Source organism: Pezoporus flaviventris, unplaced genomic scaffold (genome assembly GCF_033815535.1).
Source record: "Pezoporus flaviventris isolate CSIRO_AGI_PZ_B2104156 unplaced genomic scaffold, CSIRO_AGI_Pfla_v1 ptg000007l, whole genome shotgun sequence".
Lineage (NCBI taxonomy): Eukaryota > Metazoa > Chordata > Aves > Psittaciformes > Psittacidae > Pezoporus > Pezoporus flaviventris.
In genome coordinates this window covers 91,870,768-92,014,946 of record NW_026892555.1, presented here as the reverse complement: position 1 = coordinate 92,014,946, position 144,179 = coordinate 91,870,768, and the positions used below count along the sequence as shown (strand labels likewise).

Below are 144,179 nucleotides of genomic sequence, written 5' to 3'. Positions count from 1 at the left end.
ACCTCTACTAGTACATATAAGCATGCCAGGGACCTGCATGGCATGGGCTGGCCTCATGGAGCTGCTAGGGACCTTGTGGAGCACCTCTGACACTGGGACATAATCACTTGGGGGTGTGTGTATGGGGAGCAGGATTACTTCAGATATGTCTATAGTGCTTGGAGTGTTGCTACCTTGTAGACCAGTACTTTCACAGCATGGATGTGTGCTGTATACATGGCAGTGTGTCATGAAAGTATAGCAGAGCAAAGTTTTAAGATGAAAGGCCCCTCAGGACAGTACTGGCAGATGTGAGGGGTGGAGGAAGCTCACCCTGGCACAGCCTGACCCATACTATCTCTATACACATTGAGGACAGTCCTGGAGCCCTGAACTACATCTGGGCATCTACTGTCTATATAGAGGGTGCTCACACAAGCTTGCTTCCTGGTTGTTTTAGCAATGTATATTCTGGGGATGTTTGCACTTGCAAACCTCTTGTTCGAGGTGACTTGATTTATTCACTGGCTCTAACTCTAGAGAGAAGTAGAATTCTTGATCCGACAAAGAATATCAATTTTTTACAGCTGACTTGTGGTTGGATGGTATGAAGGCAATTTAACTGATTGATTATTTTCAAAATATCTGTGTGATGCAAATTTTCAAGGACCTTTGTTACACTAAAGAAAGTTACTCTGAAAGAGCTACAGCTGTGCTAGTACTGGAAAATGATAAATTAAATGACCCAGGTAACTAAAATCCTCACGGCCCAAATAAAATAACGGAGAAGCCAATACAAGATTCAATTAATAAGGACTAACAGGAAAATAATTAAAATTGCCAATCAAGTTTATGAAACAGACCTTGTCTGACTAATCTAGAATATAGTTTCAATGAGACTGTAATTTTGGCTTATAAAAGCAATAGCATTAATGTAATAAAATACACTGTAGCTTCTGTGAGACTTACACCAATAAATTCACTAAGAATTTTAAACAATGGAAATTATTATGGTTCATTTGAAATGAGATAAATGGCAATAAATGGACAAAACATTAGAGTGGGTTTGCTTCCACTGGGCCCTTGCTGGAATTGTGTCCTTGCTCTATTTGACTTTTGCCAGACAGTCAAGACAACAAAAGATGATGACAAAACTTACTTGAAAAGCTTTCAGATAAGAGAGGATTTAGGGAAAGCAATTCACAAATGAAGATGACAAGTCACTCAGACAGTACCCCTTCAAATTGATATTTGAATATGATAAAAAATGCGAACACATGTATTCTCTAAATACAGAGAATGAAGGCCACATCCTATCTGAATGCTTGTATGTGGGTGACTGCCCAAAGAAGTATTGATACATACTGGGAAGGTGTTATGGGGCAAAACTGCATTCACTGTTGCTGTGGTATGAAAAAGTGCCAAACAAGACACTGGCCCCAGTGAGTCTGGCATCATGTGTGTGTTCTGCAAGAGCTGAGCCAAGCTTACAAGTTAAATAAGATGGGTGGGTCAGGAACAGGAGGATAGGTGGACTTCCTATCATTGCAGATGGAAAACAGAACCACTGTGCAAAGCCAAAGTGCTTTGTGAATGGAAGAAACCAGTGCAAATTTCTTCAGCATCTCTGTGCCTGTCCCGGTCTCATCATAATACACTCTGCTGCTGCTGCAGGCTGATGGACAGCCTGCCCTCCTGCCTGGCAAGCAAAGGCCTCCCATGAGTACGGGCTTGTCATTCCTCCCCTTTCTGATGTTAACACTCCCTGGTAAAATCCCTCAGGTCAGCAACACTGCCCTCATACAGGACTGCAAAGCACAAATGGGCACTGCTCCTCCACTGCACCTCAGTGCTCCAAGAGGGCTTTCCACTGTGCTCCTGAGGCTGATCTTATTTATGCCTTATTACTTTGAATCACACAAACACACTTGATCTTCTCCCTCCCACAGCACACACTACATGAAACTCCTTAAAGATGTTTCTTAACACAAGTGGCATTTTTAGAACTGCAATGTATGGGCGGTGTGCTCCTCCAGTATATGAGCTGCTTATCAATCATTTAATTGTGATGTCTTGGTCTTCACCCAGATGGTCCCTTTCAGCAGAAAGCATTGTCTTTTAAAACTTTAGATAATTATAGCCCTGTAAATGGAGAGTGGAAGATTTGTTGGCTGCAGCCAGCTCATCTTTCTTCTGTAACAGCCTCATTGTCTAGTCATTGCCTTACTCACAATGGAAAGAGATCCATGCAAATGGAGACACACATTTAAAGATGCTCCTCAGCTGAGTAAATACTATCAGGAGCCTAGCTGATAGTAAGTCCAGGAAGGATTAAAATCTAACTTTGACTCAGCTGTTGTTTTTTTTTTTCCCCTCCTTCCCTAGGCACACAAAGTAGAAGGGAATGAACATCTATGCAGCTAACATAGCTGATTTAAAACACATTTAAAACCTGTCTACACCAGCCAACAATACCCTGTCAGCACTTTGGGTTGTGTTTTTTTTCTTTTTAAACAAAACCAATTAACAAGGCTCCTGAGGGAAATGGGCCCATCATTTCTCTGTTGTTTCCCTCCATAGTGCAATGGTGAAAATGCAGCTTCAAGCAGAACTTGGACATTTTTACCAGCACACTGCCTGCTCCTCTCAGATCAGAAGGTGGCTCAGCTCCACCAAGTGGTCCCCACACCCTTCCAGCTAGCTCCCTCGTGGCCTGCCCTCGCTCTGGGTGGCCACTGCAGCTCTACTCTGCCCAGGCAATGCTACTCTCCTGCCCTGGGCACCAGCAGCAGCTCCTTGGAGCCACTGCAGCACAGTCTCAGCCTACATCCTCTGCATCACAGCACATCACAGTGCAGAGGGACTGCCCGGCTCTGAAGTTTAAAAATTACCTTTGTCACAAGGGAAGATTAATCTCTGAACAAATTGATGGTAGAAAATAGTAGAGTGCTGACTCGGCGTATGTCTTTTCTTTCAAAGACAGAGTTAATGCATACAAGTCAAAACAACTGCTACTCAGATCCCATGGTGCCCTCCAGCAAGGGAGGTCTAGCACCCTGAGCGTACCCTGGACACAGAGTGCCTGGATTTGTTTGAGGACACCATAGTTAAAGGGAAGCCTTTCACTTGAATAAAATAGAAGAATCTGAGGGAAAAAATATCTTCCTTATTGCACTAAAGAAAATATGAATTCCTCTTTCTTTCAGAGGTTTGACATCCAGTAAAAAAAAAAAAAAGAAAGGAAAAAAAAATGTGCTGCTTCTTTATTGCTTTGCAAACCAGATCTTCTGATTTCCCATAAGATTCCATGGTTGGATGGAAAACAAGCTGTACCCTGAGAGTCCAAGGGAAGGCAATTATTTTTCATCATCCTCTATCTTTGTTTACAATTTAACTTGCTTAGGAAAACACCTATCCTTATCCATGTAATTTTTAAGTTTTTGTTTTGTTTGGAGCATATGCAAAGCTTGCAGGCCCTGCTTAACACTTATGCAGAAGGCTTAAAAGGCAAAAATGTCTTCCCTCCCATCTCAGCTACTGCGAGAAAAGGTTACTTCGTTTAGAAGTTGACATATTCAAGAACTGCAAATAAAACTATGAGTTTACCACAGTGTTTAATGGGCAATGAAGTACACTCAGAAATGATGTATTAGGGCTGAGATGAGAATGCTAACAATTCTATTCAAATTTCCCTCAGCAAAACCTTCTCAGAAAAGCTACACACACAAATTAACAATAGGTGGCTTTTAATGCAACAGTTCGGAAGTTCACCAGAAAGGTATCAGCTTCACAAAGACTATGTATGAGTAACTCCTCTGAGTCAGTGTCTTGTCACACAATGCACCATGCTAAATTTAGGCAGGAGCTGGATAGCAGGCTTGATTTTCAAAGAGTTTTAGAGTGACCTGTTCCTATTCCTTCCATCACAAGTGACCACTCTGACTATACCTTGCAAGGCTCAGATGAAATGCCGAGAGCAAATCTTGAGGGACTGCTCAAATCCATGGCTTCCTGCATGGCATTTATCTGAGCAGCATCTTCCTGCCTCCCACCAGTGTATCAAGCAACATGACTAATATCAGTAACGTAGCTACTCCCATCATCTTTTCCCTGAGGTAGAAGTGCTCACAGGAGAGTGTTTCCTTTTGGAGTACATGTGCATGTGCACACACTCACAGTCCTAGATACAGCTAACTAACGCTGCTCATGTTAGAGAGAAAACCCAAAGAACAGGGAGCAGACTGTACCTTCAGTTGTGATTTCCCAGCTATGTCAAGGACTTAACAAGAGGTTTTGCACGGAAGAAGCCTGCATGCCTGTTTATTACTGTTCCAGCTTCAGTGGGGCTGGTTACCACGCCTAAGTCTTTGTGATATTGCAACCTCACTTCTGAACTTCCTGGTTCATGCCACATTTCTAAAACTGAACATAATCACTGTGTTATCTTTTGCATGGTATTGTTTCACAATTACAGTATCTTTATTACATATGTTATTTATTTCCACCAATAGAGGAAAAGGGAAAGCTAAGATTCCTCCACAATTGTTCCTGATTAAAGTACTTGTTTACATAACATTGCAAAACTGCAACAAAACCACCTAGAAAAAACAAGCTGCTCCAAATGAAAATACAGCTTTCCCCTTAATCTCGGGAATTACATTTAATTTTCTTGATTTAAACAGACATGTTTTACTAGGAGGAGCAACAGAGTGAATTTTGTTCACGGCACATGTTAAATGAAATGAGTTCCCTGTCAGAGAAACCCAAAGTTTCTCTAAACCCAAAGGTTTTATTATTGTAGCCCAGTCAGCTCAAGCAGCAACGGATTTCAACAAATGTAGCATTGACATCTCCTGCTACTTAGACAGTGGTAAAGTTGGCCCTAATAGCCAATAAATAAAATCCCTGAGTTCACCGGGTCACACAGTACATTCTTAAATGTGATTAAGTTGCTTCAAAACTAATGGTAATATTTTATTAGATTTTGAACAGAATAATGCTAGACTAATAATGTCAGTAATTGAGACTGGAGATAGAGAATACTGGATAGTAGCATGCAATTAAATCACTTTTTAATATATCTGAATTTTATCAATAGCAGCATGTATTTCATTTAAAGTTACTCTGATTGATTTGTATTTCACCTTAAACATGCAAAACAAGCTTTCACTTACTATTGGTTTAAAGTACTTCTGCAGACTGCAAATTCACAGTCATTTGCTTAAACGCACAGCTCATTTCTCACCCATATTTTGGCTTGTGTTTTATTCATTCTAAAATGATACAGCGCTCACACTCCATATCTGAAAGCAAACAGAGAGATCCCAAGATACCATCACAGGAAACACCCTGGGAAAAAAAAAGAAAACTGGGAGAATTTAGCAAACACTTGCTATTCTCCAGCACTAATGAGGCAGAATCTTCTCCAGATTAATAAGTAACAGTTGACTGTCTGGAAAAGAAGAGGGTAGAGAAAAGTGGGGGCAGCGCTGCTTTTCTTAGCCAGGCTGAGTGGAACAGGCCAACCACCACTTTGCAGAGGTGTGCAAAAACTGACAGCCCTCACTTTAACCCCTTCGAGGTTGCAGGAGGGTGCTGGTCTGAAGCTCCAGCTCCTCTCATCCCCTCCTCGTTTAATCAGACCCCCTCAGTTTGACCTTCAGTTCCATAAACTAAAATGCTTGAGGAACTTAAAGGCTTTTTAAAGTCTTTTGCAAGGGAGAGATTTGCTAGGCCCAGTCAGGCTGACCATTAACAAGGGCAGAGCAGAGCCGAGTGTTCAGAGGACACAGGGTACTGCTCTCACGTGCAGCACATGCAGAGCTCATCATCTGCTCGCTCCTTACATCCTTGGCCTCAGCTGCCCTCCCCTGACTCACCCTTGCAAACATAGATAAGCAAACTTCAAAAAGTCCAGATTCTGTTTGGTTAAGTGCCCAAAAGTTCAGAAACTGGCTTGGAAACACAGTGAGAATAGGCTGCCTTGGGAGGTGGCCAAACATTCTCCAGTGAGGCTGGGCTATAAACACTTCCAGAATAGCCTCTCTCGTAGTATTTTGGTGGTATTTGTTTCTCATCCTGTCTGGCTGGGAAAGTAAAGGATCACGAGAACAAAAGGACTCGGGTATAAATCTGCGGGCCTGTTTCTCTCTGGTCTTGTGCCCGAGCCCTGGGCAGGGAGGGAGCAGCGCTTTCTGCCAGCTTTGCCCACATTGTGTGCTCCACACAGGGGGCAGGCGGCGGCAGCGTGGTGTGGGTTCCTTGTTTAAGGACAGTGAGTTTGTATTGCAGCTAAGCCAAATAAAAGCTCTGCCACCCAGGATAGGCCTTCCTTTGCTCCTGATATTGGAGCTAAACCAACAGAAAGCAAAGGCTGCTGAAAATAAAGAGTAAGAGGATAAGTTTTGCCTGGTCAAATTCCGTGCGTCAGCTCGCTGCGGGGGTCAGATGCGCATCAGGGCAAGGGCAGGACTTTGCAAGGCAGGGGCAGGAGGGAGGGAGGAAGACTAACCCTGCTCAGCAGCAGCCAACTATAAATGTGAAACCGCAACCAGAGACCTTGAACATTAAGTTAAAGCTTCTTCTTGTTCTATGGAAACAAATACTTCCTCACTTTTAGGAACTGAGATGAGTCACCGTATTCATTCAGCCTGCAGTCAAAACCAGCACTTGTTTCTGAAGTTGGCTCCCAGCTTGATCTAGGGCACCATCAACTCAGAGCATTTACTCCGGTGTGGGCAATGATCTGAATGAGCGTAACCGCATTGCTCCACCTCAGGGCAAGTCATGCCATGGCCCCTGCCCGAGGCACACGTTTACCACGAGTGGTAGCGTGCTGGGGAGGACACAGCTGTCACCACGAGTGAGGCCAGGGCAGGACCGCAGAGCAAACAGAGCAGATGGAGAAAGCGACAGCCCTGGACAACAAAGCGAACACTCCCAGGAAGAGGGGAGCGTATGAAACCTGTCTGGTGTGTTTCACGCTTGGTTGGCACCTGAGGCTGCTGCGTGGTTTCGCAGCAGCACCGGGGCTCTGCAAACATCTAGTGAGATGTGAGCGCAGGCAGGGAGGATATCACTACTGAACTGTTCCACTCCGAAACAGGGGCATGCCCCTTCTCCCTCCCCCTTCTCCCCTTGTGCCAGACCTAGGGCTCATCTGACCCTCTCCTCTAAGCCAGTTCAACTTGCCAATCTGGAAGAAAACTCCAAATAGCCCAAGAAGTGAGCAGTTTTTTGACAGGTTGAAATTTTGTAACTCACCCTGCAGTCCGAGTATGCATATGTGTTCTGGCCTCCCCACTGGCCCCACAGGCCTCCCTGCTGGCCTTGCCTGCATGCTGGCTGTGGCTGGAGGGGGCCAGCTAGACCCATGTCCCTTCACCCTCTCTGGGCATCCAGGGCCTTCAGTCAGTGGGGGCTGTGGCCCCTGGAATGTGCTTAAGATGCCAGAGGCTCTTTCAGAGAAAAGGCATCAGATGGGAATAGGAGGGCCCTGGAGAGCAGGGTTGCCCCACTTCCATCAGTGCAACCCAACAGCAGGTTTTACTGATGGAAGCAGGGTATCACTATTAGCTGCCCCTATCTTCTGCTCTCACGAGGAGCATCACCCGCTGGGTGATGTGCAAGTGGTTTTGGGCAGACAGGCCCTTCACTCTGCCAGGAAGCCAGACTGAGGCTCAGGTACATGGGGTGCAAGACACCCGTTACCTCAGACAGGAGATTCTCCCCTTCAGAACAAGATTCTAATCTTGCCTGCCTCTTCTGAAGCAAGAGCTTGAGCCTATGGATGAGAAGAGCTGGTGATGAGGTTATTTATAGCTGCAGCAGCTTCCGCGACAGCAAATAGTAACAGTGCAATATGAAACCGAGCCAAGCAAAAGTATTTTTCATTGAAAAATAGATGACAGCTTGTTTATACTATAGTAGGGGAAAGGACTATGAAAACGAATGGTGGTGGCAGCAGGTTTTCAAAGGGCAATGACTTGGGTCATGTTAGCCCTTGTTTAGGGCACCTGCTGGTACTCCACTGCAGAAGGAGTCCAAACACACGCCTCTGAGCAGCGAGCCCATGGTATGTGTGGTATGGTGATTTGGGTGCCTCAGCATGGCCCTGCTGCCACAAAGAGCATCCTCAGGAGGCTGTGATGTGACCAGAGGGTCTCAGCTCTGGTGAGTTCTCACTGTAGGCATGCTAGCTGCTGCCCTTTCCTGCAGCCCCTAAGGCTATCTGCACAAAGAAACACCCCTGTTTCAGGTCAAAGATGTTCCCCAACTGCATTTGGAGGCAGGAGGCTGCTGCCGGACCTTGGCCAGCCATCTCTTGCTATCTCAAGGTAACATCTACTGTGCCTGCAGAAGTACGTCTCTCCTTGCTCTATCAGATCCCCCCTTAAGCCAGGCTAATTACGCTTGACTGCCTCTGCAGCACTGGGATGCTTTGAGATCTGTGGTTGCAAATTCTTCACAGGGAAGCTGCAAGGGTTGTTTCATTACTTATTCATTCCTTGATATAGCAACTTCTCTCAATTTGAATTTGCAATCCTCGAAGATGGCTCACCGGGCCATCTGATGAGAAATGTAACAATTAGTAAGACGTTACCACCTCAGCACTACTCCACTTTCCCTCCCTCACGCAGATTGAGGCCATGTGAGAGGAAGCGGGGTTGCTCACGTACATTCAGCTGAATCAAGCACGGACATCCCCCACGCCTGCTGCCCACCCAGCAGCGCTCGCCCACCGGGTACCACCTCACTAAGAGAAGAGGCTTTCGCACCTACAGAAAGGAGGGGGAAGCTGAGCACTTCTCCATAAGAGGAAAAACTATGTGCAGCTTTGACAAACCTCCTGTGATATTCAGCTGATGCAGAGGCGGGGGGTAATCTATTCTTCTGTTACCCCATAGGCTTCCTGCGCTTTGATACGCTGCTGTCAGAGCCCTCCCCAAAACTGCTGGAGGGCCTACCTGCTTCTCCTCAATGTGGAAAGAACCAGAGTTCCACTGAGATGACCTATTTAACTTGTGCCCCAGAAAAGGGGAATGCAGGGCTGACCCCCTACCCTGCCTTGGAGGGGCAGCCCCTGTTGAGGCACCACTGGGCCCAGAGGGAGGCAGGAACACAGTCAGGGCTCAGGCTGCAGGGGAAACACAGCTACATCACTGGAGAGGAGGGGGTTCCTCTTCCTCCTGCTTGAAAGCTGGCCTGTGAAGCTGTAGCTCTTTTTCAATAGCTGTTAAGGGAGTTTACAGAAAGGGGATACAATGAGAATGAGGAAGCCTTTTCTTTTCCTCTTCTCTCTGGCAGTCACCCTTGTTGCGTGACACACCTTTGAAAATATATTTAGTGTCATACTGCTCTGTAAAGTGAGAAAGCGTTTATTATCCTCACTTAACAGTCAGGAGCAGGAGGAAGTAAAAGATCAGGTGGTGCTCTCTCTTTTTTTATTTTTTTGTTTAAGTGACTACTTGTTTTGGACATGTCTATTTCTGAGGGCCTGGATCCAGCCAGCTGTCCTGTTATGGTTCTCCCCAAGGGAAATAGAGAAAGGGGAAGGGAAGGGATCACACCCAAGGCAGCCAGGAGCATCTAGGTATGACACATCTATCCGAGGTCTTTCATGGTCGTCCACTGTCTGGCCTGCATGAGGGTACCAAACATGGCCAACAATTCTTCATCATCCTCAAGTCCCCTGGAGCTCTTGTGAGGCTGAGTTGCGCATAAGGATCCACCCAGAAGGATTTGTTTTCAGCTGGTATAAGGGAAAGGCAGCATGGCTGCAGGTCTCAGAAGGCACTGCAGCACAGAAGATGCTGAAGTCAGTGGGGAAGATACATGAGACAGTCTGTTGATGCTGTAGGACAGGCATTCCCAAACTGTGGCTTGTGACCTGATGGAGGTCATAATCAGGGACTTTGCTGTATACTTTAGAGGGCCTAGAGAGCAGCACAGGTGAGGATGTACCCCTTGCTCCTGCATCTAACTCTCATGAGAGTAGCTAGGAACACTTCTCAAAACCCCTTCTCTTGTTCTCGCAGCAAGTAACAGCTGTGACAGCCAGAGGGGAGCTGTGTGTTAAAGATCAAGGGTCCTCCTAAGCCAGCGAGCCTCTCAGACCGGCAAGATTTATGGCATGCTCAGCCCACATCCCTTCCAGTCCCTTTGACTCTCAGTCCAAACAGCCAGACACCTACAAGCAGCCAAGTCATCTCCAGGGCTTCAGCTGGAGTCCAAGGGAAGTCTTGAACCCCCAGCTTAGACCCTCTGGGTCTTACTGTAAATGCTGTGCCACTGCACTTCATTTATGGGAGAGGTGGGAAGGTGATACATGCTGCCTGGAAGAGAAAGGGTGAAGGACTGTGAGTCATTCAAAGCCAGGGCACACTGTAAAAGAAGTTTGAAAACCTCCTCAGCACCCCAATTTATTATCCATTACAGTCTCTCATTCATTCCCACGGGGAAAAGCTCCTGTAACATAAAACACTCCTATATTTTGAGCAGGCACAAACAAAACAATAGCTTACCCTGCCCTGAAATTGCCTTTTTTTTCCTTGTAATCTTACAAGCCTTTATTTCTGAAGCCAGATTTGCCCTCAAAGTGATCATATTTTCAGAGCAGGTGAGATATTGGTTTGAATTATTGACTCACACCTTTATGAAGCACAGAGGATCAGGAGAGCTGTTGGAAATTTTGTGAACTGAGCTCTGTTTGCAGTTCTGCCAGAAAAATGCGGCTCAAGTTTCGTTACATGTGTTCACAGCCTGATGAGTCATTATGGGCCAGGGATAAAATAAAAATAAAACCACAAAGTGATAAACAGTGGAGTAACATAAGGAACTCTGAAGCAGAAGAAGTGCTATATATCAAGCGTAAGGCCAGCCTAACGAAAAACCCTTAGTAAGGGAAATGACCCGTGAGCTGGCCTATAAGGTCTGCACATCTGTGCTGTGCAGAAGCGCAGGAAGGGCCCAGGATCAGCTCTTAGTTTCTCAGTTCCCAGGTTAACCCACATCATCTGCACGTACAAACCACAGAGGGAAACAGGCCAGACAACTCTGCAGCGATCCTTCTGGCTGATATACGAGCTGCAGGGGTAGCCATGCAACAGAACTAAGTGACAATAGCATTGCTGGTCTCATTGGAATTGCTGTCATATTTAATATTTATCCCACCATATAAAGGAATGGAAAAAAACAAATCAACAAGTGAAAATTTGTGGATGGGGAAAAGGGAAAGAGGGAAGTCAGAGCTGCTCAATCAAAATGCCTGGGAGATTTCCAAGTGTTTCCCCTCAAGTTTTACAACTGGACACGTTTGTTTTACTGTAAAATAATTTGAAATGTGCAATGAAAAGGCATTTCCAACTTGGAGAAGTAATTTTCAACTTAGTTTTGCAATGGCACGTGCTGATTAAAAACAAAAAACCACACAACTTTTACTTTCTCTGGTGTTTTCCCTATGATAAGGAGAATTCAAGTGTGTTTTGGGGATAAACTTCACCTTTCCCTATAACCAGACTACTCATTTCCAATAAATTTCCAGTGTTAAATATCTTTTCAGAAGTCTCGAAGCCAGTGCAGCCTGCTATCTCTTTATTTGCAGCATTTTGCCCTTTCCTGTCTGGCAATGTGGGCCAGCTGGGAACTGTCCATGGGCCACCTACAACACTAAAAATGAGCAAGCAGAGCTCCTGTGGCTGGCGCTGCAGATTGCTGTCAAATCCCTAGACAGGCCACTGTACAGCCTGGGAAATGGCTGCATTTGCAAGGATCACTGTAGGGAGCATCTTGTGCACACAGAGAAGGGCAAAGTTGCCCTTTGCATGAAAGGGAGTGGACTGTCCTGAGCCCAAGGGAGGTCTTGGTGGCTGCAGACAACTGAAGGAGTCTTCCAGATGGTTTGGAAATGGAGAAACAAGATCCCCAGATGTGAGTTTAATACCTAGCCATTTGCATCTGTGTAGGAAAGAAGAAAGGCCAGGGAATCCCTTATCCTTAACAAAAGATTGCACTATTCCTGCAGTGAGAGCATAGAGAGACCTGGCCCTGTGGCAGACATTGACTGCAAAAGTCACCTAAAGAGCACAATCTCAGCGGCTCTTTTCCCCCCCAGACCCCTCGCAGGTGCTCCATGTGTTGGTTGGTGCCGTGATTGTCATTGCACTGGACCATGGGATGAGCACCTCAGTGTGTCATGAGGTGTGGAGAGACCTTTGTGTAGCCCTGGTCTTGAGCTGTTACAATCCAGACTGAAATGTGCACAACAGTGTTCAACTCAAGCTAAAATAAATCAAAGTCAGCATCATTTTTATCCTGCCTGGCTCATGATAGCAGCAACAAACTAACAAGTACTAACCTCAGAGCTGTGAACATTTTGTTGTTAGCACCACCACTGATTTATGAGGAATTAAACAAAATGTTGCTTATGCTGGACAGCCTCGTTGCAGAAACAGGAGATAAAATACATCAGTGTTTACCCAGTCCTGCAGGAAGGGGCTGGGGTGGGAGAGGAGATATTTTTGCATCATGGTCATGTGTAAGGCAAATTTCACATGGATTTTTATGCAGACTCATAAATCAGTCCATGTTCCCTCTAAAAGTTCATGGTCTTTAGCAAACCTCCCAGTGAACTGGAGCTTAGCTCAGAGATTGTAAAGAAACCTGAAACCGAGCAAGTTTGAACTCATTTCATATTTTGCTGTGAACATTTTGCTCAGGTCTAACTAGTTTGTTTAGGAGTTTAGGGAAGGACAACCGTGTCCTTCAGGAGAAAAAGGAAATGCTCTGAGAAATCAAGTACACCGCACAAAAAAGTAATTACAAAAAAATCTTTACCTAAATCTAAATTGTTCCCTGCTCAATGTTCATTGTATTACTTCCAAAGGTTTCAGCTAATATATGGATTCAGTTTTCATTTTGACACCTGATGTTTATTTGTTCGTGATTTCTTTCACTCACGTAACTCAATGTGCTGGCCTTAGTCACAGCACGGCTTGCTTGTTTTTGTTCAGGGAGGCATAATGGTTTCAGACACAGATTAGTCAAGAGTCAGAGGGAAATTTTCCTCATTGCAAAACAAAAATAAAATTAAAAAATCACCTAATAAGAACAATTAAAATATGTTAGATCTTGCAAATACATTACTGTGCTTTCCCTGTTTGCCCCTGCCCACCTCACTTTTCTGGTCTTACATTTACAACGGGAGTGCTCTGAAGCAGGAACTGCTTGAAAGGTTTCACTCCATGGTGCTTAAAACACAAACACAGCCTGTGCCCGCATTTGAACTTCCAGGGCGGATCACCATTAGGCTGAAGTCCCAGTGGCATTTAACTGGGACAGCGCTGATGCCCCAGCACAACAGAGGTGCAGCCCCACCATGCTGCCAGCCCCACTGCATACAGGCAGTTTGCTGCCTGCATTCGTGGTGCAGCTGCACTGTTGTTGGGGAGGTCTGGGGTAAACCTCAAGGACAGAAATTAATGGAGGGCAGGAAGCCACAGTGCGTTTGCAGCTCTGGCATGCCCAATGCTGTGGCCAGCGCAGCAGGACTACAGCTCTAGCTGCCTGCCTCATCCCTGAACACCTCAGAGCCCCACTACTGAGGAAGCTTGTAATAAAATGCTGAAAGTGGTATCACAGCTGCAAAACATTTTCATCCTCTAGCAAAGCACAGACTTTTCCACCAACAGCACAAACACACAGCCATGGCCCCCTCCCCTGCCCCCAACGTGCCCGTCAGCTTCCAGCTCTATAGGATGCTGAGCAGGGAGAATTAGAATGGAGGTACAAGGGCAATGGGAGATGCACACCCTGTGCTCCTTCACCAGCTTGGACTTGCCAGCCCAGGAGTGGGGAGACTTTTCCTCCCCAGCATTCTCCCACCAACACGCCCCTTTGGGCACCAGGGGAGTACAGGGAGGAAAGCAGCCCTTGGCCCCACTCTCCCGGCATCTTTGCTGAGATGGCTCTTTCGCCTGCTGAGTGCAATGACGGGTGGGTTTCCCCACACCTCTGCAAAAGCTGTTTTTGCAAAAGCTGCTTTTCTTAGTCTGGCATTTAAAAGCAGAAGTTATCAGGGCATAAATCATCCTGTGACTTGTTGCGAAGCCTGTGAGAAGAGATAAAGGCAAGACAGTTTGACAAACCGTTGGGAGAGGAAGGAGGAGGGAGAGGGCAAGGGGGGAGCGTGAAGGAAGGAGCCACAGCGCCGACCCTCCTCAGATTATGTCATAGGTCAGCCAAAAGGATGCAAATAAGATCGAGAAACTGTTTCCAAACTTTGAGGCTGGCTATGACTACATGTACCCACTCCAGAGCTGGGCGTAATAAATATCGCACTCACAGAGAGCATTACATCATGCAAAGGGAAAAGCCAGCAGATGAACTCACACAATAAAACCTTGACTTGGTATCTAGCCAAGCCCAAGCAGACAAGCCTGTTATTACAGAGTTGACAGAGCTCTGCGCGTCGCTGCAGGTTTACCCTTCCATTTCCTGCCACCTCCTTCAGCAGAGACACCCCTTTCCCCCTCTGTGCTCCCTCAGCCCTGCCAGCGGCCATCCAGGGAACCCGTAGCCAGCCTCATGGTGCAAAACAGCAAACCAAACATCTGGCACATTTTACAAACATGCTCCCTCTTTCCAGCATACTTTCCTCACGGCAGCTCCAGTTTGTTTTTATAATTTTTCTGGTGAATTTGTTGGCCATCAATGTCTCTGAGTAATAGGCCAAAATTTATAGGCACAGTGGGTTTGACTCTCATTTACATTAAGGCTCTCTCATGTCTGTTGGGAAGCACTGAGAGTTTTGGGATGGGTATAAATTACACTTAGCACACAAAATGCTTTTTACAGCAAAAGGAGAGTTGAGAGATAAGCCTGGGTCTGGTGTCTCTCCACAGGATTCCCCAATAGCCAATATGGTTTGTGCTGGAGGATATTGTGACAGGGAAAACTGGAGTGCAACTCATATCCCATCACCCCCAGCCTCTGTTTCCAGGGCCTTGGTAAGGATGTGAGGCACAGCAGCCCTTTCAACCAGCCCAGCAAGGCTACTGCCAGTGAGTCTTTGCTCAGCCACATGGCTGCAGGCACCACAGCCCTCAGCTTGGTTCAGCCTCAACATCTTTCACTGCTGTGACATGGATTTCTCCAGGGGTCTTCTGAATGTGGATGAAATGTTAGGATCAGGATGAGCCAAACTGGCCCACTGGGGCCTCTTCTCTCTAATATCTTCATTCTGTCAAAATTATACTTGATCGTGTTTTGTTACTGTTGTTACTAACTTTCACCTCTGCCTCAGCAATTCCATCTGGTAGGTCATATTCCTCTATCTGATTGCTTTTTGGACAAAAACATGCTCACTGGGGCCTGCTTGGAATTAGTTTTTATTTCCACTGGATGCTCAGCTCAACCCCACAGTTTCCCTGACTTAACACAGACGGGGTCAAACCACCTTTGCCTTTCTGGCACATGGATTCAAGTGCTGATTCCCATGTGCTACAATAACCTCATTACATTTTTAACAATCTCCAAGGGAAAGTCGTTTACAGGGACTGGAACTGAAAAGTGCAAGTTTCGTATCATCCTCTTGCATGTGCACTTGTGCAGTTATTAAATCAGTAATGCTAGGAGAAAAAAAAATACTGTCTTGGTTATGTCCTCAGGACATTCTCCGAAGACTGATGATGCACATCTGCCTTAACTGTCTGAGTCTGAAATAATTAAAGACCACTCTGCTTTCCCTTCCATTAATTTCATTGAGTATCTGGAAACTCTTTTTTATTTAGAGTCTTATTCCTGCCTTGTAAGAACACCATCCCCAATGACATTTCCACCTCCCATAATTATAACAACTTGAACACTAAGGTGTAATGAGTGGCTGCAACACTACTGGCTACTGCACAGTTGCCATTTACACCCACTGGTGCTCTGTTGTGTTAGGACAGGGTGGAATAAAAAGATTTCTCATCTCTGAAAGATCTCTGGTGGTGTCCAAGGCCAGGTTGGACAGAGCCTTGGGTGACATGGTTTAGTGTGAGGTGTCCCTGCCCATGGCAGGGGGGTTGGAACTAGATGATCTTAAGGTCCTTTCCAACCCTAACTATTCTATGATTCTAAAAGACTGCAGAAAGGCCCCTCTTTAAGGTTACATCGCTGGCTTGCTCTGCATAGGATTGCAATATTCAAAAGTCTGGAGGCTTTGCAGGTGTGCACAGGAAAGGCAATGCAAACCCTCCTCCAGCCACAAAGATGACAGACTGGCTTGAAGGAAGGACTTGGCTATCTAGCCAGTTAACCAACCAATCAAACAGTTGATGGGTGAATTACAGATGCTAGTGCTAGCAGACTTCTCAGAGCTCCTAAGAAGGCAGAGGAAAACAAAACAGAGCAGGAAGTGTTTTAAAGATGCTTATAGCTACCTAGCTGGGGTGTGACAACCACACATCATGGTGGCAGGCCCCAGGGAGCCGAAACAGTTACCTGTACAGAAGAGGGACTAACAGCTAGTAGGACCAATTGCAGCTCTGTGTCTCTCTCTGTGCAAGCTGAGGCTGAACCGCGCACTGGCAAAGTGGCCTCCCTCTGATCTCTTCTGCTTCTCACCTTGCATTCTTTCCCTCCTTCCTTATTCTTCTCTTCCATGGATATTCCTATAGACATTACAGGGAAAAAGGACTATTTCTGACCATGGCCACAAAGACTGGGAAGGAAGGAAGACTGACCCTTAAATGGAGATGCTGGCTTGGGGAAACAGCAAAATACCCCTTCAAATATTTAACACCTTCTATTCTAACTACAAAATATTACCTCTTCCCCAGACAGGATGTCAGGTAAATGTAAATTTTTTTTTCAAGTAATAAACTGAAAAATAGCAGTCCCCAACCCATTTTTTATTTTACCTAACTTCTGTTTCCTTGCTTGTACATGTCAATATTTACAAGCTCTACCACTTCTTGGATTGTTTATTTTCTCTGGTCTATTTCACTCAGTGAAAAATTTCTCCGGCTTGGGACTTGACAGTTTGTTGCTGATATCCATCTTTATTAACTTCACTGCTGAAGAAAAACAACAACAGCATATAGTCTTAAAAAAAAAAACCAAACAAACTCAGAATGATGCTTAAATCTGGTGGGGGGAAAAAATTGCCAAAAATAGCCAAAGGTTGCCAGCATCTACGGATGCCACTGAAAGGCACTTCTCCCTTCACTTCATTAGCAGTCAGTAAACTCACTGACAATCAGCAAGAGAGCTGCTGTCACCATACCTGACGGGATGGTGGGGAGGGCTGCTCTTCTTGCCTCCCTGCGTCACACTTTTTTCTGCTTAGGGGCAGGACTGAAATGGCTCAGAGCTGCCAGGCTCCCTCCTGTCATCCCCAGTGAGCTCTGAAATGCGGGAGCCTGACAGACAGTAACCATTTCTTCAGATAACTTTTAAATTTGGCCTTTGAATGAAAATGAACTGTGCACTTTTAAAGCATTCCCTGTAATGTGTAATGCAGGATGATGAAAAAGGTTTCTCCCTCTTTGTTAGTTAGATGAGGGCTTAGGCGCACCTCCATTTCACAACTCCCTACCATCACCAAAGGGCACTCCAAGACAATCTGAACTTCTCCAAGGTATTTCTAGCACTTCTCAATATGGAACTCATTGCTCTCTAAGCAGAGCTGCCAGAATAGAAGGTTGTGCCGGTGGGTCTCATCTTCTTCAGCGCAACATCCGCTGACTTGGCTCAAGCAGAGGATTTGCCAGAGCTTTGCTGCCTTTGCACCAAAATGAATCAGAGCCCACCCCCATATTACATCTACCACTCAAAATGTGGGGGCAGAGACATCTTTAATCAATCTGGATAGACTGAGCCCATCCTTTCACGTTTTTCCTGTCTTGTGTTTTCAGAGTCAGAGCACAAGCAAGACAGTCTGGCATGCATATACCTCTTTCGGCTGGCTCTTTTCATCTCTCTGTCCAGACTCTACAGAGTAATCTAAAAATAAACAAAGTCTCTAGCCCTGATAGTAGCAAAGATAACCTTCCCACCTTGAACCACCTACCAGCCGTGTAGGGGGATGCAGCTCAGCAGACAGAGAAGTCAGGGGATGTGATGGGGAGCTAGTTTCAGTCTATAGACACCTGCTGTACAGTCTCAAGACCTGGAGGGTCACACTGCATGGCCTGCCCAAGCCCAAAGTGCCACCAAACACTGTATGATGTCATGAAAGAGCAGCTCCAAGCCATTCAGCTGTCTTGATACAAACAGGGCGCAAAGTCTTGTTGTCTAGTAAGAGAGACCACCAGATAGACAGCAAGCCAGGACGCTGTAAAACACTCACAGAAACAGCATGGTAGCTCTCCTGAAGTTTGCTATCGCAGGACAGCCTTAGCATTGTGTGAAAGCAAGCACTCATTTCTATGTATGGACATGCCTGAGAAAGGGTTTGATTAAACCAGTTGACATTACACTAAGTCTCAGTTTGCTCTTTCATATTTTCTCTTTTCCCACTGCACCTATGCTTATTTAAAAGTAGCCACATGCCTAAATAGAAAAAGCTTTTCTGTGAGGTCCTATATTATTCCTTCTTTTCATCACTGTCTGTACTGTGAAGGACAGAAAGGCAAAGGGCCTGGCTTGCACCCCAGCAGCATGGGCTCATGGAGGCTGACAGGTCATAGCACAATGGATGTTTCCAGTTTGGCAGGCTCTCTCTCCAAAGGGGTTTTCAAATTTCCTCTCTAGCCCCCTGTGACAGCCTTGGATTAATTTTGTCTGGAACTGAAGATTTATTACCATTGAGTCACTGTGGCTCACTGACCTGCTCTGCATCTTGAACCCAAAGTTCAGGTGCCATTTAGCTTCATCCTCCTTATCAGTTCACTGTGGGAATACCCTGGTGAGACTCACTGACTGCCCATTGCATCTTATCTTTCTGACTTTCCCTTTCAGCTGCAGCTATCCTATGAGGGAGCCCTCTCAAAAGGATGACTGTGGTTGCATTGGCTGTAGGAGGTTAACAGTAAGGGCGGTGAGATTCACAGCACTCCTGATGCTTCCTCTGAGCATTTCAGGCACGCTAAAGCCAAAATATCGATACAAGAAATTCCAAGTTTTTGAATGAGATCAGCTTGGTGCCCAAGGGCCTGACTCTGCCCCAGTGGCTTTAGCTCTGGTTTACAGCCAAAGCTGAGAAAAATCTGTTTTCCAGTTCCCATTTGGATGCAGCTGAAATCCCACCAGAATGGTCCATCCTGGGAGCAGGCGGCGGGTCCTGGCTCCAGCCCAGATGGCAGGAGCGCTGTGAGAGGCTGCTCTCTCACAGTTCTCATCACTTTGGGCAGAGGTTAGTTCACGGGATTTGGCATCTTCAGACCCGAGCCTAGGCGATTCAACTCAGACTTGTGTTGCCTAAACCTAATTTGGATCTAATTGTAAATGGCTCTGGACAGCCCTGGAGAGCGTGAGAGATTTTATACTTTCTGCCTGAGAAAAGCTCCTCCAAATGCCGCGTTGTCAGGTAGCCCATATGTTTGTTTATTTGCCTGCTCACTTCCTCAGTCCCTTTCTGATTAATTTTGTGATGGCTGGCTTCAGTGACAGGTCCTTCCCACCAGCAGCTTGGGGACACCTGTAAGCTGTTCAGTGGGACGCATGACTGCAGGAGGGGGAGGAAGACAACAACCTAAAGCTCTTCCCCCTTGGAGGCCGCTGAAGACACTGTGGGGCTGCGGAGTAATTTTCCGCTGAGCTGGAAAGCGCCTCCACACTTCGGCACAGAGTCATCTCCGCGGCACGCACCAAGCAGGGGAAGGACTGGCTTTGAGTCAGAGCTGCGCAGAGCGGAGCAGCTGCTTGCTTTACGTAGCACTGTGCGTGCAAGCGTGAGCCTGCCTGAGGTCAGCGTTACTCACAGCCGTATGTGGTCATGTCGCTCCCAAAAGCAGGGTGCTCGTGGTGGCTGAGGACACAATGGGTTGTGGTAATCTATTATTTTAAATGAAGGGTTTATTTCGTGAGCTCAGTGCTTTATTTCCCATCCTTCATGACTCATTAAGTCAGGTGAGACACCTCTGTTATTTACTTATACTTTTATATTTCAAGGGCAGATCCTAAATTGATATTTGTATCAGCTGAGCACCTTCTGAGGCCAAGCTCCTGCACTTACCTGCCTGCTTAGCTAGGGATTTATCTTACATTCATACCTGTGCTATATGACTGCCTCCCTGACAGCCAGTTAGAGCAGCAGGTTTTTGACTATTTCCTTCACAACCAGCATCTAATTCCTGTGTTCTGTGCTTGTCAATAACTATTAATGCACTAAGGCAAAATAAAATAACTTCTACACATCTCAGTTAGCATTTTTGTTTGAAAAAACAACTGGAAAACTAAAAACACAAGAAATTTGTAAAGCTCAGGGAGTGGAAATGTTGCCATTTGACAAAAGAGACATTGGCCATGCATGGAAGACCTGAGAGAGCAGCGAAAACTACTGAAAAACATTCTTTAAAATAATATAAGATGATGACAAAATTATGACAAAAAAAAAGACAAGCTAACCCCATTTCAACTTTCACATTTCCTTTCCATAAAACCATTTGAAAGGAAAAAAGGGGGTTTCAGAGATGATATCCCCTCCGCCACTCAAAGCACTTAATCAGAAGTTTACAAACCAGTAAATCAAAGAAGACTGAAATTCCAGCCAGAGAAGCGAACAGCGAGATTAAGTGGATTAGTCTACTGTACAGGAATCCAAGGAATGCAGCCCGCATGTGCTTTTGTTGTGGATTACTCAGCAGCAACATTATGGTTTTACATCTCCCAGAAACATATGGGCATGTGCACTTGTGCAAACCAACAAGAAATAGCAGTCCCTAACATGCTGCTTCGCTGAACTGGCTGTGCTGATTTCAGCAGATACAGTGCTTTTCCAGGGAGAGACGGAGAGCATCTGAACAATTTGCTATACCTGTTGAAAAATGAAGCAGCAAACAAGCTACTAGTACCAGAAACAGGCAGACTTATCCATTCACAGGCAAAGATACGTTCCTATAACCATTCACCATCCACCTGTAATGATCCAGCAAAATCCCTCAGTTCTGCAAAACTTTCAGGAAGTCAGGTCCTGATCGAAACTTAGCATCTCTGATCAGTAACAGTTTTGGGGTTGTTTTAAATGGGTGCAATAGCAATTCACAGCCTTCACAGACTGTTGAAAGGGGGTGAGCAGAAACACAGGAAGAATCAGTGATGGATAAATGAACAAACTATTACTAGCCAGAGTTAACAGTTTGTGTTAGCAGTCAGTAATAAATAATATAGCCGTAGGAGATATAAAGCCACTAACATGGTATCTCGCGCTTGGCTCTAAATGGAACTCAAGATAACCTACTTTGAACAGTAATGTGTTCACAGTATGTGGGAATTAACTGCTCAATGTAATAAGTACTATTGAATTTCCCATCTCTGAACAGATAAAGGGCAACTGCCACTAAAAACCACAATAATAACAGTAACTGAATGATAAAAAAAAGCAAACAAACCTGCTTTTCATTACATCCTTAAAATGTTATAGGTTAAAATAATCTTAAAAGGACTTAAAAAACAGCAATTAAATCTTTCAATTTCTGTTTTCCAAGACTGCAGCTGAGAAAACGAAAGAGGCCTAAGTGCCATACCGTGCTAGCCTTGCTAATAACTCTCTGTGAAAAATCTCATTAATTCAGTCTGGCTCTTCAGATCAGCCGCTAAGACCTTGTATTGTCAGTCATCCTCTGGCCTTTTCAGGATTTCCACAGCCTAACTAGCAGAGTCTCCATGGAAACCATGCAGTCATGCTTTGCACATCCCCAGAACTTTTTGTTCCTGACAAAGCTTGAAAAATCACATGCAGCATGGAGAGTTTAACACAGTGAACTAAACCCTGACCCACACTTATAAATGATAAACCCCAGCATACCAGCTTTATTATAAATGATTTCCTTACAAGATACTTAGCCAAGCCAGCAAAATGCTGAACTAGACAACATAGGAGGAATGCAGCTCTGGAGGGAGGAAACAAACAAACCAAAGTGAAACACAGAGTTTTGGGCTACTTCTGCCTCCTTTGAAAGCGCTGGAAGCGCATAGGTATGGAAACAAGCAGAGAGCAGGAAAAGTGCTTTGGAGTTGCCTTTCCCCAAACATGGCATCCCGCAGCCCTCCAAAGAGGAGTCAGCTCTCTCGTGACTGTGCGGCGTGACTGTGCGTCACATCTGTGCTGATTCACTTGTCTGGCTGTGCATCCCGATTGGCGGAGGCAGTGGCAGCTGGGTCTCCAGTCCTGTGGTGCCACTGAGACCCTGCCTGCGCCTAGGATAGCCCTGGCCAAGCACTGCACACCTCTCCATCCCCCTGGGAGCAGGTGTTTGGTCGATGTAGCAAAACTGGTACCAGATACCATAGCAGCACACTGCTCTCAAAATGAGATTTGCCAGCTTGCAACTGGGAACCAGCAGGTTCAGAGTGTGTACACTTGTCCAACGGAGAATAAGAGGCTAGCAACCTACTCAACAGCCGGGCTACCTTCACCCAAGCCTGGATATCTGAAAAGGGCTCTGCTGGGATGACCGGGGGAAGTGGTCACCACTTACTCTGACCCTTCTCATCCCTGCTGATGCATGGAGGGAGTACTCACGCTAACAAGCATCACTGACCAATATAAAATACTGAATATAGCCATCAGGGCAGGGATGAACAGGCAGTCTTTGCCTCCAGAAATAAGTCCATGGAAATCCCCACCACATGGCCTGTGCCTGGCTGTCGCTTGCTCCTTAGCACTGAAAGAGCCCTACTGCATTTTAGCTATCTCCTCTCAAGCAGTGCTGACAACTCATGACTGGGGAAGCAGTTGCACAAAGATGCTCTAGGTGAGTGGATCAGAGAAAGTCAGAAAGGTCACGTGTGGAGAAGGAGTCACTGCAGGCCAAACTCACTTCACCACAGTAAGTTCTCAGCGTTGGTGCAGATGAGCAACCACCCACCCCGCACAGCGTCTGGGTTTGTGAGGAAAGAGGTGACTCATAGCCGAGGGTCATGCTGTAATCTGGGAGGACTGCCAGGGGAGGGAGAGAGGCACACTCAGCCTGATCTGTGGTGAGCTCACTCCTTACGTGGGACGGAAGATGCAATCCACCGCAAGAGGATCAGAGAGCCCCGAGTGGGCTGAACCAGTCATCTGGGAGCTGGCAGCCGCGTGCTTCCACCCCTGAGTTGCAAATAATGAGTTCAGGATTAGGAAGTCAGCCTCACATGGGATGGCTCAGGAGGTGTTTGGCACACGCAGTCCCTCCCTGGTGGGATTCAGGAGGTCAGAGCAGGCTTTGTTTCCATGGGGCTCCCCCGATGCATCACCACAACGGATGGAAAACATTTCTCCACCTTCTCCTCCCCCAATGAGGAGTGGTGCAAAATCAGCAGGAAACCTTGTACCTTTGGGGCCTTTCAGAGGATAACCATAGGCATTGGAGCCAGCACGGTGTGGGACGTGCAAGCCAGACATATTTTGCCCTAGCTGGCCAGGACGCTCTGGGTCTGGCCCTGTGCAAGCTAGCAGAATTACCTTGACACTGCTGTTCTTTGGCAAATGGCATATCCTGATGCTCTCTCTCAAAGCCATTCACTATCAATGCCAACCACCTGCTTCACTCACCACTCAAGCAGCTGCCACTTGGCTGCAGAACATATGACCAGGTTAGGTACCTGCACAGTGGAAACCCAGGTCCTCATCCTCAGGTGGACATCCAGTCCCCCTTCCCTCATGAAGACCTTGCTGTACCCTGTAGGCTATTCACAAGGCCAGAAGAAGCAGATGGTGTTGGGCTGGAGCAGGAGCCTGAGTGGAATTACAGCCACTGCTTGCAACACCTTCAGTTTATTTGTTTGCACATGAGAACTGAGAGAACGAGATCTCAAGGGACATCCTGGGAGATGATTTTACGTAACAGTCTTGATTCCTGCTTGCTGTGCTGTGAAATTGTACATGTGTTGGATTAGAATCAATAAAACATCTTATTTCCATCTCTTGCTCTGATCTGTCATTTGCTTCAGCTTTGCCTCTCTTGCATCCAGAACAAGAGCTTCTGGCAGCCCAGGAGACATAGCAGACTGGAGCACTGCCTCAAAGACCTCAGAAATTACACTTACCTGCTGAATACAGTGTGAAATACAGCCCCCACCCCAAAAGAGCAGAATTATTGAAATACAACAGGATGACCACATGTACCACTTCAAAACCCAGGAAGGTGTGGAGATAGGTAGAGAATGGGATTTTTTGCCATAATTGTCAAGGTGAAACAGGTACCTCTGGAGGAGTTCTGGTCTCTTACCAGTTGCACTTGGTTCCTATTCCTCCATCTGCTCCAGCTGGGAGCTGGCACACCAATGAAGGTGACACCTGAGCTCAGTAAATACCTCGTGACTACATTCTGTGGTGGCCCTGGGCGACCCCAACCCCAGATGGGGCAAGATCACATAGCTAAAGAGCAGTGACGGTAGTAGGTTTGACACACAGGCTTCTGGGAGAGGGTGTTCCCCAGACGAACATCTTTTTTCTTTGCCATTAGCACAGGGCAGAGTGGAGAAAAGCTGCTTACTGGCAATGTCCAGCTGGGCTGGCATAGTAACCAAAGAAGCAGAGGTGGATCAGCCAAGGCTGACAATCCTGCTGTGTACTGCTTGGATTCTTCCCAGGCAACTCCTCCAAGTGACACTAGGACACTCATCTCTGGCATACTGGGACTGCAAAAGTACCTCCAACACCAAAATAGAGTCCAAGCCCACCTGCCCGGGCCCCAGTACTGCACAATGTGTTCAGACAAACTGAGGTCCTGAACAAAAGATACAGATTGTGATGGGTCAGCAGTGATTCCAACTCTGTCAATATCTAGGGATGACAATTCAGTATCCTTATCTGCAGCTCAGTAACTAAGGCACTAGCCAAGGTTCAACCGATGATCACTAAAAGGACAAGGGAAAGTCTGTGAGCCTGAAGCTACTGCACAAGATTAGAATAAGCAAAGACTACTCTTCTGCTTTGCTACTGCAACTGCCTTTATTTTCCTGAAACTGCAGCCATATGGTTCTGGCTGAAATGTGGTTCTTAGCCTGGGACATGGCTGTAGAGCAGTAGTCGTTTACCTTGGTCAGAGGAAATGAGGCTGAGCATTGCAAGGAGACTCTGGTCCCCCAGAAGAGCTAGCATAGGATGCTTCCTTGTCAGCAGTGCTAGATCTGCTTTATGAGAAAGTGATCTGAGCTTGACAGCATACCACAAAAGAGATAAAAACCCTAGGAAGGAGGCAGAGAAAGCCTGCATATATCCAAGAGCTTGTTGCTCACCTAGTCTCAGCTTGCCCTGACCACTGCTTTCATGCCTTCAAGGGAAACCTCCCACAAAAAGCCACTGCCATCATTCTCAGATAACTCATCCATGCTGGAAGTGGATGTCCAGCAGAAGGGATGCTTGACTGCAGCATCTCCTTCCAGAAGGCACCTGCCTGCAGTCCTGTGGTGCAGGGGAGCTGCCAGCAGAGTAGAGCAGTCCCAGACTCACCAGCAATGCTCTCTGTTTTCTTCTGAGACCGTGCTCTGAACAGCCACCAATCCCACTGGTATCTGGGCTGACATGTTTGCACAGAAATAATGTGATAGATCACTTCAGGCACCGGCAATCTGAACCTGCTGCATAAAATGCCTTTTTCTGTGAGGTCTGGATTGTGATAGACAAGGTAAGGGGAAACCGGTCACTTCTCACATGCTCTCTGACTCAGAGCTTCCTCAGCTCTGCAACATCACCAGCTTGTTAAAATTCCTAGATATACAAGGCAAAATCCAAAAATCATAGGATTTGCAGTTTTGTGAAAAAGAGACTGTCACAGGAACTGGAGCTTACATATAAAAAGAGTAAATGGCACGTGTGGGGCATCCAGGAACACAGATCTTTCTTTGAATCTACAGAAGAAAAAGGGAGGCAAGAATGGACAGGTGAGACAGTCATAGAGCTAAGTGTGGGATGTCCACAGTGAAGGACAATCAGAGACAAGACAGCACATATTACCCGAAGTGCCGATGAAATTAACCTCCTTCAGGATCTTTTAAACAAATTTAAACTATGAACAAGCACAAGCTCTGGTTCAACATTTTTCTGTCATAGGGTTCCTGTGGTTTTGATCTAGCAGCATCTTGAAGAAACACAGCCTGACACTCCCTGTAGATATGGGCAGGCTATTTACCATTTCTCTGACTCCACTTTCTCCATCTTGACAACATTAGTAGCAGATACTTTATCAAGCCTTTCATAAAAACTATTTATTGGTAAAGCACTTGAAGAGCAATGCATGATGGCCATCCTCCTCCATTTCCCCCTGGAAGCAATAAGAGTTACAGATTTTTCAAGTTAAAGTTTCACCAGTGGTTGGGTTTTATGAGAGTTAAATATTATCCTAAATTGAACCAGCAGCTAAGCAAACAGATGATAAGCTTTTAGTGAACTCAGGAGTAGTATAGAGAAAAGCCACCCATGTACTTTGTGTACAGGTGTGCAGTGTTTATTCTCTTGCGTGAAGCTGTAAATGAACTTTACAGTTAGCTCCACAGTGATTCAGATACCATTAAGACTTTGTCGGGGGTGCAACTTGTCTCCTATTTGGCTAGACAACAGGCAAGGTCTACTGAAAACTCACCTTGAGCTGTCTACTTTTTCACTAGTTCTGTTAGCAGTCAAAATCTGGGTCACTGGACTTAATTTTATGAAGTCCAGTGACAGTCATTCCTGGCTCACCTACATTATGAACAGTCTGAATAACTTCCACTGTTATAAGAAAAATTCTTTTTCTTCAGTGCCTTAGACACTTCACAGATATTTTCATTGGAGAGGAATGAAGAAGAAGAGAAACTCTTCACACTAGCTCCAAGGAGCGCTCCTGAGTCTTGCGTAACACCTTGAGGCTCAAGCTCTTTTCCTAATGCCTTCTGAACATACAAAGAGTTGAAAGTCCACCACGAGGTGACAGTGGGAGAACAGATCTCCATTCATCTCAGACGCTGCCCTCCACCAGCTCTCAGCCTCACCAATATGCATGCATGTTGCACTATGAAGACAAAATTCAGAGGCTGAGAATTGGTTTGCAGCCATCTAAAAAGCGCCATTAAAAACTGTCTATCCTGAGTCTAAGAAATCTATTTATCTCTTCTCTGAGGAAAGACTGTTGGCTAGAAATAATAGCTTTCTGTTAAGTTCCTCTGTAACCATAAAATTCACGTGCCTCTTTCTTTGAGTTGCATGTTCCCTTCTCAGCTTCAGTATGGGTATTCAATTAGAAGATGCGGGTATGAACTTGCATGCCAAGGAGAAGTATGAATCCAAAGTGAAGATTAATGCTAAGCACACACTGAGGAATCTGAGCAGTTTACATTCTGTAGCTGGCGTGTTGGACTGATGGCTGAAAATTTGGCCTCAATATTCAGTCTCTCAGCCCCTAAGAAAATGTAGCACTAAGAAACTTTGAAGAGAGGCCTGGTCTTCAGCCAGAAAAGGTGGTCATCATAAAGACATGGGAGAAACAAGGTAAAACAAACAAAAGAAAAGGGAAGGAATCTTGATAAATCACATATTCTTTTTTTGCATTTCACACAGAGCAGGTTTTTTGTGGGTTTCAACACCCAGCTGCTTCCAGGAACAGAACAGACATGCACGTGCCTGAAAAGCAAAACACAGCTGGAGAGCTAATTTTAGTCCTACCAGTCTTGGCAGTGTCCCTTTAACAAATGGAGAATGTACAATTTTCATGCATATGTACAAACACCAAATTCTTACAGTTAATTTTGGTGGCTGTTCATGCAATATTCTCCAGGTGCCTCCAGGTGTGCCTGTCACCCTAAAGTCTGTTGTTTTTAACCTGGATGGTAAGATGAGCTCCTTGTCCTGGGTTTAGCAGTAGCACTCCGTTTTTCTCCTTCTTGGTAGCTGGTACAGCGTTCTGCTTTGACTTCCAGCCTGGGAACAGTGCTGATAATACCGATGTTTTCAGTTGTTGCTAAGTAATGTTCACCCTGACCAAGGACTTTGTGAAGCTCATGCTCTGCCAGGGAGGAGGGGAAGCCGGGAGGAAGCAGAGATGGGGTGCCTGACCCAGGCTAGCCAAAGAGGTATTCCATACCACAGCACGTCATGCCCGGGGTGGGGGTGGGGGGTAACTGGGAGTTACCCGGAAGGACACAGGCTTCTGGGTTGGACTCGTTTCTTGGCCGGTGGTATCGTATTCTCTTCCCTTGTTATTTTCTCTTATCATTGTTGTCGTTGGTGGTAGCGGTGGTGATTTGTGTTGTACATTGGTTGCTGGACTGTTCTTGTCTCAACTCGTGGGATTTGCACTCTTTTGATCCTCCTCCCCATCCCTCTGGGAGTGGAGAAGGGGAGAGACCCCGGGGGGGGGGGGATGCGGGCCTCGACTGCTTCCAACCTGGAACAGCTCACTGGGAGTGAGTGAACGAACTGTCCGGCTAGGTTTAAACCACGACACTCCTCCTATTCACAATGCAGCTCTTGTGTCTGCAAAATCCAGTAAAAAATCCCTCAAACAACTACCCCTCTGCAGAAAGGAAAAGCTGGCTTTCAGAAGTATTTTCTGGTGAAACTGCACTAACATTCATCTTTCATAAGGCTGCTGAGTGATTCAACTTTTTTCTTTAATTAAAGGAAAATTGGTCTTCCTCTTTCCTTCAAAGAAGCAAATGCTAGCATTTAACGAAAGAAATAATGAGCAATATGTTTGCACTTAGGACCGGATTTCAGAAAGAACAAGACCACCACCAGTTCCAGCCAAGGTTTATAAGGGAAGAATTATCTTTGTTACAGAAAGAATCTCCTATTCAGGTTCTCTTTGTACTATAAATGGGAAGACATGTTTGGTCTTGAGCTAAAACCCACGAGTGAACTGGATTTAAAACCTTTTAACTGAACCAGCCAACGCTGGAGATGCTCCAGAAGATTCATCTTTTGCTCATAATTGGCCAACTAATTTCCATTCAGAAGTGGTCAAATTTTCCAGTGCCTGAAATGGATTCCTGAAACGATTCAGGAGAGGATGAGACAAACATAAAAACCATCTGGTTTCACCTACCTGCAATTCGTTTGTACTTCGTGACCCTGTCAATGCTTCCTTTCATTTTCCAGGAGGGGCAGTCATTTTGATTTCCATGGCAACCCACTCTGAACTGGTGGCAAGGGGATGTGGCCTCTTTTACCAAAGGGCGGGTTCAGGGCACTTTGGCTACAAGCTACTCACGCTATTCTCTATCAGAGAATGACATCAAAGCACCCTATAAGTCTTGCACATGCAAACCATCCCTCTCACATCACTAAGGTCCTCTCAAAGAGAGTTCTTCCCGGTCCCCTGCCTATGTATGCCACCAAAACAAAACCCCAGACTTTATTTCCTGTTGACATTTGCCAGTGTGGGAGATATTCTGTGTTCACAATGGTATGAACAAAAGCAATAGATTCATCAACTAATAGCCAAAACATGGAGCAAGTTCAATGATACACTGACAAGCTGTGATTGAGGACACTGAACATTGCACAGGAAAGATAATACAGTGCCTTTTGTCTGCTCAACACAAATTAAACTAAGAAAGTGACTGGGAAATGATGGATTTCTGCCCTAAGTGATGCATCTGCATTTTGAGGAAATGGGTAAAATCAAAAGCTAGCTGTGCAACTCTGCAGTCTGCTCTACCAGTTCCAGTTCAGGCTTGTTCCAAACACATTTATCAGACAATTCTGTAAACTCTTCTCAGACTGCTAGGTAATAACTTGCATGACACTAAAAGTAATCTCAAATATCTCTTTCCTTCCCTTTTTATCTTCCTTAACACCAGAGGCATCCGTCCCATCATTTATGTGAGAAACAGATTGGATAATTTATGGAAACAATAATAGTCTACTGAATTGAAATAAAATGCTTCCATTTGTGGCAATAATAATGAATTAAATAAATCTTGTCATCACATAGACACTGAATTTCAAATTTCTAAAACTAGCTGTGGTACATATTAGGAACTGGTATCTATTTTACCCAGCAGGATGCAGAGAAAGGTACTGAAAAAACTCAGTAAAGAACAGATTTTTATACTTGGTGATGATGATGAAAAGACAGTGAAGAAGTAGCTAAGGTTGAACTTTTTTTTTTTTTAATGTAAAAAGTTCTGTCAGCTTGACTGCAATCATTTTCCTCAAGACTAGAAATCTGTTTGCCTTGACTTCTTTAAAAAAAGTGCTGATCTGAAAATGAAAAACTAACCACTTCAATTTCTAAATATATAAGTAAGAAGTATTTAATTTTTAAAATGTTGACATGAAAATTTATAAATTATTAGAATTCAGAATTCTTCCTTTCCCTTCCCTGCTCTAGCACTAATGCAGTGTGTCAGTTCCTTCTGACAGACAGACTCGCAGTTAGATGGAGACAGCCAAGAGCACTGCTCTTATTTCAAACAGATTTGCTCTAAACAAGCATTCTGTTAGAGGCATTTCAAGGTACAGCTTGGTGCCAAACGATGCTGCCCTTACCCAAAAGCAATAACCTAACCCAAGAAGTTTTTGACAAATATGAACAAACCAGGCACAGCAGGGTTCTGACCAAATAGCTTCCAGGTTTTGCTAATGCTAATGTTTTGATTCCTGAGCTCCATGATTGTGACCTGTGCTTGGCAGAGCAGTAAGCACCTGAAGACAACTGCTACAGGGCTGGCATGAGATGACTAATGGAAAAAAAAAAAAAGCAAGTGGCTGGTTTAGGCTCCACAAGAACAAACTCGAGTAGGCAAGGGATAAGTAGAATGGAACTATTCCAAAGCTGGACCTGAGTGCTTGCTGTGGGAAAGGTTTATCTACCATGTTCTTAGCAGAGAATTTCTTTTAGATCCCAACCGAGCAGCTGAACCACATTTTGGCTCCTTAAGTTTCAACAGATGAAATTAAACGACTCCATATATCCAAAGGAAGCCTCCAAATGCGAGCTGAGCATAAGCATCCTACACTGTAAATGGAACCACAGTGCCAGAGGTAAACATCACTCATGTATTTGCACAGATGGGTTATTAACTTCAAGAACCTAATTATGTCAATTTAAATGTCAACGTTGTTAATGATGTCACTGCCCATTATCTTAACAGAAGCACCCAGCTTCCATGACTTGGGAATCTGGGGTTACATGTCTCTCATTTCGTCTTTGGGCCTAGAGGACAGCTGAGACACCTTCAGCTGCCAAAATTTCTAACTTCCACTTCTGACTTTGGCATCACTCCATAATGCATTTTAATTTATTTCTATGTCTATTTGACAGTCCATTGGAAATCATCATTTTAAAGGCAACATAAAATTAACGTCAAATTAGACAATAAGGAAAGTTATACCATTTGGTTTGCTCCCTTCTCCGTTCATTCAATATAAGAAGCCACATAGCTTATTATCTGCTGTAGTAGAGGATAACTGATCCCTGGACCTTGCTGCAGAAGGCACTTTGCCACCAGATAAAAGAGAAAATGTTTTTTTAGCTTATAGAAATTCCTAGTGAATTCTGGTCACGTCAGTAGGGATTTCTTTCCCAAATCAGTATTTTTTTAATGCGCTTAATTTTTCCTTTTCCTGTGTTATGGCTCTACCCTTCTGTTTTTACAACCTGAAGGAAGCATATTTCAGAAATATTTATTAGCTTATTAAATCAAATTACCCTTGCTCCTGCTGGACTAAGTTTTATAGAGTGCCCACAAAAATCAAAGAGCCTGTGCTGCAGCGACAATTTGTAGTGATGGCAGAGAAAACTATCCCTTAATCTTTTTAATTAGCAATTGCAAATACTTCAATTTACTAAGTCAGAAACTACTGGCAAGAGCTGCTCAAGTTCCGTGGCTCAAGTCTGGAAAGCTACGTGGTCTCAAGGAAGACTGGCCAAAATGAAGAAGCGTATTTGTTGATAGGAAAATGATCAGCAATGAAACAGTTAACAATATTGACCTCTAAATACCTGTAACTGTGCTTTAAATTAAAAAAAAAATTCAGATAAATGAGAGATTTTCACGTTTCTGCTGTTTGTCTGCCTGTGGATTCAGTGAGTCTGGATAAGGAGAAATGCATCTCTTGAGATGCCTACCGCAACATACAATGACAGAGGTAAGCTGCCTCCAACCCCAGCTACCCTCACAGGGTAGTTGAGCTATCACACTGTAGTTTTATTTCACCACTAGTGAAAGCTTTTGTCATATTAGCTTGCCCAACATTTAAGCACCCTTTTTGTAGTTCCTGTAAGTCTGAAATACAATAGGATATATTTGCACTGCATTTGATTTTAAAATTAACATTTATATGCTGGAGAACACAGAAAAACATGCAGTAAGTCTGCAAAGAGGCCTTAAATCCTCAAGGTGCTGTTCAATTTTTTATATACACTGTTCGTGTCTATAAATTTATATACATATGATCACATGAATATGAAATCAGAGGATTTCCAGGAATCCAATGCAACAGCAATAAGAAAAGCAAATTTGCTAACACTGCAAATTTCACACTCAAATTCAGAATTCCCAAACTGAGAGAATGGTTCCTGAATGCTAGACTTTCGTTGAACTGATCACAACAGGGTCATTAGTTGTGAAATTAGAATTGATTAAAAAAATGCTTACCCACATGGAATTTGGAAGCAATGGGATGCAGGGATATACGTGGCATTTATTTCCAGCATTAAACCAGGAATATCTAGGGAGTTTTCTTCTGCTTTTTTGCACTTTCCTACTATTTAAATTTTGTATTATCAGTTTGTGTTGAGCGTTTTTCCTGCAGCCATTCCTTGCTGCTCAATAAACAAAGTTGATTAAATGAAGTGTTTTGTAAACTTTTGGAAATTGAAAATCTGGGCTTTCAAAGAAAGGTGCTCTTCCTTTTAATTTTCCTTTTCCTTTCTGTAAATACATTTCAGTATTTAGCTGTTTTAAAACCCAGTCTTCTGTTACATTCTTGATTCGAAATCCAACAGCTTAATAAAGAGCAGAAACAAAACCTCTCTTTAGGCCTTGTATGAGAAGTAAGGAAAATAAGGCATTTCATCCCTGCCTTTACTCACTGTTGCAGTCATAGAGGAATTCAAGGTAGCCCTTGCTACACCCAAGATACAGTAATTTAGCATAAAACTTGTGAGGGTGTGAAGAGCAGTTTTAGCCCCACAAGTGGCACCAAAACAAGCCCTCTGTGTGCTGAGGGCACCCTGCCTTGCTCTGCTCTCCCACCAGCTCCTCATCCTGGCCATGCTGTGCCAGCAGCCAGTGCAACCTGCCAAGCTGGCTGCACACCCAGCGCCTTCAGATCTGGTTAAAGCTGAAACCTGCTTGTCCCAATGAAAAAAAATTACAGCAGGCCCACTGGTAAAAAATCTTATTCTGCATAAAACATCAGAGTAGAGAGGGCTAAATCCTTAGGTGGCTGATGCCCAGGCAGCTCGGTGTCTTGGAAAAAGCCTTAGGACACCGAGCAACAGCAGGCATCCATGGACACCCCTGGGGTAAAGGCTAGAGGGAAGAAAACAACTGCAGGTATTTGGCAGTTATCCATGATGCTTTCCTGCTTTCCTGCCCTTCCCGTGGTTATGAGTGGTTTGCTTGTGTGACAAGTGCCTGGGGACCAGGGGAAAGTTTTCTTCTACTCCAAGGGCTGGAAGTTAGGTGCAGCCAGCGCAGGAAGTGAAATTAAAGCTGACACCAAGCAGTCTGGTGTTACAGCCGTCTGCATTCCTATTGATCTGAAGGCTTAGTCTGCATTCTGGCTTTATCAGCCGGTGGCATCATGACTGCCATCTCTTCTCTCTCATCCTTCTAACCTGGAAAACACTTCTGAGGGTGCTGAGAGGCAGTTATCAAAGATCCATTGCCTAAGAAAAGAACAACATGCCTCAGAAGAAACAGCTGCTTGGCACCTTTGAAGAAAGTTTCCTGACACTTTTTCTATTTAATTAAAAAAAAAGAATAAAATAAAAAAATAAAAAAGCCAACCTCAATATATACATGATGTTTCACCTTGCAGATCATTTCAGAACTGCTTCTGACAGTGGTGGATTATAATGAACCTCTTATCAAGACATTGCCAGCTCAAGACAGACAATGTGTGTATGTATACGCACAGATCCCAGCGCTGTTAACATCAGAGAGTGAAAGGGATGGTGTGTGGGAAGATTTATTGCAGGGAATTATCCACATACGCAAAACAAAGCAAAACAAGCCTGAACCTTTTGCATGGAGCTTTTCGCTCCTAATCAGCTTGTAAACTGGGAGCACTGACCCAAGGAGAAGGGTTGATGAAAGGGTGATCTGCTCAGATTTTGCTCCATTTAATTATTCCTTTTCTATAGCTGTCTTACACAAAAAAAAACCTATTTCAACAAATAAGATAAAAATCATTCCACCACTGAAAGACCGATAGAATAAAAAACTGATGACATTGTCAAAATGGGCCAGGAAAGAGCTTTCACCTTCTCGCATTGCTATTGTAATTTTAAAGAAGCACGAACACATTTTATATGGGAAGTCAGGATTTAAACAACAGTATCATGTTCAGACAAGACTATAAACTGTCCCTTACATCTTCATAGAGCATATGGAGGCAAAAGGATTCCCCACTGAGGCTATCAAAACTGCCTCATGCACTGCTAAGGTAAAACAGAAGCAGGCTCTTAAAAGTTGCGCTCTTACCCAAGGCTTCTTACTAGGGTCCTGAAGCGAAGCTGCAATTAAGCCCAAAATACTAGAGCTGCTCTGATCTTGAATATTTAACACTTAAATTCTGGGCCACAGAGCTAGGCTGTGATGCTACTGATGCTGGCATTTTATGGTAGAAGACATAGAACCACAGCTGTCATGCTGTCATTATTCCTGATATTAATTCTTAATGAGGAGAATTACTTACAAAAAAAAAGTAAAATCCAGATAATTTCTGTGACTCTCACAACTGGCAGGTGAGTTCAGATAACACAGAAAACCAAACAATCTATGGATCAGTAGAGGTTTTACCTAGCCAAAGCTAGTTGAGCTCCTTAGCTCAACTTTAACATTTATGATAGGCTTAATCCAGTAAACAGATAAATTGGTAAAAGTGCAAAAGACCACACAACTGCATGCAGGCAATAAAGACCACACACATACCTCTTTTCAGGCTTCAGGCATTAAGAAAATAAGGATCTGCCACAAAAATTTATACTATTGGACTGAACAAATAAATAGTGGTCATTAGAGTTGAATAATGGACCATGAATCCAAACAAATAGTCAAACTTACCAGGCAAAGGCTTCCACACTTCATTTTAGCATTACTTCAGCATCACTTTTGTGCTAACATAATAAGAAAAACCATAATTCCTTTACAGTCTGTAGAAGGTTTCGTCACTGATTTCTCTGGGGCAAGAATCTGACCCTATGATTTGTAGCATACAATTTCTATAGCAGCTCTTCATATACTTACGTGAATCTACTCCAAAGTTGAATAAATACAACCTAAGTAGTAAAACATAAGAAGCACAAGTGAAAAAGACAAGTCCATATTAAATATACAAACTCCAAGAAAAAAAAGTCTGACATCAAGCATAATTTGAATCACTGCAGGAGACCTGTGCAAGCACTGGAAAGCTTGGATTCTTCTTTCTAAACCTTCATGTTGGAAATGCAGGGCTAAATCTTGCTGGCATGAAAGGGGCTCACTGGCTTTAATAGCAGAAGTTCACTTTGGAAATCAAGATAAAACATTCTTCTGAATTCCATGTTAGAGTAAAATGGTTTAAAATCTGTGATCCATTAACCCTGTAGGGTTAGGAACAGATAATTGAGAAAATCAAATCAATTATCAGAGAGCATAAAATCTCCTGTTCAGAAGTCTGTGCCTATTACAGAGACCTTCTCCAAAGGTAAATAAATGGGGGGAGGTGGATGAAAGAAGTTGCAAAGCAGAAATAGCTTTAACAGGAAAAACATGGACAGTCTTATGGCGTATTACTCAGGCAGCCATGTCAGATAATTCCAGTAGTAATTTCTGGCCTCATCATTTATGTGCAGTGCAGGCAGTAATATAGTAGGACATACAAAATCCTACTGCTATTGCACTATTCCACATCTCTAATTAAAACTTAGCTGCCTAAAGTGCTCTTACATTATTGGATATATGCAAGTGAGAACTTGATATTTGTATAGAGCTTTGTGCATTCAAAAAGCTTTGCAAACAATAATGAAGTAAGCCTCACAAATACCATGCACAGGAAGCAAAGAAGTCAGGAGGCTCACTTTTACAGGTAAGGAAGGAGAAGCAAACACCTTGATGCTCATGGCCATGCAGATATTCATAAAAGGTGACAGAAGCTGCAGATCTGTAATACAGCGTAATTCATGTCAACTGCCCATCCCTCCTCCTAACAGGAAACTGTCACATCATAGCACAACACAACGTATTTTACTCAGGCATGCAAAGGGGAAGAGAAGAGGCATGCTAAAACCCTGCATAATTTAGATGACCACATGCAACAGCAATAATTACTTTTCAAGGGTAGCACCTGCCCAGTTTCTATAATGCCAAATCAAGCTCTGTATTTTTTTTATTAACTAGTGATTTCTGACAGTTCATCTTTGGGTTCAGCTTAGCCAAAGATGATGCCAAGCCACTTTATCTTCAGGACTGGTGGTCATCTCTTTCTCATAGAGCTTCGATCCCTTGAATTCTCACGGAGGGTATCCAAAACAGATGCACAGGAACCTTGGTAGGCTTAAAAGGTAACTTACTCAATGAGAAACACATTTGAAAACTATCCTTAAGTCACTTAGTAATAGTCAGAGAAACTTCATGAACTGAAAAGGGGAAAATTTACTTTCTTAATGAAATAATATTAACTTTCCCTATCCAAGTACCAATAATTTGCTCTTGGGTAATACCTTCAATGACATTGCCAGCTCTCACAACATGATTATGTATTGCAAGATAACTGGGTGTTTTCTTGGGGGTTCTATAGACTGCTATCATATTGCCCTCTTCCCCTATTGCATTAAATTGCCATTCTCATTCTCCAAAATAGTTGCTGTCTCCTGAAAGGGCCAGTGAGGCAGAAACTATGAGTTGGCCTTGCTGCACAGGCTGCTCACAACTGTGGAAGCAACACTATCCTTTAGAAAGACCATTTGTTAGTCATGCTGCAATACTGCTGGAAGGGGCATTAGCAGGTAGGGCTAGGTTGTAGCTGGCACTCTACATCCATGTAAAAAAGACATAAACACCTGAGCATGCTAAGGCACATGAAAAACAGCAAGGTGCTTGGTGACAGCCAGCATGGCTTCACTAAGGGGAAATCCTGCCTGACCAATTTGGTGGCCTTCTATGATGGGGCTACAGAACTCATGGACAGGGGCAGAGCAGTTGAGGTCATCTACCTGGACTTGTGTAAAGTGTTCGACACTGTCCCACACGACATCCTTGTCTCTAAATTGGAGAGACATCAATTTGATGGATGGACCACTCGGTGGATAAAGAACTGACTGGATGGCCGCACACAAAGAGCTGTGGTCAATGGCTCAGTGTCCAGCTGGAGACCAGTAACGAGTGGTGTCCCTCAGGGGTCGGTGTTGGGACCGGTCTTGTTTAACATCTTCGTCACTGACATGGACGGTGGGATTGAGTGCGCCCTCAGCAAGTTTGCTGATGACACCAAGCTGTGTGGTTCGGTTGATAACGCTGGAGGGAAGGAATGCCATCCAGAGGGACCTTGACATGCTTGTGAGGTGGGCTGATGCCAACCTCATGAAGTTTAACCATGCCAAGTGCAAGGTCCTACACCTGGGTCGGAGCAATCCCAGGCACAGCTACAGGTTGGGCAGAGAAGAGATTCAGAGCAGCCCTGTGGAGAAGGACCTGGGGATGTTGGTTGGTGAGAAAATGAACATAAGCCGGCTTCAGTGTGCGCTCGCAGCCCAGAAAGCCAACCGTATCCTGGGCTGCATCAAAAGGAGTGTGACCAGCAGGTCAAAGAAGGTGATCCTGCCCCTCTACTCTGCTCTCGTGAGATCTCACTTGGAGTATTCTGTACAGTTCTGGTGTCCTCAACATAAAAAGGACATGGAACTGTTGGAACAAGTCCAGAGAAGGGCCACGAGGATGATCAGGGGACTGGAGCACCTCCTGTATGAAGACAGGGTGAGGAAGTTGGGGCTGTTCAGCCTGGAGAAGAGAAGGCTGCGTGGAGACCTCATAGCAGCCTTCCAGTATCTGAAGGGGGCTATAGGGATGCTGGGGAGGGACTCTTCATTAGGGACTGTAGTGATAGGACAAGGGGTAACGGGTTAAAACTTAAACAGGGGAAGTTTAGACTGGATATAAGGAAGAAGTTTTTTACTGTAAGGGTGGTGAGGCACTGGAATGGGTTGCCCAAGGAAGCTGTGAATGCTCCATACCTGGTGTTGTTCAAGGCCAGGTTGGAAGAAGCCTTGGGTGGCATGGTTTAGTGTGAGGTGTCCCTGCCCATGGCAGGGGGGTTGGAACTAGATGATCCCAAGGCCCTTTCCAACCCTAACTATTCTATGATTCTATCTGCTTAGCATGTAAAGGTATGGTTAAATACAACAGAGAAGCAAAATATGTGGTAGCAACACAATCTTTTGGCCTCTATGGGTTCTCGCTTGTACCAGCACATCAGCCACCTAAGCCCAATTATTTTGTGGGGTATCTGCTGTGCTAGGAAAGAGGGAAGAGGGCTTCAGGGTGAAAGACTGACATGAGGAAGGGACAGAAGATTGCCAGCTGGTATTTAGAATTCCTCCTGGCACAAAACCCAAGGTGGGGTCTTCACTATAGGTCTTCATTAAGGAGGAAAATTCATGATAAAAGTGCTAAAGCAGGCATTGTGGGTGAAGCAGCTTGCTCTCAGGCTGCAATGGGAACCAGAAAATAACCCTAGAACCATGCAGATGGAGTCGGCCTTTGCTGTTTAAGGACAGATGAGGTCAAAGAGCAGAGAAACAGCAGCTCCTCGAGCAGCGCAGAACAAGAGTCTTGCTGAGAAAATTGAGGTTGTTCTGTTTATTCACGTGTACATATGAGGGTACTTAACATGAATTACTGGCACCCTACACAGAAAAGCAGATCCCAAAAGTAACATTCAACACCATAGGTTTCAGTCCATTGATACCTCAAAGTAACCACCTTTAGTTAAGCAACTTGGTGCCATATTAGAATCAAAGAGGTCATTTGCCCTGTCCAAATCCTAAGTACAACTATCCTTGAGCCTTTCTCCAGGATGGCTGGGAAGTCTTTGCTAAATTTCATCTATGTCCAGTTAACATCCATGTATCCTCACACCAACACTGTCCTTTAGCAATTCTTCCTGTTGATGAGCCCTGTATCTTTATAGACAATAGGTAGCCTTAAATTTTATTTTCCTAGACTGAACAAGCCCAGCTCTTCTAACATCCTCCTGTGAGTAAAACTCCCTATTTTCCCAATTGTCCAAACAGCCTGTCTTTGCTACAGCCTGAGTTAAACTTTTGCCAGTGAAGATGACCAGAACTGGACATCCTCCTAAATGGGAGCCTAGTAGACTAATATTCTCCTTCTCTTTCTCTTAGCTGAAAACTATGTGTCAGTATATCTTTGTGCTTTTTGCCCTTTTTTTTACCTCTGGCCACATCGCTTCAGAGGTTCACTGACATTCTGTGATTGACTAATAGGCCGGTCTTGTCTTTCTCCTTCTCTGTCATTTACAATTGATGGATTCCCATTTTAAGATAAATTCTTATTAGCCCCTAAGTGATTGCCCATACCATTACATTCAATCATTCAGCTCCTCAACAATCTCATCTCGTGTTGCTGAAGGATATTCCATTAATCCCTTGCATTAAGGATGCATCCTAAATTTATCATTGATAAAGGAAGAGCACTCTTTCAAGTTATGAGATTATTATACACCCTGGTGGGTGGCTTTAAAAAACACAAGAGCAAAGGGGAAGTCACAAGAAAGGTGAAACAGGTCATTTGACTATCCATTTGAAGCCCTGCAAGGTAAGGCTGCCTGCACCTGCTCTCTTTTTTTTAGAGTGTTTGGTGACATTGCTTCCCTCTGAAGAAACTAAGTCCCTTTACCACACTCAGCAAAAGATTCTCACATCAGTTCTGAGAGATCATCCTTCTCATCTCCCTCATATGTGGAGGAAAGAAAGGCAGAGACACGTTAAACATTTTGGCCAAGCTTTCCTGAACAGCTCTAGGCAAAGGGATGCTAATGTCTGAAGACTTTCCTTTCTCTGGAGAGACCCTTATTCGAAATCTGGCCCGCTGAGAGCTGACCCTCTCCCCCCTCTTGCTTCACCCAACCTCTATTCAGTTTTGACTCTCAATTAATCTTGAGAGATACCTGGGCTTGAAAGAGTTGATGAGAAACAAATCGCCAAGTGTCCTTCAGCGTGGTGGGGGAGGAGGACGTGAATACTGTGGCAGATTCAAAGGAACAGCTTGAAAGCAGCTGGAGAGCTTTGAAAAAAAAAACCCCCACACCACACACACACAGAGCAGCTGCATAGAGGGTGCCATGCACAATATTAATTATAGGCATGTTATGGAAGACAATATTCAACATTTCCAGTGCAAAGTGTTCAGGATAGGAGCAGCCAGCGACACCATTTCACACTCCCCTACGCACCTCCACTAGGACTTGATTTAACATTGTAAGGTTCCAAGTCTGTCAAGCTGTGACAATTTGTCTGAGTGAGATTTTGGATGCCTTGCTGAAATACACATTGCAAAAAAAAACCCAAACTAAAAACCAGCCTTCACTGAAGCCACAGAGATTTCAAAGGCTGCCTTGAAAGATGAATAATATAAGTAAGGGAGTGTCCTTAAACCAAATCAAACTTGGCAGGGCGAAGTTTCCTTGTGAAATTAATTTTTAGCATCTTCTCTCCAGCGGCCTGCCTCAGCTGTCTCCCTCTGTGCACAGTTAATGATCTTCTTGAGCAGATAACCAATCTCTGGTTGATTTACAAGGGCTTTTATTGTCTGAACTGTCTATAATTTTTTTAATAGCGTTTCAGTTGATATTGCAGTAAAACAAGGTTCATTTTACATATTTAATGAAAAAGTGAAAACAAGCCAATAAAGACAGCAAAGGACCAATTTGCCAAACTGTTCCACGCAGGCTGAAATGTCTTACATGCCAGGTATCTGCAAAGCAAATGCACAGGCTCTCTACACTGAGTCTTCGGCTTAACAAAAAGAAAATCTTAATAACATTTTTTACACCCCTTTCATGTCATGAGTTGCTGATATGCTTTCGCCCTTACTATTCCAAACTACATTAGGAGGATTTGGTTCATCTCTCTTTCTAAGCAAACAGCAATATATGCATATCTTAGCAAGGCAGCGTGAAGATTTTAATTGTGCTGTGCTCCAGGAGCCCTACCTGACGGGAGCACAAAGTGTCGATATTTGAGCGAGTCCTCTAACTCAACACAATATACGTCACACCAGGGAAGCAGGCATTGGGAACTTGATATTTTAAGGTGATTGATTATGCACTGTGCAACCACAAATGAAGCTAGTGCATAGGGAGTGCACGTATTCTCGCTCATGGCTAAGTCAGGTTTTCTGCTAGTATGAAGTAAAACACACAGGAGAAAATGCTTAGTTGTTTGTTACAAACCCCAGCATAACACACCCAAAAAAGTGTGTTATTAAGAAAATAAAAGGTATGTCAGTTCCTGATTCTTCATCACCCTCCTCTTGGATGGAAGCAGTGCCAGAGGTGAAGACAATGTGAAGCATTGCCCCAAGCCCACACCACCAGAGCTGGCACTGACCCTCCTCAGCAGCAATGTGCACCCACAGGGGTGCCAGGGCTCAATGCCTGACTCCCACATGGGCTTTATGGCATACCTTTAATATGAACTACACACTGAACACCACACACCAAACATACCAGACCCTGGACAGGCATCTAGGACAAGTTTCTCATCCTAAGCGCACAGCTGGGCGCCAGGGTGCTGCAAGCAAGCTGGTAAGGCTTTCTAGACAGGGTACAGCCAGTTTTTTCTCCCTGTCACCTCTGCATTTTTCAAGCTGCAGCCTTATGGTGATTATTTTCACTGCCAGCAGAGTCTTTTGCATATTAGCAGCCATTAATCCCATTGCATCAGCCAGCTTAATTGGGGTAGGCTGTTCTGATTCCCAACCTCTGTCCTCTGCTCCTTCCCCCCTCTCCCACCCCATGATGTTTAAGGGATGTACCAAATCTATAGTGTTTCTACATCTGAATGGAGTGTATAAAAGCTACTTGGTCAGATTTGGTTAATTGGGGGGACTTGTGGTTTAGCGGTTAAGAACGGGCCTAATCAGGGATAGAGAGGGAAGGAGAGGAGGAAGGAGGGGAGGTAGGGGGGGTTCTTTTTTTATGAAAATGCAGACCTCCCTACAGTAATTCCCCTTCAGCTGCTGCCTCACAGATGGACCTTTTAATTGAATTTTCTTACAGGCCTGAGGGAGGGAGTTCATTTCAGGTCAGGTGAGGCAATTGAAGTGAATCTAATAGCTCTAGTTTCTTTTCATTGTGAGCAGAGGGAAGTGTGTTGTTTTGTTTTTTTCCTCTCCCCCCTCCCCTTTCAGCTCAGCTAAAAAGTTTCAATTAAAAATTGAAACACACACATGGTGATTTCCAAGGATTTGTTGTCTTCCTTTTGCCACAAGTGGCAGCAAGGTCAGCAATGGGAGAAATCTGAAGCAGTTTGCATCCTGTTCCAGTTTTGTTCCCCGCACAAGGAGGAATGCAGTGTGTGCAACGTTCACACAAAAAGCACAAAAGAATCCTCTTACCTTTTGTTGGCAAATGTAAGAAACATCTTCCAGGTCTAGAAACCTGTTGTGGATGAGTTACCAAATAACTCATCCCTGTAGCATTTCTTTTTAATACTGTGATACTTTTCAGGTACAGGAGTTCTTGCCTTAACAGGTTGGTTTCTAAACTAGTGAGAAATAAAAGGGAGCCATTCCAAGTGAAGAACTCTGGAGCACAGCGTCTGCCTTAGATAAGAAAGGTTAGGCTTAAAACTCCAGTGGTATGTATGTAGTTTATACCACAAAAAGAGTCCTTCCCATGTTGATTTCCCATCTTGCAAAGATATTCAGAGCCAAAAAAGCCATGCCAGCAAAAGGGCATTTATTCCAGCATAACATGTCTACATTTGGGGTTTTCCATACAACAATGCCGCAGAATTGTCTGCCATGCCTTCAGCAAATCCGACCATCAATTTTATGGTCTTTTTTTATCTCAGGGCATGTACAACTCCAAATGGAAGCACTGGCAGAGGAGGACCATGGTACAGGTCGACTTTGTCCTCTGGGAATAGCACCACCAGCAGCAGTGGAGTCAGGATAGCTCCCTGGGAGCTTTGCCAGAAAAGCAGGCAGGATTTTCTCAAGAGGCCATCTGGTCATCTGTGGCTGGAGCAGAGAGAAAGCAGGATGCCACTCCAGGTCATTCACATGAAGGGAGAAGGAAATCAAGATCCCCTGCAGCTGCCAGGGCAGAGCCTGGGAGGTCCTGAGTGGCTTGCAAGGAGGGGAGGATGATCATATTGTGGTCAGAGCGGTCTGCTCAAGGAGAATTGTTTTCACTTGGCTGAAAGCCTCTCTCAGCGCACCACCAGCACTGACCTCATATATGTTTCATTGGCCAGTATACAAGGCTCTCAGATCTCCATTCCTTCTTAGTCACAGCTGTGTCAGATGGGGGCTGGAAGGGCTGCTGGCCTTTTGAGGTGAAAAGCAGCTTCCCACTGCTGCTCAGACAAACGCAACTTGAGCCAAGTGCAGAGCGTGGGACTGAATAGCTGTCCTGTACCAGGCACCAGCCCAGAAAGTAAGTACAGTTGCTCCTTAGAGGAGACCACACCGCCTGCAGCTGTGTGACTGTTAGGACCATTTCTCCATCCTTCAGTTCAAATTCAGACCTCTGAGATGTGACAAACCACCTGCAAAGCTTTGGGGCTCCACAGAGAGCCTTTGAACAAACCTGTTACCACCAGCCTTAAATTCACTGTACAACAGTTTGCACCTTCAGTGAAAAACTGAGGGGCTCAACACACTCAGACAGTTTGAGAACCACCTCTTTAAAGCTTGTTCTGATGAAAAGAATACATCCATGTCTTGTTTTGTTGTTTTAAACCAAATATAAACAGGAAATCCAGAAGCGCCGATTGTTTCTCATGTATGAGAGAGAGTGAAACCAGCCAAGCATCACGACAAACCAAATCATTCCATGCAGAAAGGGACCCATTACCTTACATACACGAGGTGGCTAGCATAGCTTCTGTAAAACACCTCATCTGAAATCTACAAGATAACAGCACAACTAGAAGAGAGGCAAGGAATGAGAGACCCTGCAGAATGGATTACCTAAAAGCTAGTGCAGATGGTTAGAAGTTACTACAGACTTGAATCATGTTGCTGATACCAAAAGAGCGTGTGGAGATACTTATTCAGATGATTTAGAAGGCCACAACCAAACAAGCAGAAAGATTGACCACATCACTTCATGGCTTCATCTCCTTTCTGTTGAAAGGCTACATTTGGCTACAATGTATAAGTAAAAATAAATTACATCTTGTGTCAACATATTAATATGTTTCAATATTTCAGATTGCAATGTTATTCCATTTCTAAATGCAACTTTGTTTAATATAAAAACTTAAAATATTAAAGCTGTAGTGAAATAATTTTGAAACTTTTTTGAGGAGGAAAAGCAAAGGGAAGATCTTACTTGGCATAGCTCTACTTACAGTAGCAAACACCAAATGTCTATATCTGAATCAAGCAAATCACAAATGTCTGTATCTGTGTAAATCTAAGCTAAAGCACAGGCTAAAGAAGCTCCTTTTGTAGTTAGGTCCTTTGTCTTATACCATTCTGGGTGTTGTAAGACAAGTGCACCTAGCATTTGGCTTCCCTGCTGGAGTTCCCAGCATCATCTCATTCACATGCTTCTTTATTTTATGGGTTTTTTTTTAAAGACCCAGAAACGTACATACGAGCAGCTTGGCCAGTGGGGCCTAGGCACAGATTAAATTTGGGGAGAGGGCTCAACAGAAGCCCTGGGACTTCCTTATTACTATTCCCTTTATACAGCCCCATTTAGAGGCCCTAAGTGGAAACAAAGGTAGCAAGCCATCGCACCCCTGCTGCCAGGAAAAAGGAGGGGTGGTTCAATCAACCATCCGTGCAGCACTGTAGCAGAAGGGGCAAAAAAAGCACACATTTAGGACCAGATGCTTCTCCTTTAGATGAAAGGATGATTAAAGCACTTGTGCTGAAAACTGCAGCGATCCCTGTGTTATAAATACAGCCGTGCATGTCTGACCCTGCCCTTTCAAAAGCACAGAGCAGATTCTGTGGCTGCGGCAAGCGCATACAGACTTCAGAGGGGAGGAAAAAAGCAGCGGTGAGTAACGTTCAACTAAAAAACCCACACAGGAAAATGTAAATGCTGCATTTGCTCCTCTGAGGAAATTTACTTTCGTTTCAGATACCACAGGTGCCCTAAAATGTTTCTAACCAGAAATAGAAGGCACTGACTAAATCCCTGTGTGGGACTGAGTATGGGCAACATGTTTGTATTTGTCTTGAGACACCCACATTTCTGTGCGCAATCAGAAAGATTTCTTTCAAATGCAAGGAAGAATTCAGAAAAAACACTGCCTATTACAAACAATCAGCTGAATGTTACAGGACAGCTGCCTCTGCAGTATAAAACACACGCAGGACGCAGTGTTGGGGAGCTGTAATAGTTCTTGCTGTAAGAGCTGTTTTATTTCTGTAGCACCCCTTCAGCACCTATGGCAGCATGCAGAAGGATTTAATATACTGCATTAGAAATGCCCAATGGACAAACATTACATGTATTTGTTCTTCAATAAAACATTATTTTGAGATATTACAATTCTTAATTTTAGATATCAAAAGGATTTGTACTGCCTGGGCAGCTTTAAAAGGGGGGAGGGTGGGGGGACGACACACGACATATTGACAATTAAGATAGCATTTCAGTCTTACAAGGAAACAAAATACAAACTCAATTTTCCTTATTATTACCCCTATTGTGAAGCATCCACGCCCATAAAACTGTCTGGTACTGATAGAAAGGATTAAGTCTTTATGCGTGAGACATTTCACATCTTGCTGAATTCAGAAAGCCAACTATGATATATAAGTTATCTCAAGCAAAGGACAGTTGCAATGATTTCTCAAAACCAGAAAGAGTTCGTAAAAGCAAAGCAGAAGGCAAAACAGTTTCCGGGCATTGCAATCCAGACATAAATGAGAGCACATGATATAACACACACCACACCATTCAGAGACTAATATACCAGTCTGCTCAATCCAGAAACTCTAAATGCTTCTGTCAAATGAAATTCCCATATAGCAATCTTCTAGAGATGTAAAGAACTAATTATAGGAAGCACCTCATAGTGGAAAACACAAGCTGTAAAATAGCTAATAGATAAAAGGCAGGGAACTAGGAGATTGAATCTTTTGCATTGGGCACTTCTTTTGAAATTTCAGTGTGCAGGGAGAAAAATGGGTACAGTTTCCCTTTACATGACAGGAACAGTAATTGAGTAGGATTATATGTCATCCATGAAAATACTATATTTATGCCTCATTGTAATCCATTCATTGGTTTATGGATCCGAAGTCCCATGGGTAGTGTCACAAATCCGCATAGTGTCCCTGAGTAGTGGATTTTGCATTTGGAACTGCGATGTAGCTGGCGGACACAGAAAATGACATGTAGGCAGACAGCTCCCAGGGGAGTGCACAGCCGGGTATGCTGAACACGGCGGCTGGTGCACAGCTCAGGTGGGAAACACAACCTTTGGCTCCCCAGGCTGCCAACGTCAGAGAGGTGCTCTGACCTACAGACCGTTTTCTCCCTGGTTGTCAGAGATTTTACACATCTACCACTTACAAGCGTCAAAGGTGGTTGTGCTGTATCTTGTATGTTGTACGAAGATGTTTCTTCTTTTGCCTAAAGATGGCAGAAGCCCAAGCCTTATTTTATCTGATGGACTATCTAGAGCTATCACTATAGCCAAATCTCATAAACGTGAGACCCATCATTATTTCTCTCTTCATACATGAGGAGTAATCCTGAAATAGCACAGTAACCTGTGCTTCTCCCTCCCTTCTAATGGGAGGGTTAGTAGCCCTAACCCTCCCATTAGAAGACTTCCTGTGTGGCTTTGTACAAGATCTATACTTCAACTTCCCCCTGGAAATGGAGGTTTTCTGTTTTTTCCTGGCAACAATTTCCCTCCCTAGCCTTTTAGGTTGTACATTTCCTGAGACGAAGACCATTTTTTATTTCATGCCTGTACTAGACTCAGCTAGGCTCCAGTCTCGGGCAAAGCTTTAAGGCGATATCATAACAATGATCAAAAAAAAGTAGCTGACCAGACTTTATAGCCATAGCTTATATAGATTACATATGTCTGCTGGTGCAGGGAGGTGCACTTTGGTAAAAAGCTTTCCTCATAAATCATTAATTAGATATTTACAAAGATCTCAGCTGCCAAACCCTTGATGCTTCTCAGCCTTTAATGAAGACAGGAGGAGCAGTTAAGTAAGTTGTCACATTTCCTTAGACATTCATCTCAAACAAAGATACTGGGAGTCGGTCCATTACTGAAAGTTCACTAATGCAGTAAAATTCTCCATCCAGTGTCTGGGTTTACTGTCAATATAAACACAGTCCTATGCTGCAGTTCCAACTGACTTTGTGTAGCCTACAATTATAATATGAAACGCAGCAATAACTATTGCGCTACAACTGAACAGATTCAAATGCAGTATCATTCCAAAGTGGTTATGCCCAAAACATACCTTCACATCAAAAATTCACCCCTAGCAAAAATTATACAGAAATCCTCGTATCACACACAGCAGTATTTCTGCAAAACACCAGAGCTAGGGCAGAAGTACCAAGGATCTACCTACAGTTACCGCTGAGGCCAAACTAACAAGAGGCAGCTGCACAGTTTGCAAGATGAAGTAGTTCAGTCTTAGACTTTAAGTTAAAAATCACACAGGTCATTTCATAGCATAAGTCCTGAAGGTAATAAGATCTCAAAGTACATTAAAACTCGAGCGACAATTATTCCAGCTACTTGGGTACCACTATCAAAAAGGCCCTAAGACCGAGCCAAAGTGTGAACTCAAGCAGTGTCAGTAGTAAAGCAGGTAACTCTCTCCTGGCTGTTTTGGTTAACCCTTTCATATATGATCACTGCACACCATATTTGACACCTAAGGTCTTACTGGTAGGACATGAGGAATAAAGCAGACACAGTCCTCTTTTGAAAGAAGAGCCCACACTGAAAATGGTTCCCAAGTTATGAGTGGAAAGACTGATGGGCAAGAAAAAAGGAACCAGAAGTTGAATGGTGTCTTAACCTTCAATTTTCCAGTTTATTTGCTTTACCTTTTCTTAAAACAAGGTATTTTAAAAGATTTTACTATATAAGTGGATTGACCTGGAACTTGTATTCCTGGTATACATATGGCTCTTATTACACCCTTTCATTTCACTTGGGCCACCCAATAGTTAACACATGATCTGTTTCAGCTACTACAAAACTGGAAGAATAGAACCTTTCAAAGAAGGTTTTTTTTTTTACCTCAGCAACAGCTAGTGCTTATGCAGCAATGTCAGTGAAGCAAGGTTCTGGTCTCAGAACAGTACTTACTATTCTGAGTAAGTAATACTCCTACATACGAGGAATATCTCCACACCGCAAGATATCCAGCACATCTGTTGTGCCTTGTGTACAGAGCATCTCCATAAAGGATCAAGGAGGATGATGTGAAGCAAGACCATCTGAGGATGAAGACCTTTTTGGAAGACACAGAATTTCCTTATTAGAATACTATTGGATGCTAAGCAGATTAATAAAGGATAGTGGTCTCTCCGGTATCAACCCACCTTTCATAATTACTGAATCTACTTAGGAATGCAAGTGAGAGAAATGCTGGGAATCTTGCTCAGGCAAAATATATATGTCAGCTAGAGCTGGGGGAATTTTCTGTATTGCTTTGACCTTACTGGCTCTCTTTGTTAAAACAAACAGACAAACAAACAAAAAAACCCAAAGCAAAATACAACAAAAAAAAAACCAAACACGGCAGTACTATTTCATAAAGGTTTTATGGAAATCTATAAGCGTGAATGCCTGTGCACCATACAGACTGAAAAAAGTGGTCTTTCTGGAGTTTCAGGGCCTTGAGAAGGTGTTTAGACATAGGTAGGATAATATTTGTCTTAACTGATTTCTACACAGCTATCCTGAGCACTGCGAACAAAGGTATGAGTGGCTCAGGAGTGAGTCTCATCACGGCTTTGCCATTCCCACCCTGGACACCAAATCTTGTATGTCCTTCCCACAAGAGCCTGGAGGCTTCATCCCCTGTGTAAGTGTGTGTGCCAGGCAAGGAGTCAGCACTGCAAGGGTTAAAAAGTGGACTTTCCACCCTGAAGGCTGAACTGACTCCTTTGAAGCCATTAGTCTATTGTATAAATCCCTCCTAGTTTTGAGGATTACAGAATAAATACATTGTAATGGCTCCATAGGAACCTGGCCCGTGGGGTCACCCTGACTTTAGTTTGTGCATTATGTCCCAAGTGACAAAAATCGAAGCACATTAAATGCTTCATGAATGTGAAATGTCCAGAGTTTTAATCTCGGGAGCTTTGCTATCCTACAGTTTGTCTTGAATGCACCTAAATCCACAATGCAGATTGATCAGAGAGGAGCTGGCTTCAGCTGACACACTTGTGCCAGGCAAATTATGATAGTTTCAAACTTAGAGTAATATATGCTCACTGTGTGTTGGGGTAGGGTTTATCTGGCTTTATGGCATCAACATCCAATAAAGACATGGATAATTTATGCAGGGGGAAAAAAAATCTCTTCTGTTAAAAGAAAATCACGAAAAAATTGGTTGTTCTAAAAAGACACAGCCACCTCACAGCTGAGTGACACCAAATAACTACAAAACCTCACTGCACTTGCCTCCAGGTGAGAAAGATATTAATGGAATTTACGAGGAAGGAGAACAAGTTAAGAACTTATCACAGTCCCTTCATGACTGTCACCTGATGAATCATGTTAGAGCAACTCTGCCCTCTTGGTTAGAACAAAAAAAAACAGACAAGATATCCCTTCACTCTCTACCTGTTAATTGAAGTGATGGAAGTAGAATTTTTGCAGCTTCCATCATCGTCAACTCTGCCTCACTCTGGTTTACTTTTTATTTTCATAAGCTTTGTGTCGACTTGGAAATGCCTGACTTCAATAAGCAAATTCCGTCTGATTTTCTCCACTGCTCAGCATGCTCTGCAGCAGTTGCTCTTCCCACCAAACATTCTGGTCAAGATTTTTTTACCAAGAGAATTCCTGTTCCTAGCAGAGACACAGATCCCAGTAGCACTTACTGAAGGATGGAGGAGAAAAGGAAGACAACAGGATTGAAATGTTGCTATTTAATGTTTGAAAGAGTTAATAGCAGCTGGAAAATACTGACCCTTTCTCAGACACAGAAACATACACTGCAGTATTTGACTGTTTGCTCTGGGGGGATGTGTTGCATTCATTAATCTTTTTGATAGAAGTATTCCTAAAATGATTGTGATTTTCTAAAACTATTTTATTTGCATTTTGCTACTTATCTTTTAGGGAATAATATGCTGCACTTTCATATATAGAAGACTTTGACGTTTTGGAAGAAATAAGCATATAATCTGTTAAATTACATTTGAAGAAATACTTTACAAGGTTAAACTTCCCTATTCAGTGTGAGAAACCTGTTATAGTGAAAGGTGTCTCCCCACCATGGTGGGGGGGGGGTGTGGAACTAGATGATCTTTAAGGTCCCTTCCAACTCAAACCATTCTAAGATTCTGTGGTACCAGGGCTGCTCTTTCCTACTGCTGAACACACTTTTACTTTAGACATTTAATCATTTTAAAGGAACTTCCTGATTTTTTTCTTTATGGATTTACCAGGGAAAAACAACTATTGCTTCCCAAGACAAAGCTTTGTGAAATTGCATGGCAGTAGATATTTTCAGCCAATCTGACGTCTTACTACAGTAATATCATAACATGACCTTATCCCAGTGGGGATGGGAATGTGCTGAAGCCTCTCTCATCATCAGGACTCCCTCCTCTTGCCCTGATAATGAGCTTCAGTCCACCTAATCTCTTTATCTCGAAGACACTATGAAATAGCAACCTTGTGCAAAAAAAAAAGGAGAAAATGATGCCTTTATATTCCCATTTCTCACACACCCGGTGGCATTGGTGCAATGCCAGTGAGGCTAGGCTGTACAAATAGGTAATGGCAGCAGTCTCTTGCCAGGCAGCTGCTGCCCAGTGGCTGAAGCAGAGGGTTTGCAGGTTGTAACTGCGTCTCAGGGTATATATTCCCCATGAAATGATGGAGAAAAGCCCAAGCAAGTGCCCAGAATTGGAAGCAGTGAAGCCATGTTGGTGAGTACCTCATCTCAGCATTTCAGCTTGGCTTTGCTGCTTTCTACACCTGTGCTACCACCTTCACATGGCATCACTGTATTGGGAGCATTTTCAAACTAAAAGCTGTGTGCTCTATTGCTGCAGCTGCTGTGCACACAGCTATGCTTTGTATTACCTTGAGCAGTTCACTTTGGTTATTTCTAAAATGAGGATATGGACCTTGCTTAAGGACCTTTGTGAGTTTTCCATAAGCATAGATTAAGTGCTGAGAACTGCTTCCTGTGCTGAAAAAGTACCACCACACAGCTGACCTGTGGCTGCAGGACTAAGGAGTCAAGCAAAGAGCAAGATCACAAGCCTCTCACACTGCAATGATTTCATTATAATCCAGTGCTCTGTTTCTCCTCTCCTTACTACAGACAAGTCTATGGTTATTATAGGGCTCTATTAGTTCCCATTCCCCCCCACCTTGCTGCAAAATGTTTTTTCCTCCAGGGCTATAGCAGCAGCTGGCGCACTATTTCCTTCTGAGGTGTAGCCAAATAACGGCCTTTTGGAGAGGGATCTGTTTCATCTCTTTTCTCCATATGTTCCTTTCAATTGAGGGGTTTAATACACTCATTTTCACAGTAGCTATCTAAGTGTTTTTCCTTTTCTGTGTCTATTACTGAAATGGATAAATGTGCACAAGGCAATGAGACACAAGAGCCACATCAATATACCAGAGCTTTCTCTTGGAAGTGTTTTTCCAGGAGGAGAGTGGGGTTAGCTTGGCCAAAAGTTGATCCACTTGTCTGGGGCACATGGGGGTTAGTCATCCTTACATGAGACAAGAGAACAGTTTTCCTCCAAAAACATACAAGTGCTTTTTCCAAACAGATGCAGCATCCCTGGTCCAGATGATAGCACTTGCTGCAGTAAAAAACTACTTCATTTGAGGCTATGACTTTTTACCAAGATGGCCATACAGCAAAGCAGAGGTATGCAAACTTGACAAGCTCTAGATAATGCTGGAAATATCAGAGCAGAAGCAAATAAGCAGGAGTGAAGCCTGCAAAAGTGTACAGCTGTGCCATCAAAGCTCTCCTGTTGTAGCTTGGCCTAGGAGACCTATTAAAGCTGAAAGTGCTTCAGTATAACTGTATCCACACTAAGGGACTGAATTTGTTTAAAATATACATCGCTGCATGTCAATTGCTATGTACCTGTACATAAAGCAGAATAACAAAGGAACAAGCCAGGGAAGAAAGAAACCTGAAAGAAGGGGTGGAGAAGCTGGCATGTGGCAGCAAAATGTATGCTGCATCCTCCCCTCGCTTGCCACAAACGTTTTGTTTTCAGCAGCACCCCAGTAATAGTGAACAGTTCAGAGAGCCATGGAGCAAATCAGCTCAGGAAAGCCACCTTCTACTGAACAACGTGATGGAAGTGCATTGCTAGGTGCTTTGCATAGGAATTTGGGAAGGCAAGATGCAGGTGCCAAGGGAGACCTCAGAAAAAGAAAAAGCTAACGACCGAGCAGCAGAGCTGAGAAAGCCTGGGATTCAAGAGCTGCCACATGAGAGATCCTCTGGTGTTTAATTGATTCTCTTTTCCTTCCATACTATCAGCAACATGGACTCTCTCCTTCACTTGGCCACCTATTTATACAAAACCTGTAGAAGCACCAGATCTTGGAGATAGATACCCACTGTTATGTCGAATTTGGCTGAAATCATTAACAGGGTGCAAAATTTAGACAGATGTATAGTGGCAACATTATTTTCTAAGAAATAAAGGCAGATCAATGCAATGAATTAGGAAAGGTCAGTGAAATGAAGAACAAGTAGCAAGGACACCTGAACTTGATGAGATAAAGGACATAAACTATGAAGGGATTTGAGGAAGAGACTGGCAAGAGCAGAGCAATAGATTTCAGAAGATGAAACTCTGCAGTGGTGTTTAGCATGGAGGGTATGTGAAAGCTGGGGAGACCAAAGAGGAAAATGAAGGAATCGATATGAAGGACCCAGACTGTCATTCTCCACTGTGATGTGATCAAAATTAGCAGAGTTAGGTGAGACTTCAGGGTAAAAGGAAGGAAGTGTTCACTCATCTGCCCAAACCTGCTGCAGCTAGTTCTGGTGAGACATTAAGGTGCTCACTGCCAAATGCCAGGTGTCCTGTTTTTCCTCTGCAGAACCAGGAATCACAGATCTATCTTTTTGGGCAGCATGAACAGACCATTCAAAATAGCCTAAGCAGGGGGAAAGCCCCAGTTCATACACCAGAGAACTTACAGCCTCAAGAGGGTACAATTAACACACTTGAAAATATCTGAGGCACACCATGATGCATTTCTTACACCATTCAGAACTGACTTCACTGCTCAATTTGCACTCCCTGCAGCATGGCCTGCAAAGAGAAAACAAATGGCATACCAGACCACACAGAGAAGCAATATGGTTACCAGCAAAACATTTATTAGCTTAGGAAAAGAAACACAAAGGCTTCTTTTCAGAATTTCAACCTCTCCTTACTATCTTCTCCTCACATACATCATTTACCTTGCTTGGGCTCTTATTTTACAGCTATCCACACACAAAGTTGTAGTTTATTTAAAGCAGCATTTTATAGTGAAAACCCGATCCCATTATTTAAATGTAACTATCCTAATTCTCAAAAGCAAGGCACGAAATACACCTCCAGAACAGGCTCTAACAATACCACAGATCTTTCATTTATCCTCATTGGCTGAGGTCACCTCATCACTCAGAACCATATACAAGTGAAGACAAGGGTACGGGAAATATAGCCACCCACACCGAGCAAGAATAAATTCAATTACCTCTGCAGTGCTATTACGTATTTCCCTCTCATAGCTCATACTTTTCATTTATATTCCCTTAGCTCCCACTGGCTGGGCTTTTCATATTTCTCACACAAAAGGTTCTCCAGACTCTTTTGCTTTCTACCCAAGTCTACTCATTCCCTCTGTATCTTGTGCTCTCTCATTTTGCCCTGTCTCCTCACTCTCCCTCTCTCTTCCCCCTTCTCTTCAGCTGCAGCAGCTCTTTCTGTTTCTCTGGCACAGCATCACAGGGTGGAAGCTGAATAATAAACACACATAACACACTGAACCGCTACTCCATCAGTGTACATGCTGTCAGTACATACGCTGACTACCCATCTATTTCCAGAGATCCCGAAAGAGCTAAGGAGGTTTATGCTATTAATATACTGTGGAAAGAAGGAAAATTCCCATCAGAGGCCTTAAACAACTCCACCGTGCTGCAGCTGACCATCAACCCCTTCCAGCTGCTGCAGCACTTCTAGGGGTTTTGCAATTTTCCAGCTTGCCCAGGTTTTAGGTGCAAGCAAAAGGCTTCAATTCCCGCTTTCTTTGCATGAATTGAGCAGCCTGGAAAGAGCCTTCACAAACAGCAAGCATAATGCCAAGGAGAGAGAAGAATAACCAAGGAGACAACTCACTGCATTGGCTCCTCTGTTTCTCTGGCAGGACTCCCTGGCTTCGCTCAGAATATGACTGACTTTGTTGCTTTCAACATTTTCTTCCATTTCGAAATATTTTACTCATTAGCAATCCTCCTTATGCTCAGAACAGGAGATAGCAATCAAGTTCTCCTCTTTCTAACTGCTAAACGCCTTGATGCTGGTGCTTGAGAAGCTGCCCTTTCCTCCGTATTTTTCAAGATTTTTGATGTTCTTGCTTTACCCACCCTTTCTAGCAAATCTCACCTGCCCTCAGACCTTTGGGAACTGTTTTCTAGGCTGATGATTCATATATACAGCTTCCTGACAATACGATAACTCTCCATCCTCAGTGCTGCCTCTATATCACACATCTTCCCACCAGTTTTCACTTACCTGCTTCATTCAGCCCTTCCCACTCCACCTTCCCCCAAATTAATTTTTAACTTATTCTTCTCCTACACAAAGTCTGCCCGTACCCCAAATCCTGATGCTTCTTCATTCTCAATATTATCCAAAAGACAGGATTCATCTTGCATCTCTTGTTTGGCCTTCATTTATTCTACCTTGCTTCTAATTGAAGTATCTTTGAGGCTTTTTCACATGTACTATCATATTTTAGTCCCCTTTAGAGACAATTGCCAGAGCTGTTTCACTTTCATCTCCATTTGAGCCTCTTAAAGTTCCTTCACCAAACCTCACTGCTCACTCCCCATCTGTAGTTCAACCAAACATAAGCGTCCAATTACTAAATTTAAGGCTTTCTAGTTCAAGTTTCTCCTTCTTCTCCTGCCTCCTGGAATCATTCTCCACCAGTTACTGGATAGGCAACCAGTGCAGTCCATTGTGCTTCGTAAGGTCCCCTAAAGTGAGAGGTCTCCATACTTAAGTTCTCCCAAAGGGCCTGCTTCTGTCATGCTCCAGTACATCAATTGATGTGGCCCATGTAAACTGTCCCTATTAGGCATTTCCTTAGCCCTGATGGTGTCTCCCATCTCATTGTCTTTTTTGCTAGTTGCTGCATCCAGTGATATAATGAACATCTGACCCCATAAACACGTTAATACCACCAGAACTTCTTGGCAGACATCACAGTGCTGATGCACTGCCCACCAAAACGAAGCCTGCAGAATACAGGGTTGCCTTATCAAACATACCACAAGCTGTAGAGAAAAGCAACCTCTTACCACAGTGAAAACTGAGCCTCCAAGAAAAACTACTCTGTGGACCGAAGACAGCAGAATTCCTTTGGATGAGCACTAGCTGCCAGCCCAAGGGAGACAGTCACCATGCAGCAAACACATCACACTGTGTCAGCAGTTAACACTAACAAGCCAACCTTATTTTTCCTCTTCCAAGCAGTTTGCTAGAAGACACAGAAAAGATGTGGAAGAGGTGAATGTTGGAGTATTCGTGATGGTGACTGGATGTAACTGCGGCAACCAAACCACATGGCAGTCTAAGGACACACAGCAAAAAGTGAGTCAGGATCTGCCAATCACTTATGGCCTTTTCAGGCAAAAAAAGGCAAAGAAGCCCCCCACACCCCTGTCTCATGTGAGTGCTCTTGTAAAACAAACCACATAGACAAACAGGATTTGTAGGATCAGGCTGGACTCCTTCCAAAGCACATACTCAGTGCAGAAAGCTGCAAGAAAAAGAATAGGTACCGAGAGGAACATGATAGCTTACTACCCTGAGAAATCAGCAACAGGACTATTTGAGAGGGAAAAAAAAACCTGGCTGAGCTATTGAGGATAATTTATTAATATCATTTTCAGAGGATAATAAATAGACAAACCTATCTTACTGCAACTTAAATAAAACCAGAAACTGCAATCCACATGAAGCTATCAATGAGAAACAATGCACCACAGTATAACTCACATACTGACATCTAATTTTAAATATCAGGAAAAGTCCTCATTACTGACTAATCACTTCTGAAATGCAGTTCAAAAAAGAAAATAGCATTTTTGCTTTATTAGAATACAAAACAAATCTGCTTGAACTTCTGAGATAATTTTATTAAATAGGCAATGGAAAAAATGAGGAGCCTTCATTTTTTATTAAAAAAAAACACTTTTTTTTTTTTTTTTTTGCTTTTAGGCTGAGAGTTTGCTTTCTGCTTTTTAACAGCCAAGTTTCAACAGAGCAATAGCTTTTATAGACAATATCAAAGCCTCTGTAAACACAATGCTATCAAAGGAAGCAATAATAGACATTGTCTTATGGTTATGCAAACACTGTCATTTTGGGGGTGACACTAAAGCCCCCTGACAGCCAGGCAAAGACCTGAAAGGCATTTTAACCAGTGAACTGTTGTTGGATAAGCCCTCTCTTCTCCCCTGGCACAATAATCAGCATGCTGCCTTTCTCATCTCCCTTCTGAGTTTGACTCTTCATTTGGGAGCAGATTCATGTCCAAGCCCTCAGCAACAGCAGCGCTGCCGCTCCAAGACTTACCTCCCCACTGTCTCAATGCACAGGGTAAATCCTCTCCCTACCCAGCTCCATGGCCCGGCTTTTTTCCAGTGCCCCACAGAGGCACCCCATTCCCCACTGCTGCTCTAATGGCTCTCATAGACACGTGGGCAAGTTGGTTATTTCAATACCCACCCTATCTCTGATGAGGAGAGGGCAATTAGATTAGTTTTACTGCAGGCAAAATCAATAGCAAGCATCTGGGGGGCAGATTAGCCATTGCTAATTAGAGCTTTTAGACATTATTCAAATAAAATGTATGAGGTTAATCAACCAAGGTGGAAAAAATCCATAATATTCTAAGTCTGCCCTTGGTTCATCAAACCTTCTCACTTTGGAATTAGAAATAGAACAAAATTCCTCAAGTAAAGGCAAGCTTTACTAGACCGGGATAGATATGGAGAAGGGTTGTATTATTTATTTTCAGGGAGGCAGGTATTTCTTTCTCTGATCAGAGATATAACACCAGTTTCTAGACAGCTAACCCAATTTGCGAAGTATCTGGGAATCTATTTGAATAAACCTAACAAAACATAAAGCTGGTTATTTTGAGTCTATTCTTCATGAGTTTAGTGTTTTTAAAAGACATGTTTAAAAAAGTGTAGAATTATGTCACAAACAAGCTATAATTCCACAGCAACATTTTATCAAATTAGCCATTTATTTATATTCATTTAAACAGTACCTTTAAGAATCTGCTTCTGTATTTTGATCACAATATTCAAAAACGCTTGAATACATACTTCACACATGAATTTCAGGCCATATAATGTATTACTTTAATATCTTCAGATTAGATTGCAATTAGATCGTATGTTCAAATATGAATAAGACATTTTCAGGGTACCTTCACCGAGTGCTCATCTATAGAACATTTTATTTAATAGGAATTTCCTCTGTACACTATTGGAATTCTTATTTCTGGAAAGGATTATTTCTCCATGTAATGAAATATTTTTTCCCAAAATCGTATTCTTAAGGAGCAATTTAAAGTACAGCAGGAAGATAAGCGTGTCTTCTTTAATATGAACATGAGATGAACTTATCATCTATTGTACACTTGAAAAATGTCTTCCTGATTCTCAACAATAATCATAAGCTTATAAAGACAGAAAAGTTGTCCATTTTAGATATTTAAAAATAAATTTAATCTTCTAATAGAGTTATAGAAAGCACAAGTATGCACACACAGTTTAAAGAGGTTTTCTACTTCAGAGATAGAACAAGGATTTATCTGTTTAGTTGTGGTCAGGGGAAATACAAACCAACAAAACAAAACTCGTAGTAGGACCCAGCTATCCAATTCTGAGATTGCACAATCGGCCCAAATTAGCAAAACAACTCAAAGTAATTTTTCCTAAATTACCTGGATTCAAGCACATCCTTACAATATTTGAACTAAAGCATAGCTCATTTTCAAGTACAACTCCAACTGCTTAAGTGAACCAGGGCTTTGTTAGGGAATAAGCAGAGGGAAAAGAGAGAGGCTGGAATCCCACTCAGGATGGTGGGGCTACTGGATATAGATCCAAGCTTAGGGGCTTACTTTCTGCCCTGTTCAGATTAGCAATACATATGTGAACGAACATACCTTAAATCTTGATATAGAACTGCAAATCCCAAACCCAGTTACCCTTGTGAATATTGGAAAAGGAAAGTGCTCCAGTAATATGAAGGAACCTTAAATGACCCCAAGCTAACACTGCTATGTATTGCCTAAGCGTGAAAAAGCGATCAGGCAGGCAACGAATTCCCTAATTCCCTACAATTCTTTGCAGTTTTGAGCAGGCAGAAGCGGATGCCTGCCAGCATGTGGGATGCCTGTCACTGTTAGCCTGAAAAATATACAGAAAACAGGTTTTGGTTAAACTGGAGGTGTTTTTTCAGATCAGCCTCTGAGATCACACCGAGGCGTGGAGCAGCCCCCTCTCTCACAGCCCTCTCCTGAATGGATACAACACTGTGCTCGCTGGGAGGATGTCACACCTATGCCCAAACCACAAAAACCATGGAGGTAGCTGGAGGTTAGGGTAAGAAACACAGTTTCCCTGTCACGTACCACTACTAGTCCTCTAGGCCATCCTCTGCATCTAGATAAACGTAATTTTTTCAGTAGGATTTAATTTTTACACTATTTTTCCCAATCCCTTTACCTTTCATGCCATCTTTTTAGGGTTTTTTATTAGATTACAGCTCATTTTTCAGCTATTTGCAACTGTACTTTTTTTTAATGCCTTTTCTCCTTTACAAAGCAGCAAATACTTTTGAACCCACAAATGCAAATACCAATTTCAGATGGTTGAGCTCCTCTTTGGCATCTCACATGCATCTCATCTCGTAGGGATTTGGCACAGACTGGAGGAAATCTCATGCCAGAGCAGAGCAAGGCCATTAGCATTACACTAATATAAATGGCATCAGCAATGTAATTTTATTAAAAAATGCATTTCCATGAAACAGTAATATCTCCAGTAACACACTTTCTGCATAATCCATTTTTGTTTCATGTCAGCCCCCTTCAATAGTATAGTATAGTAACGTAGTATGATTATTAATGATTATTACTATATTTATGTCCTTTTCTTTGGCTGCATTATACCTAACAGCACAGCTCCTAGAGAATTTTATTTCGAAAGGCTGAAGTACTCAATTGTGTGACAATTCCCCAACCTCTCAAAGCTAAGTAGAACCAACATCTTTTTTGAATCCCCCTTGCCCAAGATTAATAAAACCATTGCCTTCTTTAAAAGCTGAATATGGATTCCATAACGTTGTGATGCCACCTTAGGTAGAGCTCATGGTCTGGGGACATGGGAAACCAATGCTCCTGACACAGTATTTTTAACATCTGTTTGCAGAGATTTTTCACATTGTCAAAATGTTTCCTGATCCAAATTAGGATAGCATTAAAAATCTTGATAGGATATTCTGGATTGTGTTTGATTCAGACAAAAATGTAAATATGCCTAATTATGAAGAGTTGCACTGGTACTTGCTGTACATTCAGTTGCAAAACCACACTTGTCACATCAGTTTAACAACTGTAACTACACTTTCTCTTCTTCCTTTAAAAAAAAAAACAAACAACCACCACCTCTCTATTACCTCTTTTATCCAAAAAGTTCCAGTTGACCAACAGGTACTTTCTGATGAAAATCATTATGCTAAATTGTATCAGTCATATTCTCTATAGATTTAATATCCATCTTTCCTGAGGGTTTACAATTATGCCAAGATAGTGCAGTAAAAATGAGACTGCTGAAAAATCCAACCCACGTAAATTTACCATCCTCTCTTGTCTTTCCCTCTCACCTCTTGTGACCTTAGCTTCTTACTTTAGACAGAAGCATCCCATGAAAACCTCCTGTAAATTGGGCGGGGGAGATGGTCTGAAAGGGATTCTCTTAAGATGGACCATATTTGTCTGTAGTCGGTGAAAGTTCTCAGGAAATACTGTGCAATAGATGAAATATAACACTTTCAAACAAGGACCCTTCAATGGGGCTTATGTCTACCAAATGTTTAAAAGTTCAGACTCAATAGAAATACTGACTTTTATGCGATCATAATTTTTGTCATCCCACTAACCTGTGTCACAGGCTTTAAATTACTTCTTCCCTCTTCCCATTTGAAAAGCCACCTTACCACTACTCTCTTAACTGGCATCCCCTCTGCTCCACAGGTGCCAACCATATTTTCTCTCAGGAAATTTATCTGGTTAACATTTCCAGTTAATCCCAGAGCAATTCTTCTCAACCTAGATTTCACTTTGGTGTGTGCTCCTTCTCTGCTTTAGACCTGATTAGACTTGCGTGTGCCAGAGAACTGCTGCTTCCTCCCAAGAGGGCCAAGCTGTCCTGAGGAAAGGTCCCACCTCTTCAGCAAATCCTGCCTTTCTCCCATGCTGAACATCCACCACCATCTCAAGAGGTGGCTCAGGGGCAAAGGGTTAATATGTCCCCTAAGACCGACCACGTGAAATGGCCTTCTGCAGGGTCTAAGGTAGCATAGAGGCCTTCCCAGAGCTTAATTGCTCATTGGCTGATTACAATTGCACGATGGCTGGCCACCACACCATTGCTAAACGGAGCTGAAAAAGCATGCTGCTTGGCTTGCCTTGGATCATGTAGTTCAGTCAGTTCCCATCATCCCTTTGTCCCTCATATGTCTGACATGTGGATGAAACCTTCCCTATTGTGCCTCCTCTTTTCTGGGAGAACAAAGAGGAGCTGACAATGAAGTGGCTGGCAGCCCATTGCCACAGTCCATATATCCACACAGCTGTCATTACGCAGTCAAAGCAGCCGTGCTAGCAGGAGAGAATAAGCAGCCTATGTGAGAGACAACTGAGCTTGGCTAAAAAAGCTATATTATCAACTATGGTACACATCAATATGCTATTAAAGGAAGGGAAAAAAAAAATCTCCACATGCAACCCCATGACCTTGGGGAACTTTGGGAGCAAAGTGCACATAAAGAGCAGGCTTGGAGAGAGTCCAGTGCATGTCCTCTGCCTTCAACTATTCTGAGCAGGTACCTAGCCCCTGCCCTAAAAATAAGTGAAGGCAATCGTGTCATTACATGTCCCAACACCGGGGTTTTCATTGAGGAATGCATCATTTTGCTAAGGTAGTCAGTTCTCCTCCTGTTGAGCGCTGACATGTCACATCAGTGGATTTCTTGTTTACAGAAGCGGCAGATTGTTAATGTGAAGGCAATTTCCTGCATTACAACGAAATCCCATGATATATTTCAGTTGTTGAAAACCTGGAATGAAACAACAACTCTGCGATATGGAAATGCCGCTGAGAGTTAAGTGGTAACTGGAACTAAAGTTTATGAAGTAACTAAGCAAAAAAGAGAAGGAAAACGAAAAAAAAAGGAAAAGAAGGCAGCTCCCCCTATGAATTAAGGTTCCCTTCTGAACTATTCCTCACTCCCACTGCAGATGGTGAAGGGTATACAGGCCATGGGTTAAAGTAAAGAAGAATGGAAATCCAAGGGACAGCTGTTCATGGTTTACCAGGATAGGGTGAAATCTCAGAGAAAGCTCTTCTTAAATTGTTCATACGGCCTTTCAACACACAGAGGTTGTATACCATAATGAGAAGAGTGGGGGAGAAATGGAGATAATAAATGGGACTGAGGTCACCTGGCAAAAAAGAAAATTAAAACATCCCCAAACCAAAAGCAGTGTTCAGGCGGATCCTGAAGATTTCTGTGTCTGAACGAGCTTTGGCACTGGCACAGCAAGAAGTGGGGGAGGATAATGGGACCTTTCCAGAGCTCTTACTCCCTGGTGTGGACTACTGAGTCTGACCTTGCATCATGCTTCCAGCAGAGTATAGGGACAAAAAAGGTTAACAGTACACATAAACTAGACACCCAGCTTGTCCAGTCCGCTGTTCTGTTCACACCCTGTCCTGTCCCCTACAAAGCAAGCTGTGTTCTCTGTGCCTTCAAGTGACTTCACAGAGAGGTCTCAAAGTCTCTTCCCAGTCCTGCCCTATGGGGGTCCTAGCTCCCTGGTCCCTGCACAGTCCTCTCCATGGCAAAGTTAAGGTCCTGGCTTTATCACAGTACATGATCATTCAGCTGTAACTGCTTTTTGACATCATTTGCTTCCCTGTACACTTTCTTGCTCAAGGAAGTCCTTTCGGGACAGTGATCACATTGCCAGGCAACTCCATTGCCCACCTGCTGATCTCAGTAGTCTTCAGCTGCCATGACCTTCCCTACCATTTCAAAGTAAATGTCCCATGAGCTCTTGAAGATGTCTGCTTCTGCTCTTCAAGTGTGGCACCCTACTTGTTGGTCACCTCAGGGAGGAGAGGGGGTGTCAAGCAGTGAGTGTGGACAGGAGTCAGGGAAGGCGCAGGCTCTTAGGAGGCATCACAATCTCCTTCTAACTCCAGTGGGAAGCAAGAAAAACAGAAGCTAGAATTTGGCAGAGGGAAGGTGGCCCTTGCACCCTGCATCTGAGAGAAGGAAGCTTTCATGACTCCCAGGGTAGCTCTAGGGGGTTACTGATTGTCCTCTGTAGCATTAAGCACAGCCCTTTGTCAGGGTTCCCCTTTGGGCTCTGTTCTTGCCTGCTGCTCTTGCACCTCCAGGGCACCACTCGTGTCCTAACACTCTCTGGCTCCATTGCCCAGTGCATGCTTGAAGAGGGAGAGAGCTCTGCTCTTCCCTTGGCTCCACTTCCCCAGGAGTTTTGGCTTGTGCTTGGAAGGTGTTGATGCTTGTGAGCATCAGCTCTGCAACAGAGTAAAAAAAGCAACCAACACAAAGCAAAACCCTGTAACATAAAATAACATATAAAATAAGATAAAATATAAGAAACCAAACCAAAACCAAATGGAATCATAAAATAAAATCATATTTCCACTTGTAAGCTATGTGATTTGTGTCCTTGAATGTGGCTTTGGAGTTGAAAAGCCCCGGCATTGCAGGGGAATAACAGTGCCATTGTTATTCAGCCCAGGGTGAGCGCAGGGAACGAAATGGAATAGAAGGGAGAGTCACAGAATGGAGCAGAATGGAATGGAAGGTACTACACTAGACTAGACTAGAAATGGAATGGATTATGCTGTGTGATGCCTACAAGTCTGCATAACAAGTGGTGCCCTAGGTCTAAGGGGTACACCCAGCAGAGCAGCTCTCTGCAGTGCAGGTCCCAGACCCACCCAGGACACAGGGACAGGCTCAGCTACCACATGGCTCAGGCAGAGACTGAATGCCCCAGGTTGAGCTGTGCCCCCTGGGCCCTTGGCAGGAGGCGGTGGGGTGGGGGTCTCAGGGGAGGCACGGCCAGTGAGGCCTTTCAGCACCCCTAGTACCCTGGCAGAAGTAGACCTGCTCTCCTCATAGGCTCTCCTTTAGACACCAAAGCTTGGCCTCTTTGGAGACCAAGTATTAGGCATATGGACCTTCTCTCTGATGCACGGGGCTGGAACTGGATGATCTCTAAGGTCCTTTCCAACCCAAACCAGTCAATGATTCTGTCCCCACTGCTTGTATCTTCAAGTACAAGTCTACCTGCTGCCCTCCCCTAACCGGGGTGAAAAAATTTCCTCCTTACATCTCCTACATTTCAAGCAGCTTTTCTACCACACACCTGTCTTACCTCTCTGCTTCTGCCGTAGCAAAAAGTGTGTTCTCCTCCTTGCTTCTAGCATCTCTTGCCATGATTTTGTTCTATTTCGGGTTTTTTTTCCTAATTATTCTCTACTAACAATATTCATACTTCATCCAAAAATTATAAGTCAAAGTACATCATGGGAAATAATATTTTCTTGTGATAATCAAGCTACATCCTCTACAACGGAAAGCCCCTTTCCCTGTTTTCAAAAAAGGTTTTTCCAGGTTCTCAAAGCAGTTATAAAGTCACCCTCACACCCTCAAAAGGAGGATTCAGATTTGTCATCTCAGCTCATGCTTCAAGCCTACTTACCAGGTTAAGTCCATCTTTGGCTGTGAGCTTCATTTTCCACACTAGACCTTTTTCTTCCCCCTTTCTCCCCCAGGACCCTGCCACCCCATTATTTGTCCAGGGTGGTCCCCAGTTATATGACAGCTTTGTAGTTCCAGAAAATGCTTTATTTTTCTTATTCCAAGCTACTTAAGGTACACTGAAATAGAAAACACTTTGTGTAAGAATGTCACGCTGCCCTCCTCCAACCTCAGCAAAACACATGAGCACTGAGGTGATTTTCTCACCAGCTCTCATCTCTTCCTACAGAGATTTGCTTGCAAAGCAAAGGCTGCTTCAGCAGGCTGGAACAGGGACTTCATAGGTTTTGTTTGAAGTGTGGAAAACTTGAAGTGTGAATTTTATTTTTTTTTTCTTTCTAACAGTTGTTCAATGTGGATTGGGGGTACAAGTACCTATTTGAGGTTGGAGGAAAGGCAGAATGAGTCATTTAGCAGCTTGGATTTCCACTGGGGTCAATGTGATGAAGACAAAGGCTTGAAACACAGGCCAGTTTTCAAGAGCATTTCATAGTCTACCAGACAAATGACACATCGGTTGGAGCCACGCCAATTTATACCAGCATCAACAATGATTCTCAGAAGTCTCTTTAGAAGACTATTATATATATATTAGGACAGAACTATTATAGTTTGCCGGCAATCGCACCACTTGTGCAATAATGTCGTAATGCAATGCCCGGCTGTGTTTCTGCATACAGCTGAGCCAGGCTAGTGGTTCACCACCACTGAGAGACCTCGCTCCACTTCTCCCCTTCCTCACATCAGCTGCAGCATTCATCAGAGACCTCTGCCAGCAGGTTCAGCTCACCAACCTCGCTGAGGACCATCTCATCCTGGAGGACCATGAACTGAGACAGTTCACAGTGGTGCCTCAGGAGCACCAGAGCTGGTGCAAGGCCAGAGACGGGGGCATGCCACCAGGAGATGGAAGTGTAGTGGTGCTGGGAATTACCTACCCACATTATCCTGCCTCCTTACAACAAGCAGCACATCTGAGGGCTTTACTCTCTCTGTTAACCTGGAGGAGGGGCTAGTTTTCAGCCACATACCGTGGCAGATATGATTCAACCTTACCTGTTGTTTTCCCCAGAAGTGGAGTGAAGGGAGGAGGAGGGATGCATTAATGAAGAAGAAAGCCTTTGATAGCCTCTTACCATCTCTGACAATAGACTTTGCTGCTACCTAGGTTTATTAGTTTTGAATTTGGGGTTGTTGCTGTTGTCATGTTTGGTTTTTATTTGTTAGAGCAACACATTAAAAGCACAGAGTTGTACAGATTCAGCAGAGGTCAAACAAACTGTTTGCATTTTTGCTATAAAAGGGTGAGGGAGAGGGAAACAGATGGTAAATTGGCTGCTAGGAAGCAGAGCTTGAACTTTTTCAATCATGTTTCCCTCTTAATTCACAGCTGGCGAAACTCGGTTCTGTAGCAGGTCTTTCACTGGGCAGATCAAATCCAGCAACACAGAAAACAAAACTCACCAGGAGACACACGAGGTGAGAAATTATTTCCTAATAGAACTACAAAGCCCAGAACAATAACTGGGCAACACTGACATGTATTGTTGGCCTTTATCACAATCTCTTTATAAGCCTGGTTAAAGAACAGAGATGCAGTTGTCCTTTGATGTCTTCGTTCAAAGGACTTTACACCTGCTTCCACCAGTGATAAGCCAGGGAAGGGGAAGACGAGAGGCTGAAACACAGCAGAAAAGGCTTGGCAAATAAATACCTTGTTATACTTCTGTATTTCTGGAGACACTACTGTAAAAGATACAGACACAGAAATCACAAGTTGGATGCCACTCGAGCAAAGCAGCTTATGCTTGCAGCAGTCACTTCAGAGCTGAGAGCTTCTTGGAAACTGGCCGGCAGTTCACCAATGGGAGATGTAGAGGTGAACAGCCTTGCTTGTGGGTGCCAGGATTAGCCTTGCTTAGAGGCTCCCTGGCACTGAGGAGTGCTTGTGCTACACCAGCACACAGCTGGGGCTTCCCAAATCCTCTGTGGTGGTTCCTCAGCTGCCATTGCCCAGCTGTTTTGGAGTGAGCTGTGGGAGAGGTCTCCTGTCCAGGAACACAGCACCATCACAGCACTAAACGCACTGCAGACATGGAGCAGGAGCAGCTTAAGGTCAACACCTGAGTTAACCTCTATTTTTTGTTCCACAGTGACAGCAGACTTCTGAACAAAAAGAACACAGCACTATCCCCACCAGGTTCACAGTGGGACACTGCTCCTTGCTGTGCTTTCATTTTGCTCTGTGCCCCTCCTATGAGGCAGTAATTTTTGGCAGAGGGGCTGGAGGATATAATGTTTGAAACAGTTAAATCTACCGGAGATCCTCTAGCAGAGCCCTAAATCCTATATTCAGAAGCAGTGTTAACACTTAGCAGCCAAGGACCAGATGATCTTGAAAATCCTGCTCCACATCATGCACTGAAAAACACAGCAATCACAATACAACACACTGAAAATAATCCCCAATTTGGAGTTTGCTGCTGCTGCAGAATCAAGAAAAATTCCAGCTTGGCTCCTGCTCTTGTTCACACAACACTAGATCTACACAATAGGGCATTGAGCTAGGTTGAAATCATGGGGACTTTTTTAGGTAATAATCAAATTAACTGCCACAATCTGGAGTCCAATCACCTGTCTGATCGCAGGTATTGCCATTTTATTCCAGCCACAAAGAGAACATACAACTTAGTAAAGGTCAGATGTGAAGTGTGTGCCAGACCTAAAAATTGAGCCATGTGTCCCAAGTCCTAACCTTTCAGAGTTAGCCCACTCTTTCTCAGGGAGGATGTTGGCCATGAAGACATGGGCACAGTGTGTGAAGATGCTTCACATTTATTATCACATCATGGTTGAAATCACATCTGATTTTGAAAACCGTTCACAAATAAGGTCAGGTTTCCCAACGACGTAGTCCAACCAAACAGATGTCACGGTTGCTTAAGTGTTTTCAGCATGTCTAGACACCACATGGTGATTAACACCAGCGGACCATGCTTCTGTACGTGCTAGGAAAAGCAGAGCCCAAGATGTGGTAGATGTAGAGTGGAAGGATTTTGGAGAATGCACATCAAGTCAGAGAAAGAATCAACTGCTTTCTCACGTCCTGCAGTAACTGTCTGAGACTCAGCAGCACCCATTAAGAAAACACTTAAGACTCAGATACACAATAACCACAACTCCTTTGTCGGGATCATTGTAAGGTGCTGCCAAAATATTATACTCCCTTGATTTCAAATATAACCCGGCAAATGGCAGAAAGACAATGCCCAAGAGTAGTTGCAGTGAACACTCCAGCTTCTTCAGGCTTTGGAGCACAATAGTTTGTTAACTGTGTTAAAGCCAAGAACAAGGGTTGTGAGCTAAAGCAGTAAAAGCATTATGGTTCTGAAACCACACGCAGGAAGAGGAAGCAGTGGATCCTGGAGGAGCTGACAGAGGCAAACAACAAGCTATCTAGTACTTCTGCCTCAGCAAGCCCTGCTGGGACCCTGCCAGGAACAGTATGGCTCTCCCTCACCCCTCAAAAGCCAGGTGCTTCGTGCCAGCACTGACAGATATGGCACTGGTTCTGCTTATCCCACGCTTTCCTGCTCAAAGCAGCATCCTGCTCTTGAAAGTCAGTCTCCCTCTTCAGTCAGCTGCGAGTCTCACATGGTCAGACATGCACTGCAGATAGTGTTAGCTTTATGATTAGAGCTGTCTGCTGCGAGACACATTTTAAAATTCATGACCTTTCCCATCAGGGTTCAAAACCGGACTGGCCTGAAGATGAAAGACTGGCTTAGACTACTGCCATAAGCTGCTTCCCTTCCTTCCTCCCCCCAGTATTTCTCCTTCAGCATTTACTTCCAATTATTTTACAGGCTGTCTTCCCATTAACTGTGGTTTTAAAAATTGCTAATGAATTGAGGTAAATTAAAGTTCATCGGTATCTGAACCAAGCACGTGTTTCAGCTTTACAGTCATGCCTGACTATCAAAGGTATCTTCTTTTGTCAGGTAGAAGATGCTCTAGGAAGGCTGCGGCTGGCCAAAAGAGATAGAGATGAGTTTTGAAGGGAGAAAAACAAGTAGGAGAGCGCTTACATTGGCTGTGAAAGAGGTGTTTGCAGAGGGATTGGACATAATACCAGTAAGATGAAGAAGGCAGTGGAGGAGGGGAAGAGGAGAGAAGGAAATGCAAAACCAGCCGCTGCACATGCATTGGCACTTGCACAGTCCTGGAGACCTTGCCAATGGAAATTAAAGAGGAATGTGTTTGCTCCTTACCACAATTAGAAGCAATCAAACTAAAAAATAAAAATAAAAAATCTTCCTCTCAGTGGGATTGTTGTCATGAATTGTATTTTACCACTCTAACGCGCTCCCACTGCTGGCTTTTTCTCAAGGAAAATCCATGAGAATACAAATGCATTTTCCTAATTTACACATTGCAGACCAGGATGTTTCTGCCAGTTCCCAGCAACTGCATGAGCTGCGTTCCCTAGTCAGGCTGGCCAGAAGACAACAATTCATTTTGCGAGGCGCTTTGGGACTGAAAACAAGACCTTCCGAATGCAAAAAAGGGGATTCTCGCTAAATCTAAACCACGTGGGACCACTCATCGCCAACCACCCAGCAGGGAGGCGGCTGCACGCGACTGCCAGCCTTTGCAGAGCTAGCCAGGGCGCACGGATCAGCAGCAAGGGTGCTCTGAGTTGTCGGGTAGCTGAGCATCACCCCAGATGCACTGCTACTTGCATGCTGCTCCTCTCTTCTGCTGTCACCCTAGCTCTAGGAAAAGCCTCAGCCACTGCTGGGATGCCATTTGCCAGCTATCAGCACATGCCTTCACAGCGTTGCCTTCCCCACACACCATTTGCAGGCTGTGCCACACAATAGCCTGGACCCACCCCAGGCACCGTGTCTCCAGCTGACCCCTTCTTGGCTGAAGCATGTGTCTGTGCCTGTCGCCGCCTTCCGAGGCCACGGCCACTGCAGCAGGATGGGAGAGAACAGGGGCCCCCTCAGGGCCCTTAAAATAGCCACCATTAAGATGATGCAGTGCAGAGCCATGCTCAGCCCATACTACCTGCTAGTGAAGGATGAAGCAGTAGTAAACATCACTTTCATGGGATTACCCATTGTGTGAAATGCATTACACGTGCACTATAACCAGCTTTGTCCTGGTTTTTGCTGGTGACATAGCGCATCTTTAGTGACAGCTTCTGTTACCCTTCTTGAATCTAGCAGTGGTAAAACACCTATGGGGATCTCTAGAAGGCCTACCAACATGAATGGCCATCCAAGCTCTCCATCAGTGTTGCGTAGGGAAGAGCAGAGAAATGCCTCACGCTGGCACTGGACCCATGGAGATGAGCAAAGCCATAGTGCTGCTAAGTAACCTGGAGAGAAACCTCAGACAGTCACCCTTATGAGAACCCAGGCAGCCAAAAAGTGCCTAGTGCCTGACCCTTCCATGCTGCTTAATTGCTTTGAATGCAACAAAGCTTCACATATGTGTGTCTTGGCCTTGGTTGCTGGTATTTGCAGATCTTGACAGACTTGGCAGGGTAACCAGCATTTTCTCAGCTCTGGGACTAATAGTCCTTCTGCCCTCTCATCCCTCAAAACCCAGACTTCACGATTTTCAGCCCTCCAGAGTTGCCAATAAGATACGCCTAGAGGATCAGATGTGTATGGTTTTCATCAGCAGAGCAAGCCTTTAAGCAATGCTCAGCTATTTAAACTGAGCAGCCATAAAAGCCTACCTATGATATCAGAAACTTAGGGGAATGATGGAACGTAGGCCTCCAGGAGAACTTAGTCTTTCATGACTGGCTTTCCTTCCCTGTCTCAAGCTGCAGGCCATAGCAGCTCATGAGAGGGAACACTCAGCAGTGTTGAAAGTGGAGTGGCTCATCCCAGAGAGTGCCTGAGGAGTGTGAGGAGCGAAGGCATCCAAGGGGAAACTGTGCAGCTAAGCTCTTCATCTCTAGGAGTTTCTGCCTTTTCCTCCTCTGAAACAGCATACCTGCTCATATGATCACACAGATCATGGGAGGACTCCAGTCCTGCTCTGCACAAGCAGGTGCTCACCTGGCATCCTCTTTGCTCCTCTTTTCAGCTCAACTCCCTTCAGCTAGTGCTGGGATCTCTTCCTGCTGCAGTACATACTGATGGCCATGGCTATTATGCTTTGCCCAGAGAAAGCACCTTTGTTTTCAGGCAGAAAATGAAAGTAGTGAATTATCCCTCTACTTTAGAGGAGATAGAGCTCCTTCCTCCTTGCTGGGTATCACAGAGAGGGCATTATCAGTCCTTCTCCCCAGTAAAGGCAAGTTCTGCCAGTTATTGCCAGGGTGGCACTAACGACTCATGACCTCAGATAAGATACAACTCAAAAAGGCAGAGACAGTTTGCAAAGACCTGTTTCTACCCAGTTTGGCATGACAAGCAAGGGCTGGCAGCATTGCATATAATTGTGCTGATGCTACACAATGACAGATTGTTTCATGTCAAACCAGGCCAAGTGAAAGCACTTCTTCACCTCAGCTGAGCAAGAGTCCCCTTGCCATTACACTGTATAATGCAGACTGAACCCATGGACAGGGCAGTGTGTGATGCCACAAGACCCAAGAAACCTGCTCTCCTGGGGCACATAGCAGGTAAGGGGTGTGGATTCACTTTGCTGAGTGAAGTATAAATTTATCACCCCTGATGTTTCGTCAGAGGTTCACTGACTGATGAACACCCCCAGGGGTGGGTTGAGGATGAGGGTTTCCCTTTGTATGCATGCTTTTTTCTGTTTAATAAACCATGATTGGAGATAATGACAGTGCTTGGTTTTGCTGTCTTGAGCTTTCTGCAGCATAGTTAGAGGTGGTTTGGCAAGGAAGATCCAAGCTTCCCAGGATGCTCCACAGCCCGTGGGAGCAGTGTGCAAAGCTGTGTGTCAAGAGAAGGAAAGTGGGAGCTGCAATATAAGACACTGCCAGCCTATTTCATCCTCAGATTCATGCATATGCAAAAGCCAGGCCAAGTTGAGGACATGGCAAATGACAGGGAGTAAGGGACACACCATGCCCAGTTGCTGGAGCTCCTGAGAACTGGCAATAAAGACTTACAATCCCCAAATAAGATGCAACTGAAATAGGAAGGGACAGCTTGTGCTGACGTGTGACCCTGATCCTTCAATGTGTGAAGGGTAGCAAAGAAACACCCATGAACAAGGCTCTTTCTGTTCCCAAGGCTTCTTTTCAAGTGCCTGTTACTTAAAAAGAGCCTGGCTTCTGCGAACAGTGGGAATTCTCCTCTGTTCCTCAGAGCCTCTTGCAGTCCTTGAAGGTAAAGGGAAAAAAAAATGAAATTCAGTCCTTAGATGAAGGGAATATCCAATTTCTGTCCTGTAAAACACCTATTCTATAACAGCACGATGTTCTCATTTTGGGATGTATCCGGTTTCTGGCACTGCTGTGGCTCAGAATTGTCCTCTATTATTTTTGGCATTCTTATATGTCCACCACAGGGTATGTATTTTGACTAGAGACACTTACTTGGTCCATACTGCACTGTCTCGGGGAGGACAAGCTGCTTGATTTTCCAGATACTGCTGCTTTCAAAATGTTCTCCATCAAAGACCTGAATAAGCCCAGGACTGATTCAAATGGTGCTGTTGCAAAGCATACACCGCAAACCTCTTTTCTTGTAATTTTCAGACAATGGCTTTGGATTGAAGCTTTACATTGATACTGTGACCCAACAGGGATAGGATTTTTCTTCGGGGTCTAGCTAGAGAGAACCTAACTATAGGGAGAAACTAGCCCAAACTCCTGGTAGCAAGCCTACAAAAAACCAAGGCCAGCAGGCATCCAAGAGGAAAGCAAATGCCATCGTTCCACATCTACTCATGGAAAAGTATGTAAGCATCTGACATCCATGAACTCGCAGCACAAATCCCAGGAAAAGAACAAGAAAGGATCAAAGATACAAGTGCTACACTATGCAAGGTCCAGCTATGAAGGCAAAACGCCTGATACAGAATATGATACTAAATCTCTATCAGGACTAATTCTGATATTCAGTTACCCTTGGAACACTCTCTAAACAAATTTTACCCAACATCATTGAGATACTTGTCTCATATTGCTGAGATGTTTTCAATCTGATCCTAGATATCATAGGGGTTAAAACAGGGGGTTTATCTTAGCTGTAAATGTACATGTTATTCTACTGGTTAGGGCTGTGGCTATTGATATTGGAAACTCAGGTTTACAATCCTGATGCCATACCCTGATTCAGCAGTGATTTGAAAGTGAGACACTGCAAATATGCTAGTCAAAGAAAAAAGAAAAGGCAGCTTAAATGTTAAAAACAGTTCAAACACTAACTTGGGCAGGCAAAATGACTGACTTGTATTAGTAGACACATATGGGTTCCACCAACCTCGTTGTTTGCATCCACTTCCACCTGGGCTGAGCATGGTTCTAAGAATCTGAGGAGTTTTGCAGTGCAAGTAAAAAAAGAGAAGCCACCTGATATTATACCTCCTTTAATCCACCCTTGCTTTCGTGCTGCTATACTAGCAGTAATTATCTTTTAAAAGACAAAAAAAAAAGCCACAGCAACACTAAATGGAGAACAAAGATAATGCTATAGAGAATCTCTCTGCAGGAGAACTCTGTTAAACTTTGTGTGGTGGTTTGAAAGGTCAACAAAGTTTGTATCATTCTCTCCCTTACAGTTTTTAAAGCTATTTTCATCCCCACTATTTCTTCCCCATTACATTTAATAAATATTTTTTAGATGGGATACCACCGTTTCATTGCTCTTTGATAAAACGGTAAGTTGACTGCAATTACACTTGTTTTCCCTGTTATTGTTTCAAAGCAAATATGGATATTTGATTTACTAGCACTCGCAGTACAACACACCATCACTGAGGAAACTGTTGAATTTGGTCTGGAGGACACTAAGCGAAACAAAAGATATTGTAGTTCCTAGAACAAAAAGTGTTTACACCTCAGTGTGTGCCAAAGCATACTGACCTGACAGCCACAGGGTAAATTTCTTCCTTTCCTGTGCAGATGGGATGCACCAGATGTCTCGTGTATGCCTTGTTCCCTATCACACAAAACTACTGCAGGAGCAGAAGCAGCCAAAGCTTCCTGATGCCATTTGGCTGGAAGCCTTTGATCTACACCCAAAAAGACCACTCCTACAGTCCAAAGACTGCCCCAGTATCCTTGGCTCCTCAGCAGGTAGCTCCTATGCTCTGAAGCCAACTGGAGTGCCAGTCAACACTGACAGGGGGGTTGGTGCAAACACATCCACTGTGAAGCAAATGAAGATGAGCATTTACATCTGAGAGCAAAAGACACTGATTCACCCACTGCTTGTACAGAGCAAGGGTTTGAAAATAAATTGACCATAGAAGGTAGGAAGGAATACAGAGCTTTTTTTTTTTGCATCAGATGCGTGTTACACACCTCAGCATGTGTGCATTTTTCAGGTCTATGTTTCTTCTTTTAATGGAAACCTTTAAATTTTGTTTATAGACACGCTTCATCTGTGTCCACACCAAAGACTGAATCTGGGGAAATCTCGAACACCGTTAGCAATCTCTTTCCAGAGAAAATATAATTGGTGGGTTTTCATGTGCTTGGGAGAGATTTCTCCCAGCTTGTGCATTGATCACTCACGCAGGATCATTTCAGTTCCCCCGTAACGAACAGCCTTGTGCTGAGCAAGAAAAAATGAGTGGCAGAGAAGAGACTGTCTACAGTGTAACCTTCTTCATTTACCATCACCTGAGCTTGCCAGGTTTTTTTCCACTCTGCCCTTGTCTCCTCTTCCACCTTTGAGTCTATTAACACCCCTAAGAGTAAGAAAAATGTCCAACTGTTCTCTTTTAAATCGGAACACACTTGGTAAAACGCATTGTACGTGCAATATTAGGCCATTTCCGTGACCCTCTCAGAAACAAAACGTGTCAAATTCCCCTTGCTTTAAAAATTCTGTCCTCTCCTAATTTTATTAGCTACATGTTAGCTTCCAAAGGACTTAATGAAGACCAGGGTTCCAGACAGGGGCAAACAGCAACAGGGCACTTGGTCTTAAAGAGTGTACAAGCTCCAGCCTTGTGTGAAAGGGTGCTTCAGCTGCAGCCAGTTTCCTGCCTGGGGTAAACTACTGCAGCTAGATGAGAGCCTTACCAGTACAACTGTTTCCATTTTAGAGCCTTTTATATCTATCATGAGGCAAGGATGCTACTCTCTGCTCTGCATTGCTCCCCAGTAAGTGGCTGGGAGCATATGATGAAAGTGGAGCAAGTCCAAGGCAGGCAGAAGGAACTGGGACAGGCAGGAACATGGGGGTGCCTGGTGCCAAGGAGCTAGCTAGTCTGCAAAAGCCAGAGAGAGCAGAGCCCAGATCTCCTGAGCATCAGTTCAGAGGCATAGTTGGGAAACTCTTGCTCTCAGGACCAGATGGAGGGCCTGTGCTGAGGCAATGGGATTGCAAAGAGAAAGGACTGGAAAAACGAGACGGGAAAAAAAAAATCTCATTCCTCAATGCACATGGCCAGAGCATGCATGGTGCCCTGCCTGCACGGCGCCTTGCCTGCACAAGGGCACGGTTACTGCATGGCTCTGGGCAATTTGTGGCTGGTATACGTGTATGAGGTGTTTCGCACCCAGCTGTGCTCGTGAGGAAGCCTGGGCAATGTGGCAGCTTAGCACAAGTGCTGCCCAAACCGCACTGTGCGAGTTACTTCTATACACAACTGTTCTGCCCAAGCTGCGTATTTCTGCTCCGTTTCCTAAGTTTTAGCTTATGTCTGGCAGATAAAACAACATCCATCAATCAAGCCCAGCAAGGCTGTTATCTGCGAGAGCAGTAAGTCCCTCTCCATACTCTCTCCTCCAGCTGCCTTCTCAGCCAAACCAACTAAGCCAAACCATCCTGGAGTTCTTAGAACAGGACCATATGCCCAGCATCTGGAGAAGGCACACAGAGAGCACAGCCTGTGCCTTGCCAGAGCCATGGTAACTGTTGGAGGTTTTCTTCTCCAGCACAGCCCAATCAGGACCCTCATGCAACCCATCAAAATGGGCAGACGGCAGACACCTCTGGGCCCCTGCAGGAGCTCCCAGAAGCCCTAGGACAACATGATAAATGCTGCTTGGAGGAGGATCTCTTCTCACCCTTTCCCATAGAAAGAATCCCCAACTGATGCATATTCTGAGATGACAGATAACATTGATTGTTGGAACCTCTCCTGAATGTTAGTTACGCTACTGCGATCTTAATAATATCCACAGTGTCTTGTATAATATACTTAACTGCATCCAAGAAAAAAAAGGAATACTTAGTGGATCTGGCTACTAAAACATGTCAGAAAAATCATTAAGAGCAGTAAATTATGATGATGAGAGCTAATTTTACAAATGAAGGCCTGAAAATGTCTGCAATTTCATGTTATGTTTGAAAAAGTAGCAGAAAATGGAAAATAAAATGCTCATAAACTTAAGACACAGAAATGAAAGGCTACATGGAGATCAGATAAAAATAGTATACAGGAGAAAGCTATATACACACAACAGTTTTAGGAGTCACACCTCCTATGAACAGGGCTAGCAAGAAGCTTAAGCAAAGCAAGCAACTGCCTATGGCAGTTTTCAAGCCTGAAAAATGACTAGTAGCTTCACCCATCCTTTGCCTGTGTTATCACCCCAGAGCCAGGGAGGCTGACGATGGGCTGGGGGTGGAGAGACAGCAGTGAGACCAGGGAGCCCCTCAGCAGGTTCCATCCCTGTCCCACCTATGCCCACCTTCCCCTGCCTTCCCTGGGAGCTCCCCATCCAGGCTCTGTGCCAGCTCCCATCCCTCACCCTTTACATGGGAACATTCAGTGTTGCCTGCACAGCTGAGGAGTTTGAGCAATTAACCATCACTATTTCAGAAATAACATTTGTGGTGTCAGGAAGCCAAAATAAACCATACCTTCCAAACTGATTTACTGTCTTCCGTTTTTTCTAGAGGAAAAAGGCAGAGCTGTGCCAATACTACATTACTCAGCACTAAAACTGCTAGTCTGGTCACCATGAGACTTGTGCTTTTCCCATGGATTTGCTGCCTTCTAACTTTGACTTGGGGCAGAGCATTTAACCTCTATGTTTTAACGAACTGTTTTAATGAACTCACCTTTAAAACAGAAATTGGACTATTCATGCAGAGGGCTTTGCATTGTGGAGATGAAGGCAAGCACGGATTAAGTCTGTAACTATATAAAATTAGTTTTTCACTTCAAAATGGAAGAGACGTCAACCTAGAAAGCCTTTCACAAATGACTACGAATAAATACACGCTCTAAAAACTCACTGTAAGAGGCAGTTCAGACTTGAGCTGGTGAGAAAATGACAGTAAGATGATCACCATAAAATGGATGAGAAGAAGTTTGAAGGAGCGGTTTGAAAAAGAAGCGTGATTGGCATGCAGAAGGTGGGCAGATTTTCCAGACACAGAAAGCAGCATGAGAAAGACTTCCAGTGCCAAAAGAAACAAAATAAACGACCTACCAAGCAAAGACAAGTAAAACTGGGAGCTGTGTTTCCAGCAAGATAGTTGTCGTTGTTGCTCCCACAAAATACGTGCAAGCATTTTGCAACATCTGTTCTCAAAATTCACATTTCAGCAAGAATGGGCATTGCCTGCATGTGGAAGGACCTAGCGTGCACGTACTTGTATTTTGCATGGGCTCATCATGTTGGTACAACTAAAAGCTGATGTTTGAAAATTTGGCCCCAAATATCTTCACTGGAAGCAGAATGCAGACAGATTTTTATGAATCTCAATGTGTTTTATTTTTGTGGCACTATTTTTGGTGCATTCAGTAGAAATACCATTACTACGATAAGCTCTGTTGTGTCATGTGCGAAATAAACCCACACAAAAGAAGGGAACTTTAATTTTACATTGCAATTAATTTATGTATTAGCAGACTATATGTCTCATAGTACCTATAGCGTTTAATATCAATATTACAACCAAAGATGTAGCAGCACTACCAGTTCGTGAAGTCCCAATCAAATGGGAGTGCTGGCTGGTCAGAAGGCTGGGACAAAAAGCAGATCAGGAAAAGACAAGGAGCAGGTAAACTATGTGTTTGCACAAAGAGCTCATGGATCGTAGCTATAGAGAAACCTGAACAGTATCAGAAAAAAATGACTGAACTTGGACTTGGCTTGTTGGACAGACCAGGAGATCCCTAATTTCACACACACTTACCTGAATTCCTCTCTGCAGAATTTCTGCCTCGGCCACCTTGGAGGCACCAAGCATGAGCCAAGATGGAGCAGAAAAGGCGACTGCTCCTGTTTTGCCTGTTGCAAAAGTGGAACTGAGATTGGAGACGCCAGCAGGAGAAAGGAGGACTTGTCAGGACTGTTTACTGAGCAATGGCACCCAAGGTGGAAGTCAGGGTGTGTGTAAAATGCAGTCATAAGAATAAGGTGATAAACAGAACATGGTCTGAAGAAAAAAAAGAGGGAGGTGTGTCTAAACCTGCATTCACTTTGACCTTGATCCTGCACTCTTTGCTGGTGCTCCCACCTACAGTGTGAAAGCAATGCTATTCCATCTCATGGTTCTACTATGAAAATAAACCCATTAATATTTTTAAAGTATTCAGGATACTGTCATGCTGAATGACAGCAAAAACCCTCTGAGGAAATTAATAACTCTGTCTTCAGTGCAGGATCTGAATAGGATGTTGGAATTAAGGGATCAGCTCCTCCCTCCCCCATTACAAAATGATGAAGAAAAGCTACTGAATAGGTGCTTAGTGAATGAGGACTGTCAATCCCATGGACTGGATGAGGCACCGTCCTGTGAAGCTCATTTGTGGTTGTGTCCTTAAAGCCTGTACTATAAGGTACCTCTGCAAGGCAGACAAGTTACACTGCAGCTCAGCTCTGGCTAGGGTTTCAGAGGGGGCTGGCAGGGAGGGCTGTGAAAGTTCACATGCAATGGATGACCCCATTGAAATGCTCCCACCTCCCACATAGCAGGATTTCATTCTCTACTGAAAAGTGTATCATCCTTGCATACTTACAGCCTACACAAGGCAAAACACCTACCATACAAAACACAAGGAGCTCTGGAAAGGACAAGATAAGGAGATGGAAGGGGTTGAGTAACAACAGACAACTCACCTGGCCAGAGGGGAATCCCCTGGAAGAAAAGCCAAAGGGAATAACCTTGAGGCACAAGCAGGGAAGCTCAGCATGCAGGGAAGAGGAGCTAAAGCAAAGACAAGGGCTGTGCAGACCAGCGCTAGGGGAAGGAGATGGCAGAAAGGGCAGCCAAGGGCAGCCTTAGGAAACCGCCCTGTGGGAAACAAGGTATGCAATTAAATCAGGCCTGAAAATAACTTCTCTTAAAACCCTAAAACTATGACAGAGCAAGACCCTTCCTGTACAGCTTCTTAAAATTGCTTTCAGTAATGTCTCAGCCATAAAACTCCACCAGTTGTTAAAACCCTGTGCAGGAAGGCTGCAAGCAGAGCTCATCCAGGCGGACGCTGAAATTCAGGTGAGACATAGCTAGCAGTCTGGCAGAGGCTATTACAAAGCCAAATCCTTCCCTGGCATTTCTGGGATCGTTGAGCTCTTCTCCAAAGCAATATGGCTTTCCAGCCCTGTCCTGCAGGCAATAGTGCAGGGAGCCCTACCTTGCACTTGGGGTGGGATGCCCAGCCAGTACTCTCCACAAAAGCAATCAAACATCAGAAATTAGCAGCCGTCATAAATAAACCACCACGAGCTGAACCAAAAGAAGCTGCAACCCCAAGCCCAAACGTAGAAAGCCATTGTTGTTTCAAGGGCTGGGTTCCTTCACTATTGTGAGCATGGTAAATTTTTATATACAAATCTCCCTTTCAAAAATGCCAGCCCCTTCCTAGGCCTGCACTTTGAGGTGATTGTTGCTATTTGTGAATGACTTGGGAATTAATTAATGTAAAGCCAACTGGCTTATAAATGGTTGGCATTGTGAACAGCCCCAGAATCATGGGGAGAGCAGTTTATGTGGTCAGAGCCACATTCAGTGCTGTATGTCAAGGGAGAAGATTTATTATCACAGTAGGTCCATTTTCCAGAAGTTTGCAAGGGCTGCTTCATAATGAAGGGGCACTGTTCACAGCACAGTCGGCACCTATTTTTTTTGCTGGGGTGTATTATAAATCCCAACAAGAAAAAGAAGGTGGGGGAGGGTTATTTAGCACTTAGGGAACGAAATCCCAGAGTGGGAACCGCATAAATAATATCTTTACCATGGCAAGAAAGAAAAGAGGAAAGAAAAACGGAAACAAGGCGCTTTTTAAAAATTAAAAAAAAACCATAACACCAAAAAAACCCAAAGTTGTAAACTTATTTCTATCATTATGACAAAAGTTGAACTCCCACATTACAGCTAATTAAATTAAATAAGCCTACCAAGCTGGATTATATCCTATAAATATTTTTGGTTGCTTGCCTTCCTCAGAAACCATCTTTGATTTAAAAATATCACAGAATAATAACAAATAGCTCATAATATGGTTTAGGCACTTAATAATTAGAAGAGGGAGGAAGGAAAGGCATGTGTAGTTTCATATAAAAATAGTCATCTGGGTACTTTTAACTAAAAACAGCCATGAATAGACAGAGGTAAAATGGAGAGTATTGGCCACCAAAAACCTCCCCACTGATCTTCAAGCAAAAGAGTGAGGTCATGCCTCAGTCCTTGTCATTGTTGGCAAACAAGGGGCTGGAAGGGCTGTGGCCTGGCACAGGGCTGAACGGTGTCTGCTCTGGTGGCAGGGAACATCAGCAGGGCGAGCTGCGCTCTGTGAGAAGTTGCTAGGTCCCATCTGTACATGTCACAGCGCTAATTAAAGGCCCAGTGGGCACAGATGAAACAGGCATGGTAGTAGAGCATAGCTTTCTATGCCTGTCTTTGCCACTGATGGCTACACAGCCTCGGGCAAATTCCTCAGCCTTTGTGGCCAGGGCAATATCCTTCCTCCATCCTTTCCTGACCCGTCTCTATTTTCTCCAGCTCACTCTCTGATTTCTCTTGCAGTCTGCTGCCTGCAATAATTTGGCTATGTGTCCTCTGGGTCAGGGACAGCACAAGGAACCTCTGTAGCTGTGATCAGGCTTATCCTCTCTGATCTCCCCCAGTAAGGCTGGTGGGGAAGGGGATGGAATTGCTGGGCTTGCCTGAAGCTGACTGACAAAGAGCTCTCCTGCATGCAAAATGCTCACTGAAGCAAACACAGATGATACCCACGTTACTCCATTTCCCAGCCAGCGCAATCTCCTCACCCACCAGTCTTGCATCCTCTCTGCAACTGGGATGCTGTAAGGCTCCCAGGCATTTGTCATGGGGTTTTAACCTGAGATTACAGCCTTGCAATGATACATGGATCAAACAGCTCTTGACAACTGTGTATGCACAATGATATTTTTAAGAAATACTCTCTGATTTGCCTGACAAATAATACACCATGAAAAATACCCATATTTAATTGTCCCAGCTGAACTGCGTGTGTGTTACGATCTTCCCCAGAAAGCTTCTCTACTGTTGCGCTTTCTTGAAAAGAGAAAAAGAAACTATGATGCTAGCAATAAAAATGATGGTGCTGCATGTTCTCTTGCCTCTTGCAGCAAAATTCCTAAAGCCGTTGAATAATCATCCTGTATTTCTGCATAGCAGGGAAGAAAATGAAAGGTAAAGTGAAAGAAGCCAAAGAAGTCCCATGAGGAAAACTAGAAAATTCATGCTTTTACCAAACCACAAGTGAGGAACCAGATAGTGTAATGTATAGAAATGAGAGCAGCAGCTCTATTTCATGCTAGTTAGACCATCAGATGTAGAGACCATCATTGCCAAGAACTCCCATGTAGTTAGTTTTAAAAAGAAATCTCATATACGATGAAGTAATTTTCTGAAAAGATGTTTTTAGAATCATTTGTCTAGTGGGTTTCCATAGAAGCCATCCTGTTCTCAGAGCAGTCTGAGAGTTGTGTTAAGATCCTGACACCACACGCTAGAGCTAGGAAATTCAGAAATTAAAGACCCTGCTTGTTCCCTGGGTCACACCATGGCTCAGACTTGGTTACATTCAAATAGCATCTCTTTCTTTAAACGAGAACTCTGACAAAACCTCTCTACCCCTCTCTGATAAGAAAATAGAGGGGAAAGAAAAGGCACAAACACTGTAAGACTGAACAGCATGAAAGGCTTATCTCTTTCTTCAGACACTCTGAATTTTGTGGGATTTCCCTCATATTTATGAAGGGATTAAATGCAGCACTTAAAAAACAGAACAAGAAAGTCCTTGCCATGCTGTATTTGTTTTCTTTGAGCTTCGTGACCAAGAAGAAAACCACAAGCTGCTGTCAGGAACCAAAATCCTTGTCACAGCAGTGCCTGACCTCTTCCCTGTCTCTCCTGGAGACCTGTGCCAGCATTTTACAACACAGGTGCACGAATACAGCTTGCAAATGGTCATACAGGAGCTGTGGTATCACAGGGAATTTAAACCAGTCATCTGAATCCCAAGTGATCTCCAAGTGACCTGTCCCCGTCAATTCAGAAGAGAAGGGAAAGGGGAGTAGAGTAACAGCCTTCAAAGAACATTGGCTCCTCTGCTGCAAAGTCACCTCATGCTGGAGAATGGAGTAGAAAATGTAGCTTCAGTCTCCTGCTAAGGAGAAAGTCCAACCAGTCATTCTTATTTAAAGCAAATAAATAATTAAAGAGAAAAAAGGAAAAAGAAAAAAGGAAAGAGAGGTTTAACTGGAGTATTATCAGAGATTTTGAAGTATTAAGAGCCTGTTCAGCTGTGCCCTTGCTAACAGGTGTCCCCAGCAGTGAAATGCAACTAACATGGAGAGGATTTCTGGGAACACGGGGACGGATAGGTCAGCAAAACAATCCCACGTCAAAACTAGCGGGTTGTTCACAGCCGGTAACCCAACACAATTCTGATCAAAAATACAAACACATTCAGGTGGCCCTGGGATTGCTGAAAGGTTTTGTAACAAAATGACTAAGCTTTTCACACCATAGTGGCTCTGCAAGTCTGTAAAATCCTGGCAAAGTGCCAAAGGCAAAAATTCCCTGCACAACCACATTACATGCTAAGAACCACTCTTCTGCCTTATCCCCGCTCTCCATCGCCTTCCTGAGCTTCCTGGTCTTTACCCTCTCTCATCTTCTTTGATCTCTTTCTCAAGAGAAGAACATCTGATCCCAGTAATCTCAAAAGAGCAACAACAGTGGGAGGCCCATTAAATCTCATTGTCAGCTTGTTCTGAGAAATTGAGAGGAGGGAGAGGACAAACGAGAATCCTAAGCATGGCAATTGCTGTAAATAAGAGAAAGCAGAGGGCACATCAAAAACCAAAGAGGTTGTTGAAGGATCAGTGGTCCCAAGCTAGAGATCATTATAGGGGAAAGAGAGAGACACCCCAGCTGGCTTTCCACAAGAAGAAAATGTTTGTGGTGAAAGAAGCATGAAATAAAACACTGGAAAAAGCCTGTACTAATACAACATCAAGGTTGCAAGTGTGAATGCAAAGAGGCCTCTGAGGGCCATCATTACACATCCTGTGTAATCACTGTAAAACACTGAAGTTGGACTAAAATTGGAAACAGGAATCTTTCCAATCATATTCAGCTCTGGAAGCTCAGAGACACACCTCCACATCCTAGGCTTGGATGCCTTTAGTTCTGGATGACCCTCAGAAGCAGCACAGAAAACACATTTCCACTCTGTATTCAAATATGGGCAGATACATGGGAGTCCTTTAGGTAGGTTAGATTTATCTGACAAAGTTTTTTCAGAAAATAACTTCCTTGGGCTAACTACTAGTATGGCAGAAAAATATAAGTATCCTGGGGGTGGAGAGCAAGCTGAAGTAAACTAATCCCTGTATAATGCAGTATTCACTACGCCTATTTACTACATGTCAGGAAACCAAGACACTGCTATGAATTCAGTAAACTCTGCTCTTAAAGCAATGATTCAGAGAAAGGGTTTTACAGATTGTAAGAGACCACACAGGTTTCTTCTGATCTTCAAAGTAAGTTTGGAGCTCAAGATGATCTACGCATTGGTGGATGGATGATCCTGGGAGGAACCCAACTCTGCTCGCAATCTTGGCACAAGTCTGAAAAGCCACATGGCAGGGACCCCATCAGCACTTCCTCTCCTCCCAGGGCTGCTCGGCAGCTGATGAGGCTCAGTAGCTTCTAGTAATTAAAGAAACAGGTGGGACAACATCACACTATCACCCAGGAACTTAGCATGCTGCTTATTCTGCTGCCCTCACGCTCAGATGCTTTCCTTTTCCTCTTCTCCTCCCCCCTGCATCCATCATGAAAAATTAATTTCCCTTTACTGGAGTTCACAGGCAGGAGGGGAAGTTAAAAATAAACAGCTTACATGCATTCATTTGTACCAGGGAAAAAATCCAATAATTTCAAGCCTTAGTGTATCTAAAATTATGTAATCCTGTCCACTAACAGGGTGGAAATATTTAGCTGGCAAACAGGGGTGCAGGGCAGACATACCACTGGAAGCTTGAAATAGCTAGTGGGAGACACTCAAATAAAATAACCATAGTGAAATGTAGAAGATTAGAAGGGAAAAGGACACAAACCAGCTATGACTTGACCTTGGTTTCAGTTTACTCCAGTTGAAACAACCGAGATACTTACAGCCCTAAGCCTCATCATTTAGTGAAGAATTGCCTGTGATGAAAGCAGTTGGAGGGGAAATATTTTTACACACATTTGTCTGCTCTAATTTTCCTCCAGCTGCTGCCTTTCCAAATTTGATCTCCAGACAAACAGCATTGAGACAGGTGATTTAATAGACCAAGCTAAATTAAAGTGACTCTGGCAGCCAGTGCACAGAAATTATATCCAGATATCTCAGGTGAGGAGACTGCTTCATGCTGGAGAACTGGGAAGGGAGTCGAGTTTTGGCTCAGGAGCCACCTTGGCCACTCCATCGCAGTCAGGGACACCATGAGGACAAGCCGTAGCCAGGGCTGCCCTGCCCTGCCTGCTGCTTGCCATCCCCTCTGTCGCAATCCACCTTCCACAGCTGGAGCCTCTGAAAAGAGCTGTATTGCTTAAAAGCAGCTTGGGATGCAGTGTCACAATCTGCATATGTCCATCTCGGGTGAAGCCGCTGCAGAACAAGGGTGGTACTGCACCCCTCCTCCTTGTCCTCTCTGGTTCTCTTCTCCCCTCATTCACCTCCTCCTCACCAGGGCTCATTTGACTTTACAGAGGTTGTGTCAAGGAGCCCAAAGCACAGAAAACTGACCCTACAAGGAGAGAAAAAGTGTCTTGGCCAGCACAGCCCCCTGAACAAAGGACACAGCAGGAAAGCTGCACAGCAAAGGATATAAATAGGCACTAAAACTGAGTGAGAAAACAGGCAAATCCTTAACCTGCTAGCAAAACCTCTTCCCACTGAAAGTTGCCAGCCTCCTGGTTCCCACTCAAGTGAGCTGACATTGCTACATACACACGCTATGCCACAAAAAAACACTGAGGCACTGGGCAGGAGGCAAGGGTCATCTTCCATCACTTCCATAAGCTCATGTTTCTCTCCTCATTCCTCCCATCCTTCCAAAGCATCCCCTAGTCTCCAGCAAAACCATCTCCCCACCTCAAAGGCATTTGGGTATAACCAAAGCCATGCTTGCTAGCAAGCAAACAATTCCCTGAAAGAGTTCCTCAGTCCCAGCAACAGCACATTTCTGTTTTGCTGGAAGGTACAAGCCGTGCTGTTTATCCCGTGCTTGTGTGGGAGCGTGTTTGCATTCTTAAGAGCAGTGGTGCAAGTCACTTTCCCTGGGTATTATCATAAAAAGCTAGGTTTCCCCCAGTTGCTTTTCTGTGCTTCACAAGATTGCCACTTTGGGTTTTGTGCTGGGGCAGCAGGGGTGAGATTAGCTTCCTAAAGAGAATTAAATCCATAAAAGAGGTAGAGGAGGGCCTGCTGGTGCTATTCAGGGGCAGTGGGAAGACACAGTCTTCTGCAGACAGAGCTTCAGAGCACGGCCCCCCTAACCTTTAGTATTATCCTTTCACTGCCAGGGAATTTAATTGATCAAAGCAACCCAATTCTTGGCACAAGTGCTTGAAACTGCAAATCTGTTCAGACCCTGAACTTACAGCCAGAAACCCCCTAAAGTTGCTACCAGGTTTTGTACTCAGCTTCCACAGGGACCATGTCCCAGCACTGCAGTAAAGAGGCAACGATAGAAAATGCTGAGAAAGAGGGAGGGGAAGGGGCCGATCAGACAAGCTCATATGGATTTGTTCTCAAGTGGGCCTGCTTGGCTCAGAAAGTTTGGACAATTGAGATTATCTCAGCCGGTAAGGGGGGGAAACAGAGACAGCAATGGAGCGCTGCTTCTTACTCAAGGCTATTGGACCTCAGCAGTACCCTCAGCCTAGCGGCATCATGTTGTCAGATTTGTCCTAGCACGTGATGGGGCAAGCACCTGTTGGGGGTCCAAGGTCAGCCAGAGAGGACAGCCACTTCAGCTTCTCACCTGTTTTGAAGATGATGCTCATACGCTGTAAGCAACCACCTCAAAACCAGGGGAAGAGGCACAAAACAAATGACCCGAGAACAGACCCCACTGTGGGGAGGGCACCGAGGAAACGGGTCTGTACAGCAGCAACGCCAGGCAGACAGGCGGTGCCTGGGCAGCACATTCACTGGGAAGGTTTGATGGGGAGTGCTGGCCACCAAGCAGAGCTTGTTGCCATGAGGGCAGATAGCAGCAGCAGCCACCGGTGGCTGGGGTGCTGCCACCAGCCCTCGTCTTTTCCTGTTGGTCCCAAGCACCCACAACTCTGCTGAGGCATCCTGACTGGGCCGCTTTGATTGCTGCTTGGCTGTTGCTGGTATCTATAAAAAAACATCCAAATTACAACTCCCCTTAAAACCCCAAGATAGTTACTAAAACAGCTCAAGATCAAGAGCATGGACCTGGCACAGTCATAGAAGCAATTGGCAGGGGCAGGCTTTTAAAATTACCTACCTAAATATGGATTTCTAAGAGAGAAACCAGAAGTTAGAAGAGTGTAAACTGTTGTCATAAATATTTGAGTGAGATACAGACTAGAACAAGAGTCTTTTGGTCTGTTGGCTGTAAAGATGCCTTTTACACTTCCAAAATACCCTGTCACTCTTTCCCCACCCATTCTCTGCTCCTGTGGCTTTTTCCAGCCTAACTTTATATAGAGTCAATGACATCTGAAAGGAAAGCTGCCTGTGTTTTATGCTCATCCTAATCTGCAAGAAAAACAAATGTAAATCACACCTCACATTTGCAGTACTGTGAAAGAAAACGTTAGATTTAAGACTCTGATACATGCAACAGCTGAATAAAAAACTAGTCAGAGTGGTTGGATACCAGACAAATGATTCTTTTTTTGTTTTAAAGGTCTGCTTGGGGAAAAAGAAAGACTCAGATATGAAATACCATTTTACCTTGACTCAGTATCGGTTTGCATTAAAAAGGAAAAAGCCACATTGTGCAAAGCATGCAGCAAGCTGTGCGAGTAGAGTGCGTATGTTAGAGCAACATATTGAGCATCACTGTTTATTTATTAGAATTTTGATATGAGGTGAAACACAATTTAGTTGATGTCAGCAAGCTTCCTAATGAGGCCTCTTTCTGGTTTTTTTTAATTTTTTATTATGAAAGGGCAGCTTTGTGCCTCCTCTAATCAGCTTGACAAAGGACATATGAAAATGCAAAGAGACAAATATTACTGTAATTACCAATGAGAAACACTACAGACAAACGCAGGAAGTAGCTGCAGATGTAATGGCTAAATATCGCTGGTTACTTGTTCTGCTCTGGAAAGGAAGGGCATTTTGTAAACTATAAACCACTTTGATCAAAATCTAAAACCAACCCCAAATCTGCAGTTTTTTCCCCAGGCTCAGACACATTCAGAAAGTACCTCTGACTAAGCATGATCTATTTTCCTGTTCGCTGGTTCTGCAGACACTGATGTGTCCCAGTTTAGATGCTTTGTGCTAGGCCTGCACAGGGGCTTTTTCCTGATCTAGTGGATGGGTAAAACCACCCTTCAGACTCAAGCCCAGAGCACAGATTGCCACGGATTGTCTACAAAAAGCCTTAGAGGTGGCAGCAGCAACATCAAAAGTAGGTGCAAGGGAGGTATCACTCCTACCCCAGGAGTTGCTATGCAAATTAAATGATGCAATGTAAGGGTATGTTAATGCCTGCGTTAAGCCTCTGAACATGCCCAGTGTGAACCGTTTCCAGAAGCCTAAGCAGATTCATTCTCAGCTGGAGGCTTGTATAATTAATAAAGGCACTGTGCTTTCTCTCCTGACCTAAGTGGCTAGGTACCAAACCATTTATAATTTTATAGATTAACACCAACATCCAAAAACGTATTGGCAGCCTATGCAGATCCCGACACATTAGTGTGATGTGTTCCTAGCACAAAACAATACTTAATAAGTGGCTCACTGCGTTCTTCATTAGCTTCATTTTCTGAGTGGGCTCAACATATAGCCCCATGTGGAGTATATTACGTCAATGGCATCTCAAAGGAACAAAGGCATGGATAAGTGAAGCAAAGTCCATTTGAAAAAAGAGAAAAGGTAACTCTGTTCTCTCAGATGATAAAGGCATTTTGGAAAGGGCACTGCCACTGTTCAGGCATCCTGGAGCATCCTTCACTGTAACACACTGAAGCAGTTCACATGTGTTAGAAAGGTGGTTGCTCCTTCCTGTAACAGAGACCATACTGATTCAGCCCACTCCTCCTGTGGCCCCACCAACAACAGTCCTCAATTCACCCACAGGAACAAGCAGCCCAGCTCATTCTCAACTCTACCCTAAACTCAGCTAGCTCATGGATCACTGCTTCTTCACTGTAAGAGAGGATTTGTAAGAGTAATGATTTAAGAACCTACTGTCACTTTTTCCAAGCAGAAGTTGCTGCTTGACAAGCAAGACTTTTTCTCTATAGTTGAGTGCAGAGTCAGCCCAGTTTTTGGTGAAGATGTTCCAGTTGATTTTGCACTGTGATGCATCAGAAAACTGAAATAATTAATCAGCCAATTCTGTACAAAAAACACTGTGGGATGTGCACAATGCCAAATGCTCACATTCATGCAGTAGCACATTGGAAAATGGAAATGGTACCTGCCTACCAGCACAGAGCAGTGTACTCAAGTTCCTCAGGCTACATAGTCATAAAGTAAAGGAATGATCTATCACATATGTAGTGCATTAGAGCTCTTCATTAACAGAAGGACTAATCAATTTATGGAACTCATGAATCAGGAGAGGTATTACTTACAATGATTATTGGCAAATCATCATATTGCAGTGTACTGACCCCTATTCATCTCCGGCATACACCTACCATTACACAGCCAGTAAAGGGTCTGGCCCTGTTTGCTGCATTTCCACTTTGCTTAACTAGACTAGGTACACCTAACAGCAGGGATGAAAAAGCACTGCCCAGTCAGCCTCCAAAGTTTCCACTTTGTTAATCATACATATGTATAGACTGTACAGAAGACAGTAAAGGAAAAAAAAAAGTTAAATGCATGGCGGATCATAAACTTGGCCTCCAGGCGTAAGTTTTAAATCCACTAAGGGTTACATGCAAGCAGACCCAATGGCTGGGTTCAACCCATGAGAAAGAAAGAGGTACCTTGACAAATTCTAATGCTGATCCACTTGGCCACTTAATGCTTGCTCCCATTTGAAGGTAACATAATCCAGCACATGAATTTGGACCCAGCTTTAGCCCAACAAGGATCCTAGTGAGGAAGATGATCTATTCACACACTAAAAACCTAGGGCCAGGCTGTTTGCACTCCAATAGGCTAAATCAACCACAGTGGGACACACGCAAACACATCCATGCAAGATTAAAAAAAAATAAATATATATATATAAAGGAAAAAAAAGATAAAGGAAAAAAAGACAAAAAGGAATTATTCAAACAACATTCAGCCTCAGAGCGCAGTAGGCTGCATGTAAAAAATGATTCCTTATTAGTAATCCTGTGGCTTTAAACCAGAGGAGACATGGGCTTTGAAATCCTACGGACAGACGATCATTCCCTATTTAATTCTACTAGGCTTTTGCGCAGAGGCTTTTTACAGTCTAAACTGACATTCTTCTCTCTATTCATTATTGCATTCCTGGCCTAAAAACTGTATGACAAGGGAAAGGAAGTGGAAAATTAGGTTACAGTGCAAACAAACATACTGAAAACATTGCACATTTGAAAATAAATTAAGTTTAACTATACTTCGTAAAGGTTAACTTCATAGTTTTTATTATTAGAAAATATCAAAACACTGTTCATTTACTGCAGGGCTCTCCTGCCTGCTGCTTTGTTTCTGGGTCATGCAAGTGTCGTGAAGGGTCAGTTCCACATTATTTACAAGCCACGCTTTCTTAACAAAGTAATCCGCAATCTTTCCAACATTCATCCACTATTAAGCACTCTCACATAGGGTATCGTCAACATCAACGATGCACTTGTAGGTTCACTGACACAAGAAAGCTTCTACCAGCTGAATCCTTGGCCCTCTGAACATATGCATAAAGGGCAGGAGACTCCGACCTGCCTTAAATCCACATTTACCCACTGAAATCAGAAGCATGCTGCTCTAGACTGGGGGAAAGCCCATCCTTGACATTGGTCATATTGCTGTTTAGTGAAATGAGGTTTAATCAGAGGTTGTCACGGCTTTGTTCATTTGTTATAGCTTTTGTCCTCAAAACAACAGCCCCACCAATATAAAGAGTGGCCAAAATTTCAGAATATTAGTGTAGAGCCCTATAAACTTCTTTGATCTAAGAAGATGTGCGTTTTGGATGTTGGCTATACCCAAATCCACCCTCCAGCTCCACATTGACAACACAGCACCTGACAGTCCTAGCCCTTCTCTCCCTTCCTCTGCTCCAGTTTTTGTGAGGAGAGAGTATGGCATGTTCCAGCCAGGTGCCCATTCAGGAAGGTCAGGAGATGACAAATACCACAACCCACTATGGCATGCCCCCACAGGTCAGTTCAAAAATCTCTGTGTCTCTGTTTCCTACATGTTAAAATTGGACACACAGAGATTGTGCATGCCAAAGAACAAGACCTTGTTGTGATGCAGGGGGAAAGCCCTCATGAAATCAGCAGTCTGGTTTGAGGCAATGAATTAGACAACATGACATAACCAGAAAAAAGCCTCAGTGTTTAGAGCTACACAGGGTCATAATGGGTTTCAACTTTGTGTGCAAGTTGTCAGTCCCCTGTCGTGATGCTATCACTCCACAGCTCCCTCTTGCTAAAAGCTGCCCACTCTTAACTAGAGCTACAAACACACACGTCTTGATCATCACCATCTTAAATGTACTCTACGGGGTAAACCACAAAAGCCCAGCTGCAATATTTACTTTTCTACAATGAAAGTCCCACAGGGAAAAAATAAAGAAGTGGGGGTGGAGATGGGGAAGGGACCCCCTTCTGACCCCTGCTTCTGAGCACTCAATGTAATTACATTCCTAATGCTGAATTTATGATACCTTATCTTGTGCACAATGAATACTCTATGTGGGTCACCAGATTTGATATGACACTAAAAAGAGGGCTCATAGTTAACCAAGGCTGAAAAACTGGATGGCCAAGTTTTTGTTCTGTCAAGCCCTAACATTTCAGCACCTTGAGGGCATTATTAAACTTGCCAACCCTTTTGCTCCTGTTATTGGTAAGACATTTCCTGAAGAACAGGAAAGGAGGAGGGGAAGAAGCACTAAAACATACTTTCTAAAGACTTGAAGACATTTGTCCATTTTATGACTCTTATTTGTTCTTGCTTTCTCTGTTCTTCCCAATTGTGCTTCTCCCCCATTTGGATTGTGTTGACATCACTCCTTTGTTATCTTCCTAAATTAGCTGTAATGAAGTCCTTTGAGCTACATGTGCATGCCTTATTTTTTCAGTTTTCACTTCTCTGAACCATCCCTATTCACTTCCCCTCACCCTAGAGCCTCCCTTCCCCCAGCCCACAACACATTTTCTAATCTGCTTTTCATCTGCTCCTTTTCACCTTTGGTTACCAGTGGCCAATAGCCAGTGCACTTTACAAAATAAATTATATTATAACTGACTCTCATTGAGAAGTGATAGGCACCTGCATGGATAAAGCTGGGCATCTACAGCAGGAACCATCTGAAATTTCTGTGGCCCAGACCACAGGGACAAAAAGGGGAATCAAAAGGAGATAGCATGAAAAAACCCTGAAAGGGCACTTGTAATTTCCAGCACGTGCAAACAAGTCTAAGGGACGTTTGTAGCCATAAAACCCCTGGACTGCAGATCATGTAGCTGTACTACAGCAGCCTGTCTGGCCACCTGACTGTCACTTGACTATACTGGAAGGTGGTTTTATGTAGCTCTTCTGTAATCGCAGTATTTCACAGCACTTTACAGAATAATGAGTTAGCATATTACAGCTATTATGCACTTAGCAATAGCGCACAGACAATCTTGCACGTCTAGAATCAATTTTATTGAGAAGCTGATGGACAGGGCAGACAGGTTATTCTCTGCCTTTTTGTTTTGAGAAGTGTCATGGATCTTTAGCTTGCCTCTTGCAAGGCAGCATAAAAGCTGGGCTATGCCTTCAAAGAAAAAGAAGGTGTGTTTTCATTGAGTGATAGCTTGCTTAAAGTGGGTGACAAGGACTCTATATCCCCAAAACTGCCACATATTCCCTATTGGGATGATGTGAATATTTTGATGATTAGCTATGTCAAATAACGTGATTTTCATCATCCGGGATCTAATTGAGAAATTGCCTCAAAATATACACAAAGTGGAATGATTCAAGTACAAGATGGAGAGGGCACCATGCTTGAATGGCAGGTCACAGGCACAGCAGCACTTTCCTACATCAGCTATGATTTGTTGCATTCTGTAAGCCACCCTAATGGTTATTTACCTATTATTCTCTTATGCATGCATGCATTAAGGTCTGTGTGTACTTAAAGGTTACATTACACTGTGTGACGTACCCTATGAGCTTGCAGCACTGGACCCATCCATTTTTCCCTACTGTGTGCTTACTGTAAAAGCAAAGCATACCACTCTTTAGGATCCCTTTGGGAAGGCTGGTTGGTGGGAAGCCCCTCTTTGACTACTTCTCTTTCTCAGCAAAGCATCTGACATGCTGTCTTTGGGGACTGGCCCAAACTGTTCTCCTGGAATTGGTCTCAGATTCACATGTCTCCACTGTCTGAGAAATGAGATGGGCCCACCAATGACTACACATTCTGGGCCATGTCCTGTCCTGGTAAAGCTGACACCAAAGGCCTGAATCACCAAAGCCTTTTTTTGGTTGAAAGGTAACTCACAACCGTTAACTCAAAGCAGAGCCCAGAGCTTCCAGCATAGGGTCATCGTAGCACACAGAACTTAATTTTTTGCCAAAGTTCTTCAATCTGTTTTTTCTTGCTTAAATGAAAGGCAAAAATCAGCACCAGCAGCGTGCTACTTTTGAGTTTGCATTATTTTTTAGCTTTCTGAATGCAGGCTACGTTCAGAACTTTTCTTATCACTCCATGCCACAGTGGCTTTGTAATTCTCCTCGGTGTTTCCCAGGAGAGCCATAAATACCCTTCAAGACCCCAGCAACGTTTGTAACAGTGATTATTGGGAGGGGACTGCAACTGCTAAGATTAGATATCCTTTAATTTAGAAACAATAGACACAAGAAAGGCGACACGGTCCAGCAAAATGGAGTTTGAGCGACTTACTCCCTGTCTGCCCCCCTTCTTCTTGCAGTTTGTCTAGCTCATCCTTTTAAATGTTACGCTCAGCAGAGGTGTCCTGCCTCTCCAACAGAGGATACAGCACATGAGGGCCCTGCTATAGAACATCAGGAGTCTTTTGTTTAATACAGTTATAGAGCCATACTTATGGTGTGACAATTTCCCAGCCACACTGGTAGCTCACTTTCAAATGATACATAATTCTTCTTATCCACCCTGGATTTCATGCAAGAAAAATAATTCTCCAGCCTATATGGTTACAGTGAAACTTTCAAAACAAATACAATGCAGAAAGATGCTGTGACAAGTTACCTGCAAACCTGAAAGGTAATAGCTCTCGGAGGTCAAACTACTCCATTTACCCAAAAGAAGTGTTAACTTTTACATCTGATAAGAATATCAATGTCACTATTCAATACATGACACATTTTCTTTGCAGAAATACAAAGACAATCCATTTATCCATTAGTGCAGGGTGTCACATCAATTACTGGGATAGATGCATCAGGGAAACTCAATTGCTCTCATAGATTTTTTTCCCCCCAGAGTTAAAGTTGCCTTTGCTCCAACCCCAAAGGAAGAAAGAGCATCTCTTCCCCATTATTTAAAATCTCAAAAATCCCAGCCAAACTTTCCGAACTTCATGGGTGCAAAATCCTTCAGCAGTGTCCCAGCAGGACTTCCGTTCCCCTGCAATTACAGGGCAAACACTTGCCTTCAGTTCATAGATATGTGGTGCAATTGAAAAATGAAGACTAGAGCATCAAACACCAGCGATACCTAGCCTTTCTTTGTCCCCTCCCATGCATGGCATGGCAGGAATTATCATCACCATTTTAGGCACAAGAAAGCCTTAATGGCCATGGATGCCTTTGTGCAGTAGAAGAGCAGAGCTAGTTATCTGTGAGACAAGATTTGTAAACAGGGTGTGGAATAGCATACAGAAGAAGCAGAAGAGTGACACCAAAGTACACTCTAATATGGCATTTTCAGCTTCCCTTCACGCCCCCACTCTGAATTTATGTGCAGTAAAGCATGCAATGCATCTCTTTTGATGGATGATTGGGTGGGGAGTGTTGAGCTTAAGGGATCTGCAACCTTTGATGCCTGGTTTCACCACTGCAGGTGTAAACTCCTTCCCCCACCCACCAGAGATTTTCATCCAGGTAGCAAAGCAGCACCCTCAAAAGCTGTGCTGTTCTGACGTGTCCAGTCATTGCAAAAGCTGATCTCCAGACAGGTCAGGTAGCTTCCCAGTTCTCACATGGTACTAGCCTGAGCAAGAATTGAATACAGAGCAAAGTAAAATGACTTTCAGGGGCACTGGAGCTGTATTAGATGTTTCTAATCTTGTTAGCCTGGCTTTATGGTTTGGGAAAAATACTGAAACACCCCTGACGACCAAGGCCTTTGACCAAACCTGCATGTCCCTTATGTCTCTTATGCAGTATCCTAGATCCATTTAAAGCCATTATTTTTTAGCTTCTGGAATCACAGCTGAGAGAATACCACAATCAAGGCTAACACCAGCTTTCCCACGACAGGCAGATGTCAGGAACACTTGAAATCCAGTGAGAAACTTCCATCTCACAAGATTTCTTCGAGACGAGGAGCTCTACATAACTCACTCAACTGCTCCAAGCACAGCTTAGCTTTCAGGTCCTGACCTTATCTGGAAAAAGGTACCACAAAGGCAAATATGAGATGTAGTGTTTGAAAAGCAGCCAAAACTTTTTGAGACTACAAAAATTCGTTGTTCACTCTGAGTCTGCAGCCCAGGCTTGTTTTACTCTAAGCAGCTCACTAAAGGGAGTTCATATTCTACAGAAATTATTTAAAAGGGCAAAAGCCAAGCTGTACTTGTGGATCTTTTCCATCCTACGTCCTTGTAGAACCACCGCTCTCTGGAGAGTTTATCCATATTTCAAAGGACAAGTTGTGAATCCTGAGCTGATTTCAGTCTGTATCATTTCAATCCCAAGCGTGTTGGTACAGTTAATGAAAACACACCCAGCAGCAAAGCAGCTCTGTTGCTAATATTTCACCATGTGTATGCAAAGAATGCATATTGCTCACACTGCTATACTGTAACCTAGGCACTTGTGGGCCTTACTAGTACCAGCGCATTTCTTCATGTTTTGGAAGTTAGGAAAATGACTCAAAAGGTGCAGTTTCAGCTCACTTAAGAGCTCCCGTGCCTGAGGAACTGCTCCTGCTGAATTCCCCAGCCCAGACCTCTCTGCAGACACCCCAGCTTTCTTTTTGCGGATGAATAGGGATGGAAAACAATACGGGAAACTTGAATGATTCCATGCCTCTCATCCCACAGCCCAGGGATTCAAGCAATCTCCCAAAAGTCAGGAACCTGTCTTCAGTTCCCTCCTCTGCCTCAGAGCCTGAACCCCCACTCCCACCTTAGATGATCCCCACAGCACCCAGTAAGATGGTGGGTATTCAAGGATTCACATCTGCCATGAACCACCTAAAACAGTCCCCCTGTTTCAGTAGGGCAGTTCAACAGGGACAAGCAAACAAGGTTTTACAGAGCCCTGTTACTTATAATCTTACCTTGTCAAACATTTTCTTAACTCTGAACTTAATTTTCCCACCCATTTATGAATTATTGACTTCCTAACCAAGTGCTAGCAAAAAAACACATTAAATAAACTGAGCAGCAGTACCAAGACATTTGATAAACTAGAAAGAATACATCAAAGGCTACAGTCTCATGGTAATATAAGTTCTAGTTAAAGGCCTCCCTGTTCATTTATGCCTTGATCTGTTAAGGTTATTAAAACGCCAAGCACAGCTGTATTTCTAATAAAATAATTAGCTCCTTCAGTCTGTTTTGAGTGATGTTCCTCATTTTAGATTCAATTTAAGCTCCATCCCATCCAAATCAGCATATGATTGCAAATTATCTCTATCACAAATGAAAGTTACAGTGGTATTTAAAAACTAATTATTAACTCAATATTGTAATGGCTTGAGCCTTGAAGGCCATTGTAATTCACAGGCATCAAGGTGTCATACAGCCTCCTACAGAAACCTGTGAGCTACAACCCCACATCCCAGTGCAGAAAAGTCCCCAGAAAGCCTGTGTTTGAAAGCATTTGACACTTCCTATAGACAGCAGACAGCCACCACATAGCACAAGTTTGTGAACTTCTCTACAGCAGGGTTAGCTTAAGTAATAATAATATTTATATTCTAAAGAACATTGTTTAAATACACCTCCCACACAATGAGATTTCCTAGTTTTAGAAGGAAGATGCCTTCAGATACACATCAGAAAGAGCAAGTAGCCAAGATGAGAGCAGAGGGTTTGAAGTCAAAACTCCATTTGCGTGATTTTACTGGAGCTGGAGAAGGGAATTCTGATGATTTTTTATTTTTTTAAGCCACCTCCAGTTTCCAAACATCTTTCACACAGAAGCCTGCAGAAATACTGAAATCCCAACTGAACTGTGTGAGGTCTGCCACGAGCACTCACTACTTATGGGTATGGACTAAATGACCTAAATGCTGTGTACGGAAAGTTAGTGCATCTGTAATATGCACATAACTTTTCCTGACAGAATGGGATCAAATTAAAGATACTCCCCATCAGGGAGCATCTGATGAGCTTCCTGTATGCTGCTCCATCAGTGTGGGTGTGGTACTGCCCTCACTCATTGCCCAGCCCATGCAGAGCCTAGGGCACCACTACATGGAGGCACCACTACCTGGACTTCTATTGCTCCAATATCCCACCTTTGGTGCAGGCATGCCCCATTTCCTCAGGTCAGTATTGAAACAATGGCTTTGCGCAGTGATAGGAGACTGCGGCACTTCTGGTAAAAGCAAGGACTAGAGTCACCTTCCGGGTTGGGTAACCACACTATTCCCCATCCTCCCTGCAATGGGAAAAGCTATTTCTCACTACATCTTGCTTTGGGGCTGTCTCCCAGACCACAGGGACTGGGCTTTGTGCTGAGAAGAAGAAAATGAGCACTTTGGAAATCCTACTAAACCCACTTTCTGAATGTGGGACAAGTCATTAATTATTTTACAATAAAAATGCCTGAGTCAAAGATGACTGAGCAGACTACTGAAATTACGGGGTTTTACCACAGTGGTGAAATGGAGGGATATTTAGGATGTAGTTGAAGTTTGGTGTTCTATGCTGTTGTTCTCCTTGACAGAGTTTCTTCCTGGCTTGCAGGGCACCAACCTTCCCTTGTTCCTTGCAGGAATGTGTGGCCATCGCTCTTATGTCTGTAATAAAACCCTGAGCCCAGGGCATTAAACAAAACCACACTTTTCACCTTGACCAGAACAAGTAAATCGGTACTGTTTGAGCACTTTTCACAATTGGCAACTTTTGCACTTTGGCAATTTTATGCTCCAAGTGCAGCAGTAAGTAGTATCTCACCCTGGATGATATATTGAGAAAGGTAAGGTAATAATTAAAATTGCTGAAACAGGAAAGGTGGCAGGTAATGGTATCAACACAAAGGCACAAATGCCCTGCAGTCGGGATGTAACTAAAGAAAGGAAAATAGGCTTTGCAATGGATATAAGCAGTGAGAGAGATAAAGGCACAAGAAAAGTTAATGTATTTCTACAAAATCAGAACTGGACTTTCAGAATTTATTAAGATACTGTTTATATATACATACTCCTCTAAATTCACCTCAAAAGTGCTCTATATTGTAAGCAGCCTGCCAAGAATAAAAAGAATATATGTCTATTTCTCTGTATTTACTCTTTTCTGCCAGTGTTTCACATAAACAGATCAGACGAAGGAGGGGGGAAACACACACACGCAAATAAAATGGTTGAACACTGCAATCCTTTAAGGGTTTTGGCTTCGAGATTCTTGGTAGCTGCCAAAAGGAAAAAAAAAAGGCAAAATGTTTTCACTCAAGCAATCAAACAGCACTCGCATTCTATTTAAACTCCAGTGATGGACTGCCAGTAATGCTCTGTGCTAATACCAAAGGACAGAAGATACACATAGACCTAAAACCCCACTGGTTAGAGTTTTCTCTTAGCTGCCTATTTCTCTCAGGATCCTATGCACCAGCAGAGGTTATATTGCTCCTTCTCTTGCTAGATGTACTAAAGTTTTACAGCTTCCTGCACCCACGAAAACGTGCACTAGCATTTAACCACTTCCCTGTTATCCTCAGTAAGCTTGCACTGGAACCAATTTATTCCAACCCCTTTTATGCTGTTTCCCTCCAGACAGGCTGCACGCAGCCATGCTCAGAGCTCCCATTTTTCTTTGCACAACAGGCCATCAAACAGCTTCTCAGTTTGTCAGCAGGTACTGTGCATGTATCATAACCAATGGATTGGACCTGTCACATAAGGGAAAATCCTGAAAAGATCAGTTTTTCTACTATATCACAGCTCTGTCATATAAAACTATTGCACTGATTGTCCAAGAGGCTCGGACCATGACACATGCGTTCCTCCCAGTACTTTACCACTTGCATCTTCTTGTGGTTATTCTTTCTGTATCTCAACAAATGTAAATACTAAGGAATAAAAAAACACTTCGGGATTCATCCCTCCCGAGTTCATACATGCTTCAAAAAGAAGACTACAACAGCGTGCACCACTTCATCAGAAAAAAACATGCTTTCCTTTTGAAGGTTTCTGCAGAGAACATGTTACCAGAGATACATTGAGGTAGGCAGGAAACCTCGCTTCTGTGATGTGAGACTTCAAAACACAGAAATATATTCTATTTTCTGAAGCCCTGTTTTTTTGTTGTTGTTTTGTTTTGGGGTGGGTTGTTTTGGGGGGAGGGTTTTGTTCTTTTCCCACTCCCCCTGCAAAGCTGCTGCAGTTCAGAGCTGTCAGCTTTGTTTCATTCATGGGTCCTGGCCCAGCTCCAGAGGACAGGGCTCTCTGTGATAATGCTGGATACTTTTTTTAGGAGACATATAAAAGCTCCATCAGGAACACAGTGGTCTGAAAGTCTGCCAAAAACCTGACTGACTTTATAGGCTCTATTAGTGGTCAGCCTCACCAGCAGATTCTGTAAGCACTGCCAAGCTGCTCTGGCTACAGTTAGACATGCTGTTCTGGCTGCAGCTGATGCAGGCTAACAGGTCTGGACCCCTTCCCCCAGCTTTCCTCTAGCTTGTCACCACCTTCCTGCCAAAATTTACCACCCCGTTATATCTGACGGTGCAGCTTCACATGCAGTCACCCCCTTGGCCAGCTGTGTTCATACAAGCTGGATTGAAAAATATCGCTGTTAGAAATGCTTTAGTTAACCGAGGTCAGATGGCCAGGCATGGGACAGGGGCAACTGCGAGGCAGGCAAGCTGAGGAGCCTGTGAGCTGCAGAGAGCTGCAGGACCAGGCAGGGTCTGAGGGCATCAAGGAGCTTGGTGGTGAGTCCCATTTCAGAAAGATCTGAGAAGAGAGGGCTCTTCCCTTGGGAGGTTTCCAGCAGCTCCATCCAACAGAGCAAGTCTTTGACCGCCACAAAAGGCCATTCCTCTGCACAATGCCCAACACAGTGCCCAGACAAAATCTCTTGTTATCTCCAGGCAATTTTGAACACCAGGAAGCTTGCATATGTTGTTATTAATAGCAGTAACAGATTACCTAAAAGGAATGAAAGGCAGCTAATACTAAACTTGGTGCATGGCTTAGTCTGTAGACAAAACATGTTGCCTGCTTTGTTGTAACTTTTAAGCATAAACATGAGATGTTTAAAGAACAAATCTTAACTGACAGTGCATTTGAGTGGGGTTTTCCTTCTTCTCCCCCTCCATGTATGTAGAGCTTCTCCACAAATTTCAGTCCTGCTCTTTCCTAAGAAACATATACTGGGGGCAGGAGGAAAGGAAGAGAGAAGAGGACAGGGGCTGTGTAACACCCCATCAGCATAGCCCCAGGCAGCATATGTGCCCTTAGGCAAACAGTGCAGTCCCCAGACCTGTGTTTCAACTACACACTAGAGTAACCGAAGCCATCCAAAGGTCCCCAAGGATATATATCTACCTCCAAATGACTCCTTCTGTCCCCCCTCTCTCTGTACAGACACTTTAACAGAATTGGCTCTCAGTCTTTATTCTGACACTCTATTTTAATTAAAACTCACAAAGCAGACAAATGATTCATAACAAAACCTCCCTAACAATAACAAACATCCAACAGACATTGCTTGGACTGGCCATTTATCTCAACTATCAAATCCTCAAAAGAAAAAACCCACCATGCTAGAGAACTAAGAGGCAGGCAGCCCTCAAGAGCACCTTTACAATTCATCTCCTCCCACAGCCTACCACAAGACTACTGTGGGTTTGCTATACTTAAACTAGCACTCGTATTCCTCTTTCTTTTTCTACACCCAGTGGAAGTTTTCCTCAGGACACCTCCCACCGCCTTCCTCACTGCTGAAAAACAGAAACAGAATTAAAATCCAGTAATCCCTTGCCACTGTGGCTGCTGAGGTAATTCTGAGCGAGGACCTGGGTTCATGAGAGAAGACCCTTGCTCCCCAGAAGTAGGAGTGATGTCTGCCATCATTGGAAAAGGACAAGGGTATTAAAAAGCAAACAAAGATGACTGCTGCATGGAGAAGTTCTTCCATTACAAGACCCCCTATGGGACCCCACCTTGCAGTGAGGTGCAACCTGTTTCCATGGGGCTTGATCTCACAGTAGAGTAGCAACAGGCGGTGCCACTAGGTCAAATGTCCCCCAAGGGTAGAGCACCCTACCAGTCAACTCATTCCCTCCTTCACTTCCAGGGTCAGTAGATTCCCCTGACAGCCTTCCATCCTACAAGACAGCTCAGCTTTGAGAGAACCACCTCTCCCCAACAGGCAGATCAGCCAGCCATTAGCCCTTCCACCTCTTCACTAGCAGAAAAATCACAACACCTTCCTCATACGCAGGACAAAAGAGGGAGATGTGTGATTTAAGGAGGTGAAACCATGGCAGTAGTAAGCACTGTGTGTACCAGAAATCCCACAGATTTTGTGGTTCTTGAAGTAACGATGGTATGGCATGTATCAGCACATCCAGCTGCGTTATTGACGCACTCAGGAACCAAACCTCTGAGCTATGAACTGCTGCGCTCATCTCAAGATGATTCACTCCGATACTAAAACTTTAAATGTCACTATTGTTAACTCACAGCTCAGCAAAACATGCAAGAAAGACTAGGAAGGGATGGATTAAGAAAGTCTGCATGATTAGTGTGAGTCACAGCTCATTTTGGCACCACCAGTGAATAGGCTGTGCACCCACCACTTTTTCCTTGCCTTCGAGAAGCTGAACCCCAAGGCCATCTGAGCCCATCTACAAAGGGCCTAGGCTTCAAAGTGAAGCCAAACCAAAGGAGCCAAGCAGAGATCATGGGTGTATTCCAAGCCCACAGAAGAAGAGCTCAAAGGGTCTGAAAACATTTGCACAAGACAATTTATAAGAGAAACATATGATTTTCCAGCTGCAGCCATCCTCATGTAGGCTTAAGAAACTTTTGTTCACAGAGCCTACAGTACCAAAGGCTGAATTTCTGCTCCCCTCCAAGTCAGATACTTATTACAGCCCTGTCGTTGCTGAGCAGACTTCTAACTGGGACTTTCCCAGTGCAGTTACCAAAGTATACACCCAACTCCAGTCTTCCTTCATCCAGCTTTGCATCCTAGATGAGAAATGAAGGTACAGGCTCACAATCCTGGATGAAAGATGAGTCTGCCAAGTTAACAGTGTGCCAAGAATACATGATTTTGCTGAGGACGCAACACTGCATCTGATGCATTCTGTGGAGTGTGGGTGAAAAAGGAGAGTGAAATCTCTATCAAATACAATGGGAATAGAGATTTTGTGGCAACAGACAGGGATGTTATTGTTGCAGGACAGAGAATAAGAATTTATACTAGCCAATGGATAAAGGACAAAGCAAAGTGCATGGTTTAGAGAGTATGAACAGAAGATAGTAACTTAGGCAAGCTGCAGGATGTGCAGAAGGGAGCACATGGACAGGAAAACTCCTTTATTCTTTTTCAATTCTAAGACTGCTGTGAGCACAATTTTATTTAGCACCATAGCCATAATACCAAAGGGACTGAGAACTTGGAAAGCTTAGGAACAGTACAGCACTGCCATTCTCGCATTTTGAAAGCCTTGCCATTACTACAGGGAAATTGTCAGTAAATAAATTGGATATGGTATCACTAGGCATGTCAAAGGATGTAAGAAAATGGGACAGGAGACAAACAAATGCATTAACATGCAAAACTACAGTAATACTCTGATTTTGAATCTAGGTTATCAAGGCTTCCAAGCAAAAAAAGAGAGGAGCTTTACAACATCCTCACCATCTCTCCATTAGGTGAATGCTACAGCACTGTTGTTGGAAATGCTGTGCTAACGAGGGCATTGTATTTAAAAATTGTATCGTCATAAGTGCAGAGGCAAATCAGTCTCAACATCATTCTTGATGCTTCATTATAATTTAATTTGGTTGCCTTTTGCTTCAACTCGAGCTTTACGAATAGAAGAGCTATCTACTCCTCCTGTCCTGCAATGGTGTACAACGTTCCTGGAGAGCTGCGCAATGGTGGGACTGAGCCTGCAGGTCCATAGAGACCTGAATCAGTTTAAACCAGACTTGTGGCATCCTCCTGTTTCTGCATTCCCCCTTTCTCCTTCACCAGTGCTGGGATGCAAACGCTGCTCCCTGAAGAAGCTCACTCTGCAATTACAGGAGCAACAGTCTGGGTCTTAACTCAGAAGTTTGCTGATCAATACTTCAGCTGTGGTTCCAGAAGGAGGTACTACGGTGGATTCAACAGGTCTCTGAGGTCACCCTACAGCCTTCTGTCCCTGGCCTTCATAGAAAAATCTGAAGAGATGTCTTCTTTGCCTAATTTTTTTTTTTTCCACCCCTAAAGCACTCCTTGCTTTTCCTCAGGACCACATTGCCAGATTCCCTGTTTTCCCTTCACTTCACTCCTCAATCGCACATTCAAAAAACACAAGCATACATCCATCCCGCTGGGCTGAAGACCCTTGGACTTCTGTCCACCTACTTCAAAACTTCTATCCTGTGCACCGGGCAGTGTCATCTGTCAGACTAATTTGACCTAGATTAATTACTACTTACCTTTCTCTTCAGTGAGCGCTGCTGCCCACCACTGCCAAGTAGATTTCACCCAGCCCACATTGGAGTATCAAAGATAATGGGCAGGCCTTTTCTTTTTGAAGGATTTAAACCAAACCCTCTTATACATTACCACAATGCTTTTGATGCTCAATATGGATTTATTTAATTGGGATTTCTGGATATATAACTCCAAAAAAAAAAACAAAAAACACTTACCGATGAAAATACCTCTTTTTTTCTAATAAATACATAAATCAAAATGTCCATTCAGAAATAGATTCCCCCAAAGCATGTCACTGAAGCATGATGTTCAATATTGCCCTTTCATTTTTGATATGCTGGGAAGAAAGAAAACGGACCAAGAACATTTCAAACTTATTTCCTGCACAGAGTCATGTAAGCATTGTTGATATCTATTGCAGATGTGCGAGTTATGTTTGGATACAGGCTCCAGTGCCTCACAGCTTTCAACCATACACAGACTGACAAAGCCAGAGTCAAAATAGCTCTTTTCAATTTCCCACAGCATCAATGTCATTCACCCTAGCACAGATGATCAGAATTTCCCCGTTTCCCAAGCATCAAAGTTTCTCTTGCAGAGCTGAGCAATCCTTGTGACAAGACAGCTTGGGGAGAGAGGATTTCCCAAAATCCAGCATGAATTTTGGGGGCTGCTCAGTTTCTGTGTGTACCTGTCATCAATTCGTTTTTCTCTCCAGGACAGCATAAAGCGTCAAAGTGACAGAAAGCTGCAGTTATCACTCTGCAAAGGGCTGGCTTGTTTTCCGCTGTGAAGAGCACCGACATGAGAAAGCCCTTGAGCAGGTGCAGACCAATGTCTCTTGTAAAGAAGTTACTACCACTGCCCAGCATCTCTAAAGTAAATGCACACAAGAAAGAGCTGCTATGCATTGGTAGGGGGTGGGGAAAAAAAGAACATTGTTTCCATGTTGTTAAGTCTTATAAAGGCGGTGGTTAGTTTTATCAGGCATGGATGAATTTGAGGTTTGGATCACCAGGACAGGAGGATTTAAGGGGTCCCTTATTTCCAGTGTCCTTCCCCAGTTTATGGCGCCCTTTTTCTTTTTCCACAAGTAAATTAAAATTGTTGCTGCAGTATTGCTGACCTCTTTCACACAGAGCATCAAATCTCCAAAGAGTCCCTTAAAGCCTGGTCCTTTCCCAGTGCTGTATCCTATTAGTGCACTGACCCTTCGTGCATCCAACAGAGCTACTAACCAAAAATGCCTTTGCAATCTGAAAGCTACAGCACAAAGGCAGCCCTTGGGTTTGAATAGGGCAGAGCAAAGAGTTTATTCCTTCTTGGAGCAAGCTCTTCTCTATGGCATGGGGGTTACAGCAGAGCAGGTGAGGGGAGAGTTTGGACCCTTCAACAGATAGAATTCACCTATTAAAAAGGAAACAAATTTAAGTCTCTACCAAGGGTTTCCCAAAACAGAGTTCTCACCAACTGACTTCGGTTGCATAAGCAGCCTCAAACATAGCCAATTTCCCAAGCCTAATTCACTGTGGAGGAAAAACTCTGAGGGGAAGGAAAAAAAAAAACAACAAACAAACCAAACAACCCTCTGGTTTGAATCTGGATCAGAAAAACAGCAATCTGGTTGTGTAACACAGAAGGGCATCCCCGTCAGAATGTAATAAAGAAAGCACTTCAGAAATAAAATATCTTTCAGGTATTAGAACTACAAAAGCTTTCTTGAAACATTCCTTAAACTTATAAAGATGGGAGCAGAGTGCCCAGAAGCTCTATCAAGCTAACTTTTAAACAAGTTGATGTGAGTTGGTTCAGAAAGCAGCTTCTTCCTACATGTCTCCAAAAGTTTTGAGAAAGAGTGGGACATATTGACATGCAGAGAACAAATAGGTGACCTAGATTATCTGGGACAACTTCAAATTACAGTGACTGTTCCGATGAGCACAGCTAGTCTCCAGGAAAAATCCAAGGTATCCTAATGAATTCTCTATTACACCCAATCATAAGTCAAGGGCCCCGAGCTAACTTACTTACAGTATCATAACAGAAGACCAATAAGACAGAGGCACTGAGCCACATGGAGTACTCCCACATCCCAAATGCATGCTTTTAGAATCATAGAACAGTTAGGGTTGGAAAGGACCTCAAGGTCATCAAGTTCCAACCCCCCTGCCATGGGCAGGGACACCTCACACTAAACCATCTCACCCAAGGCTCTGTCCAACCTGGCCTTGAACACCGCCAGGGATGGAGCATTCACAGCTTCCCTGGGCAACCCATTCCAGTGCCTCACTACCCCTACAGTAAAGCATTTCTTCCTTATATCCAACCTAAACTTCCCCTGTTTAAGTTTGAACCCGTTACCCCTTGTCCTGTCACTACAGTCCCTAAGGAAGAGTCCCTCCCCAGCATCCCTATAGGCCCCCTTCAGATACTGGAAGGCTGCTATGAGGTCTCCACGCAGCCTTCTCTTCTCCAGGCTGAACAGCCCCAACTTTCTCAGCCTAAAAAAAAAGAGTATTTTTTTTGAACAGCAGCTCTGTTACTCAGACGGTTGCGTGGTTTAAATACATTACATACATTTCTGCAGTGCACTGGAACAACACATTTTGAGTCAGTCAGAGATGTAGCTGGACCTAGCCAGGAAGCTGGGGTCTTGCTGCTGCCCACCCTGTGCTTGCACAGCTAGTGCCGAGCCCCCACCCAGGCTCAAACAGCAGATCCTCAACCTGCCTTCATTCCCTCCCAGCTCCCAAAGATGAGCTAACAGGACACCGAGCCCCAGCCCCAACTTCCCCTGGCAGCAGGAGAAGCTGCAACTCCAGGCAAGCAGATGCAGACAGCAGCCCTGGTACTGTTCATACAATGCAAGCTCAGCAACTTCTGGGGAGTGAGGGGCTTGGGGCCTCACCCCCACAGCAGGCCTGTGGGATTGTCAACCCACACTGGCCCCCCCCCCCCCCATGCTCCCATCACACCTCCCTCCCATGCAGCAGAAAAGCCATGCTGCCCGTTCCCCAAAAGTCCCCTACCCCTGGAGGGGGGCCTAGGCACAGACAAGGCTGGCACCATGCTGCCTGCACAGCAGCCAGGGAGCTTGCTGGGAGCAGGGGCAAAAGCCAAGCAAGAGCAGCTGTGGAGACCTGGCAGGAGGGATGGACCAGAGCAGGAGAGGGGGAGAAAGTGCTTGCACCCACCCCTCAGCCCTCTCCAGCTGTGGAGGGTGGCTCCAAGCTACAGCCCCTCCCAGGGCCACATGTTCCTCACAAGGACAAGCCAGTACCTCTTTTCCCATAGTTTCTAGCCGAACCCAAGCCAGCCCTGTGAGTTGTCCCTCATCTGTGCCCTCCTCAAGCCCCCAGCCAGAGAGCAGCCATTCATTGTGATCCCCACCGCACCAGTGGGCAGCAGGAACTCCCCCTGAGGAAATTTCTTTCCTTTCACCCAGTTCCACCAATGAATGCAAGATATTTTCTTTCTCAGTAAGAAAATGGGGGGAAAAGGTCAAAGAAAGAGAGCTTCTGAAGATTACTATCCTATCACAAACAAGAGATCACATGAACACAGATGCGTTTAACATTTAACATCTGCAATTATGCTTCCTTTTCGGTCCTCACTGACCACACTTTGTTCACAGGTCATTTAAGACTTTTAATTTCTCTTATTCTTCAATTTGGGTGCTTAAGAGAGGAAACAAAGACTTAAAGATAGGTGCAGACATCCAATTACAATACTTCCCATGATCTGTCTTTCACATGGTGATAACCACTTTCCTTCAACAGGTAAGTTAGGAAGCCCTGCCAAGTCTTCAGGCAAGTTGACAGGAGGCTTACAGTGATATGTTTGTCACTACTACTGGAATGAAAACAAAAGTCTGGTTTTCTTCCTTTCTCCACCTCAACACTTATTATTTATGTATTTGACTAACCTACCTATTTAACTGACTGTGCCTTCCTGCAGAAAACAGAGATTTCGGTGTCTGGTCCCTTCCCTTGATGTTGCTCAGAGGAATCCTGGCTCACCCACACCCCTGAATCACCTTGGCTGCAAGGGGAAACACGGGATAAAGCCCACAGAGCTAATACTGAAAACGCAGCACTTAGAAGGGCACTTCAGGTCCTTCAGGCTTTGAATTTTCTGTAAAAGACTTAAAAAATACTGCAAAAAGTATACGATCCTTTAATATTTAATCAAGTTTGGTAACAGTACCTCATCTTCAAAATAAAAATTAAATGTTAATGTTTTGTGGATATCTGCAGCTATTGCTTGCTCCTGCAGTCACAGAGAAAATGAAACAAAGCTATATACTATGTCCCCAATGTGGTCTATAAAATACACTTCTTATTGGGAGCTTAACTCCTGTAAGTGGAGCCAGGAAAGGTACAGATAAAATAAGAATATTGAGGGTAAGAGAGTGAAAATAATTGACTTTTTCCCCTCCTTCCAAATACTTCTTTTATCACCAAAGAGAGTAAACTTAGGAACAGAGAGAGGGAGAGTTAGATACACCACTGAGCCAGATATACCCCTACTATCCCAAGCTTATTATCTTCACAGATCAACACACAAAAATCTTTCCATACGGATCACTTGTTTCCCCTAGCAGCAGACCTTCTGCCTTTGCAGGAAAGGCCTGTCTTTTCACAGCTGTGCCCTCACATAAACCTTCTCTTACAAACCAGGGCTCTCTGCTCCCTCAACTATTGCCTAGTGCTTCAGTTCTCAAAGAGAAAGGGTTTGGACAGTAAGAGGAAGTGACAGATTTTCAGTCTCCCTTTCTGATTTTTAGTGCTGACATTAGTCAGCTATGCCCATGCAGCATCTAACATTCGTATCATTAATAAAATAGTCTGCTAACAGCCTTGGAGGCAGAAAAACAAACCCAAAGTACTGATTTCAAGTTGCAGCTGGAACAGGCACCCAACATCGACTGTGTAAAATGAAAGATGAAAGCCAAGGCCTTTGGCAACATCCCCATACCAGTGTCACTAGAGAGGCCGCCCACCTGGTTACATTTGTTACCCAGAACCACAGGACGTCACACATCTTCACTGCGCTGGGTTCACAGTGCTAGTTCAATGAAATCTGTACCATTTCCATAGATGACTTTGCTTACAGGCCACCAGTGCTCATCCAACCTTTCCCCACCAGCCTCCACTACTGCAGTCACACCTTCAACAAATACCACAAACTCACAACCGCACTGAGGGACCTAAAAAGGAGTGAACAAATCCAACTTGGAGCATAAAGTTAAGAACTACAGCTAACAAAATCCAGATGTTTCCCCCAGGACTAATACAAGTGAAATATAGCTCTTAGGAGTACTTTTTCTCTCCTATCTGTCTTCCTACTAGGTACTTAACTGGTAGATTACCTGAGCAAAGTAGAGAGCAAACCCACCTCAAATTCACCTGGCTCCTGAACTCTCTATCTAGCAAATCTCCTGCTGCAGTTCACCCTATTTGCAATTAGGTATTTCCTTCATTGCTAGAAAACAGGTGAACAAATTTTTGTTATCTCAGGGTAAATAACAGGCTTGTGTTACCCTGATACGAACATACGAAGCAGCAAGGTAAACAGAAGCCTTTGTCAACATGCCACATGCCATTGACTCTATCAGAGGGTTTCATTGATTGCAATTGTTACCCCAGAACCGCAGGACTCTTTTTGCATTGTTTTCAGAGCAGTCAGTTTGTTGAGGTCAGCTGCAGACAGGCAGCACTGACCTCAGTGTAAAACTAGAGAGCTGTGCTGTCCCTGTGTCACAGGACAGGTCATATGCACCAGCTACTCTTAAGAAGTTATATCCTTGTCTTGGTTAAAAGCAAAGAGCCTGCCTCAGCTCAGTTTCTCCTTTCTAGGCTATGGCAAAATAAAGGAGGAAGAAAAGCACAGGCAGAAGCCCTGACAGAAGAGCACCTCAGTGATGAATGCACCTGAAAAGGCTGAGGCAGTTTTCATCACTATCACAGAGCTGGCTGTAGCAATCAGAAGTGTGCTGTTCAGTCCGTCGCTCTGCAAGAGGCCTCATCTTTGACCCTCTTCTTGGTAATTATCCCCTCATACAGCTCACATCAAATGAGGCTTATCAGGAGCTCCAGCTGCACTCAGTCACCGTCTTGGTGTACATATCTTATGACTCCATCTGAGGACAAGCAGGCAGAACCCAAAAATATCTTCCTCGTCTTATTTACACAACAATCATGAACACTGTAATAAACAAATAAGCTCTGATGAAGCTGCTTTATAAAATTACTTCAGATTTAAATATTTTATCTTCCTCTGAGAAAGATAAACAGAAGTGCTAGCACCATCTTTGAAACAACAACCAAAAATGATAACTGCTCAATTGTTCCTTTCTAATGTGTGTGTGAATATTGACGATAATCAGAAGCAAGGAAAAAGAATTATTTTCCAGCTTTTTTTTTTCCCTTCAGTTGTTACTAAAAAGTGCCAATAAAACATGTTTAATTCTTGCCCTAGTTGTCACAACCTATGTTAAGTTCCATTAACCTTAATGAAACTTAGGCAAGAACTTGATTTATCTTTTGATTGAAGTGTTCCCCCAAATCAGAGTGCATAACCAAAGGCAAAATTCAAGTGCAAAGGTGGTAAACTGCAACAGAAGGGTGATCCTGAGAGTGAAGGAGTTCAGGTCTTGGGGGATTTGCTGTCTGCTTCGTCAAGGCAGTCAGATCAATGAGTTAAAGGTCTACAAGGGAGATAGTCTTTATGATCCCACTGTATGCTGGAAAGCTTCAATTCCCTTTTTTGTCTGTTTGTTTCATTTAACTTTTATTAAGCTTCTATTTCAAGCAACTAAGACCAATTTGGTCTTAGTTTTCAAGACCAAGGTTTTGGTCTATTCTCACAGATACCTTGGATCTAGACGAGTGAGCATGCATTGCAAAGGTGACTGGTCTTACCTTATCAGCTAAATCTCTTGTTGTTCTGTACAGTCAGATCTGCAGGACTGCAGTGAGCAAGTTGCTGTAAAAGACACTGTCACCCCTGAAGCTGGAGAAACCCCACATTGCACAGACCCAGTGGAAATATCGCACCACCCTGGAAGCAGTATCAACATCTGATTGTTTCCCAAAAGGTGAGCAATTGTTAGAGCCATATGACCTCTGAAAGTAGCAGAGGAACTTGTCAGAAGATCCTTGTTTTAATCTTGGTGGTACTCTGAATGTCCTGATAAGCCTCTATTAAAAAACATACCCAAAAAAGATCAACTCAAAATCCAAACACTATAGTTTCACCTGCATGATAAACTCTAAAATGAAGTGGACTAGCAGGAGTTTGTGGAGACTGCATTTACAGCAGCTTTGAGCTTCATGCCAAAGAGCAGTTGTGGAGGACTCCTTTTGGTGGAGCTTGCATGGACATCTGCTACAAGGAACAGGCCTTAGCAGAGGAATCAGGACCTCAAGTCTCAGAATCATTCATTGCCACCTAAAGTACTTCCTAGAATCTGAAAGACTCAGAAACTGAGCATTGCATTTGCACATTTATGTGCCAGCATAACATATGCTTGACACGTCTAGAAACATTATGGTGCTGTTTCCATTTCCTGCCAACCAGTACAACTCTTTGTTTTCCTTCCTGATTTTAGGTTTTGTGAATTGTTTCAGTGCAGGAAGAGGAGGAACAGAAGAACACTTCGGTACCTGGGAAAAGAAAATGTTTAGAGAAAAGAGGCAAAGCATGTGTTCTCGGGATCAGTTGGCAGAGGAGGCAGAAAATACCACAGAGCGTGACACAAACTGAGAAAAGATTTTGTACTTGCTTTTCATTTGTTCCCACAACAGATGCATGCTGGCCTGACTCAAATACTCCATGAAGTAGCAGCCATTGCATATGCTTCCAGATCCATGTCAGCCTAGCTGAAGGCAAATGCGGTCCTAGCTGGACACAAGTTGAAGGATCAGCATAACAGCTACAACCAGGATGGGTACACATCCTCAAAGTCCCATCACAACCTGTAAATTATAGGGGTCCTCTCCCACTCCCTTTGATGCTAAAATTGCTTTCAGTTATCTCTGCTATGAGCAGCAAGGTACATAGCAGCATTGATAAACTTGGTGTGCAATTTTAGGAAGAGCTCAAATGGAGGATCCACCCTTCAAGCAGGTTCATATTTGGGAGACAGTCAAACATCTGAAAGATTTGATCCTTATCGAAATTATTCAAACCATCCAAGCACCATACAAGTCTGCACAAATGGTCTGAACTCTCTAGAGAGAGCCCTTTCTCATGAAATTTTGAGTATTTCCAACCCTGGCTTGGCAAGAAGTAACATGAGAGCAGACTCCCTTGTGGTATTTTGGTATTTCTGATTCCAAACACAGCCAAAAAAACAGAGCAAGAAGATGGATTTCAATACATTATCTGAATTTATTAGGCATATAAATTATTTCAACTTTCTTTTTGTCTGATGGCAAACCCTCCTATATTTTTGAGCACAGACACAGCAATCTTGATCTGTATGACAGCTCAACCTTGCTACATGCTTCAAAGCATGGCTTCTAGGCATTGAGTTTTTGCTTGTTTCAAAAATAAATGCACCACCCGGCAAAACAATCTCTTCACTCCTTCCAAAGAGTTAGTCCAGTCCAATGGCAGACCACTGCTCAATAGAAAGGTAACAGTAAGATTCTGCTGATGTTTCTGCAGCAAGAAGTCCTCTGCCTGTTACACTATCAGCAAGGTAGCTCTACCAAAGGTTGGCGAGAACCCATGTGGTCTCAAAGGTCAAAGATAGACTGGCACCTATAAATCTCAGGGCTAGTTTAAACAAAGTAATAAGGGGCATAGTCTAGCCTACCATGGAAGTCAAAACAGCATGGTATTTCCTCCCAAAATCCAAAGGTGCAACCAAAACCAGAGATTAACACACTCCTCTTGACTGACTATAAGGGGAAAGCCACGTTTTGGAGAAGAATGAGAGAGGGTGCATGTTTATGTCCAGCAGCTACAGGAACAAAAAAAAAAATAGTGTTTTATCCAGACTCTAATTCCTGAAGAGGCCAACAGTGTCATAAATAGGATAATTGTAAAATAATAGCTCATGGTGTTCTCACACTTTTTTTCCATGCTGCTAAAAGCAATTCACTCAATCAGCAGTTGGCTATCAGCAGAATTCCCTCCTTCATCTCTGTATTCCACTTAGGGAGTAGCAAATATAGGGCACTAGGCTCATAACTTTTGTTTTCTTCAAGCAAGAAATTTCTTATAAAAATGAAATAAGCCTCTGGCTTAATGGCCATCAACAATAGCTATGCTGGGAGCAAGAGATCTTTAAAAAATTCCCTCCATGACTATAGGGCTGATTCTCTTATATTAAATGCTCGTGGCGTGATTCCAGATGCAGAAAAGCCAGTTCCTTCAGGATGGTTTGTTCTTGATTTCAGCTAATCCTCTGAGACTATTCTGTAATAAACCAATCAGTGAGAGGGCTCCCAGGGTGCAACACCCCACTTCTCAAAACTTGGATCCGCACCCAGTCACGCAAATCAGTTTCGTCCTACATGGAAGCACACATTTGTGCACCCACTGCTAATTTCCAGAAAGCCTTTGCCACGGATGTTCTGGGAAAGAGGTTATCTTCCATCTGCAGTTTCTTTTTTCAGCTGGTCTTCATAATCAGTTGGCTTCCCTGTACCCCTGTTGATCACAGTCAATACTTCCATAGCACAATCTATAAGACTGCTATAACCTGGCATGAGTTTGGACATTTTCTACTTTTTCCACAGCCTCATCGACAAAAGGTCATTCTTCCCAGGATATACCACGGTGACCCAGCCTCAAAATAATTCAGGACCCAACCATCTCATTAAAAACAAACAAGACTAGTTAAAAATAGAAAGAAAAAGGAATTATATCTTGCATTTATTTTGTTTTAAACACATCCAGCACACATATCTGGTAAATTGAGGATGAACAGGCTCAGTTTGGGTTTATACAGCAAAAAAAAAACATTGTGCAGTTTCAAAGACAAGGTTCTGTACAGCAGTCATCCCCTGTGCCTTTCTCCTTAGGCACCCTGTCAGTAGGGCAGTTTCTCCTTTATGGAGCATTACTCAGTCTCATTGAAATAACTATAATTCCACTACACCCTCTTGTAATTTCCATGCACCAGCTATTTCTTCCCTCCTCTCAAACCATTCTGTGACATTATTATGCAAAATCAGGGTGTTGTGCTCCATCCCACAGTCACCTCAGAGTCCTGAGGCCTCTTGAGGATTAAGAAAAGGTGCAAGGTAAATGTTAGATAAGTTATTATTATGGTAATTAGGTGTCCATCTACTAACAACTCCTCACCAAAAGCATGAATTTAAAATGGAGTTCTACCAACTTCCTGCTCCAAAGCTGCCCACTGCTGGCCAGAGACATCAAGAAATTAGCTGGAGCCTGGGGAAGTGAGAGACAGGGGAGGACCCTTTGACCACATGGCAAACTAAAGCAAAGACAAAAGGGCCCCTTTCAGAACCACCACCCTGGTTTTGAGGATCTCAAGTGTTTCACCTCTCAATCTACTGCTTAGTTCTTTAAAGTTCCATCATCCGAAATGTGTCTAAAACAAGGGGTGGATGGAGTCAAGTCATTATTTCACCAACAGCTCCATATGCTGCCAGCACAACATGCCAATGCTGTCAGCATTTTACCTTTCCATCCCCACTCCCCCCATGGCAGCCCACCAAAATGAGAAGTATTTCTGGAAAGCCACTGGGAAAGACCATGCCAATGGAGCAAAAGCCTTAAGTGAAGCACCAGCCAACAGTCCCAGATTACCACCTGACCAAGCTGACATGAATTTCACTTGAGCTAGCTAAATTTACCCATAATTTGCAAACATTCTCAATTCATAAATCAGCAATGATTCAGAAGTGGTTATTGCTGCATTACATCATTTTCTAAGAATAATATCACAAAGCAGCTCCTGGCTACATCTGTATGTTATGGATACTATCCACAACTAAAGGAAAAATATTTTCTGACAGGACCCACCAGTTATTAACATGCTGAGAGAGTAAAGGTAAGCTAAAATGAGGACTGATGTACCATTCACCTCTTATGAGTTACACTTCTATCTCCTTAAACCTACAAGTGAAAGAAGCATGGCACACTCTTTGAAGCAGTTAATTTCCATTTCCAGCCCCAAACCCATCTTTTCCAATTTGGCATACTAGAAAGATTCTCCATAGAGGTGCAATGGGAGTTGCTGCAAATCAGGACTGAGGTGCTTGGCAGGTATCTGCATCCAAAGTTCAGATAACACCTGGCTGTATTGTCCATCCTGTAGCTAGAATTATGATTATCTACTGTAAGTTCAAGGGAAGCAAAAACTGCAGACACTTGAATAATAAGCATACAGCAAATTTACAGAAGCCACTGTAACTGGCTTCCGTAGGAAGCACTGAAGCCCCTGAGTCTTATGAGACAGCAAGGAGGCAACCAACTAACTTAGCTTGCCTATCTCCCTTCTCTTACTCTTGGATAATCTGGTTTTCCTATCAACAGTTTTAATAGCGTTTGCTGAATAAAACGTTCCAGGTTTTCAGGATTTTGCTTTTAACAGTCATGTGTTTTGTGTGTCTTTTGAGGTTTAGCTATGTAATCCCCTTTGGCAACTTTTCTATCAGAGGTTCTGGAGACAGTATCAAAATTATGCATATATTTATCATTACGTACAAAGCTGGCATTATTCAACTGCAAATCTGTAGCCAAGAGAAGAACGGAAACTCCCTAAACCAAACATGATTAGAAAAAAGTAATTCCTTTCAATCATACAAGGTCTGGTGCATCTCAGGTTGCCCTTTGCCACCTGGTCCTTCTGCTCTATGTCTCTTCCGTGTGGACTGACACACACAGGCCACTGCTTAATCCTTGCACTCCTGCCCATATGTTTAGGCTGCCATTAACATCACGTAAGAGACTATCTGGAAGAGACATGCTCCAAGGAAAGCAGAGCCAGAACATCCCCCTTCTCCGCAGCCAAGTGCGCCGTGCTGCCAGCACATCTGCTCCCCAGCCACGCCAGCGAGCCTCAAGGTTATTTTGGGACCTGCATTTACTCTAAATGGTAGCACAAAGCACCAGCAGTATGAAACACAGTAAGAACCTGCATATAGCCAAAACCTGCAATTCAGGGACCAGCCAGTACAAGGTTAACTAACCCCCCCCAAAAAAAAAGCAGAAGATAGACAAGTTTTCAAGGACATGAGAGCCCACAGGGAACTAGCTCCTGATGCACCGAGTAAAACAAGTGAGCACAAAGACTCGAATGAGGAAGATTTGGGGATGATGCCCTGAGGCTCTCCCTCCAATTTTGGCTGTGCCTTTACTGAGGCAAAGGTTCCAGAAAGAAAGCATGGTCTCCATGGACTTTGGGCTGTCAAAGACCAGCCATGGAGCGTGCCTGGGCCACTGGCCTTTGTCCCTCTCCTTGGCAGAGAGGCAATGGGGCAACTCAAAACCTGCCCTTTTCTTGGGTGAACAAACAAGACCTGCTTCTCACAGCTTGGCCAGCCCACCATATGGGGCTTGGAAAGGGGAGAGCACCTTAGGATCAGCCAAAGGGCATCTCACGAGAAGAGCAGCCCTCCCTCTGGCTTCGGGGGAACACCCAGGCTTGGCAGCAGCAAGCTATCCCCTTCTTGCAGCTAGAAGATCTGTTTTTCTGTTATTGCTTCTATCAGTTATTTGCCATGGGGGTAGGGAAACTGTGACCAGGTGCAGCTTTCAGGGAGGACACCATCCCTGGTGGGCACTTAGCCTCTTAACTGCACAGGGAACCATTTATGCCCCGTTGCAAGGAGGAGCTGCCTGCCTGGGGACCTATGGCCCATGGGGCCGCAAGCACTGCTTGGCCTCAGGGTTCCAGACATTTTCCCAACACTCCTAATTCACCCACCTGAGCACAGTGGTATTTAGGGGAAGTAAATGCCAATGTGGTCTCAAGTGCCACAAACTAGCCCCCAGCCTCTCTGTACCCAGCAGGTGCAGTCCAAGCCATGCATGCCTGCAGGGTCAGCACCTGGTAACGAAGAGTGAAATACACCTTCAGAGGTGGGGAAGGAAATGCAGGGAGACATGTCAGAAAGCCATTGCTGACAAACAACCTTTAACAACCTCTCCTAACTGGAAAATGAGAACTGTGATAGCTAAAGCTGTGAGGCTTCTCGCCTCCTCCTTGGGAGCAGTGCAGCATGGCCTGAAGTTTGCTCTCTCTTGCATGCCTAGAGAAGTACCCACAGGCTCTAGAACTTGCCCAGTTATCTGCAAAGCTACATGGCTTGCTCCTGCAAGAACATACCTCTCCCTCTATACAAACCTTGCTCATTTATAGTCTTACATCCATCCCAGCAACAACGCTTCTACTACTAGTAATATTATTTACCCAATTGTGAAATCAGTAAAGACTGTACTTAGGAAAACCAAGTAATGAAAATCCTGAAACATGAGTACCTTAAACTCTAGAAAAGTTCAACTCTCATTCCCTTCTGCGGACCTTCACTAGCACGTCATGTCACACCACCACCAAGAAAAGTAAATAGAGGAGAAGATACCCTAGGAAAAAAAAACAACAAAAAACCCACACCTATTCAGGATCCATCAGCAATAGCCTTTCACATTCCCCAAATTTCCCTGAGGGCTGCATACCCCTGCCAAGATCCTCTCTGCTGTGGGTGGCCAGAGTGCACAGAAAAGGCGTTGCCTGGCCAGGACCCAGCCTCTGGATGAGAGCAGGGGCATACAGGGCTCCAGCCACAGCTGTCCCCACAGCCCTGCTTCCCCAGGGAAAGCCGATTTTCAAGGCAGGTGATATTTTGACAGCATCTCTGTATGCAGAAAGCAAGTGTTTTGCGCTGTTACTTATGCGGATACTGAAAACAGGATTGTTCCCACACACATACTAAAAATATTTCAACAACAAAATTGCTGTAACCCTCCTGTGAAGCCCACAAAACTAGTATGCTGCACAAAGCCATAAATTGGGTTGGAACCTGTATAGAACTTTAGTTTACATGCATACATTATATTGTTGGAGCCATTCTGTACATCAAGATCTGATCAGACCGCAGTAACAATCTGCTGCTGAATAGTCTGTAATTTACACTTACTGATCATGGGCACATAGAAATAAATCTTAAGACTTTACTCAAATGAGCTTTGGCTTCTAGATATTTAAATTTAGATGCCAATGTATATAAAATGTTAATCTAGCATGAATTTATATCCAGTCTATTGTCTGAATGGCTTTTCTGCTCATCACCTCAACAGAATCACAGAATGGTTAGGGTTGGAAAGGACCCTAAGATCATCTAGTTCCAGTCCCAGAGATATGCCTTTTGTTTATTTTGAGGCATACTCCAAAAACATGCAGGTTCCACCATTGCATCTTGGACCATAACAGTATATAAGTTACAATAGTTTCCATTTGTTTTCAGTGAAAAAAATATCCTTTTTTGCCAGTCTTCACACTCACATATCAAATGGCTTATAAAAGCATTAACTGCTGCTGATTGACTAAGAACTAGGCGTAACTAGTTTCCTAAAACATCCTGTGTTTTTGACACTTCTCATTTCCATTCAGTTGTCTATCAGACAGGTGCACTTTTGGGGCAAAGAACACTTTTTAATACCCTTACAGAAAGAAGACAAACAGAGGCTGAAGGCGGGTGGATTCACTAGGCTCTACTGCAATACTAGCACCTAACAGCATAAGCCTCTACCAGTTTTCAATTACAAAAAGTAGGTATGTCACACTAACAAGTATCAGTCGGGGTCCTCACCCAGGCAAGCATGGCCAGATTTTCACTTATTTATCAAAAACCCAGCTATTTTATCAAAGAAGTAACTGAAAGAGAAACTTTGAAGAGCGGTGTTAAATAATTCTTACAGAACAAGCAGCCTGTAACAGAAAACCACTTAATCCCCGGAAGGTCTCCTAGTAAGGACTAGTACAGCACAACCACTACACTTGACACGACAGGAAAACAAGCAGACAAAACTACTAAGATGTATCCTGCATCCAGCTCTGATGAACTGTCACAGGGGAGGTCAGGTCATCCTGTAGCCGACAGTGTGCCAATAATTTCTATTAAATTCTGGTAGAAAAACTCAACATTCAGGCAGGGGGAGTAGGAGAGGGAGGCGAGGAAGTTTCCTTTAGCTATTGTTTCCTCTCCAAAGATCACTTCTTCAGCTAAAAGGACAGGGAAGAGGACAGAAAGAAAGGGACTGGATGAATAATGCTCCATGACTAATAGCCGTGGTCTGACCAGTCTGAAACAGCTTCAAGTACCCATGACCTTTAGAAGAGCCACAAGTTAGACACTAACAAAAACGCCTAACACAAACTCTCACACCCCCTTCCTTTTATCAAATGGGCGTTAGAATGAATAAGCTGACAAAAACAACATGAAAGCAATCTGCTGAGTAATTCCTCTAATATTCCACTGTGGGTTGGCTCAGAGTTTGAGGAACACAGCTACGAAGGCACAGTGCTGACTGTATTCCAGATGACAAATTCTCATTAATCACACAAAAATACTACATGTTGTTCCACAGATAACACAAATGTTCTCCTGAAGCAGCACTCAAGTCATTAGCAAATCGCTGAGCCCTCCCATATATCTCATTACACAATTTCTCCAAGAGGATGTGAAAGCTCTCACCCAGCTACTCCACACATCCCACTCCCTGTTATCATCCTATGGGACTCCACTCAGTGCATGCCATTTAAAGGTCTTGGGTACAAATTCTGGCTTTTTGGGGGGTGCTACACCAGTTAACTGCTGGGGGTTGTTTCACATATCTCTTCTGTTGATCAACTCAAATCCATCCCAAGCTGCAGCATCATTAGATCAGGCTTGGCTAAAAGCAGATAACAGTGACGATAATAATAACATCCAAATCTAGTACAATATTTTAGTACTTTCCATCAGCAGATCTTAAAAAAAGGTCACCTATACTTTATAGAGAGGTGCAATATTTTTCTGTGGCTGCTCCCTTCAGACCTTCAGCTGCAACGGAAGTGCTTAGCACCATTCATATTGCTGGACCACTGAGACATATTACACTAAAGTAATGCACACCACTCCTGTTTAAAAGGAGATGTAGTGATCCCTGTGAATATAATTTTAAGTCACCAATAGGCAAAAATCCATCATGTAATTATTGTTGAAATGAAGCAAATAATTTACAGGACACAGTTTACTTGAGTCTGTAGCAGTTTTAGTCATTATTCACAGGTTTAGTTTAAAGTTCCATATGTTTTGGTTCCAAAATCACTATTAACACACTGATCTTGACTTATTAATATCTAGATTAAGTGATCAGAATTACATAGAATGCTGTTTTCTTTGTGAAGCAAACAAGTACACAATTCTGTTTCAAATACTGAAATTCAAAAATATTTCTTGAAACAACAAATGTCAAAGCAATACGACCTATTCTAAAGAGATTAAAAATACTACACTGGTTACTTGCTGGCATGTTCTCAAATGGTTGCATGATCAGAAAAAACCTGCACACCATAAACTATAACTAGCTAGCAAAGATAACTCATTCAGTAAAGCTTAATAGAAAATGCTCAAAATTCCCAACTAAATCATCTGCTAGCTGCAAAAATCAAAACATGTTTACTTAGAAGCCTATGTATTATTTAGCCAACTGAAGTTGAGAACTTTATCCTACCTTGGGGGAAAAGCAACTTAGGCTAAAGCAAGAACTGCAATATGATTGCCACCCAGACCTTTAGGGAAAGTGCATCCAAAGTCCACCATAACCACATGCTTATGTAAGGGAGAATCCTAAAAACTGGATGTAACAACTGAAACATAAGGGAAATTCAAATTTGAGACCGTACCTCTCTAGAGGGAAACATGTTTAAAACTGTGCACAAAACTCATGATCCTAAAGAAGTGAAAAGGCACTGTGTGAACTTCATGCAGCTACAGAACTGATTATAGAACTACAAAGCAGAACTTTGAAGGACAGCCTGACTGGACAGTACCAGAAGCCAGGACTAGTCCTGACTTGGGGAAACCTTAAGCAACAGATATACCTAAAATAGCATGGTGGCAGAACAGCAAACTGTGGGGAACTTCTCAATTGCACTCATGAACAGGGAGAAGAAGCCATGGATGAGAACAAAAGAGGGATGGGGAAATGAAGAAAGGCTCTGACAATTTCAAAGATGAGAGGTGACAGGACAGATTTTGAAAAGAGGAATAAACAGAGTGGAAGTCACAAACAGGAGAGCTGACAGCCAGAAACTGTTTGGATTTTAAATGAGTTCAGTGGACAGAGAAGGGGAAAGATCATTGAACTGTTACCCATGAATGACAAGGATGGAAGTGGAGCGCTGTGAGAAAGAAGACATCCAGCATATTTGGCAGCAATAGCTTCGGGAGGGTCTTGAAAAGGGACACAGAGGCAACTGATCCTGCTTGGTCTCTGACACATATCAAAGAAGAGGGAGATGGGGTAACTGGAAAAGTGTCCAGTCTAAGGTAGAGATGAAGAAGAAAGAAGCACCAGAAAATTCAGCAAAGACAAGAGTGGAAAAACCCTTGGGCATGTGCAGAATTGCTGATGGAGTGTTTACTGATGCGTGGTGAAAGAATCTCATCATGTCAGCTCAATGAGCTGGGAAAAGCACCTCAAGACTGAAAAAGGGGAAGAAGCAGTCCCTAGAACAAAGACAGCAAAAATGCAAAGGGAGTTCAATGCATTCTTATGAGAGCATTTTTAGTACAGTATGGGGAAGCTGAGCAGGAATGCTGCAGCACAATCCATGGGGGATATGGAACCAATTCCTTTTTTATGATCTGCGAGAGATACATTTCTTCTCTCACCCACCCCAAAGAGCAAGGTCACCTTCCAAATTTAAAATAAAGCTTCTGTGTATTTGGGGTGGACCTCAAGTATATAAGGGATTAGAAGACCTATGAAAACTCATGTACTGCGGATAAAAGCCTTCTTAACTCCACAGGAGAAGTCTCAGCAAGCATCAGCTAACAAAGGAGTAGGGAGGGCTAGCAATAGCCATAAGCCTATGCAGTGCTCCAGGTGACCCACCATGCAGTGTTTGCTGAAGTAACATACATTTTTCTGATAACACTTGCCAACAGTTTCACACTCACTGTTTGTCCCCTCAGAGTAACTAACTTCAAGGTGACCCTCAGAAGATGGGTCTCAAGTAAGTGGGCTGAGATCACCAGTCCCAGTTTTCCCCCCAGGTACTGTAACACACTTTGCAGAGGAAGAGCCAGCAGGAGCCCTTCAGTGGCCATCAGGCCATTAGCTCCAGTGTCACAATGCCAACACTTGTTTTTTTAAGTTCTTAGACTCCCCTGCTCTGTAGCAGTGGTGCTGTGGGGCCTGAGCCTATTCAGCAGGGGATACTACTGCTACTGGGATTAAGTAATTCTGAGCCTTGTTTACCCAGGGCAGGGCAGGAGGCTTAAAGCACAGTCAGTGAGCCAGGAAGGACAGAGCAAAAGGAAGAAAAGAGCTCTGATAGCTCTAACAAGAGTGCCTAAGTGTTAGCTGCTACATCTGAAAGCTTGGCTCCACCAGGAAGGTGCATGTGTATCAAACAAGGTGAGACATCTGCTAACACAAACATACTAAAATGCCCAGGCCGGTGCGCACCTGAACATGCCACACAAGCTGCACCAAGCTGTTGCAGTTAAAAGCATCTTCTCTCCTACCGAGTCTGCTGACCTTTCACAGCACCCCATGCTCACCACTGGGCAGGAGTCACCTCCATCTTGATCCAGCAGACCCCATTCCTGAGCAGCATGGAGGGCTTGCTAGACACCTTGACACAAGGTGCTCTGTCCCCCTCTTCACCACACTGAGCAGGGAGAGCGGACACCTTTTTCCTGTATAGTGGAGCCTCTCAGCCTCATACAGATAAAGCACCTTATGAGAGAAGCACTGGAAAATGCAAGATGGTATTGTATTAATGTCACTTAATGGTAACTGTCAAGGATAGTGATGGAATAAATATGGAAAAGGAAATTACTGTAATTGATTGACAGTCTGGAAGCTTCCGCATACGATCTAATGAGAGAGACCTGTGAGAAGCTGCTGCAGTAGAGGCTATTAATGCAAATCATATGCACCATGCCTGCTCTCTGAATTATGCAATGCCATGTGAAAGTCTAATCCGTTCCACCAGGCTTGTCTCTATCCAGAAAGAATATTCCACTGACATGCCGATTAGTATATTGGGAGAGTTTTGGAAGTTCAGTGCTTGAGAGGATGCCGTCACAGTGTTATTAATTTAGTTGAGAATAAAACAAACAGGTCTGTACAGCCATCAAAATCACTACATAAGTCTACAAGATAAGTTTGTCACGGCTGATGGGAATTTGCAGTAATGCCTTGTGATACATGGTAGGAGTTAACAAATAGAGAAGGAGGGTATCACTTTTCTAGGAAATTACTGTTGAGAATTCAGGAATTGAAGACAAGACAAAAGGTTTGCTATAGTTCCATTATATTTTGTATGGATTTCCGGAAAGAGTACTGTGATAACAGAAACAGACGGGAAATTTAGAGGCAGTAGTTGGCATATTTATATTGCAGCAGTGCTACAGACGCACCAGGTAGCATACAAACGCATTGGAAAACAGTGTCTGTCCCAAGATCTCTGGGCTAATGCCACTGTATTCTGCCTCTAAAAATATATTTAGATCAAATGCCATTTAGATCAGTGATTGAAATTATTTTGATAGTGTAATTATGGTCTCTGGGGACCACTTGTCCTTTGCGCAAAGCCATAGCACAATTAGCACTACAGTGTCTGTTAAAGGAAAGCATACGCCTGGACCACAGGAGACCTCACACAGTTTCAGATTAAGCTTGGGCAGAAAGCTTGCATAAAGCCTTCTGTGCCTGTACTGGCTGTTTCTCCCTCATGTCCACTGAAGTAAAAATCACTCAACTTTAAGAAGAAATTGAGAGAAGGCACCACGATGTGTACAGGATTCCTCACTGCTTTCTAAAACCAGCCATTTTACAAGTCTGAAACCTAAATAACAAAGCTGAACATTAGCACCATGTCATTCACTTTAGCTAAAATGAACAAGTAAAGAAACCATTCTGCCTCATACGATTTGCATCAGAGGATCACAGGCTAGCTATGTCTGAAAAGAGGCAGAGAGCCTATGAACCCAGTCATTAAAGTGGAAAAAATAGGCCGAAGATCAGCTTTGTCTCAAGATAACTGTTGCTCTCCTCTTATGCCCAAGTCCCAGCACTGTGAGACCCCTTGTCCTTTTATACCTGCCTAGCCCCTGCCAGGAGACAGGAAAGCTTCATACAGGGCAACTGCATGGGCACAGAGACCCCAGGGCAAAGCCAGGCTTTCCAGGTGAACCAGTGTTGATGACACTTGCTTTGCCTCATTTAGGGTAAAGAAAAGCCTGTTTCCCACTCCTCCTGGTCATGAGAGTCCCCTCCACTCCTCTTATGTGGACAATGGGGAAGACACCATGCAGTAGATCCTCAGATCCTCTCTGGTGATCCACACTGGATCACCGTTTTCCACCAGTTTGTCTGCAAAACACACTAACAATAAACCTTCACTTTTGTGCAGCTGCTAAAATTTCATAGAGTTACTACTTGTGCAGTGACAATACAAAACAGCCTTGTTACAGTGTAGGCTTTATGGCACCTGGATATGCCTAGGGACAGATGCTGACAGCAGAGCCAAAGGGATCTTGAAAACAAGTACAAGAAACAAGGTAGGGTTTCATATTTGGCAAGTCAGCACAGGGGAAGCAGAGATCCATATGTCATTGTGACATTACATACTCTTGTAAGGAAAAGATGCTGAAAGCCACCCTGGATTCAAGCATTGTTACTTTGTGTTATTTGCAGTGCCACATAACCTGTGCAAACACTGCACAAGGAAAAGAAAAAGAAGCCCTCGCCCCAAAAGACTTGCAAGTACATCAACAGCCACTCAAGAGAGGACATTCATTTTCCGAGCTGGATGCGATGACCAGCTCTGATGAATTACATTTGAACATTACTTGCGCAAGCAGGTGAAAGGCTGCCTTCACCCACACAGGTTGCCCATTGACCAGGAGTCAGGTCTGAGGTGGACACTGGGCACTCGAGATCAGCAGAGCCCTGAGTGCAGGGATGCCTGCTTGGGACCTCAGCCTCCACAGCACGATGGGTGGCTTCACACCCAGCCCTAAAGGACAGCAAGATAACATCTTTGCAGGGAAATCTCAAATCTCTTCCCTTGGGATAAGCATGTGCTTGGAAACTAGTGGTATAAAATCCCTTCTCAGTGATTTCAGAGAAGAGATACATGTATAGTTGAAGCTCTCAAGAATTCAGTACAACTTCCTGGCAGCTACACAACTCCCAAGGAGACTGCAGGCACCCTGGGACCAAGAGACCCCCAGCTGAGGACAGGAGCACCAACACATTTTCCTGTTTATTCCCCTTTCCTGAACTGCCCTGCCTCAGAGATGGCTTTGGGAAGGAAAGGATTAGGGATGTTTTGATCAGACTTGACTTGTTAATAGAAAGGATAAACTCTCCATGACATCTGACGTTTTGAATTCACACAACAGAAATTTATTAATATTTCTTAGGGGGGAGAGGGGATGGAATTTGTCTGGGAGGGATGCACAGTGCCTGGGCAGAGATGGGGAGGGGTTTTGCAAGAAACAGAAGCCTTCCCTAGCCTTGGAGAAGCTATTCGCCACTCAGGGGCCAACACTTTCAAATTTTTGCAGAGATTGATGTTTTTAACATGTAGAAACACTCTGAGGGAAAAATATTTTGCATGTGTTTAGCATCCAAGATTTCTCCATTTTACTTGCAGAAGAGACTGATTCTCTGTGCTCATTCATTGCTTTTGGGCAGGATGGGCCAGAAAGGTAAAATTTGGGTCCAGATTTCAATTGTGCTGGCACATGAGGACTCAGACTGCTGTGCAGCTAGTAGCCAGCTGTGAATCAACACTCCTCTGACATTGGGGCAGACTAAGCTTCAACAGGAAAAATGATCCTATACCTTAAACCACGTGGCATGCCGCTCCAGAGAGCCCAGTAATGAAGGACGACGGTATTAACATTCCAATCAAAACATCCAGGAGGAGGAAAAGGAGAACTGGTACTTCCAGTGTCAACTCCAATTAGGAGGAAATAGAAGCCACAGATGAGAAATGGGAAGCATCTGTATGTGAAAGCACATTTAGCTTTGAAGCTGGTGTGGGAATATTGGCTTAGTCCTTATTTTCCCCAAGTGTTATGTCATCTCATGTGTAATGTTGACACTTACAAGGATTACTTATTAAATAATTCCTTTACAAACAACAGGGAATAATTCTGGCCTTTGATATAGACAGATTATGATCTCAGATGCTACTATAAAGATCTTATATTCATCTTAACAGGCTGAGCACATTAAGAATCAGGGAAGAAAACACATGAGTGCAGAAGATGGAAACTAAACCAAAGAACAGGAAAATCAGAAAAAACATGCTGAGCCACAGATTTGAAGTACCTGAGAAAGGGAAATCATGAAGAGATTAAATCAGTCTGCACCAGCCTTCAATTAAGTAAAAATTGTGTTCCATGCCAATCTGGGCAAGAGGCCTTCATTCTCTAATCCCCAAATACAATTTTTTTCTCCTCCCCCCCCTTTTTTTAATTTTTTTCCCCAAAACAGTTTCACATTTTGGGACTGCAAAGGAAAAGTAAGGGGGTTACGAATAGCCTGCAGACGTTTAATTAACCTGACACTGCCCTCCGGTCAGGCACAGGCAGCTCCCAATTACCTGCAGGAGCATTATCCAGGTTGTGGATGAAGCCTGGCATGATGCAGAGACTCCGAGGCCAGCTCTGTATGGGTGCAATACTGCACGTACACTGCTATCCTGCTCCTCCTAGTCCTGGAGCAGTTCAGCCTGTTTCAAACAGCGCAGAGCCCGAGTTAATAAGGTCTGCCAAGCCTGAAGCAGCTCTCTCAGGAGCTGGCCTGGATATTGCTGCATGCTGCAGAAGCATGAGCACAGCACATTGGCACCCATCATCACTTCAGGCTCCAAAATGCTGCAAGCAGACTGAGAGACCAGAGCAGTGAACTCCTTTGAGGTTGTTTGTCCCAGGAGGGCTCAAGGATGGAGAAGCACAAGACCACCAAGCTTGGAGCCTCTCACCCCACCCAGGGTGCTGCATCCATCTTGCATGTTGCAGAGTACCCAGCAACTTCCCCACCATCTGGGATGTCCACAACAAAAATGAAATAGCTACAGATGCTGAGCTGGCCATTACCTGCACCCCGAGTGCTTTGTGCCACAGTCTGTATTATAACAGAGTGCCAGAAATATCTGTGCTGATGGAGAGTCTGAATTCAATACTCGTATCAGGCCTGAAGCAGAGCTGCATTGCTGTGTCTGGAGAACCTGGACCCAGTATCACAGTCCAGGCAGGCTCTGCTTTGTGGAGAGGCAGCAAAACTCCATCATATTTTACAGCAAACTTCGGTATCTTTCTGCCTGAAGTCCTGAATGGGCAGATGCAAGGGGTCAAGTGATTCCCCCCATTATGGTTTCCCTGAACGTAAGGTGCACTGTACTCGGGGTCACTTTGGCACCAAGATTTTTTTTAAATGAATCCTTTCACTAGGACATTCAAACTGTCCCCATCTGAGCATCTGCTATAACATGGATGTGGGGGAATGGCTCCTTTAGAAATAAGCTGAATCAGAAAAAAGAAAGAGCATTAATTTAATTTGTTTTCTCAAACTGCAAATCCTTGTACGTGCTTGAAGCAAATGAGGCATTAAAGCTGAGAAAATGCATTGAGGCCCTTCAGCAGCACTTCCTTCGGAGGAATGAGAATGGGAAAGGCCCTTTTCATACTGTCCCATTGTCCCAGCCAGTCACTAGGTGTTCGGCCCTGGAGCTCCAACTAGCAGCACAGTATGGGGTTAGCCGGAGCAATGAGCGACAAACAATTTAAAACTTTTCCATAAATCTGAAAAACAAAGAGGCTTTTTATCACGGCACTGAAAAGAGTAAACGAGCAGAGCCTCCATCCCCAGAGCCCACTGCACCAGGGTGATCACAGCAATCAAGCTGATGGTCTGACAGCAGACCTGCAGCAGGCAGCCCTGTTCTTACAGCAAAGAGAAATCACTCAAGAAATCCTTCCCAGTTGCCTGCTACAAAAGGGGAGGGCCTTCCCTCTGAGCCCCAGGATCCTTCCTGCTGGAAAAAGCATGGTGCCACTTCTCCTGATACTCATACCCTCAAGAGGAATAGCTCCCTCAAACCCTAAGGGTCACAGCAACATGACAGAGGCACAATAAGGTCCACTATTAGCCTCTTCCTGAGAATCTCATGCTCTTTAATAAATCAAGCTAGAAACGCCTTATTTTTCAAAGCGGCAAGTGGAAAAGCAAAGCAAGAAGAACTTTTTTCCAACCTAGAGAGTGGCACAGGGAAGAGAATAAAGACTGAAATGACTGAAAGCATGCAGGACATTTTATAAAACAGTTATTTTTCCCCCCAACAATGGTACTCTGTCCCTGACATGAATCAAAAATGTCACAAGGCAGTTTGGTGAGGCCGCATGTGAATGCTGGGTATTGAGCTGCAGCAGCTGCAGGCAGACTTTGTGGTTAACCCTGCGAGACTTTCACTGCTACAGCTGGCTTCGATTCTGTCGCCACGTCCAAGCTGCTCCTTCCCACTGCGCTGCAGCTAAATATAATTACAGCCTTATCAGTGTCTGTGTTTCATTCCACCGCAAGCATCACAGGACCAGTTCAATGGTAAAGATGTCAAACTAAGACATATATTACATACAAGCCTTCTTTCTTTTAACGCCTTAAGGTTACACTTCATATGCTTTAAAAACCTAACAGCCCAAAGTGACCTGAACTTAGATCTGTGCTTATTCAGGAAGCATCAGTTCACTTTGCAAAATCTTGAAGAGGAGAATTAATTATCTTTGCCTAAGAAACATCTCTCCCTGCATCACTTTGAAGCCTTCTCTCCAATACCAGTACTGAGGTCTGTTGCCATTCCTTTACAATCCACAGCACTCAGACAAGCTACCCACTTGCATTTTTACATCCATGGTATCCAGCTCCACAATAGGACACTTTCCCTAAAACTTTCAGCATAAATGTTTCTCTCTGCTTCTGCAATACCAACAGCAGAGTCCAACAAGGCAGTAAAGTTAGGTTAGTGAAAAGCAAATATTTTAAGTCTCAAGCATCATGAAAACTTCTGCAGTTCCTCAAGCTGCTGTTGGAAGCCTACAATGTTTTCAGCTTCCTTGCTTTTCCAAGCCTCTTCCTTGCAATATGCCTTCCCTGCACAAAAAGAGGTAAGGAAGGCAGAGCTGGAAGAGGAGGTGTACAGTTTAAGTAACACAAGCCTGTGTTTGCATGAAACGTTTCAGTTTAAAAACAATCTTTTAAAAAATTACTTTTTAGCAATGTGTAACCAGCTTCAACCACCATATCTTTCCCAAGGCAGCATTTTAAACAGAGGTCTTGACTAGTGAGTGTCCCTAAACAGGTTCAGAATTGCTCTACTGGCTCTGAAGTAAACTCCTCACGGAAAAATATGGAATTGGTTTTAAAGTCTAATCAAAGCAATTTAGCTTAGTTCGGTAAGTCGTATGTGCTTCTATGCAGCAGTGCAAGCCCTTGCATACTGATTAGTTTCATTACAGAGGTACAGGCTACTGCAAAGGTACTAGGTTCCTGGGGGGACTGGGAGAAAAAGGAAACCTAAAAATCCTGCTTTCATCGGTGGATTTATACACATTTACATACTGGGTCAAGCTTTATGCACTTGCATTGGCATAAGCCCACAGCCAGGTTAGCTAAGCGGAAGATCTGTTCACTACTACAGAAGTGGTTTCAAACAAGGACCTATCATCCTCCACCTGTGGTATTTGCAGGAATTTTTCCTGGGGTCCCACTTTCTGACTGTGTAAATTTTTCCTTACAGGACAGGCTTGGCCTGCCATAGACGGAAAGCTGCAGTTTTTTCTGCCACTGCATCATCCTCTCCCGGCTGTATCACCCTCTGACACCTTCCCCTCCATCAGACCCCCTAAAGTACACCCCAGTTCCCTGCAAACCAGCCCTTCAGCCAATGTTGTCTTTCCAGCTCAGATATGCAATAGATATTTTTAAGAGCAAGGCACTGGAAGACACATGTCAACTAAAAACTGAGGCCCTTCAGATGTAGCCTCTCAAAACACAAAGGCATGTGAACATGCATTAGCAAATTCCAAAGCAATCAAATTGCTTGTGAGCACACATTATGTGTACAGGATAGCAGGGAAGCAAGGAAAGCTCCTACTTGTCTCCATCATCCCAGCCTTCTCCACCTGACAGTGTTTTAGCCCGGAGCATACCTAAGGGCTACAGCACAAACTGCCCACAAGGAGAACAGTAACATGAAAAGCTTCATTGCATCATTAGGCCACAATTTGTGCTAATCCCCCAAATTCTGTGGGAGAATGTAAGCATCTAGGAAACTCATGGCTGGATTTATACCAACTGTCATCCTTCTCCTTTACTTAATCCCTACTCCATCCATAAGCCCCATTTTCTTTACACTGGGGGGGGGGGGGGAGAATTAAATTCCTCCTTCTCTAATTCTAATACAAGCCCGTGACAGCGAGCAGCATTGTTTTATGGCAAAGCATGCCCATTTTTAATCACGCAATTAGAAAAATTAATTAGAAAATTAGAAACAGAAAGATGAAGAACAAGTGGAAAAGGGACTCTGGGCTGCACACAAGTGATGAAAGTGGAACATGGTGCCAATGCAAAATGCGGTGATCTGCTCACACCAAAGCCAGCCCATGGTACCCACCACAAGGTTCCTGCATGGGGTCTCCAAATAAAATCAAGGAGACAGGGTAAAGGCAAGAGGAAGAAACCCTTGTTTCAGTGACAGAGTGAAGCTCAAGAGAGAGCTCCCCAGCAGGCACCCTGTCTCCCCCAAACCCTCACCTCTCCATCATATGCCAGGGCATTAGGCCATGCAAAGCTTGGAGCTCAAGCAGTGAGGGCTACCAGAAGATCTGTGGTGGATGTAGGTGGTCCCTTCCCTTTCTCACCTTCTCTTCCCCTTCCTGATTTTGGCTTGGTGAACTATGTTTCGCCATCCAAGAGGAGGCTTTTGTGCTGCAGGGGCTTCTGCCTTTCACATGAGCAGCAGAGCAGAGAGCCTGACTTTCCACAGTGCAAGCCTCCAGCACCATGTGCTGATGAGGAGGAAGGGTGTTTACCTTTTACCCTGGCCAGAATTATTACACTTCTAATTGTATCCAGCTGCCTAAGCACTCCTGCCTCCCCTGCTGCAGGCAGGCCTTTACTCACTGCCTTTATCAGTAGGTGCCACCCACCGCCCTGCCTGGCCCAGGGGGCAGAGGTGGGTACCACCAGCATCACCCTCAGCACCACAGGTGCAGCAAAGAAGACATCTGTAGTTGCCCAACAGCTTTGTCCCTATTCTTGACATTATCAGTGCACCTGAAACTGATCAGCCAAGCAAGGGAAGGATCCTAGGAGTGCAAAGCAAACAGGTGACAGCTGAACACTACTGTCCCATACAGGTATTGGCATCAACTCACGCTACCTCCCAGGGCAGAGTCTGTCATAGTAGTTACTAAGACTCCGTAGTTGGAAGTATACCATATTTATATTGATATCCTGTCAGCATAACTTACACCTGGACTTACACCAAAAAGCTGCTGAAATAAATTATCAGCATTTCCCTAGGTCTCCTCTTTCCTTAGGCCCTCACTCAGAGACTTTTGCCTAAGTATAATTTTTCAACATTGATTTCCCATGTGAAATCAATGGGGCAGCTCACACAGGTCAAGGCAAAGCACTCACAGTCCTGAAACTTCAGCTATGCAACATTGGCAGATGAACTTGAAACACGCACTATCATTTTGAAAGTGTGCTTTAAACTCACACCCTTCACAAGGACAGGAGATGCATATCGCATTGTGCAACCAAATTACCTTAATAGTAGTAGATGCAGAGAGACTTAAATGTTCTATACAAAATTCTACAGCTCGGTTGTAACAGGTGTGCATTATGCAGATTTTTAAAATACTGTGAAATTAATGTTTCCAAATTTTAAATGTTTGGACTATTATTTACCAGATTGCACAGACGGGTGTGCCCGATTTTAAAATCACTTTTCTCCTGTAACAACACTTTAAGAGAGCTCAAGTCTCATCACGCAAGCCCCTCATAAAAAATCATCTTAGTCAACTGTACACTGCCCATAACAAAGCTACATTTCTCTGTAGCTTTACTTAAAACAAGAGCAGTGAAGAAAGGATTAGCATATGACAGAGCTGTGTCAAACCTCTGACAATTTCTACATCTCAGATTTTGCTTAATTATTTTTAAACAAGATTTTAGTCACCCCAACATTTTAACCTTGTTTGACATTGGAGCTGAGGAACAACACAGCTTTATTCTAAACTCTTGTGAGATTTCCCACATTTTGCATGCTCTGAGTAAAAACAAGATCTGGGACTCCGAGACAGCCTAAACAAATCATGCTGCAAAAGTTTCCTGCTACAAGTTTTGGGGATAATATATTGGTTAATCACATGCAAGGATTACGGCTGAGAAGCAAGTCCATCAACAGTTATTGAAGGGGAAGAACAAGAAAAAAAGTTGTGCAAACTCACAAATCCGCCAGTGCAGCTCAGCAGTATCTGCAGAGATATCGACACCGGTAAAGACGCATCTTCGCATCTACCTGCTTCAGTTCTTTCCACACACTTTCGGAGAAAAAGTAGCATGAGCCACACTCGGATCTCAGCTGCTACAGAGCATTCCTGCTTGGCTAGTAGCAGACAAACACCAAACAGGGAAATCCTAACGTGAAGAGCCATAACTGTAGGCTTTTGGGGGGAAAACTCATGATTTGTTCTGTAGCTGCCAAGTGCCTGGCAAAATTGTGATTGATCACCAAGCCTCCTAGACATCACTGCAAGATAGATAAGTAGCAATTAAGAAAGGCAGAATCCCACTGAAATCAAGTTCTGTTACTGAAACAAAAAAACAAAAGAAAAAAATATAATTAAAAAAAAAATCAACAAACCTCCATTTCAGTGGTTTTGGGGTTTCACAGGAAGTATTTCCCTAAGACTTGCTATATTATTTCTCTTTCACTTAAACTTACCAAATTCTAGGACGGTATAGCCAAGAAAAATACCTGCATGTAATGAAAGTCAACAAAGAAAAGTTTCTTGTTTAAATGAAGCTTGGAAAGGCAGGAGAGGGCAAGAAAACTCTGGTTTTTGCTACTCCAAATCAAAGCATACATTTGCTTTCTGCCAGCAGTCACACTTTTTGGACCACCTTACCCCAGATCTCTGCTCTGTTTTGCAAAGCATCGCTCACTTCAGTGACTTGGAAAAAATCAAGGGAGAGAAGGGAAGTTGCAGGGAAAGACTTATTTCATTGCAGGGCTCTCACCCCACCACCCCAGTTGCATGGAACCCTGGCACAAGCTCTGCCAGTTCAGCCTCAGTCCTGCCCTCTGGTTGGTACCTTATCTACCACTCAGCTTCTTGCAGAAGAGGGACCTCAATAGTTAAGGGGCTCCTGAAGAGACATAGCTAGCCCTGCACCTCCAGCACACCTCCCAGTTTGGAGATCTACATTTTTGTTGCGGTTAACTGATAACTGAATGAACAACAAAGCCAGCGTGAGAGCTCAGATGTGTTGTCACATCTCTCCTACCTCCTGGCCACCATTGAGAGATTTTGTTTCTCATTAGGTCAAGCACATCCTGCCATCCATCCTCTGCCCTGCACAGGGCTGATTTAAAGGAAAAGACGAGCAATGCCCAGCCTGAAATCCTAGTCGTACTCAGCTCCAGGATGTTTGGCCACAGTCTTTTTAAGCCCCTGCCCCAAAGGCCATCACGTTTATGGTGGTGGCCCAACTGCCTAGTATGTCCCTCTGACAGCCCCCATACATTTCCCACTCATTGTCCCACTGTCATTGTCCAGTTTCTCCCTCTGCAGCACTGCCACAACAGCACTTTTCATCCCTGAAATGCACCGCACAAATGGGGAGCACAAGTCAAACAAAAGCTACAGCCACTCTGTTTACTGTGGAGAAAGATCAATGAGCTTCAGTGAAAGGGCAGGAAGCTGATGTTCTCACTGTAACTTGTGGGTAAAACAGTGAATAGTGCTATCGAGGCTGACAAAGGCTCATTTTTTCCCCTCCTGGTTTTCTTTTTTAATGAAGAATCCAATGGAGAGTGTTATCATGTAGTTATCAGCAGGCCATGAAATGGGGAACATCAGAAGTTCATTCAACTCTTTCTTTTGCTCCAAGTTAAACAGAATCATCAAAGGGCACAAAAGAAAAACTCACACAAAGACAAACTGTTAGGATTTAGGAAAAAAAGAAAAAACAAACAAAACAGGAACAGAAATCCAAGACCACATTTATTTGGCACCTTTCCCATGTCAGGGTGCATAACAGAGCATCCCAATGGACTGGCAAAGGAAGAGCATGGCCAACCTACAGAAACAGCTAACCTCTCCTTGCATCCCAGCAAGGCCACTGCTGCAACAAGCCAGGCCTTAGGTCCCTATTTGAAGGGCCACACCTGGTGTTTACATGATTAGACCCTTCTTCAGGTACATTGGGAGCACACCGGGATGCCCTAGTCTAGGCATCATCTGCATCTTGGCATTTACTACTGGGCACCATAAAAAGGGAGCTGTGCTGAGGTGGAAATACCACTGGATTCAAGCCTACTCATAAATAAGGAGTGTGTTGTCCTTCCAAAGACATACCCTCCCCTTCTATTACCAAGGGGTGTTCCACAAGGTGAAGCAAGATAGAATCATAGAGTAGTTAGGGTTGGAAAGGACCTCAAGATCATCAAGTTCCAAGCCCCCTGCCATGGGCGGGGACACCTCACACTAAACCATCTCCCCCAAGGCTCTGTCCAACCTGGCCTTGAACACCGCCAGGGATGAAGCATTCACAACCGCCCTGGGCAACCCATTCCAGTGCCCCACCACCCTCACAGTAAAGAACTTTGTCCTTATACCCAATCTAAACTTCCCCCGTTTAAGTTTGAACCTGTTACCCCTTGTCCTGTCACTACAGTCTCTAATGAAGAGTCCCTCCCCAGCATCCTTATAGGCCCCCTTCAGATACTGGAAGGCTGCTATGAGGTCTCCACGTAGCCTTCTCTTCTCCAGGCTGAACAGCCCCAACTTCCTCAGCCTGTCTTCATACGGGAGGTGCTCCAGTCCCCTGATCATCCTCGTGGCCCTTCTCTGGACTTGTTTCAACAGCTCCATGTCCTTTTTATGTTGAGGACACCAGAACTGCGCACAGTACTCCAGGTGAGGTCTCACGAGAGCAGAGTAGAGGGGCAAGATTTTGCAGCTGCTCATGGAAGTGTTCTTAAACCTCTGGATACATTAACAATGTGACAATATGACAGAAAGGCTGCTGCTGGAAAAGGGTCAATGCATGTATAAACATCATATTCTCCATCACCTTCAAACTATGTGAATCTGTCATACAGCCTACATACATGCATTTGGCTTGTGCATTAAAAATACACCTGAATAGTTAAGTATACCCCATACAATGTGCACACAATATGCACCACATGCATGCTTAGATCTGCAATACTGGTAAAGAATTATAATGCTGTCATACAACTAATGCCAAGTGTTTTGAAAACATGAGAAGTGAAAATCTTTTTGCTCTCCCAGGACTCCTTTGCAATGTCTTACATATAGAATTTCAGGCTCCAAATTCAAAGTGAAGCTTAGCACAGGGGAAATTGCAATTTTTCTTGAAGGCTCAAAGGAAAATTCAGGATTATATGAAAGACATGAGGTTAGTTATTAGCAATGCTGCTCTTCAAAGGAACATGGAAACTGAGAAGACTGATGTCATGGGAAAGCCAAGCAATTGGTGAAAATGTTTTTAAAGGTTAACCCTTCTACTGGTTCTGAAGAACTGTAGAGACTTGGTAAGATTTCCTTCCTGCTTGCTCTGTGCCAGAAGTACGATTCCTTAGGCTTATCGCTTCCAGTGAGCCTGTTTTCCTACTTAAAGTTTCTCATCCTCATTTTATACATTGATATAAAGCTGGTACCTGCAGCACTGTAAACACAGCAGCATATCAGCAAGAGCAGTCGTTCCCAATTAGCACATATTGGCTACTGCAAAGCCACTAAGAGCCTTCCAGTCCACACTGACCTCCTAGGGGTCCCAAATAGTCAGAGTAGCAGACGTGCATGGGTACGGTCACTATTGTTTGTTCCATGTGAGCACCATTTGCTCAAGCTGCTGGCATGAAGCTAAATTAAACCAGAAGCACGAGAGTATTGCACTGTTTGGGCCTAACGTCAGCATGATTGAAAAGCTGATAGGACAAATGCTGGTCTTGCACCTGCCCTCCACCTCGTTAGTCTCCGATGTTGCCTGCAGCCCACTGGTCTTGCATAAGATGCACACGGATGGAGGGATGCAAAGGCAGGTTTGAAGCAACCTTGCCCACATTCAGGTTTGCCCACCTCTGCCTCCTGTGTCAGACCTCAACTGAGCCAAAACAAAGGTAAAAGCATGCTGCTTCACCAGGATCTGTGGCATAACAGATCCATTCCATGCACACAGGCAGCCAGAACATGGTCCTCTTTCTGTTCTTCTTTTAATGAAAATTGACAGGCCAGTGTTTCTATTAAGGTGGCTTGCAGCAGAAATAGAGAACATGTAACAGTGACCCACCCCAAATAAAACACGCAATCCTTTTGCTTAATAAAAGCATTGCTTCTGCTAGTCATTACTTTAAATTTCTGTAAATTCCTTGGCGTGGTCCTGGCTATACATCACTTCAAGGTTTTTACTGATCACGCAAGTCAAAATCATCATCTTCCAGGAATCGCGGAGATGCATTTTGTGTCTATATACAGATAGTATCAAAAATAGACATCCCTTAGCATCTCTGAATGTGTGTGCTCCTTCCAGAATAATGGTTTACATGATAAGGTATTCAGCAACAGTAATTACACTTTAAGTGTATATCCTGCCTTAATCCAACAGAACTTTCAGCTTTCTTTTGGAGGCATAACAGTTGAATTGATCTTTTATACAGAGGGACAAATTTAATTTTCCAGCTCCAATTTGGAAAAGAATGCCTATTCAAGACAGCACTTAAGCTTCACGGAAGTCAATGGGACCTAAACACATGTTTACAATTAACCATGTGCTTAAGTGGTGGTCTGAACTGGGGTGAATAAATGTGAAGTCAGTAGGTCTGCTTGCATAAGAAAGAATTACCAGTCTGGGAGAGAATTACAGAATTTGGCTATAAGGGGAGGAGGGGGATTAGTAACAAATGTGTCATTCCTGAAAGTAATTTACTTAAAGAAAGCCATGGCAGAGCCGTTTAAAGTATGCACTCAGATTAATTAGAAGGACAGACTTAGAACATAATTATCAACCAAGGACAACTGTAAATTTGTAATAATATATCAGAATCATCAACTGACTTTCAAATGAGATCTACAGAACCAAACATCCTGCTCAGATTTAATGAGTTCCAGCTCGTTTCAGGGCTAGGTTGGGACTTCACACAGAAAACCGGGTAAGTGCAGGCCAGAGAAGTAATTGTGGCTTCAAAAAATGAAATCAAAGAGCATATGTAGGAGCTCCAAACCCTCCAAGTTCTTTTTTGCCATAGCAGTGTATGATAAAATATGAGAACTCGTCAACAGTTTAAGAGGTTTAAGCTCCCAAATATCATTGACTGATAAGGGCCTTGTAGATTGTCAGACATTTCTCTTGGTACTCTTAACATAAAAGTTATGATAAATCCCTGTATTTGACATATTTAAAGAAACACACTACGAATTCCAGGCCAGTTTATCATGTACATCACTTATCCTCCTTCTTCAAAGGGCTTGCTCAGGATTACTGACACGAGTAGCTGGTACACCTACATTTGATGAAGTTTGCACACTCCTTTGTTACGCAGAAGAGGAAAAGGAACCATCTCCAGATGTCACCCCAGCTCTGTGAGATCAATGAGAAGTTTAACAACTAAGAACATTTGGAATAAAAGACTTAGGTTTGGGTTTTTTTTTTTTAAATCAGTGCTCCTACTGCACTTTTAATGCATTACGGTCATGGTTGGCTATGGAAAGTGACCCTCCAAGCTGGATTGACAGCACTTTTTTCAGTGCTAGAAGCTAAAAAACCAAATCAGCAACAATTTGAAGAGCATAGAAGCAACTGGAGCCCTTGAAAGCAATGAAGGGCTTCAGCAGCTCCAGTTGAGCTCACCCCAGGGCAGCCACATCTCACTGCAACCACACCAGAAGGCTGCAAGTCCCTGCAGGACCCTGAGGCAGCAGTGGGAGCCATCGCCTCCAGACATCTCCCTCCTCCTTACCAGCTCCAAGAGCAGCAGAAACAGCAACCTGGGCATCTGTGCAGGCTTTTTCCTTTGCAACAGATAATGCTGGTGTCCTTGCACCCACAGGGCATGCAACTATTCCAAGGCTTTACAGGTAATAACCCAGCTCCAGAGGCTTCAACAGCTTTGGAAGTTACTAATTAATACACCACAGCTGCTCTGCCTTCTTCCACAGTACCTAAATCTGGTGAACGTGTGGGTTGTCAGGTTAAGGAGTACAGGGCTCTGAGGTATGAGGAGGAACATGCCATTTCCTCAAATTTTCCTCTCCTAAACTCCAGGCATGATTCTCCAGGGAGTCAATACATTAAAAAAAGCGATCCTTCAGATGCATGCCAAGTGTCTATGTACACAAGGCATAGCATACACATGAGCAGGGATGGCATAACTGCTACTGAAGTAATTTACATCCTTCAGAGCCCTGGTAGGGCTGCTGCTACATTTAGACATATCCACATGCCTCTGAGTTCCCAGGATAAGCTGCAGCATGGTGTCCTTCCTAGAACCCTCTCAAACACACACAAGAGGCAGGCTCTCTGCCTGAAGATCTTTTCACAGGAAAGGGATTGTCTAGCTGCCAGGACAAGTGCCAACCCCCCAGTTGCTTTAACAGGCTACCCCCAAGAATTTAGACTCTACACACACAGGGTTACAGCTGGCCTCAGAGACACCAGAAAATTGATGCAAGCAACACCTCTGACTTCTAGCAGAAATACTTCTGCCTAAACAAGCAACAAAATACCAACATCTACTTACCTGCTGCCATTCCTTTAAGACCCTGAGACATTTCTGAAACTAACAACAATCTTCCACAGGTTAGAAACCTGTTCCTCCACTACACATACCCAAGCCTCATGCTAAACCACCCAGTATAACCCCAGCTCCAAACCCCCTTTCCTGAAAGGGGCCCTTGAAGGGCCTCTTTTGAAATATCACACCCTCTGTTTCGGCTGACCTACCTGATTAGCATTAATAGGTGATCAAAATCCCAGTCACATCATCTGTTGCTTAATTACCACCAGCTCAGGCTGGGAAAACAAGTTAGGAGGCCACTCCTTTGCCCAAGCATGCTCTGCCCCAGTGTATGATCATCCAAATGTCAGTACCATTACTGTGGACTCTGGGCCAGGTGCAGGAATTTCTTTTGCTGCTTGCTATGGAGTTCAGATTAGCACAGAGGCAAAAGGCAGAGAGAGAAGGCAAAGAAGGTCTATGCTTAACCTGGGATTTGTAATATGACATGGATACACCCAGTTCATGCTTCCCAGAGCAACTCCCCAGTTGGCCACACCATGTTCAGGACAGAGCAGAAGACTGTTAAGGAGGGTCTAGATACACGCTCCCATTTTAGAAAGTCTTTGCTGTGCTGCAGGTGGACAGAGAGCAGCATAAGCCCCTCAGTTTCAGAGCTGATCCCCACATTGGTGTCAGGGGCTGGTAGCTTGCTCACTGAGCATAGAACTGGATGTGGGATGTGGGTGACAGAGCTGGTCTCTGCCTGATCCCTGCACCACCAGCCTGACCCATGTTCTGTGATCAGCACCAGGCAGCCATCACAGAGGAGCATACGCTCCACAGCTTCTGGCTGGCTTTGGATGCACCAGATGCAGCTGGTCAGCAGGCTGATCAGCAGTATTTGGCACATGGGCTCCCAAAGCCAGAGAGAAACCACAGTGCAATGCCGGGAATATATGAGTTGTCAGCACCGCAGCGGGAGAGCAAGAGACAGGGATGAATGGAGGACACTGAGCCACTTAAATCCGTGCCTGCACACACAACGCCTGCCAGAGGACAGAGTGATATGGACAAGGAGGCTGAGGCATGAGGGTTTGGGCAGCTTGGCCAAGGACATGAGGTGGCACGGTCAGGTATCTGAAGAAGGGCCCAGGATTAGCATGATGGAAGGGACTTAAACTTCCTGTGTTTAAGTCCTCTCCCTGTCCCTACACAAAACAGCCCCTGTGGCCGTAGCATGCCTTTTCTCAGCTTGTTTTCTCTCATCCTCATTGTAAGACAGGGCCCTGGCTTCCAACATGCAGTACCTCTGTCACCTGCTGCCTTGCAGAACCCTCTGTGCCAGAACGCCACACTCAGCATGTCCCACTGCTGCAGAAGCTGCTGCTGTTAGTGCTATCTGTCACCCAGCACAAGCAGCAAGTGGCAGTGGGCTCACAGCAAGCACAAAGGGAAACAAAACAGGGCTGGAATGGCAGAGCAAGCACCTCTGGGAAGCAGATCCCTTTTTTCACCGGGATGCGCAGCCTGGCTACAGCATGGTTTGGAAGCAGCAAAAGATACACCAGCATCAAAGGGGCACTCAGCAGCCCAGGGCAGCTTCTTGCAACCATTATTCTCGTTATTCTTTCCTTTTTTTCCCTTTATTTCCTTTTCTTTGGGAAACAGACTTCATGACACATTGCACCAAGTGTTTTGCTCATCTCATTCACCTCCCAGACAACAAACCTGAGGTGTTCTGCTGGCACTAACAAACTGCCTCCCATGAGCCCACATTCACGGCATGTGGCTCCCTCTGCAACTCATCAGACCAAAACATTGCTCCTCCTTCATCCCAAACACATATGCACACACACACACATATATATGCAGGGCAACAAGATATGCTCCTTCTGACTGTTGGATGCCCCGAGGAGGTGCTGCAGATACATTCAGGGGACCATCAGTCCAGCAGGCCAGGCAGGAGCCAAGTCACTCCTTATATGATTTGATGTCTCTTAGATCTCCCCTGGCTAAGATGCCTTCCCATTTCTTAATAGAAATGCATCCCACAAACTGGCCCGCTTTCTGTTATTTCACTGTTACTCACAATAGTCCTATTTTAATTGTGTTACAGAGCTTTTCTGTACCCAAAGTCTGCCTGCATGTTCTCCTCTAGGTGCACGATAGCAACCTGTTTTATGTGGCAACAGCTAAGGAGGGAGAGCCTTGGGAGGGAGGCTGCTGTCTCCTCTGTAGCAACATTTTGGACGCTGGGGTCCTTCTCTGCAGATGATGGATGTGGCACTATTGCACTTTGGACTACACAGGGAATGCAGATCATCCATTAATGGCAGAGCAGGGAGCTCCTTGTCATGGAGCAGGGGGGGGCTTCATGGGTTCAAAAGGCAACCAGGGAAGTTCATAGCAAAGACATGCATGGAGGACTAATTGCTATGATGACTTTGATCCTTTGATACTCAGGCACTCCCGAGACACAAATTGCTGGGACCGGATGAAAGCCATGCACAAGTGACATTATCTGCTTGCCAAGTCCTCCTGCTGCATCCATGCTGTCCGTGCAGAGACTGGACACTGAGCTAGGTGGACCACTGCTCCCAGTGAGGAAGAAGGAAGTGGGCCCAGCATTTTCCTAGTTTCTTCCTGTTCCAGACAGGTGTCTTATCTCCTGGGGTCCCAGGAAGCAGGGGAGATTCACAATTCTGCCAGAGGACCAGTCCTGCCAGCATGAGACAGGGAGAGCATGCCCCTGCACATGTGTTGCCACTGCACCATGCCACTGGCTCCCCTGGGGCAGGCAAGGATGTGGCACTGGGATCCTGCTGCCTACTGGCAGGAGGATAATGTGGATGTGTAACACTAATGACTGCCCAGGGCAATTTATCAATGCCCTTCTGTGGCAGCTCATGCCCTGTGAAGACAAAAGAGACTCAAGGCATTAGATCATGAAATTTAGGGCCTGACCCGAACTTTGAAATAAAGCTTCATCTGAGAGAGAAAAGGGAATGACAGAATCATGTGTGTGCACATGTGTGTGATTCAGGCAACCTCCCTTTGTTTCAGTCCACTGCTCTCACAGGGCATCTCACTTCCCAGCGGGATTAGGCACATCTGGGGGCTTCAGGATTTCCACCAGCCATTGGGATGTTTCATGAAGCAGTCAGCCAAATATAAGACACAGCCCAGGGCTGCTGGCACAGTCCCTCCCCTCTTGACACAGGGGCTGGCAAGCAGAGAGTCGGGAGATGGAAAGGACCATGGAGAACAGACCTGTTGGATAGCTTTCTCTTGAGTCACTGCTGAGCACATTTTACACTGCAGCATCTGGAAAGAGCTCATGTGGCACATTCAAGCTATGCCAGAGACGTATAGCACAGTTTTCTGGCCTGCCAGCAGGCATAGTGCCAGTGTTTCACCATATTTATATATTTAAGTTTGGCTTGTTACTGAGTTGCCTGTCCCACTTCAGAATGGGATCCTGCAACAAGTCCTTTGCAGTAACCCTGGAAGGCAGGAAATGGCATGTTCCCACACTGGAGACTGGCCATGGCATCACATCAACAACTGATAGGAAACACTCCCCACAGCTGCACCAGCAGCTCCACCCTGCCAGCACACACAGACCAGCCCACTCAGTGTTCATCGGGACAACAAGGAACCTCCCCGTCGCACATTCACCACAGCCGGACCAAAGGGACCCGGCTGCATTTCATACAGATGTGCAATTCCTACACTGTGGAGGAAAGCGAATTGCGGCCTGGATGGCCCAAGAACATCAGCAGCATGAGCAAAAGCTCCCATGTTCCCAGGGGAAAAGGCATAGAGGTAGCAAGTGCCATTTATCATTCAGCTTGCGCTGAACGACCCTGTATCCTCCCTGGGGAGCAGGAGCAGAGGCAGCACAAGGCGAATCAGGGAAGGGGTGATGGAAATAGCCTGAAGAACTTTCAATTGTGAGGTTATTGTTCTGAATCTGGCCCAGTCGTGACTTATACAACACCCATTTCATGGCCACGAGTTGATCATTAGGCTTCTTAGGTAGCAGCTGTTCACATCATTAAAAATACCTCTGGCAACCCTGGCCATCTTATCAGAGACACTGAGGATTTAATTGGAAAGGACACCATAAATATTCTCCTTCTGTCAGTCTAGATGATCCGTCTCAACCAGGCCTAAAACCTAGTGATGGAAAAGCTGCTGCTACGCTTCTCCAGATCCAGTGAGTTTAGTCACCGAAGTAATGAGAGCAATGCATCAGTGATCAGTTTCTGGGAAATATTTGCTTAAATGGTAAAGAATCCCTAGAAAGCAATGAGCAAACATCTGCTGAACTGCGAGCAGCTTGATTTATCTATTTAGAACACAGTGCATTTAAGAAAAAAATAGCAGATTAGAGCTGGTATGTGTACACATTGTGAGTGAGGGCTTCCAGCAGCAAATTCTTGCTACAGAAGAGGACACAGCTAGTGCTTTCTGTTATAATTATGCAGGACAGTTTTTCTCAGCCGCTTTCCTAGCAGTACTGGAAAGCTACTCCTTAAAGGAGACTTGCTCTGGTAACAGTGGGAGTTAATTGTTTTTTCAGTAGAGATGCACATGAAGTAAGGTTCAGACTATATCACCTTATCTTCTCTCGTTTCTATCTGATGTTTCAGCTCTGGGGCAAGCTTTCGCTTTTGGAAGAGAAACTGAAAATAAAGATTTGGTGGGGTAGTTGTGTAAGTAATTTCTAGGGTTCATCTCTCCTCTCCCCCCATCTACCAGACAGAAATTATCACATTAATCCCTGTGATAATGAAACGGCAAATCACCTCTGAGTCCTGGGAAAGTGTCTAGTAAGGAAATATCTAGGATTTAC

At 44.1% G+C, this 144,179-nt stretch overlaps 1 long non-coding RNA gene across 1 annotated transcript; it reads right to left on the bottom strand.

The window, feature by feature from the left end:
* Positions 1–61,877: 61,877 nt before the first annotated feature.
* On the bottom strand, positions 61,878–140,627 carry LOC133267306 (uncharacterized). Its single transcript, XR_009742731.1, has 2 exons — positions 139,343–140,627; positions 61,878–63,839 (listed from the first exon to the last, which is right to left on the bottom strand). It is a non-coding gene; the product is annotated as an uncharacterized LOC133267306 (long non-coding RNA).
* Positions 140,628–144,179: the final 3,552 nt, after the last annotated feature.